General features: G+C 60.4%; 7 protein-coding genes and 2 pseudogenes across 8 annotated transcripts; 5 read left to right on the top strand and 4 right to left on the bottom strand.

Annotated features, from left to right (window-relative positions):
- Positions 1-12,545: 12,545 nt before the first annotated feature.
- LOC143171925 (atrial natriuretic peptide receptor 2-like) lies at positions 12,546-23,239 on the top strand. The gene is given in 23 exon segments (XM_076361109.1): positions 12,546-13,203; positions 13,206-13,268; positions 17,875-18,074; positions 18,159-18,272; positions 18,513-18,648; positions 18,740-18,834; positions 18,916-19,048; positions 19,163-19,247; positions 19,358-19,478; positions 20,013-20,087; positions 20,253-20,330; positions 20,478-20,582; positions 20,842-20,913; positions 20,994-21,153; positions 21,227-21,382; positions 21,461-21,629; positions 21,742-21,888; positions 22,082-22,205; positions 22,308-22,376; positions 22,465-22,639; positions 22,722-22,820; positions 22,916-23,007; positions 23,177-23,239. Coding segments are annotated over 23 exon segments (3,189 nt in total).
- Positions 23,240-29,600: 6,361 nt separating this feature from the next.
- On the bottom strand, positions 29,601-30,269 carry LOC143171984 (adenosine 5'-monophosphoramidase HINT2-like). The gene is given in 6 exon segments (XM_076361176.1): positions 29,601-29,633; positions 29,635-29,693; positions 29,824-29,878; positions 29,880-29,897; positions 29,972-30,076; positions 30,164-30,269. Coding segments are annotated over 6 exon segments (354 nt in total). The 5' UTR covers positions 30,248-30,269.
- Positions 30,270-30,796: 527 nt separating this feature from the next.
- LOC143172204 (TATA box-binding protein-associated factor, RNA polymerase I, subunit C-like) lies at positions 30,797-36,303 on the bottom strand (annotated as a pseudogene).
- A 6,682-nt stretch (positions 36,304-42,985) lies between these two features.
- On the top strand, positions 42,986-47,892 carry LOC143172117 (transmembrane protein 8B-like). 2 transcript variants are annotated; one of them, XM_076361376.1, is made up of 10 exons: positions 43,006-43,100; positions 43,235-43,494; positions 43,755-44,110; positions 44,433-44,529; positions 44,726-44,849; positions 46,217-46,359; positions 46,558-46,736; positions 46,825-46,971; positions 47,046-47,162; positions 47,393-47,892. In XM_076361376.1, exons 1-10 carry the CDS (start codon positions 43,069-43,071, stop codon positions 47,726-47,728), a joined length of 1,791 nt encoding a protein of 596 aa, XP_076217491.1. In that variant the 5' UTR covers positions 43,006-43,068; the 3' UTR covers positions 47,729-47,892. The 2 variants fall into 2 exon arrangements, with proteins under 2 accessions (XP_076217492.1, XP_076217491.1); XM_076361377.1 differs by lacking the exon at positions 43,755-44,110 and having other exon boundaries at positions 42,986-43,100.
- A 13,676-nt stretch (positions 47,893-61,568) lies between these two features.
- On the bottom strand, positions 61,569-64,451 carry LOC143171996 (uncharacterized). The gene is made up of 8 exons (XM_076361204.1): positions 64,111-64,451; positions 63,911-63,985; positions 63,717-63,794; positions 62,717-62,770; positions 62,602-62,637; positions 62,476-62,520; positions 62,138-62,281; positions 61,569-62,040 (listed from the first exon to the last, which is right to left on the bottom strand). Exons 1-8 carry the CDS (start codon positions 64,445-64,447, stop codon positions 61,703-61,705), a joined length of 1,107 nt encoding a protein of 368 aa, XP_076217319.1. The 5' UTR covers positions 64,448-64,451; the 3' UTR covers positions 61,569-61,702.
- Positions 64,452-65,534: 1,083 nt separating this feature from the next.
- Positions 65,535-68,751, top strand: LOC143171846 (killer cell lectin-like receptor subfamily B member 1B allele C; annotated as a pseudogene).
- Positions 68,752-69,791: 1,040 nt separating this feature from the next.
- LOC143172202 (B-cell differentiation antigen CD72-like) lies at positions 69,792-71,443 on the top strand. The gene is given in 7 exon segments (XM_076361445.1): positions 69,792-69,861; positions 69,864-69,935; positions 70,044-70,133; positions 70,671-70,927; positions 70,929-70,986; positions 71,116-71,230; positions 71,278-71,443. Coding segments are annotated over 7 exon segments (828 nt in total).
- Positions 71,444-78,033: 6,590 nt separating this feature from the next.
- LOC143172100 (B-cell differentiation antigen CD72-like) lies at positions 78,034-85,219 on the top strand. Its single transcript, XM_076361351.1, has 7 exons — positions 78,034-78,118; positions 78,204-78,293; positions 78,532-78,621; positions 79,168-79,482; positions 79,738-79,887; positions 83,996-84,146; positions 85,081-85,219. The coding sequence occupies exons 1-7, from the start codon at positions 78,034-78,036 to the stop codon at positions 85,217-85,219; spliced, it is 1,020 nt and encodes a 339-aa protein (XP_076217466.1).
- A 2,219-nt stretch (positions 85,220-87,438) lies between these two features.
- Positions 87,439-99,319, bottom strand: LOC143172113 (dual specificity testis-specific protein kinase 1-like). Its single transcript, XM_076361372.1, has 10 exons — positions 99,101-99,319; positions 92,108-92,229; positions 91,948-91,996; positions 91,567-91,713; positions 91,319-91,401; positions 90,868-90,958; positions 90,538-90,621; positions 89,996-90,085; positions 89,694-89,844; positions 87,439-89,460 (listed from the first exon to the last, which is right to left on the bottom strand). Exons 1-10 carry the CDS (start codon positions 99,317-99,319, stop codon positions 88,418-88,420), a joined length of 2,079 nt encoding a protein of 692 aa, XP_076217487.1. The 3' UTR covers positions 87,439-88,417.
- Between the last annotated feature and the right edge of the window lie 12,980 nt (positions 99,320-112,299).

The following is a 112,299-nucleotide window of genomic DNA, read 5'->3' as shown; positions in this document are numbered from 1 at the left end:
TAGCTCCCAGAGGCTGGAAGTACGGGTGGGATCAGAGCTGACCCCACCGGGACTAAGCAATGAGGCTGTTGGTCTCAAAAGGGGACAAAGCAGAAGGGACATGATGAAAACCTTGATGTCACCTTATTCTGCAGGCTGGCTGCCCACTGGATGGAGCTCGGTGCCACCGGAGGAGTGTGGGCTGGGAGGCATGCTGGCATGCCCTGCGTCTCCCACGGGTGTCCCTGGGCTCGGCACCCACACCCCAACCCTCCTCGCAGGGGAGAGCCATTTCCACCCCATGGGTTGGACACAGTGTTTTGCAGGGGCTCTACAAGCCTGGGTTGGATGGTGTCTGTGGGTCCCCAGCCATGGGATGGGCTCTGCCTGCCCCAGGCTGGGTGCCTCCTCCCCGCTGCTGGTGGCAGGCAGGGCTCCGCAGTCTGGGCAGCCCCACGCCACAGCTCCCTCGGGCTTCCTTGCCCTCTTGCCCTCCCTTGCATGGTCTCATCCTCCGTTGCTCGCCCCCATGCTCCATCCCTCTTCCATCATCCTTTGGCACTCTCCCGAGCCGTTTATCCCAGCTGTGGCTGCTCCGTGCCAGGCCAGGTTTTGGCACCAGTAGGTTAGCCATGCATCCCCACTGTCCTCAGCGCTGGCAGAGTGCTGGCACCCACCCTGGCACCCCAGCACCCCAGGTACCCCAGCACCCTAGGTGTGCTGCTGCCCATGGCTCTGCCCAGGCTCCCCTCAAGGGAAACATGCTGGGAGGGCGCAGGGTGTTTAGGAAAACAGGCCTTGGCACTTGCTGGCCATCCCAGGAAAATAAAACCATCCGGGCAGGCAGCCGCGCAGCGAGTGTGAGAGGCTGGCACTCCATAAATCCCCTGGAGCAGGTGCTTTGTAGTCAGCACAAGGAAATGAGCACATTATTCAGCTCGGCTTAAACCCCGAAATGTTTCCTGTCCTGTGAGTCAGAAATAACCCTGGGAGATCATTCCTGAGCCACGCAGGAGCCACGCCAGCCAAAAAAGTGCCATGTGCCTGTCAGGCCTGGGGACCCGCCAGGGAGGTCTGGGGTCCAGGCACCCCACAATAGAGAAGCCGTCTGGGGCAGCTCCCCAATGGAGGGGACTTTGCCGCAACAGTGCTGTGCCACCGGCGCCGACCCCAGTGTGTAACTGCTCTGGGACGTGCTGGGGAGCCCCTGGGGACTCCCAGACCTGTCCTGGACACCACGTGCCAGTGGGGTGCAGGGACAGGGAGAGCCCCAGGGGACACCAGAGCTTTCCGGGTCCTAGATGGATCCCGCAGATCTTCGTCAGCCTCTCAGAAAGACAGATCCCCTGCTCCAGCCATAAGTCCCCCCTGCACCCCACATCGCCCCAGTGCATCACAGGCTGTTGGCTGGGACCCATGGGAGCACCCTGGGGTGCTGCCCTGCTTTGGGGACACCCTACAGGAAGAGCCATGGATGGCTGGTGGCTTCATGGTGGAAGAGACCATCTGGGCACGGGGCCAGGACCCCTCGTACCCAGACTGGGGGTCCCAGAGCAGATGGAGGGGAAAGCAATGCAGAGCATGCCCCCAGCTCGGCACGGGCAGTGCCCACCTGAGGGGGGGGCATGGGTGATACGTCCTGTCCCAGTGCCTTGCAAGGACACTTATAGGGCCCTGCCGTGGGTCTGGGGCAACCAGGGAGATGACACAGCTGCCACATTACCCACATTTTTCCCTTTAAAACATTTGCCTCTGCTCCATTTTTTCCACTGTTGGCACGCAAACCCCAAACCAAAACAAGGAGCCCTTCAGGTTGCCTTGACAACAGGAGCACAGGAAGCCTATATGTGCAAAGATCACCCTGCATGCCTGTGCCCATCTTGTGCCCACCTGGCCAAAGCCACCCTGACCTTCTGGAGATGTTCTTCTCCCATTTGGGATGGGGTGGCCTTTGGAGGCGCTGGGCTCCTCCAGCATCAGGGATGGAGAGCCCAGTGGGGCCCTGGCTCCTGCCTGGATGGAGATGGGGACCTGCAGTGGTGCCTTCTCCATCCCTGCCCTCTTCCCGTGCTCCCCCCTTTGCAACTCTATTTACAGCCCCCAGCCTCCAGTGGGATGGGGCTGCTGCCCATCCATGCTAGATCTCCCCATGCCCCAGTCCCGTACGTGCCCCAGCACAGCGGTGCCCGCACGGCTCCTCCACCCAGCTCCAGAAGAGCCAGCCATGCCACAGGCACCCGCTTGTGGTGCCTGCCGCGCTCTTTACAGCCACCTCCCAGGGCTGACAGGTTTCTGGCCCCACTCTCAGTGCAGAGGTGAAGGTGCTTGGCAGGGCCCTGCAACCCGCTAGCTCATGTTGCTGTGCTCCAGGAGGTGGAAAAACTTTTTTTAGCAATTAAACAATCATCAGCTTTGGGGACCTGGGGCTTGGTTTCGCCTGATGGGAACCCAGAAAACAAGACGGGAACTTCATGGACATGAGCTCCCTGGGGCAGGCGGGCATGGCTGTGCCCTTGGTGCCCACTATGCTCTGGTGCAGTGTGGGGACCACCACGGACTACCATGGACCACCACAGACCACCACAGTCCACTATAGACCATCACGGACCTCCATGGACTACCACAGACTACACAGACCACCAGAGACTGCCATGGACTGCCAAAGACCACCATGGACCACCACAGACCACCAGGACCAGGGTGCTGGGCACAGCCCCGTGGAAAGAAAACTTGTCAGCTCCAAGACGTGGGAATGCCAAGTGCAGAAAGACTAAAACTCAGCGTAGGACCGGGGGGCGGGGAAGGCGAGATGGAGTTACAGAAACCCTAAGGCATGACGAGCCCCAGCCCCACATGCCCCAGGGAGCAGGCTGGGGAACAACAAGCATATGCCCGGCTGTCTGCCCGGGGCACGGCACTGACCACGCACCAAGCCCTGGGAAAACCCATCCCCACCTAGGCTCCTCTCCCGCCATGTGCACTTGCCGGGGGATGCCCTGGTCCCACAAGGGACGCAGAGCCGGGGCAGCCGCCCCACATGCCCTCCAGCTGCTTGGGTGTCCGAGCGGCAGTGGGCACAGCCGGGTAGGTTGTAGCCGGTGTCCCCGGTTGTAGGGGTGCACGGTGTACAGGCGGCGGTGACCGGGCTCCCTCTGCTGGCATGCACACGCAAACACGGGGTGCTCCGGCACCCACGGCCCCCCCACACGGGGCACCCCATGCACCCCATCCTGCCTGCAGCGAGTCCCCCCGGGCTGCCCCCACGCTCCCTCCACCCTCATCTGCTTTTTCCCCCCACATCTCTGTTTTTTTAATTTGCCAGGGTCGTTGCCTCTGCCGGCTGCATTCTGCCTGCTGCAGGTCCTGCGAGAGCATCACCATCTCCCAGACAAGTGACTGGCTGCCTGCTTCCTGCCCGCTGCAGGCAGGGAGAGGACAGGTCGGAAAAGGCTTTTCCCACCCGGGCTGCTGCCAGCCCCTTTGCCCCACGGTGCACCTTGGCCCGTGCCACCGAGTGAGCCCAGCGCAAGGCTCAGAGATGCCACCGTGGCTCAGGACACAAGCCCCAGGGCTGGGCTGCCTGGCATGGGGGCACGCGGGGGGGCACAGGACCAGGCACCATCAGCACCCTGTGACTGGCAGCAGGGGCTATTTTGCGGAGGCTGTGGTCCCCAGTGGGACCATCACTGACCTGCCATGCCCAGCCTTACACCCCATGGGGAAGCTCTTCCAGACCCTCCCAGCTTCTCCTTTCTCACCTATATTCGCTGCCAGTTGGATTTCACTGTCCTGCGGCAGTGCCATCCTTCGGCTCAGGCACCGCTGCGGCTCTGTGCCACGACCGCTCTGGGGTATTTATAGCCAGCAACCCAATCCCCCCGGCTCGGGTGAGCCAAGCTCTGCGACCCTGTGATGACAGGAAGGACATGTCACTCATGGCGGGGACACCCGCAGTGGCACCGGCAGGGACAGCGAGAGGGGCCATGATTCGCGGCAGCCCTGTTACCGTAAGTCGGCAGATGAAAAACTCTCTAAGACTCAATTTGGAGTTTTAGAAAGCAGGCGTTCTTTATTGCGGCGCCGGGCGCACAGGGGATCGCTCCACCTAGTGTGCGCGCCGGGCTGCTCAACTATGGGAGTTATGTACAATCAGAATATACATATTCATTAGATTTCTAAGAAATGACTAGCATATTCATGTTATTTCTTGGAACTCATTAACATATGCAAATGTCTTTAACGCATGCGCTCTTATGTTCATTGGGGGTCTTCCAGGGTCCTCTGGTGGTCGTCGATAGTCTTCCTCACTGTGTCCGCTAATTGAACTCAGTCTTTTCACCTAGTTGCAGTAACTGATTTCAGCATAACTTCCTTATCCATTCCACCCCTGTACACACAGCTTCAAGGATTCCTTTTATCTATGGAATGTCCAGTCTGCAGAACATTTAGCTACTTTGCTTCGACAAAGAAAACCGTATGTCTCCTTAGTATTTTGGTATCAATCCCTCCTTTTCTTTTGAGGATTTGTAGCTAGCAAGCTGCAATCCTCATTTCATTAAGAGAGAGTTAACAAAGTTCAATGATAAATGGGACAGTGCACAAAGAGCAGAGTATATTAATAGCATATGCTAAGCTGGGTTATTTGTCTCATCATGTACCAAACCTTTATGTACAGTATAACTATAAGCAGTAAACATATTGAGATCAGAGTTAGTAAAATTACCACTGGATGAAGCATAAGGTTAAGCACTCCTGTTGCTGTCGGTGACCATCCGAAAAGAATTTCCCACCAGTGATGTTCTCCATCTTTCTTTACTCTTTCCAAAATTTGATGTATTTCTTTTGTATCATGATGAACAGTGATTAGAGTTTTGTGTCCATGGTTTCGGACACGTCCTAGTAGTCGACACAGATCATTGTGATGTAATAGTTTCTTTACCAATGTAAGATTCATTCCAATGGGAGCAGGCAATAAGTCTTCACTTAATGTATAATTTGATTGCAACAATTGATAAGATGTAACAGGAGCGGAATAATTAAAATCACATCCCATAATGTTAGTAAAGTTACAAACACATATATTTGAGCGGTTGTCTGTATCTACAGTGACTTCATCTACAGAAATAAAGTCACAAAGGGTTCTCATACAAACACATCCCTTTCCAATATATACGAGCACAGTTTCAGGTGTTTCATCAGGATGTATTTCAAAATGGCAAACATTTTGCTCAGTGTCAAGACAAATGTCTTGGGCTTTGATGGTGTTACTTTCACAAATAAATCTCTGCTGTTCTCGTACAACGCATGTGCTAACATCGACAGTTTGCCACTTGTTTCCATTTTGTTGGGCCCATACTCTATGTTCTAGTGGATAGAGTATAGCTCCATTGTGATTTAATCCTAATGCAATAATTGGGTATACGGTGTATACTGAAGCATTGTGAATTGTTAAAACAAAAGCTGTGGCCTTATTGTTGATAGGGTCATAAGTGAAATTAACTAAATACCACCAAGATTGGAATTCCTTTTCAAATTTAGTTGCATTGTCCCAGATTACCTTTCGAATTTCAGTGGGTAAGGTGCCCTCTTCTCCTTCTCTTATAATTGCTGCATGTGTAGTTAACAGGATTTGAAATGGTCCTTTCCATTTCTCTTGTAGCGGTTCAGAAGTCCAAGATTTGATGTATACCCAATCTCCAGGCTGGAATGGATGCGCTGGGGAATCAAGACCTAGAGATTTATTTAAAATCACATATCTATTTAGTTCTCGTAAAACTTTCCCGAGGGCAATTAAGTAATTTCTTGCATCACTTTCCCCTTGTATTCGCATCTCTCTTGGCAGTCCAGGTATTTGGTACGGTCGTCCATACATCAATTCGTACGGGCTGAGATGTTGTCTACCTCGTGGTTGGACTCTAATTCTTAACAAAGCCAGAGGTAAAGCTTGTGTCCAATTCATTGAGGTTTCCTGTCATATTTTGCTTAACTGAGTTTTAAGGGTGTAATTCATTCTTTCTACTTTACCACTAGATTGAGGCCTATAAGGGGTATGTCAGTTCCAATTAATATCTAATAATCTGCTTATTTCAGTAATTACTTTGGCTATAAAATGTGGACCTCTATCTGATGACATCCCTAGAGGTACTCCAAATCTTGGAATTATTTCTTTCAACAATATTTTTACTACATCTTTTGCCTTATTGGTGCGACATGGAAAGGCCTCAGGCCAACCTGGATATGTATCCACGAGGACCAACAAATACTTTAGCCCTCCTTTTCTTGGCAATTCGGTAAAATCTATTTGCCAATATTCCCCAGGTGCCTGTCCTTCAACGGTTTTTCCAAATTGAATTTTATTCTGTGTTTTTGGATTATTCCTACAGCATATTTCACATCTTTGTGTGACTGATTTAATAATTTCTACCATGTTCCTGCTAATAACCGACTTCTGCAAATATTTTAGCAAATTTTCAGTTCCCCAGTGCACAGCGTTGTGTTCCTCCTTTACTAAACTATTCATGAGGGAATGAGGTATGACTACTAGACCTGTAGGTGTAACTGCCCATCCATCCTCTCGTCTTTCTGCTTGTAAAGTTTCGATTAATTTTAAATCTTGCTTATCATAAATAGGGTTTTTCTGGAGGGAAATTCTCTTCTCTGGCACTATAGCTAGCACTTTCTCCTCTATGCCTTTTTCTGCAGCCCGCTTTGCAGCTAAATCAGCCAGTTTATTTCCTTGCTCTTGAGTGGTTCGTCCTGACTGATGAGCTTTACAATACATAATAGCTACAGCAGCAGGGGCTTTTACACTTTCTAATAAACTCAAAATTTCTTCCTTATGTTTCACCTCTGCCCCTTGTGCGGACAATAGTCCTCTTTCTTTCCAGATTGCTCCATGCGCACGCACTATTCCAAAAGCATATTTTGAATCAGTCCAAATATTTACGTGCTTGTCTTTACTTAACTGCAAAGCCCGAGTGAGGGCAATCAATTCAGCCTTTTGGGCAGATGTTTTAGTGGGCAATGCTTGTGCCTCTATCACTGTCTCGACAGTGGTAACTGCATACCCTGATACTCGCTTTCCTTCTTTCATAAAACTGCTGCCGTCCGTGTATAGTTCCCAATCTGGATTCTGCAAGGGAACATCCTTTAAATCAGATCTGCTTGAATAGACTTCTTCAATGGTCTGCAGGCAGTCATGTTCAGGTTTACCTTCTTCTTGTCGAGCTGAGAGGAACATGGCAGGATTAATTATGGCAGTAGTCTTTAAGGTCACATCATCTGGTTCTATTAGTACCACTTGATATTTTAGCATTCTACTAGGAGACAACCAATGTCCACCCTTCTGGTCCAATACTGTAGTTACCATGTGTGGAACATAAACAGTTATTTTCTGTCCCATGGTGAGCTTCCGAGCCTCTTGTATTAACAATACCATTGCAGCCATTGCTCTTAAACATCCGGGCCATCCCTGGCTTACTGGATCCAATTGCTTGGAAAAATATGCCACTGCTCATCTACATTCTCCCAAGCGCTGGGTTAAAACACCTAAGGCCACTGCTTGTCTTTCATAAGTGAATAGTTCAAAAGGCTTTTCTAAAATAGGCAGCCCTAAGGCTGGGGCTTTCATCAAGGCCCTTTTAAGTTGAATATATGCATTCCGACTTTCGTTTGTCCATTGCAGGGGACCTTTTGATGATTTCAGTAACTCATACAAGGGTTTTACCATTAGTCCATAATTAACAATCCATAAGTGACACCATCCCACTATTCCTAGAAAGGTTCTCAATTCCTGAACGTTTTGAGGTTCTGGAAGTTGGCAAATAGCTTCTTTCCTTTCATTGCTTAACTGTCTCTGTCCTTTCAGAATTTCAAAGCCTAAATATGTTACAGTTTCTTGTGCAATTTGAGCCTTCCCTTTTGATACTCGATAACCGCTGAGTCCGAGGAAGTTTAATAGACTAATTCTCAGTTCCAAGCATTCTTCTCGGGAGTTCCCGGCTAATAGTATGTCATCAACATATTGTAACATTACTCCATTTCTATTATTTTGCCTCCATAATTCTAACTCTTTTGCTAGTTGATTTCCAAAAATCGTTGGACTATTTTTGAATACTTGTGGTAATACTGTCCAGGTATACTGAGTCCTTCTTCCCGTCTCAGGGTTTTCCCACTCAAAGGCGAACAATTCCTGACTTCCGGAGTCAAGTGGGACGCAGAAAAAGGCATCTTTTAAATCTAAGACTGTAAACCATCCCTGATCTTCAGTGAGAGCAGTTAATAGTGTGTACGGGTTTGCTACCACTGGGTGTATATCCTGGACAATTTGATTCACTGCCCTCAGGTCCTGGACTAATCTGTAAGATTTTCCATCAGCTTTCTTAACAGGTAAAATTGGAGTATTATACTTAGATTCACATTCTCTTAATAACCCATATTCCAAAAACTTTTGTATAATAGGTACCAACCCAAGTTTAGCTTCTAATTTTAAGGGATACTGTTTCAGTCTTACCGGTGCTGATCCTGGTATAAGGTCTATCCTTACGGGTTCAGCCCTCTTTGATTTTCCGGGTATTTCTCCTGCCCAGACAACAGGAATCACTGCATCCTCAACTTCAGCCGGGATTTTTCCTTCCACCTGCTCAATTTCCTGCAATAATAATATTGAGGCTTGGACAAATTTAGATTCAGGCATTGACACTTCTACTTCTCCATTTTTGAACTTTATGTCAGCTTCTAGTTTTTCTAGTGGATCTCGGCCTATTAAAGGTTTTGGTGCACCTGGTAGATACAAAAACTGATGCGTTACCCATTGTTTTCCAATTTTAAATTTTAAGGGTTTAAAAAAAGGTTGTGTCTCTGGCTTTCCTGTCGCACCAATAATTGTCACAGTATCATATCCTAACTCATGTTTCTTCGTGTTCAAAACCAAATAGGTGGCCCCTGTATCGACCAAACATTCTATTTCAGTTTCATCTTCCCCCAGCTTAATTTTAACCAGAGGTTCTGCTGGGGAAGATTCCTCCGGTCTTCTTCAATCCCTTGCCTCTACAGCTAACACGGGAGTGTCTTGTTCCCCAAATTTCTGCAACGATGGGCACTCTCATTTCCAGTGTCCCTTTCTTTTACAATAAACACACTGTGTCTCTCCTATTGGGAACCTTGGGAATCCTCTACCACGTCCTCTTCCTTGATAACCGCCTCTAAATCCTCCCCTGGGTCCTTCTCGAGGTCCATAAGTTCCTCCTAGTACCGCAATCAGTCTAGCATTTCCCTTTTCTTTCTGCTGATCTCTGTTCCTATAAATCACCCAAGCCACATCCAGCAATTTTCCCAGATCCCTGGCATCTGCTCCTTGTAATTTCTGCAGCTTTCTTTGGATATCATCAGCAGACTGCCCGATAAACAAAGTTGCTAACTGATTCTTCCCTTCCTCTGATTCAGGATCCAGAGTGGTATACTTCCGAGCAGCTTCTTTCAGTTTGTTTAGGAAATCAGTGGGATGCTTCTTTCTATCCTGCTTAATTCTCATATAATTTTGACCAATTTATTGCTTTTGGTATAGCATTTCTTATACCATACAAACCCACCTCTGATATTGCGTTAATAACAATTTCTGCCCATTATCATTAGGGTCCCAGCCAGGATCTGCCGAGGGAAAATGATGTTCCAATTGTCCTTGTAATGTCCCTGCCGCTATTTGGGCTTCAACCTGAGTCCTTGTCGTTTTACGAATCATCTCCCTCTCTGTACTATCAAACAATACTTGCATGATAACTTCAATATCTTTCCAATCTGGATCCTGAGTTTTTATCATTTCAAAAGCACTAGCCACTCGATCGGAATCATCCCTATAACTACCGGCAGCTGCTTTCCAGTTATTTAAATCTGTAATCAAAAAAGGCACTTTCACTACAACCGGACCATCATTCCCTACTGCTTGTCTCAACGGATCTTGCAACGTGGTTCCCTGCTGATTACGAGTTCTCCTTGCCACCGGCGTGGCCCCTGCAGCATCTCTCTCTGGCTCATTGCCCAATCCACCCTCTGCCCCTAAGGGTTCAAGTTCATGGTTCTGAGGCCTCTGCCTCAACCCTGGAGCCACTAACGTCTCTAAATCCTCTTCCTGCTCATTCTGGGTCAACTTCAAACATCTCTGTCCAATACTGCATGCCGAACAACACCTCTTTAACCCTCTCCCTTTTTCTCTCTTCCACTTATCCTTTTCCAATGCCAATACCAGAGGATCAGTTGGGGCCAAATTGATTCCACACTCCTTTTGCCACTCAGGATGCTGCCTTAATGTAAAGAACATATCAGCATACAATACCTCATCCCATTTTCCTTCTCTCCTTAGAAACAGCTTTAGTTGTAACAGAGTATTATAATTCAGAGTACCATTCCTTGGCCACTTTTCTCCATCTTCTAGTTTATATAGTGGCCACCATTGATTACAATACTTAATTAGATCGTCCCTTTTTGCGACCCCACCAGGGGATCCTGCAATTTGTTTCCAATGTATTAAAATACAACCCAAAGGTGATTTCTTTAAAATCATCCACCAGTGGATGATCCGGCGGATGATCCAGCACCCATTTTATATACAGGGAATCACACAAACAAATCTTTCATACAACAACAACAATACAAATAGCTACAAACAAACACTTACAATAATAGAATCACACACAGACGAGCCTTTTGTACAGCAACAATAATACAAATAACTAATTACTATATGAAACAAATACAATAATAGACAAGTATTTGCAATAATTGTTACCACGGTTGCTCTTGATGTTTATCTTGAGCGGGGACTCTAACCCCTAGTGGGGACTCTAACCCCTAGCCCGGGTCTTATACCCAACCCTGCGGAGCTTTCGCTGCATCTGACGGGCAGGTAGCGGGGACTCTAACCCCTTTGAGTGGGGACTCTAACCCCTTCTAAAATTTCCAGAAAGAATGCCTTATTACTCACAAAGCAGTGTTCTTCGCTCAGGGGCTCTTCGGTCCGGGGATCGGGAGAAGTCCTCTCCGAGAATCCCTCGGTGCCGGCTGAGGTTCCACGATCCCAGGATCCGTCGAGGCTCAAGAGCAGTGTCCCATCTGGGTCGCCAAAACTGTTACCGTAAGTCGGCAGACAAAAAACTCTCTAAGACTCAATTTGGAGTTTTAGAAAGCAGGCATTCTTCATTGCGGCGCCAGGCGCACAGGGGATCGCTCCACCTAGTGTGCGCGCCGGGCTGCTCAACTATGGGAGTTATGTACAATCAGAATATACATATTCATTAGATTTCTAAGAAATGATTAGCATATTCGTGTTATTTCTTGGAACTCATTAACATATGCAAATGTCTTTAACGCATGCGCTCTTATGTTCATTGGTGGTCCTTCAGGGTCCTCTGGTGGTCGTCGATAGTCTTCCTCACTGTGTCCGCTAATTGAACTCAGTCTTTTCACCTAGTTGCAGTAACTGATTTCAGCATAACTTCCTTATCCATTCCACCCCTGTACACACAGCTTCAAGGATTCCTTTTATCTATGGAATGTCCAGTCTGCAGAACATTTAGTTACTTCGCTTCGACAAAGAAAACCGTATGTCTCCTTAGTATTTCGGTATCAGCCCTAGCTGTGGAGGGACCCATGCCGGAGCACCCGGGAGTGCCATGCCCGCAGCTCCGCACGGGCAGCTCTGGTGGCCTGCCCCAAATCCCAGGAGGGGACAGGGACCCCCTGCCCACTGCTTAGCACAGCATCCCTCATGCATCCAATCCCCGCTGGACCTTGCAGGGCCAGCGGTACCAGCAAGACCCATGGTGTCCCTGTGCAGCCACTGGGCCCGACTCCCCCATCGTCCCCTTGCACCCCAAATCCCCAGGGACCTCCCTAACCCCCCACCCCCCCCACCCCCAGTGGGGAAACCCACACCCAGGGCACTAGATGATCCCCAAGGAGACATCCAGATCCCAGGCACCCCCTCCCCAGAGCCTGGCTCCCCCTGCACCCCCCAGCCCAAGACCCCCCCGAAATCCCTGGTGGGGACACTCGCACACAGAATGTCCCCTTCCCTACCAGCTGGCTGCTGCCATGTGCCCACAGCCCCACAGCCATGTGCCTCCTCAACCCCCCCCTCCCCAGTGGGGACACCCCTCCCCAGGACACCCCTTTGCCAAGGCCCCATCACCCCCCTGCACCCCACTGCCCAGGACCTTCCCCAAGCCCTGGTGGGAACCCCCAGAACCCATGCAACCCTTCCTCAATCCCCGCCAACTGGGTGCTGCCAGACCTGGAGTGCCTCTTCCCTAAATCCCCCCACTGGAGAGCACCCCTCCCACCCGCACCGGGCACCGCCAGACCCGAAGCGCCCCCTCCCCAGCCCCCCTCTCTGGAGACACCGCCCCCCCCGCCCCGGGGTGCCGCCCATCCCCGTGCCGTCCAGCCGGGCGGGGAGCGGCGACAGGGGGCGCTGGCCGGCCCGGGGCGGTGCCGCCCGTGGGAGGGCGCAGGCGGCGGGGCGGGGGCGCGGCCGGGCGCAGGACCCGCGGGCGGCGGTGGCAGCGCGGCCCATGGCTCCGCGGCTGCCGCTGCTGTTGCTGCTGCCGGCGGCGCTGCTGGTGCCGGCGGGAGGGAGGCGGCGGGCGGCGACCCCCGACGGGGCGGTCGCCAACCTGACGGTGGCGGTGGTACTGCCGGAGCGCAACGTGAGCTACGCGTGGGCTTGGCCGCGTGTGGGGCCGGCGCTGAGCCTGGCGCTGGAAGCGCTGGAGCGGGGCGAGCCGCCGCTATTGCCGCGGCCCTTCTTGGTGCACATCGAGTTCATGAGCTCGGAGTTGGAGAGCGCTTGCTCCGAGTACGTGGCACCGCTCAACGCCGTGGACCTGAAGCTCTACCACGACCCCGACGTCCTTTTCGGGCCGGGCTGCGTCTACCCGGCCGCTTCCGTGGGGCGTTTCGCCTCGCACTGGCGGCTGCCGCTCATCACCGGCGGGGCGGTGGCAGCCGGCTTCAGCCCTAAACGGGAGCATTACAGCACGACGGAGCGTACCGGACCCTCGGCCCCTAAACTGGGTGCCTTCGTCTCCCACCTCCACGCCCACTTCAACTGGAGCGCCCGCGCCGTCCTCCTCTACGTGGACCGCAAGACCGACGACCGACCCTACTACTTCACCGTCGAGGGTGTCTACCAGGAGCTGCAGGACGGCAGCAACCTCACCGTATGCCACCACATTACTCCCCCGACGATGGCGGCCCCGACACCGCCGTGCACTTCATCAAGGCCAACGGGCGCGGTGCGTGGGGCGGCGCGGCGTGGGGGGACGGGTGTGGGGGGACCCCACGCGGGACAGGGCTGAGCGCCCGGGGGGGGAGCGGAGGGTGCTCCCCGCGGGGGAACCGCGCAGGGCTCGAGGAGGGGAAGGAAGCAAAATCCTCTGTGGGGTGCAGCGAGGGGACAGGGATGCAGTGGGACCCATCTGGGGCACAGCGAGGGGACAGGGACGCAGTGGGACCCATCTGGGGCACAGCGAGGGGACAGGGACGCAGTGGGACCCGTCTGGGGCACAGCAAGGGGCTGGGGGGGCAGTGGGACCTGTGTGGGGTACAACAAGGGGACGGGGACACAGTGAGACCCGTGTGGGGCAAAGCAAGAGACTAGGAGGGCAGTGGGACCCATGTGGGGCACAGCAAAGGGGCAAGAACACAGTGGGACCTTTGTGGGGCACAGCGAGGGTCTGAGGACACAGTGGGACCCGTGTGGGGCACAATGGGGGGCTGAGGACACAGTGGGACCTATGTGGGGTGCAGCAGGGGGTGAGCACAGTGGGACCCGTGTGGGGCATAGGGAGGGGTGGGCAAAGTGGGTTGTACGTAGGGTGCAGCAAGGGGTAGGCGCATTTGGTTGCAGTGGGGCTGGGGGAGCAGCGGGACCTGCACTGGTGGCCCCCAGTTGGTGGGTGCACAGGGGACAAGGCAGTCCCTGGAACCCCCGGGCCACCACAGTACCAGCAGGGGGGTCCAGGGCAGGGCGGGGGGCCATGGGGTCCCCCTGTCACCCTGTGCCAGGGGAGAGCCGGGGCAGACCCTCACCCTGGTGGGATGCATTGGTGTGAGAGGCACCGGGGCCACCCTGCCCTCTGCGTTAGCGGGATCAGGGTGTCCCCAAGAGCAGGCTGGACCCAGCCACAACTTTGGAGGCTGCGGGTGACGGTGTGAATGTGGCCACCTGAAGGGTAGCGCCGGCTGCGGTTACACGCCTGGAGCAGCCCGGTGCCAGCACACTGAGGCGGCCGTGCCCTGCTCAGGGAGAGCCCCCCCAGCCTGGCACCTGGGTGCCCCGGGCTGTGCTGGTCCCCACTGCACCCCAGGGACAGGGCTGGCGATGGCCCCACTCTGCTGATGGAGGAATAAGTCAATTTGTCGCCTTGCGAGCACCCTGGGAGAGCGGCTATATTGGGAGTGGGAGGAAATGGAGGGGCTTACGGAGGCAGCTGGAGAGCAAGGGCAGCCTGATGCTCTTTCATTATTGATGAGCGGGATATATTGATCCTGGAGCCAGCCACTCCGCGATGCTTCTTAATGGATCCTAAGATGCTGTGTCATTAAGAAGGACATCGAGCTGGGAGGAGTGGAGCCAGATGGGCCAGTGGGAGACATAGCCAAGGCTGCATGGGGCCAGGCTGGGGGCACGTGGCTGGGGCGCTTTGGGGTGCTGGACTGGATTCCCCCAGGACTGAGGCCAGTGGGGCTGGGTCCATGGGGCTGGGCATCCTATGGCGGGCTGCAGGAGCTGAGCAGCTTGTGGCTGCCTCTCTCATTTGCTTGGCCAAGGGGCTGGGATGGAGGCTCCCTGTGTGCATCGTCACCAGCCATGGGGTGTGGAGCTTCACATGGGACAGGGGCAAAGGACCATGCAGGGAAAAAGGCTAAAATCAGCGATTCACATCGTTTCCAGCTTGGTGCTGTAAATCACCCTGATGGGAATCGATCCCTCCTGGTGCAGGCAGGGGGTCATGGCTGCTGGGGGCCAGAGGAGGAGACCGGGCGTGGGCAGAGACCTGGGGGCCCTCTGAGCCGGGATGCGGGAGAGTCTGGGCCCTCTGGCCACAGCCCAGAGCTGGGGGCAGGGTGTGGGGCTGGGTGCTTGGCCCCATGGGGATGGGTGCTCAGGGCTGCGATGCTGATGTTAGATGCTTTCCTAACCCAGGGGTGTGGGGCAGGGAGCGGGGACCCTGCAAGGCTGTCCCAGGGGTGCCCACCCCTGTGTGGCATGGCATGGAGAGGGAAGCAGGAGCTTCGGTCACAGCTGCGTCCATGTCCATACCCTGCAATGACACCGCCTGTCATCCCTCTTGGCATCACCTTCCTTCTCCCAGGTGATGGGCAGAAGTTTGGTGAACCTTTCCTGGGGAAAGCCGCTTCCCTGCCGCGCTGTGGGCCCCTGAAGCTGCCGATCCCCAACATTCACAGCTCTAAAGAGCGGGTGCAGGGGGATGCGGGTGCATCGCCCCGTCCCGTGTATGGCCACCTTGTGCTTCCCGTTGCCCCTCTTGCCGGTGCCTGGGCGACATGCAGGGGCCCACATCTCTCCTGCCACTTGCAAAAGCGCTGATATAATTAGAGCTGTGGTTGAGGGAATTACCGGAGCGTCTGCCTGCAAAGCCCAGGTCCCCTGCCTGGGGAGATGGCCAGGTGCTGCTGCCGGGAGAGGAGTGCATTTGGTCCTCATCCCCGCAATCTCTGTGGGTGTGGGACGGCCGCTTGGATGGGGTGGGGGTCTCTGTGCTGCAGTGCCCTGCACTGGTGGGGCTGCCTGAAACCAGGATTCGCCCTCACTTTAGGGTTTTCTTCCATCATGCAGGGGTTGGTCGTGTCCTGCCACACCCCATCTGCATGCTCAGGGTCCTGCCCATCCCCTGGGGCCATGCACTCTGCTTCCTGCATCACGGGTACCCCCTAAATAAATGCCTGGGGACTGCGTGCACCTCAGCCTTACAGGACCCCATTTCCCTTGTCCTCAGTGATGCTGAGGCTGCTTTTGGCCATTCGCCGACCCCCGGGGGGGGGGGGGGTGAGCAGGCAGGGGTGCTGCTGGCCAGGCAGGAGGCTGCCAGCTGGAGGCAGCTGCCAGCATCATGGAGAGCCCTGAGCATTGACCCTTCCCTTCTGCATAGCTCCTGCAACCTGACCCTGGGGAGCCATCGAGGCACCGTCCCCCCCCTGCTCAGTGGCCTTTGACCAGGTGGGGTTTTGCTGCTGCCACCACGGGGGCTGGCTGCCCAGGGTGTCCCACCATCTGCCACCAGCTGTTGTGGCTCCCCAGCCCATGCGGTGCTGCATGGCAGCGCAAGGCAGCGGCCTTTTCCTGGTGCCTGCGCTGGGATGGGGAGGGTCCCACGCTGCATCCCCACGGGGAGACCCTCAGCCTCTATGTGCTGGGGAGATGCTGGGCTGCCTGTCCCGGCAGAGCGATTTGAGGAGTGGGAGATGGCACATTTCTGAGTGCAGGACCGGCGAAGTGGGGAAGCAGAGAGTGTTTATTTGAGGTATTGCAGCACTCGGAGAGAAACCATTTCTGACCCTGAAATGGGCTTTTGCTCATGCACAGCCCAAGCTGCCGCAATTTCCCTCTCCCCCGTGCCCAGGAGCAGCTCCCCATGTTGCTGTGGGGTTCCCTTGCCCAGGGTGGCTGCACTGGGTTTCTTCTCCCACCCATGGGCTGCCTTGCTGTCCCCACGGGTGACCCCCTGCCAGCCTTGCTGCCTGCATGGCCGGGTGCCTGCTGGCAGCAGGGACCCCATCCCAGGGTGCAGGGACCCCATCCTGGGGCGCTGGGCTTCCTTGCTTTTCCCAGCCCTCCCTGTGCTCCGGATCCGGCTGAGGTGCTGGGTCTCATGCAGAAGGGCTGCGTGCCAGGGCCAGCGCCCAAGTGTGACTTTTCTCCAGCACCCGCCGCTGCTGCCTCCTCTGTTGCTCAATCCTCGGTTCCCAGCCAGGCTGGCTGGAGCAGGGGCCCTGGTTTTCTGGGGGGAGGCGATGTCAGGATCCTCCACAAGGGTGAGGAGGGCCCCTGCTCGGGGGGGTTTTGGACACTCTCGGGCGCCTGTCCCCACAGCCCACAGTGCCCCGTGCAAGCCCCTCGTGCCCCCCACACAGTGCCCAGGTGGGCATCCCATCGGAGCTGGCTGAGCCCCCAGCAGTGGGTGGGGGCATGCGGGGCAGCTGGCTGGGGCCTGGGCACCCCCTTGCCACGTGGGTCACACCAGCAAGATGCTCTGTTTCCAATTAGCGCCAGTGGCCGCTGAAGGTACTGGAATCCGGGAACCTGCACATTCCTGCCACACGGCTGGCCGGCCGCGAACCCAAACATGGGTTTGTCCTGTTCCCCAGCCCTGGTTCCCCAGGAGCCTCTGGCACATGGCCCTGACACGTCTCCCAGCCCCCAGGTCCCCTGGTTGGGGCTGGTGGGGAGCAGCCAGGGAGCTGATGCCGGGGAAGGCATCCCCTGGGTGGCTTTTGCTGGAGCAGGGTGTGCATGGGTGCCAGAGTGGTGTGTGGGGTCTGTGCATGGGCACACACGGGGTGTCTGCCCCATATTTTGGAGCGTTCTCCTTTTGGCCCCTTCAGCCCAAGGTGGCTGATGGGGCAAGAGTGGGTCAGGGCCAGTGAGGGCGATGGGGCCAAGCAGGCTCTGTGGCCGTGAGGCACATGGCATGAGAAGGTGGTGAGCCGAGCCCTGCCCCATGTCTGCTCCATTCTCCGCTCCCTGCAGCCACCGAGCATGCCCCCGGGATTGCTCTGCCCCATTGCCCCGAGGGAAAGCATCCCACCCTGCGCCTGGCCGGGGTGCCCCGGGGTGGGATGGCATTGCCCCCCTGACACCCTGCATCTCACCAGCAGTGGTGTATCTCTGCGGGCCGCTGGAGATGCTGCACCAGATCATGCAGCTGGCACAGCAGGAGAACCTTGCCAACGGCGACTACGTCTTCTTCTACCTGGACGTCTTCAGGGAGAGCCTGCTGGGCGACTCTGCCCGTGACCCCTTCAAGCCCTGGCAGTGGAGCCCAGGCCAGGACTTGGGGCTGCGCGAGGCTTTCCAGGTGAGCTGCGCCCACCTGCCTGGGGACGGGGACCTCCCCAGCCTGGCCCCAGTGTGTGAACTGAGGTGCTGTGCTCGGTTGCAGATGGTACTGGTGATCACCTACCACGAGCCCCAAAACCCCGAGTACCAGCACTTCCAAACCCAGCTCATCCTGCGAGCCAAGCAGAAATTTGGGGTGCAGCTCAACTACTCCCTGGTGAGCGAGTCCCCCTGCATGATGAGGTGGTGGGGACCCTCCCCATGGGGCTGTGGCACCTCACCAGGGTGCAGAGGGTGGGACATGGCCACAGGTAATGCCAGAGGGTCCATCCCTGGTGGGAACAGCCACAGGCAGTGCCATCCCCGCAGGGTGCGTGCACGGCCCCAGTGTGGGGTTATGGGGCCGTGGGTGCCCCCATGCACGTGGCCGCGAGTGCACTGAGATACCCCCCGTCAGATGAACCTGGTGGCGGGGTGTTTCTATGACGGGATGCTGCTGTACGCCATGGTGCTGAACGAGACCCTGCGGGAGGGCGGCTCCAAGAAAAATGCCACCCACATCATCGAGAAGATGCGGGACCGCAAGTTCCAGGGTAACAGTGGGACAAGGGCAGCTGGGACAGGGGTGCTACAGTGGCAGTGGGATGTGGTCCTCATCCCACCTGCGTCTCACTTCTCCCGCAGGGGTGACGGGGCTGGTGAGCATGGACAACAACAATGACCGGGACACCAACTTCAACCTATGGGCCATGGGTGACCCCAAGAGTGGGCAGTATGAGGTGGGGGCTGGCACCGGGATCCTGCTGGCAGCTGGGGCTGGGGGCTGGTGGGGTGCGTGGGCTCAGCTCTCTCTGCCGTAGGTGGTGGGACACTACTCAGGTGTGGAGAAGCAGATTCACTGGCTGGGCCGACCCATCCCCTGGGTGAAAGGGCCCCCCCCCTTGGACAACCCGCCCTGCGTCTTCGATGTGAATGACCCCTCCTGTGATAAAAGTGGGTGTACTGGGTCCCCATGTCCCTCGGTCCCCAGCACCCTTCCCTGCGGGTGCATGGGAACCCAGTGCCCATGGCCAGCCAGGCCATGCTGACAGCCCCTCCTGCCTGCAGCCCCCCTCTCCATGCTGGCCATTGTAGCTTTGGGCACTGGCCTCACCTTCGTCGTGTTCGGCATCTCCAGCTTCCTCATCTTCAGGTCAGTTGGGGCTGGGGGAGCCTCTGCCTGGGCACCGGGCACCCCTCAGCCTGGCGGGGGAGCGGGCAGGACAGGGGCCTGCAGGGGCCTGACCCCCATGCACCCCCCAGGAAGCTGATGCTGGAGAAGGAGCTTGCCAGCATGCTCTGGAGGATCCACTGGGACGAGCTGCAATTTGGGAGCCCCAAGCAGTACCACAAGGCAGCGGGCAGCAGGCTCACCCTGTCCCTGGTGAGAGCTGCCAGTCCTGGGGCACCACCCTCCTCCTGACCCTGTGCCACCCTCCCTCCCTGCACAACACTCCTCCCTTACAGGGCTGCATCATGTCAATCCCCTACACGGCCCTCTATCCCCTACAGAGCTGCAGCCCCATTGCATCCATCCCCTACACAGCCCTCCCTCCCTACATAGCTCTCCATCCCCTATAAAGCCACATTTAATCCATCCCCTACACAGCCCTGAATCCTCTACAGAGCACCAGACCTCATCCATCCTCTATGCAGCCCTCTGTCCCCTATGCAGCCCTCCATCCCTTACAGAGCCACATCTCATCCTGCCCCTGTGCAGCCCTCCATCCCCTGCAGCGCACCATACCTCATCCTATAGACTTCACCCTCCCTACAGAGCGTGCAGAGCTTGTGCTGACCCTTCAGAGCTTGTCCTGCACCATCCCCTGTACACCCCTGGGTGTCCCTGCCCGCCTCCATTGGTGCCTGTCATCCCCTGCCCCAGGGTCCCCATCCCTAACCCCCTCCTTCCCTGCAGCGCGGCTCCAGCTACGGCTCCCTGATGACCACCCATGGCAAGTACCAGATCTTTGCCAACACCGGCCACTTCAAGGTCAGTGTGGCAGGTGGGGAGCTGAGCCCTCCCCCCAAACCCCCCCAGCCCTGCTGGAGTGCTCCCCCTTGGCTGCACCCCCACCCTGCAGGATGCCAGCACCTTCCTTCCCTCCCCAAATATGCCCAGCAGGCACTGACCTCTTCTCCCTCCCTGGCACCCCAGGGCAACATGGTGGCCATCAAGCACATCAGCAAGAAGCGCATTGAGCTGACACGGCAGGTGCTTTTTGAGCTGAAACACATAGGTTTGGGGTCTGGGCCAGGGTGGGCACCCTGCTTGGGGATTCAGGGGCCGGTCCTGGCAGTGAGGGGGGGCTGGTGGGAGCAGCAGCACATTCCCCCCCCCCCCCCGACCTCAGCACCATCTGGGCTCCGCTTCCACCTCCAGATGCGGGACATCCAGTTCAACCACCTGACCCGCTTCATCGGGGCGTGCATCGACCCCCCCAACATCTGCATCATCACCGAGTACTGCCCGTGGGGCAGCCTGCAGGTGGGGGGGGGCACCGGGGGTGACACTTAGACACTCCTGGTGACCTGGCTGGGCTGGGTGTTGAGGACAGGGCTGTAGATGCTGGTGGCCACCCAAGCCCCACGAGACTCACGGCAGAGCTGTCCAAACAGGCATCAGAGGCCGGTGGAGGGGAGGGGGTGGGTGCTGCAGAGTGCCCCGTGGCTGGGTGCTTGGTGAGGCTGGTGCCAGTAATGCTGTCCTGGGCGGTCGGTGGGGCCCGCTCAATGTGCTGCCCCAGGATGTCCTAGAGAATGAGAGCATCAACCTGGACTGGATGTTTCGCTACTCCCTCATCAACAACATCATCAAGGTACCCAAGCGAGGGGCTGGAGGGGGGGGTGTCTGGGGGGGTGCCAGCTTCACCATGTCCATCTGTCCCATCGGTCCCAGGGAATGGCCTTCCTGCACAACAGCATCATTGGCCACCATGGCAGCCTCAAGTCGTCCAACTGCGCGGTGGACAGCCGCTTCGTGCTAAAGATCACTGACTACGGGCTGGCCAGCTTCCGCTCGCCCTGCGATGGCGAGGACACACATGCCCTCTATGCCAGTGAGTGCCCGTTGATGGGGACTGGGGGGACGGGATGGCCCTGCCTCACCACCCCATGGCCGTGTCCCACCAGAGAAGCTGTGGAAGGCCCCGGAGCTGCTGCAGAAGGGGCGCCTGCCCATCCCAGGCATGCAGAAAGCTGACATCTACAGCTTTGGCATCATCATGCAGGAGGTCGCCCTGCATAATGGCCCCTTCTACATTGAGGGCATGGACCTGAGCCCCAAAGGTGGGTTGGGGGGGCGTGGGGTGGTCCTGTCCCCGCCGGGGGGGGGTCCAGTGTTCACTGTCAGCCATCCCCTGGCAGAGATTGTGCAGAAGGTGCGGAACAGCCAGAAGCCCTTCTTCCGCCCCTCCATCGACATTGGGGTGCACAGCGAGGAGCTGGCGGTGCTGATGGAGCGCTGCTGGGCGCAGGAGCTGGCCGAGCGCCCCAACTTCAGCCAGATCAAGATCTTCATCTGTAGATTCAACAAGTGGGTGGCTGGCAAGCAGGGAAGGTGGCTCTGGGTGGGAGTGGGGACAGCCATGGGGGGATTGGGGGGCACCTCTACCCGCCCGCAGTGCCAGCTGCCTGCGCCCCAGCAGGGAGGGCAGCACCAGCATCCTGGACAACCTGCTGTCACGCATGGAGCAGTATGCCAACAACCTGGAGAAGCTGGTGGAGGAGCGGACGCAGGCCTACCTGGAGGAGAAGCGCAAGGCAGAGAACCTCCTCTACCAGATCCTGCCCCAGTGAGAGGGGGAGAGATGGGAGCGTATGGGGCTGGGGGTTGGCAAGGGGTCAGCATGCACCCGCCGCTGTGCAAGCATGGGGTCCCTTGCCAGCTCTCCGTGCTGGTGTAGGGCAAGGGGGGGCAGGGGGAACAAGGGGTGCAGGGTTTGGGGAGGAAGGGAGCCCACCACCGTCTCCCCCTGTCCTTGCCAGCTCCGTGGCGGAGCAGTTGAAGCGTGGGGAGACGGTGCGAGCTGAGACTTTCGACAGTGTCACCATCTACTTCAGTGACATTGTGGGCTTCACTGCCCTCTCAGCGGAGAGCACCCCCATGCAGGTGAGAGCAGGGCTCGGGGGGGCTCATACCCTGGCAGTGCTGTCCCCAGGGCTGGGGGGATGTGCCCGCTCCCAGTCCCACATACCCCTTTGCTCCTTCCAGGTTGTGACACTGCTGAATGATCTCTACACTTGCTTTGATGCCATCATCAACAACTTTGATGTCTACAAGGTGGGGGGGGGGGTGAGCAAGCACAGCCCCCTGAAGTGAGGTGGGTAGTGGGGAGCCCGGGGTGTACTCACTCCCCCTGACCCTGCAGGTGGAGACCACTGGGGATGCCTACATGGTGGTGTCAGGGCTGCTGGTGCACAATGGGAAGCTGCATGCCCGCGAGATCATCCGCATGGCCCTGGCCCTGCTCAAGGCCATCAAAACCTTCAAGATCTGTCACCGGCCCAACAACCAGCTCTGCCTGCGCATTGGCGTACACACTGGTGAGCCCCTGCACTGGCCGGCACTGCGGCTGGGGGGTGCTCGCCTGCCCTGTAGCAGCCCCGGGCATCTCTGTGCCTGCAGGTCCTGTGTGCGCCGGAGTTGTGGGTCTGAAGATGCCGTGGTACTGCCTGTTCGGGGACACGGTGAACACCGCATCCCGCATGGAATCCAATGGCCAGGGTGAGCCGTGGGGCTGGCAGCCGGGATCCGGTGCCGCAGATCGTGCCTCACTCCCAGACCCAGCCATGTCCCTTTTGCCCCTCTGTGCCACCCAGCCCTGAAGATCCACGTCTCCTCCACCACCAAGGAAGTCCTGGATGAGCTTGGCTTCTTCGAGCCGGAGCTGCGTGGGGATGTGGAGATGAAGGTGAGGGTGCAGGGACCCCGGCGGGGTGCCAGCCCTTCCTGCCACAAGGGCATGCACTGGGTGGATGGGTCGGGGATGGGACCCTCTGTCCCCCTCGGTGCTGGGGATGGCACCTGAGGGGCAGCACTGGGGGCTGGGGAGGGTCTCACCGCCCCCCTCTGCCCCCCAGGGCAAGGGGAAGATGCAGACGTACTGGCTGCTGGGTGAGAGGAAGGACCCCAAAGTCATTTGAGCCCGGTGGCGGAGCCCCCAACCTCAATGGGCCGCCACGCTTCCCAGCACCTGGCCCCCCCAGGAAGCACCAGAGCCCCCTGCCACTGCAGACCACCACCACCACCACCGCAGCCCCCCTGCTTCAGCAGGGCTTGGGTGGGCCAGTGGCTATGGCACCCCCTGGCCCCTCCATCGGCACCAGCAAAGCCCACCTCCCTCCGCAGCCTCCACCAGAGGGGGGAACCAGCCCCGATCCAGCCTGGGGGACCCCATATCTCCCCACCCTCTGGGCTCTTTGCCCCCCCTGCCCTCTCCCCTGTGGCTCAGCTGGCTCTGAGCCGCTCTCGGGGCCTGGCTGCCCCGCAGGGCACTTTGTGGTCTCTTTTCGGTACCTGGCCCCTGGCAGAAGTTGCGCCCACATCACCCCCTCCCGGGGGGGAAACAGGGGCTCCTGCTGGGACTGGCCCCTCAGCCAGAGCAGGGCAGGCTTCAATGCCACGGCTCCCCCCCACCCCAATCTCCCCCTCCCCTGTATATAGCCCCACGGGGTCATGCAAATACACCCCCCCAGGAGTCGCTGCAAACTATTTTGTTGAAATAATACAAACTTCCCCAAACCCCTCCATCCCCTGACCTCTGCTCTGCTCTGCCCCGGAGCACCAAGCAGGGTGGGGGGCTGGGGGAGACCCCAACATTGAGCTCAGTCTGGGCTGGGAACGGCTGCCCGGAGCATCCTGGAAGCATTGTACCCCGGGGGTCTGGCCATGGTGTGGGGCAGGGGTCTGGGCGGGCGCGGGGAGCCAGGACAGGGCAGCTGCGGCACAGTGTCAGCTGGTGAGGGCTTGGGGCGGTTCTGGGAAGGCAGAGCCACCGCGGCGGGGTTTGATTTGGCACAAGGGCTGCGGTGTGTTCCTCTGAGCTCATGCTCTGGCCATGCCACTGCTGCCTCTTACTGGAACCCACCTGTGCCTGGGGACAGGGACGGGGGCTGCATGTCACTCACTGCAGGTGCTGGGAGAGGGCATGGCCCCTGATGGGGCCATGCCAGGACTCTCCCTCCATGCCCAAGGAGGGTTGGGACCATGCCATGCCCTGAGGGGCAGATGGGGAAGCAGTGGGGCTGCCCCCACGTTTTGGAGCAGCAGTGACTCGCAGAAGGGCTGAAGGGTGTCCCCACACCTGCACTGCATGGCCCCATGGGGCTCGGGGTGCCCGGGACATGGGGTTCCCCCTCTAAATGCCCAGCCTGAGGATGCCCTGGGGTGACGGGGATGCTGGGACCACCTGTGCCCCCCTGCTCCTTATTGCTTGTGTGGCCAGAGCCAGCAGCTCTGGTGTGCACAGGGCAGGAGCTGCTCCAGGTACTCAGTGATGGGGGTGTCAAGGTCCGTTCAGATCTCTCAAATTTACAGGACAATGTACTCTGTGATTTAAACTTTATTTCATGAGCTCATTAAGAAATACAATAAACAAACATGACAAACAGGGGCTCAATCCCCTTTTGCCCAGACTAGTCTATCATGTGAATTCACTTATTCACCATTCAAGTCATAAGATTTCATAACTTATAACCCATAACTTTCAATATCGTGCACCTATGAGCAAAAAAAAAGAATTAGTTACCTAGCCAAGAGTGAGAGTGCTCATCCTTCCTCCTCCGTCACCGTGCGGGCGTCCCCTGTATCACACCGGGAAGCATGAAAGCCTCAACAGTCCAGCTGCCGTTGGATCCGCTTCAAAAGCTTTTTGGGTAAGCTGATGTTTTATACCTTCCAGCTTGGAGGTTTGGTCTATACCATTTCCATAAGTTAGCGGATTCTGATGAAACTGCCAGACAAAAGATGATGGCTGCAGGAGACAGCAATTTGCAGGTGATAATAGCTGCATAATGGCCCTTTAGCCCTTTCTGGCCACCTGTCCTGCCTAGTAGTGCTCTTGCTTTGACCTAATGGCGCTGCTCCCAGCATACATCAGGCCTTAGCATGAGCTGGTTTAGCCAAAATCTAAGCAGGAGTTGAGTGAACAGTCACATGGGGGTGGAGAAGGCTGCGTTCCCCCGAAAGGGACTGGCCCCAGCGCAGATGCTGGTGACACCCTGGAGGGGAGGAAAGCGGAGAGGTCCCCATCAGCAGCTGAGTCCCCCAGGTGCTGGCAAGGCAGGGTGCCAGGGGGCTTACGGGCAGGTTGCAGGATTGCTCCAGCCAGTAGCTGTGGGGCTGCGGGTGGAAGCGATGTGACACCCATGGGCAGGGGGGGACAGTGTGCCCGGGGGGGCCACAAGAGCCTTGCAGGCTCCCTGGGGGCTGCTGCAAGCTGGGGGGGGGGGGGGGGGCTGTCTCCTGCCTGCTGCAGGCAAGCTCTGGCAGCGCCAGGCTGGGGCGAGCTGTACTTGGGTGGCAGGCAGCAGCATGGGCTGGCAGCCTCTGGCGCAGTAGTCCCAGTGCGTGGTGGAGACCGGCTCCATGGGCATCCGCAGGGGACAGGTCTCCTCCAACATCTCCTTCCTGCCGGCAGAGCAAGGAGGCACGAGCTGCCCCCCCCACCACTCAGCTCTGGGGTCCCCCCCTGCCCTGGGCAGGCAGCCACAGCAGGGTCCCCCCCTCCGGGGCATCACTCCAGGGGTGGGTGGCACACGGGAGCACAGGCTTGCCTGTATTTCTGGTAGAGCATGGACTCCAGCGTGGCCTCCTGCTGCCCTGGGGGGGGTAGGCACCGTCAGCCCCACAGCCGAGCCCCCCTTGCTGCCTTTTTGGGGGGCACACAGCTTGGGAGGGGGGGCTCAGCCTCACCTCACCCCCACAGCAGAGCCCTGTGCAGCAGGCGGTTAGGCATCCTTCATGGTGGTGGTGTTAGTGGGCTGGGAGAGGAGCTGGCAGGCCAGCAATCTGTGGTGGCCGTGCCAGTAGGCAAAGTCCTTGCTGCCTGGCTCCCGCCCCAGCATGGGGTCCAGGTGGTTCGTGGCTCTCTGGGGATGGATGGTGGGGGCTGTGGAAAGGGGGCAGGAGCCTACCCTGTGGTGCCCCATGCCCGCTCCCGGCTTTTAGGCTTTTGATGGTCCCATGGGGCTCTGGGCAGGGTTAGGAGGTGGTGGGGGTGAATCTACCCCCTCCTGATGAGTGTCCCCAAGTTGGGGGCACTGCCCCATACCCAAGGCCATGCCAACCCTGTTTTTCCCCCGAGCTTTGCCCACCCAGAGCGCTGCCCCAGCACAGGGTCCTGCCTGCACTGCCGTGCCGGCAGCACCCTCATCTCGGGTCTCCAGGTGGGCCCCCAGCACCCTGGCAGCAGGGTGCACCACAGCTGGGTCCTGTACTGGGCCAAAGCTTTACATCATCCCCAACATATACCCGTCACCCTGAAACAGGGTGCCTGGCACAAGCCCTGAGAGCAGCCCCAGAGGCACGAGCTGCAAAAAGGAGTGACAGTCCTTCCAGCTGGCTCCCTGGGAAAGCTGGAGTGGGGGCACCTGTGGCTTGGGCAGGGCTGAGTCTCTCCTGCCTGCCAGGGGTCAGTTGGCCTCGTATGGCCACCCAGACCCCCTGGGCACTGGGTGCCCAGCCTGCCCTTATGGCTGGGCAAGCGTTCTTATAGCATTCAAACAAACCAGGGTGTCCCCGGGCCGTGACACGGCTTGGTCCCACGTCCCCCCCAGACCAGCTCACCCAAGCATGCATCCCCACATCCCTGCGACGGGCCGTGACACCCAGCTCCCTCCACCCAAAGCCTTGCCATTGCTCCCCACATACCTGCCCATGCCTTTCACGCTATTGAATTTCATCCCCTTTCCATCCAGCCGGGCTCAAGGTTGTCCAGGGAGCTCTGGCTTGGCCAAGGGCAGCTATTTAAAGAGAGGGGGCTGCCCAGGAGCGGGGGGCTTCATGGGGTTGGCAGGTGGGATGCAAATGGGGCGGGTTTTGAGGGGCCCTTATGGCCCCCCAGCTGGTGGTTACCTCCTCCTGCCGGTTGTGGATCAAGCAGCTCCCTGGGGGCACCAATGGGCTGGGCTGCTCTGCTGGCCTCTGCGGGGAGACAGGCAGCGCTAGCGCTGTGATGGGGGGCACCTCACCAGGGCAGGTCCCTGGCTTTCCAGGGCAGAGCAGCAGCTCAACCCCACAGGGCTCCTTCCCAGCCTCAGCAGGCAGCACCACGCTGGGCACAGTCAACAGGACCTCAGCAGGCACCTTGGCCATGGCTGACAGCATCTCCTGGGGCACCTTGCCCATAGCTGATATCTCCTAGGGTATCTTGTTCATGGCCACCAGCATCTCCTGAGGCATCTCAGTCATGGCCGCTAGTGTCTCTCTGTGGCACAGGGGCTTCTCTGTGGGCATCTCAGGCAGGAGGACATTGCTGTGGACCCTGACCATGCACGGTGGCCTCTCCCTGGGGCACACGGGAGGCACGTGGCCTGTCAGAGCCATCCTGCGGATAGGGGGACAGTCCCTGAGGCAAGACAGTGGGGCACACCCTTCAGTCCCCACTCACCTGCCATGACCCCAGCCCACACCAGCACAGGCAGGGCCCTGAGGCTGGGGACCCTGGGTCCCCTGTGGTGTAACCCCCACCCTGGGGCAGGGGACAAGATACTCCTCTTCCTTTGGGGGGGGCATAAAGCAGCGCCTGCTGCTAGGTCTCTGCTCTGGGGGGGGGGGGGGGGAGTCCCCCTCCATGGCCCCCAGCCTCCCCCTCTGCCCCCCCCCAGCAACATCCCCCCAGTGCCCCCCCGTACCCCCTCCTAGGGCTCTGCACCCCCCAGCAGCCCCTGCCTGGGCTCTGTCCCCCACATCCTCCCCAGGCCCAACCCCCTCCCAGGCTGGGTCCCCTATCTTCTAATGGCCCCCTGTCCTCTTAATGCCCCCCTGGCCCTGCCCCCAACCACCCCCCCCGGGCCCTGCCCCCCAAAATGTCTCCCTCAGGGGTCACCCCAAGGCCTTACACCCCTTAATGCCCCCCCCAGGCCCTTCCCTCCCCCCGGTGTCCCCGGCCCGGCCCCACCCTCAGGGGGTCTCGGCCCCCGCAGCGCTCCAGGCTCCATGGCGCCTGCGCGGGGTGAAACTGCTCCATCCCCATGGAGACGGTAAACACCGGCCCTGCGGCCGCAAGCTCATTGGTGGCGCTGCGTGCGCGCGCCCCTCCCATTGGCGGGGAGCCTGAAGGGGAGGGGGCGGGGCCAAGGGACAGGATTAGAGCAGAGGATAAAGAGGGTGGGGACAGGAGCAAACGGGTGTGGCCTGGGGCAGGAAGGGGTGAAGGAGTGTGGCTAGGCTTGGTGTGGGCCCGGCTCGGGCTCCAGGATGGGGTGACTTCCAGGCCTGAGGGCGTCCCCACCCCCGAGGGACTGTGTTCCCCTGCCTTGGGCTGCCCTGATGCCTTGGAGCTGCCACCAGCAGGGGCTGGGGAGGAGCCCTGGGCCAGGCCCCACAGGTACAGAGCCTGTGGGGCCTGGCCTGGGGGGCAGGGGTGGCCCTGGAAGTGCTCGGGTAGGTACTGGGCCCAGGCAGGGACAGCTCGGCCCTGCTGGGGCAGCAGGAGGGATGTGCCCAGCGCTGGGCGTGAGGTGCCCAGGGACACACCACTCCCTATCACTTGACCCGAGTGATTCCCCCCACACCATTTCAGCCTGGCCCTTGGGCATGCCTGTCTGCCCCAGGGACCCATGGCTGGCCCAGGGTGACGTGGCAGGACAGGCCTGGTTCCTGGCTGGGAAAAGCCAGTCCCCCACAGGCGTGTGCTGGGGTGCTGACAGAAGGGTGGCCCTGCTCACCCTGTAGTGGGGAGCGGCTCCCCTTGCTGCCAGCCCTTGCCGGCCCCTGGCCTCTATCCCTGCGGAGGCTGGGCAGAAGGGCCCTTTGATAGCACGCAGCGGGCTCTGGCCACAAGGGTTGTTAGTCCAGCGCTCTGTGGTGTGCGCTGCCAGGGCCACTGTGGGCCTGTTTTTCCTGGCCAGGGCTGTGCCTGGCCCCTCTGGCCTCGGCCAGCCAGGGCCCCCAGCGGGGACTGCTCCTCCCTCCAGGCGCTCAGAGGAAGGAAAGACGTGTCCCCGAGCTCAGGCTCAGCAAGGAGCCCCCCTGTGCCAGGGTTGCACCAGCCCTGCCACCACCAGAGGTGGGTGCCTGGGTGCTCCAAGTAGGGGGCTCCAAAGCATCTCCAGAGTGGGCAGGTTGGGATGTGGGGAGTCTGGACCCCCCCCTCTGAGAAGGGGGGCACCAAGTCCCACCCATGTCCCCACCCTGAGTCCTGCTGGGGTGTCCCTGCTGCTGTGATACCCGAGGCCACCGCTGTCCCAGGCTGGCTGTCCCCACCCCCGGGCCACCCTGACACGGAGCCACCGAAGCCACTGCCAAGGAGATGCTTTATTGGGGGGCGGCGGGTGGGGGGGCTTAGCCGGGGGGCCAGCCCAGCTGCTGCCCCCCCCAGCACGTGGAGGTGCAGGTGGTAGATGGACTGGGTGCTGTGGTTCCCATCGTTGATCACTGCTGGGAGAGGGACAGAGGTCAGGCCAGCCCCACGCCGGGCCACCCCCCACGGCCCTGCTCCCCCGGGACCACCGGCGAGGGTCCTGCCCCATAGCACGGCAGGGTGGCGGAGGGGACACCAACTCACCGAGGCGGTAGCCGTCGGCCAGCCCCTCCGCCTGCGCCGTGCGCGCCGCCACCAACCAGCAAGTGCCCCAGGAGCTGGAGGAGGGAGTGGGAGGGTCAGCACTGTGCATGTCCCCCCCTCCACGTCCCAGGGACCCCCCCGGACTCACCTCGGCGTCCTGGGGACCCACGCGGCTGATCCGGGGGATGGGGCGCTTGGGGATCACCAGGAAGTGGATGGGGGCTTGGGGGACTACGTCGCAGAAGACCAGGCACTGCCGGGGGGGGGGAGCAAGGTGAGCCCCGCACTCGTGGGTGTTGCCCCCCCTCGGTGGGGACACGCGCTCTGCCGTCCCCGCTACCTCTAGGATGGTGGCAGGCACGCTGCGGGCGATGATCTTGCTGAAGATGGTGGGCTGCCCGCTGCGCCTTGCCCACCTCCCCATCTCGCCCGCCGGGCGCCGTGAAGCGCCGCTGGGGCGGAGGGGCACACGGAGCCTCACAGCCTGCCCCGCGGGGATGGGGACCCCGTGGCCTGAGGTGGCGGGGGCATGCGGGGGGGACAGGGAGACATACAGGCGAGGGTGATGGGGAGGTGGATGCACACGGATGCTCGGAGGCCCCGTGGAGTGCAGTGACATGCCGTGAGGGTGCGCACAGCGGGGCTCACGCCCGCCGCGGACCTTGCCCCGGGGTGGGAGCAGCGGTGAGCGGGGCGCAGGGCGAAGGCACGGCCAACCCCCCCGCCTACCCCGCCCCGTGCGCAGCATCCCCCGCCTCGCCCAGCCGCACGCCAGCCCGCCCCGCCACCCCATTGGCTCCCGCCCCTGTCACTCCTACGTCTGGATCCCGGCGCCTTAAAGCGCTCGCATGCCCCCGCGGGCGACACCGCCGAGCCGCGGGGCACCATGCAGGCACCACCCATGTACCGGCCCTCGAACCCCCGCCCAAGGACCCCGGGGCGGAGGCTGGGCCAGGCGGGGTTTACTGGGTGTTCAGAAGCCCATGCAGGGGCGCTTGCGGCGGGGCTTGGAGGAGGAGGAGAGCTGGCTGCCGGGGTGCTCCGGGAGGCCCTCGGCCCACACTGCCGCAGCGTCTTCTGCCGCTTCTTGGGGATGTCGTGGCAGCGCAGGCTCTGGGAGGAGAGCAGGGCTTCGTCGGGAGCCGGCAACGCCGGGGGGCCGCCCCGCCCGTCGGGGAGCCTTCCCGGGCGAGCACGGGGACCGGCCGGGGGAGAGCAGCGACAAGGAGGCCGCGTCGCTCAGCTCCAATAGCTCGGACTAGTAGGTGAGGGAGGAGGTGAAGCTGACCGCGAGACTGCACCGGCCCCGGGCTCGCTTCTGCCACCGCTGCCACTCCTGCAGCGCCGGCTGCCTCTGCGCCAGGTTGAAGCTCGTCCTCTCCTCCCACCACTGCCCCCAGTCCCCAGACCAGGCCGCCATCAGACAGGTGCTCAGGGAGTCTGGACCCCCTGCCGGCTCCGGGGGCTGCGGCAGGGCAGGGGCCTGGGGGCTCCCAGCACTGGATGTGGCCCCCTTCCCACATGGCCTGGCACAGCCGCTGGCACACCTGCCCGTGCAGGGTGCTGGGGCCTGCTGGCACCTCCAGCTCTTTCTGGGTGAAGAGGTGCTTCTGGCTGAGGGTAGGGGGCCAGGCGTGCCAGGGGGACTCCCCGCAACCTTTGGAAAGCACCTTCAGCCAGTGGTGGTACAGCAGGGCCGCAGCTGGGCTAGGCACAGCCAGGGAGGGCTGGGAGCTGGCACAGGGCTCCTAGGAGCACTCAGCTTCCTCTGGGGCCACTGGCATGCCCGTGTCCTCCTCTTCTTCCCAGTCCTCATTGATAATCACCTCCAGGTTGGAAAAGTAGAAGGTCTGCTCTTCCTCTTCCTCTTCTTCCTCACTGCCCAAGCCTGGCAGGCTGCCACCCAGAACCTCGAAGAGGGGAAGAGCTGGAGTCTGCTGAGGCCTTGTCCCCCCAGGCGGGAACAGGGGGCTGTGCTGCCTTGAGAGTCAGCCTCTGGCAGAAGACATCCCCAGCCTCAAAGAGCTGGAAAACCGGCAGGGACTCCCACGGCCCGCCTTCCTGCAGTGTGGCAGCCAGCCTTGCGGGGATAGGGCGGGCATTGCCACCAGGGTCTGGGCCCTGGGCCCCCTCCTGGCCAGCAGTGGGGTCTGGCTCTGTACCCCCATGAGCACACTCACTGCTGGCTCTTGCCCCCCCCCCTTCTTTTTTAGGCATTTAATCTTTCGCCCTGTGCATGGGGTTGTTCAGGGCTTTGCTTTTTCACCCCCCACCCCAGGGTACAGTGAGGGCTGTACCCTCCCCTCCATCCTCACAGCCTGGGGGCTGTGTCCTCCCCCCAGGACCTGCACCCCAGGAAGGCACAGGACACCCACTGTCAGCGGGGGTGCTGAGGCGCTGCTGGAGCAGGCAGTGGTGGTGTGGGAGCTGGGTGGGCAGGTGCTGCAGGCAGCCGGTGATGCTGTGCAGCTTCTGTGGAGGCCCTGCCAGCTGGCAGGCTGACCAGCTGCCCCCTGTGGAAGGACATGCCAAAAATTGCCTGGTGAGCACTGATGCCAGGGCAGCAGCCGGTCCCAGCAGCGAGGAGGCTGGGATGCAAGCACAGAGAAGACCCAGCCCTGCAGCAACCTGGGAGCCCAGTCTCTCACTCTGGTATTGCAGCAGCAGAAGCTCCTGGGTGCGGGATGTGCTGAGCAGCACCTTATGGCTCCTCCCAGGGCCCCCCAAAGTCACATGGGCAAAGGGGGGGGGGGCTTCATCATGTGTGCCCACTTCAGCATGGGCACCAGTGGCAACCGCTTGTCCAGCACGTACACAGAGAACTGGGATGGGGAGCATGGCTCAGTGGGGCTCACCCCAACAGCCTGTGGCAGCCCCTCTCAGCTGGATGATCCCCCTGCCCTGTGGGCGCTGGGAGCTGGTGCTGTGCTGGGGTCGTGTGTGTCCCCCCGGCTCCTGGCTGTCCCCCCTGAGTATGGTGGGACTCACCTGGGTGGTGACGAGGTGCTGGGAGGGGTGAGCCCTGCTGCATGGGCAGCACCACGTGCTCGCCCTGCTGGCAGCTGGCTTCCTCACCCACCATGAACAAGTCAAAGTGGCATCTCTCGGGGGCCTGCAGCAGCAAATTGGGGTGCTGTCAGCACCCCAGGCTGGGGGACCCTCTCCCCTGCCTGCTGCCAGTCCTGTGCCCACCCTCTCTCCTGGGCTCACCCGGGCATCCAGGCACCGCAGGCCGGTGCAGTCGGTGCAGCTCAGCACCCACAGGTGGGTGGTGAAGTCGCTCCAGCGCCAGGGCAAATGGTCCCAAAGAAACACGGTCTGGGGGTTGTGGCGGAGCCGCTGCAGCCTGCGGGGAGAAGGCAGCGCTGGCACAGGGCAAAGCTGTCCCTCTTGCTTGGGCCCCCCCTACCCCAAGACCCGGGGGTCTGTGTGAGCCCCCTCCCAGCCCCGAGTGCCTGGTCTCACCCCATCACGACACTCCAGAGATAGACAGCTCCACTCTGGGTGCGGATGGCCAGCTCCCCAGGGAGGTGAGGGTTGCAGGACAAGGGCCATGGCATTACCGTAGGGATGGCTGCAGAGGCAACAGAGCCCCCTCCTTGCAAAGCTCCATTCCCCCAGCGCCTACCTGACAGTGAGGTAGGAAGCAGGCACACCAGTGCGGATGACCTGCAGTGGGGTGGGGGTGGACCCTGTCCTGCCTGGCACCCTCCAAACACCACAGCAATAGTCCAAGCGGACGCCGACGAAATCTGGCAGGGGACAAGAGGCAGCACGTGAGAGGGCAGCGTCCTGGGGTGTCGTGGTTTAATCTCAGTCAGCAATTAAGCACCACGCAGCCGCTCGCTCACTCCCCCCCACCCGGTGGGATGGGGGAGAGAATTGGAAGAGCACAAGTTAGAAAGACTCGTGGGTTGAGATAAAAACAGTTTAATAATTGAAATAAAATGATAATAATAATATGATAATAATAATAATAATACACAAAACAAGTGATGCACAGCACAATTGCTCACCACCCGCTGACCAATGCCCAGCCAGTCCCCGAGCAGCGGCCCCCCCGGCCAGCTTTCCCCAGTTTATGTACTGAGCATGACGTCACATGGTATGGAATGTCCCTTTGGCCAGTTTGGCTGTGCCCCCTCCCAGCTTCTTGTGCACCTCCAGCCTCCTCAGTCAGTAGAGCATGGGAAGCTGAAAAGTCCTTGGCTAGTGTAAGCATTACCTAGCAACAACTAAAACACCGGTGTGTTATCAACTTTGTTCTCATCCTAAATCCAAAACACTGTACCAGCTACTAGAAAGGAAATTAACTCTATCCCTGCCGAAACCAGGACATGGGGGCTCCCTGCCAGCTGGGGGCTCTCTGCCCAGCCTGGGGCATGGATCCTGGGGCTCGCTCACCTTCCCCATCCACCCGAGCAGCAGTCACTTGCCGGATGCACCCGTTGAGCTCAAACTGTGCTGGGGAGCCCTGTGTGCGGGGCAGCTCCTCCAGCACCACGTCCTGGAAATCTGGGGTGCCGGCTAAGGACGGTGCAACATGATCCCCCCATCCCTGGGGATGCCCCGCAGTGAGGGATACAGAGGTGGTTCATGGCCTGCCCTCCAGGGTACACCAGGCAGCCCATGTGTGCCCCCGCATCTTTTGGGTGCAGCCAGGCCAGCGCCCCCCCCCTCGCAGAGCTGTTGTCGAAGAGCAGGCCGGCCCACTGCAGCAGCAGCTACTCGTGCACGCAGTCTGCCAGCAGCCCCAGCAGCACCTTGAAGAGTCAGTCATGGCAGAGGTGGGAGAACCAGTGCAGGCGGGAGGCGAGGTGCTGCCGGGGGGCAGCTGCTGCAGGGGGACAGTCAGCATCAGGCAGGGGGAGAGAGCAGGAGCCCCCCCAGCCCTCTCGGGGATGGGGGACACTTACCGCCTGGCCTCCAGACAGTCAATTTCCTCCATCAAGGATGTCATCCGGATGGTGCTGTCCCGGGCCTGTCTCTGCAGGGAGGAGAGAGGGCAGAGGTTGGGGCTGGCAGCTGCAAGGGGAGGGGTGGGGGACAGCGTTGTCACCCCTGGACGGACACTGACCCTTAGCTTGGAGTTGCCCAAGTAGAAGTTCTTATGCAGCAGCTGCCCCAGGGAGCCAAATGCATCTTCTGGGTGATCCACAAAGAAGTGGCCCAGCTGTGCAGGAAGGACAGGGAGGGGTTGGGATGTGCAGGGATCCCATGCCATCCCCCCAGGTCCTTGGCAGGACACAGCACCCCAGGCCCTACCTGCTTGGTGAAGTCCAGGGTGGCTCCGGACTTGCCTGCCCGGAGCTTCCTGCGCAGGATGCCGCGGTAGAGGATGTCCTGAGGCGCGAGCGAGGGGACCCAGCAGCCTGTGGGGAGAGGGCAGGGGCCGGCCGGTACCGCACAAGTACCTGGACACCGCTGCAGCACTGCAGGGCAACGGCTTGCCCATCCCCGCTCTCTCCTGTGCGAGCACCGCCGGGGAGAGTTGCTAAAGTTCCCCGTGCCAGCGCGGCAGAGCCGGCGGGGATCTCGAGCCGCAGGGCAGCTCGGCGGGCGGGTGCGGAGATGGAACGGGGCGTGTCCTCCTCCGGTCCCCCGCGGCCCTCACTCGCGTTGGGAGGCAGGAAGGGCACGGCAGCGGCGTCGGCAGGTTCCCAGCTCTCGCCCATCCCGCCGCGGCGGGGCACGAACGTCGTCTCGGCCTGCAGGATGAGGAGGCAGGACATGAGAGCGGCCCCTGCCCGCCCCCCGCCGGGCTCACCCAGCCCCGACCCCCCGGGCCCGGGCAGGGAGGGCTGCGCCGCGGCCTCACCTGGCGGCGGCCGGGGCCGGCCTCCAGCACCTGCCCGTGCTCTCCCCAGCCGGCGGCCGGAGCGGGGCCCCCCTCCTCCCGGGGCGGGCCAGCGCCGAAGTAGGAAGGGAAGAGAGCGGCCGGGAACTCTACGGCCCCTGGAGCGCCGGTACTGGGCTGGGGGCACAGGGGGAGGGGCGGGGCGGGACCGGGCCGAGAAGCGGGGGCGATCGCCGGCCAGTGGCCGGCCGGTGCCCGCGCGAGAACGGCGCCGCCACTGGAAGTGCCTCCGCGTCGCGCTGCTGGCGCCGCGCACCAATCAGCGCCCGGGCACGGAGCGGGACCAGAGCGGCGTCGCTGGCAGAGCGCCGCGGAGTACTACCGTTCCCCTGGCGGCTGGCGGGAGCGCACACGCCTCCGCCGCCGGGACCCGGGGGAGCCGCGGGGACCGGAACGGGACCGGGACCGGGGGACGCCGCGGGGTCCCTACCCGACCGGGCCGGGAGCGAGGAGCGCCGCGGGAGTGTGACCAAGACCGAGACAGAGAACGGATCGGGGGTGCCACGGGATAGGACCGGGACCGGATCCATGTGAACCCGGGGGACCGTGCCGGGACCGTGCCGGATCAGGGAGAGCCGCGTGGAGCGGAACGGGCCCAGGGGGAGCTGCAGGGAGCGGCCCATATCGGGACGGAGGGGAGCCGCGCGGATCGCCCCGGGACCGGGGAGATCCGTGGGGACCGGACCGGGACCAGAGGGAATTGCGGGCACCGGGACGGGACCGGGCAGGGGGAACGATGGGGACTGGACTGGTCCGGGGCCGGCGCTGGGGGAGCCATCGGGACCGGACCACACCGGGGGGCGGGTAGGCGTGGGCATTGTCCCCCCCTCCTCACTCCCAGGCCGGCCAGAGGGGGAACCGCCCCACGGGTCCTGCCGTGGGCACACCTCGTCCTCCGTGGCCGGCCTGGCCTCGGTGCTGCGTGGCCGGAGCCACCCGGCCCGGGCGCTCTGGGTTGGCAGGGAACCGCTGTGGCCGTGACTTGTGATGGAGGGGTCTGCTGTGCCCCGGGGGGGCGGGAGGGTGCCTGGGGGGGGGCTGCACAGCCATGGGGCATCCCATGTACCTGGGGGATGTGGGGCCATGGGGCAGCTCCTGAAGGGTTGGGGGATGTAGGACTGTTCCAGCCCCCTCCAGCCCACCCTGCCCTTCCCGTGTGACCCCATGCCGGCTTGGCCCTAGGGACACCCCTTCCTGCCCCGGCTCTGGTGCCTCTTTCTCCCTCCAGGGTGGCTGCAGGCTCCCCATGAGGGTCCCACCTGGCCCAGCACCCCCATGGGTACCCACACCCACTGGTGTCTCTCACAGGGGATGGGTCTTTGTCCCACGGAGCTCCAGTGGGACCCTAGAGCCTTTGGGGAGTATCCTGGGGAGGACAGGCTCCCCTGTCCCCTTCCCAAGGAGAGAGGGACCAAGTTGCTCCTGGAAGGACCACAGGCCTCGTACAGTCCCTGTACCAGGGGCCACCTGCCCTGGAGCCATGCCCAGGGCAGAGCTGCCCACCCGGGAGGTATGCGCTGGGGAGGGGACCCCAGCCATGCCTGGAGGGGGCCTGTGTTCTGGAGAGGGGCCGCTGGGCAGTCGGGCTGGACCGCCGGGGGCAGCTGCTCCCTCCTGCAGCTCCTGGGGTGCTCTGTGATGGGGTCATGGGGCGGGAGCGGGGCTGGTGCAGGGCAGAGCACCCCCGGGAGTGGGGCTGTGCCCACGAGTCACCTGCCTACCTCTGCCGTGGCCAAGGAGGACGGTGATGTCGGGAGTTTGGGGAAGTGTGATGAGATCGTTTCCAGTCGGGATGCCCTCATCCCCACAGGCAGTGCCCAGGTGTCTCCTGGACACCTCCTCTATAAGATAAATATTCTAATTTATTATAATAAGATGGTAGCCGCTGTTAGAAAACCACCCGACCCCCATTAAACAGCCCCCATAGGTAGCCCTTGCTGCCTCCCATCCTCTCTCCACAGGACACCCCGTTTGCCCCTGGTGTTGTAGTGTCGTGGATGGAGTGAGACTGCACTTCACTCGTAAGAGAGAAGCAACAATACACTTTATTGATAGAAAACAGTGAGTTAAAGTGTGAGTTAACAAAGTTCAATGGTAAATGCGACAGTGATTTAACAAGATTCGATGGCAAGGTACACTTGATTATTTACTGCATAGAGGACAGGGTCAGACAAAACTGTCAGGGAGACCCTCCCGTTGAGTCGTGAGGTTCAGAAAGGACCCCCTTGCTTTCTAAACTCCTTCTCAGAGAGGAGTCTAGGTGCGGCTGGATCCAATCCTAGTCCCAGACTTGGTCAACGGTTTATGTCTAAAGGATTATATATGCACAATCAATCCTTTTATATCACTTAGCTAAGATTTCAAAGTTTAGCATGCTATTAGTCACTTAGCGAGGATCTGCTGCGGCAAGGAATCTCTCAACCTCGAGGAGTAACCTTGAGAGGCGTCCCTACTCAAGGGGAGATTCTGCCATGCAGCCCGCTGCCGTGCAGGAGAGCTCAACGGGCCCTGGGCTGTCCACTATTTATAGAGTAAGATGATTGACTTATAGTCATATTTGCATATCAGCAAGTCGTTTGAGTCTCTGCTCCAGGCAGCCCTTGGCTACTATGTTGCCATCCATCCCCAAAGTCCAGCATAACCTGGATGCAGCCACAACGACCCCCACTGGTGGTCATTGCTTACGCAGGGCAGGGGGAGCACACCGCCACATGTAGCCCCCTTGTCCCCCTACATCCCAGCCCCACAGCCCCTTTCACCTATGTCCTATGTCCCCCTTGTAGCCTGGCCCCATGGCCACCTGCATCCCAACTCCATGTCCCCTGTCCCCCAGCCCTGTGTCCCCGGCCCCAGCTTGTGCCACTGTCCCCCAGTCCATATCCCTGTCCCCAGACTGTATCCTTGTCCCCAACCCCAGATCCCTGTCCCCAGCCCGTATCCCTGGCCCCAGCCTGTATCCTTGTCTTCAGGTCCCTGTCCCCAGCCCGTGTCCCCGTCCCCAAGCCCTGTATCCCTGTCCCCAGCCCGTATCCCTGTCCCTAACTTGTATCCCTGTCCCCAGCCCCATATCCCTGTGCCCCAGTGCCTGTCCCCAGCCCTGTATCCCTGTCCCCAGCCTGTATCCTTGTCCCCAGGTCCCCGTCCCTGCCCGTGTTCCTGCCCCCCGGTGCCCCGAGCAGCGGCGGGGCCACCCCAGGAAGAACGGGGCGCGCAGGGGTCGGGGCGCTTGCCGCCGGCGAGTGACGCGTGTCGGGGCCAATGGTCGCGCGGGGGCGGCCCCGGGGGCGGGGCTGGTGACGTCATGGGCGCCGGTACGCGGCGGGGCTGCTGGTGGGGCGCGGCGGGGCTGCTGGCAGCGCGCGCTCCACAGCAGCCGGCGCGGCGGCATGGGCCGGCGGGGCGGCGGCCAGCGGCGGCTGTTCGCCCTCCTCCTCCGCCTCCCCCTGCTGCTCCTGCCGCTCCTCCTCCTGCCGCCGCCCGCCGGTGAGTGCCGCGGGGCCGGGGGCGCGGGGGGATGTGCGTGCAACGGGTGTGGAGCACACATACGACAGGGCACAGGAACGAGTACGGGATGGGGTGCAGGAGTGCACATGAACGGAGCATGGGGTGCATGATCAGTGGGCCAGAGGGTGCATGTGCAATGGGGCATAGGGATGCACATTAATGGGGCACAGGAGCGCTTGTGCAATGGGAATGAGGTACACGTGCAATGGGAATGAGGTACACGTGCAATGGGGTGCAGGGTGCATGTGCCGTGGGGTGTGTGTGTGCAATGGGTAGGAGGTCTGCATGCTGTGGGGGGTGTGTGCAGTGGAGCACAGGGCGCTCGTGTAGTGGGGCACAGGGATGTGCTTTCGATGGGTATGAGGTACACGGATGTGTGTGGGGCATGACGATAAGCATGCTGTAGGGCATGGGGTACCCATGCAGTGGGGCATGGAGATAAATGTGCAGTGGGGCACAGAGGTGTGTGTGCCAGGAAGACGCAGGCGGTGCACATGCAGTGGAACACCCGGGGGGGGCAGGTGCATGGGCAGTGGGTCCGGGAGGCTGCAGATGCAGCGGGTCCCCGGGGCAGAGGGCTGTGCGCATGCAGTGGGGCAGTGGGGATGGACAGCATGCAGAGAGGGGGATGTGCGCGCAGCGAGGCATCGGGATGTGCGGGGGAAACACCGGCGGGACTATGTGAGGCGATGAGCGTGCTATGGGGCACGGGAGCTGACTTGGAGACGGGGATGCGGGGGGGTACACGAGGGTGTGGAGGGGGCATCCCCTGGGGAGGGGGGCAGCTGACCGGGGGCTGCCCGGGCTGCAGGGCGGGGCCCCCTATGGGGCAGCGGTGGGGCGGCCGCGGGAGCTGTCCGCGGTGCTGACCGCCGGCCGCGACCTGGGGCTGCGGTCCCGGAGCAGGGGGGTCCCGTGGCTCCGGCTGCTGGCCTGGGGCAGAGGGGCATTTGCTTTCTCCCCCGCCCCCCCATCGATAGGAAATACCTAGCACCCTCCCCTGTGCTCTGGCCACAGCACCACGGGGCTTCAGTCTGACCCTCTCCCTGCATCCGCTCCCCCTGCCTTGCCCTGGGCAAGTGGGCATGGGGAACCACGCTGGGACTGGAAGGCTCCAAGTGCTTTCCCCCATGCCATCTCCTGGAGTTGCGTTCAACATCCCCTCCTCCCTGGGGTCCCCTGCCAGGTCACTGTCCCCACGTGGGGAGGGGAGCTGTGGAGTGGCTTGGTGGTTCATGGTGTGGAAATAGGGATAGGGTGCTCTTGCACTGAGACAGGTATTTCATGTCTGGCTTGTGTTGGCTGGCAGCAAAGGGGAGGGGGAGCTGCCTTTGTTCCAGGCAAGAGAGCAGATGCATGTCAGTGTACAGCCGGCTGGGGCTGCACACATGCAGCACAAACACATGTGCACACTCCCAGCCAGGTGCACACTGCAAAGCAGCCCTTCTTCTCAGCTATCCCACTGGACGAGTCCTCCTGGGCACAGCCCTGCTCCCAGCCCATCCTCTGCTGGCATCCCCCTTGCCAGCAACTTGTAGGGAGGTGCATCTCATCCTTGGTGCATCTCTAGGGAATAATGGATGGGTCTCCCAGGCTGGCACTGGGGAAGTGTGGCAATGGTAGGGTGAAGTTACAGCTGCTGTCTGGAGACCAGGTCTCCCTTGTCTCCACTGTGCCAAGGAAGTGGCTGCTTCTCTGCTGCCGGGGCTCCTGGAAATCCCTGGAAATCAAACTGTCGGACAGTTGGGCAGGGAGATGTGGCCCCAGTGAGTGCTGTGGGCTTGCAGGAAGTATCTTGCAGACATGGGGCTGTGCACAGCCACACGCGCCCATGCATGTGGGTGTGCACGCCTCCACTTTGCTGTGCATGCAGACAGCACCCACGTGTGCATATGTGCACGCATATGTGCACCATTTCTCCTCCACAAACCATGGGAGAGTTGGGGGGCTGTGCAGGAAGTGCACTGCTTGCTCCTTCTCATGGCTCTAGGGTGGGACTCTGCGGTTTATGATGGGCTCTGTGCTGAGCCTCCTCGGCAGGCAGAGAAGGGGGGAATCTGTGTGTCCCTGTGGGAGCTGACCTGTTGGGGCAGAGCTGGAGCCATGAGGAATGGCCCTTTATTACAGGTAAAATGCAGGGAGCAGGTCCTCACTGAAGAGGATGATGAGTTGAAAGAGGTGGGCTGCATCTGGGCAGAGCCTGAGCAGCCAGGACCGAGGGCTCCTCAGGCTCCAGAGGATGAGTGCTCACAGCTCCAGGAACTGGGCTTGAGGCAATGTTGAACCAGGCATGATGATGCAGACTGTGCCAGGGCGACACAGCTGGGACAGCTGACATCAGCCCTGGGGACACACTGAAATGGCACAGCCTCAGCCCCTTCTGCCTCTGGGCTGCTGGTTTTGGGGCATGTTCAGATCCTGGGTGGGCCTGGTCTGGGAGGTGTGCTGCAACCCCCCAGGCCCCCACCCTGCTGAGAGCCCCTTGGGTCTCCTCCGCAGATGGGCTCTTCGTGACCGACTACTTCACCCGCACACCACGCAAGCTCAGCCCCTTCCGCTCCTTTGCCAGCATCGAGCTCTTCCACTTCCACATCCCTGAGGACACAGTCATCGCTGTCTGGAACCTCATCACCTTCAAGGAGCAGGGTGGCACCTTCGGGGACCAATGCCCAGACCGTAGCATCACCGTGTGAGTAAGCAGCCTGCCCTATCTGTTTCCTTCCTGCCTGCCTCTGCCTGCCCCTGCTGCCCCCTGTCTGGACTTGCCTTGGAGCCTGCCTGCTCTTGTCTGCTTCTTGCTTGCACATGTGCATGTATGTACATGCATGCACACATACAGAGGGACACTCATGCATACACATGCACACAGGCATGTAGATGTGGTGCTTAGGGACATGGTTTAGTGGTGGACTTGGCAGTGCTAGGTTAATGGTTGGACTTGATGATCTTAAAGGTCTTTTCTAACCTAAATGATTCTATGATTCTATGATATATGCACATACATTCACACACACACACACATGTACACACACTCACTCCCCATGATTCATCTTCCCAGGACTGTTGCAGGCTCCGCTCTTTTGTACATCTCATACATGAACAGTTTTGCTTGAACACCCACCCAAGGAAGCTCACAATCTCCAGCAAGGTCCCAGCTTACAGGTGGCTTCCCCATCATGTCTTTGAGCTTCCTAATAGCATGGAGGACAGACCCCCACGTGTAGGGCAGGCTGGCCCTGCCACGATGCCCAGCCTGCGCCCTGCTAATTGCTGTCTCTCCTGCAGGTATTTCCGCTCAGGGGCTCCCTCTGTCATTAACCCACTGCACACGCACTTCCCCAGGGACACGGCTGTCCCTGGCTCCTTCGCACTGACCCTCACCTGGACCCTGCCCAACCGTACCACGGGGGTGTTCAATGTCACCAGTCCACTGCCCGGGGACTGGTTCCTGGCTGCCCACCTGCCCAAAGATGAGGGCAAGATCTCTGTCAAGGTGAAGGGCTTGGGGGGACCGTGGAGTGGCAGGGCTCGCTGCAGGGCTCTGCTGGGGCCTGACTGTCCTGGGCTGGCAGTGCCCAGGGCAGGTGTCCCAAGTGGGGCACATGGGGGGCAGGAGGACTACCACATCTCTTGGGGGAGAGGTCCTGGGCACATCCGGATGGAGGGCACCTGGGCAGACTGTACCCCAACCCCTTGCCGCGGTGCGGGGTCAGCAGCTGGGGGATGGTGGCTCTGTGCGGCCAGTCCCCCCCTGCCCCGTGCTGACTGTCCTGCTGGTGCAGGGGCTCTACGAGGAGTGCCAGTATCTCTTCCAGCCACAGCTCATTGTGCAGCGCCTGGTGAACATTGCTGTGCTGTACCCCGGTTATGTCACCGAGCAGAGCATGGCCCCCCACAACCGCTCCTGCCTCTACAAGTGAGTGCGAGAGGGTCTCCTAAGGAGGAGGCATCCCCAGGGTGGGGAGCTTAGGGTGCCCCATCCCTCTGGCTTGCCTCCCCAGCCCTGTTGGTCCACACTGAGGGGCAGGACCTGACACCGCTGTCCTGCAGGGTATTCGTGCCCAGCTACACATCACGCGTGCTGGTGGAGGTGCTGCGGTGCCGCGGAGCCAAGGGCTGCCCACTCTGGCTGCGCGTGCGGGCCAAGGCTCCCCCCTTGCACAACTCCACGGCACTGGACTGTCGGGAGCACGCTCCCTGCCAGCTGGCACTGGACCTGCCCTTCTGGCAGCACTGGTACTACGTGCTGGTGGAGAAACACCCTGGGGTGCCGGGCACCATCTCCTTCCAGGTCACCGTGCAGCTCACAGGTGAGGGTGCATGGGGAGGTCTGGGTGGGGGGGCATGGTCTTGACTCTGCTTGGGCGACCAGTGGGGGGGCAAAGGATGCCCGCAGGATCTGGCCCCAGCTGGGCGCAGGGTGATACCCAGCTCTGCTGGGATGGTGACACTGGGAGGTGTTGGGGCTGGGTTGGAGATGCAGGTGAGTGGTGGGCAAGAAGGGGAGGTGGGAGCTAAGAGGGGGCTGGAGGGGCTGTGTGGTGCCCAGGCTGACGGCTCTGCCCTCCAGACTGCTCCCGACCCATCCTGGCCCGTCCACCCTTCCTGCCCTCCAGTGCCTCCATGAACATGCCCCACTCCTTCGGCTCCACGGGTGGGCTGGCACTGGGGGACAGCCCTCTGCCCGCCAGCCCCAACGGCACGAAGCACCCGGTCCCCATCCCCACTGCCTTGCCCACCGGCGAGCAGTGCTGGCCAGTCCACCCCACGCTGCGCAATGAGCTGGACACCTTCTCCGTCCACTTCTACATCTTCTTCGGGCCCAACGTGTCAGTGCCACCTGACCGCCCCGCTGTCTTCGTCATCAACCTCCTACCGGTGCTGGACAGTGGTGGGGTGCTCAACCTGGAGCTGCGGCTCAACGTGGTGAGGTGGCCACGCTGCACCCCGGACAGGGCAGGGCAGCCTGGGGGGGACGGGTTGGGAGATGGGTGATGTTGGGGCTGCAGCAAGGCGAAGGACAGGATTTGGGGTGCTCTTGGGTCATGGGCCATGGTTTGGGAGCTCTTGGGTGATAGAGCACAGATTAGGGTGCTCTAAGGGCAGGATGATGGCCTGGATTTGGGGTGTTCTTAGATGATGGGCAGTGGGTTAGGGCACTGCTAGGTGGTGTGCCGCAAGCCGGGTGCTGTCAGAGCAGGGGACATCCCCAGCACTGGTTTAGGGCCGTCTCCTCCTCTGCCATCAGAGCTCCCTGTGTGGTGAGAACGCGACAGTGTTTGGGTGTCTGAACCATGAAGTCCCGCTGATGTCCGCTGACAACGCATCGATCACCTGCAAGACGGGTAGGCTGGGCTGTGCGTGTCCATTCTGCCGTGGCCGTGGGGATCACACCCCCCCATGTGTCCAGCGAGAGGCTGGGTGGGAGAAGGCAGAGACCATGGGGGCATCTGGCCCTGGAGCCTGGCACAGGGCACCCTATCCCAGCTCTGCCCAGGGCTGCCCCCTGCCCTGCTCACCCAGAGCTTTCCCCGCCTGCAGAGTCCCTGGCAGGCTTCCTGCTCTCTGTCAATACTACAGCCAGCCTCAGCCACCTGCGGATTCCCTACCCCCAGACGGGCAGCTGGTACCTGAGCCTGCGCTCGCTCTGTGCCACGGAGCATGGGTAAGAGCCCCAGCGTATTCCCTCCCTGTGTGCCCAGAGGGGACATCCCTGCCATGGCCTGCATCCATGTGTGCCGTGGGTCCATGGGTGTACCTGGTCCCCGCCCAGCATGTCACTGCTCACGTGGCTTTGTGGGCTGTGCGTCACCGTGTGAGTGCCTGTGTGGGCACGGATGGCTCTAGCTTGCACCTGCCTGACCATCTGTGGGTCCCCACAGCTCTTCCCTCTGTCTCTTGGTTAGGAAGCACCTGTCAGCTTGCGAACGCCGTGCATCTGTTGGTGCCTGCCCATCTCTGTGGCAGTGCCCATCTGTACCCGTGCCTGGGAGGGGACCGGGCTGTCACTGTGAGGACAAGGCTTGGCTGTGTGTATGAGGGGGCAGCTCTGGTCAGGCTGCTGTGCCCCTGCCCCACTCAGCATCTCCAGGGACCGGTCCCGTGTCTGCAACTCTGCTCCTGGCCCGTGTGTCTGACTGAGAGCCCTGCAGAGGAGAGGGGTTGTTGTGTGCGTGTGTCTGTACATGTGAGAGTCCATGTGGGGCTCTGTGCCGTGCAGACGGTGATGTGTGTGTGTTCAGTGCATTCATGCAGACAGCACTGGGTGTTTGGTGCATGCATGCGGATGGTGCTGCATGCACATTTGGTGCATGCATGCAGACAGTGCTGTGTGCGTGTTCGGGTTTGTGCAAGCAGACAGGGCTGTGTGTGTTCTTTGTGCGTGTATGCAGATTTGGCTGCGTGAACACATGCAGGAACAGCAGACATATGCAGACGTGCCCTGTGCATGTGTGCAGATGGCACTGTGTGCATGTTTGTGCGTGTTGGGGTGCCTGCGTGTGCACAGGCAGCACTCGGTGCGTGCTGTCCAGATGTGGGCCTGTCTGTGCTCTTGCGTGCTGGAGGCTGCCAAGGTGCTGGGTGTGCCCAGAGCTGTGTGCATGGGAGGCGTGGGGCAGCGGGGGTGGTATGCCTGCTCTGACTCCTCCACTGTGTTTCTAGTTCACGCTGAGTTGCCAGTTGCGGTCAGTTCTTCCACGACACGGTCACACGCAGGCATTGCAAGGCATGGTGTTTGCACAGCAAAATCCAGATGAAATAGGAGCCAGCTGAGTGCATTGCTAAAGACAAAGTGGGTCTAAGCGCGGCCACGTTCCTCCTGCTCGCCCAGCCTGGCACAGACAATTGCAGCGCAAAGATCCTTGGGGACCAGCTCTGAGCTGCCATGTGTAGCACCAAAGCAGCTCATTTCCGCGCTCGCTGAGTCCCTGGGTCTCCCATTGTCAGCAATGTCTGGGTGCGGTGGGTGCCTCTGGTGGAGGTGGGAGCTGCTCGAGGGGTGCAGGGCTGACCCCTTCTCCTGCGCTGCAGGTTCGAGCCTTGCACCAACGTGACAGCCGAGGTATACCTGCGTGCCTACCTCTCGCCCTGCATCGACGACTGCGGCATCTACGGCCAGTGCAAGCTGCTGCGCACCAACAACTACCTGTATGCCGCCTGCGAGTGCAAAGCTGGTGAGAGCTTCCCCAGGCATCCACGGTGCCCACTGCACCTGGGGACCCCCCTGGCATCCTCCCCTCCTCCTCGGGGGTTACGCACCCCATTAGTCCCCCTGTGCCAGCTCTCTGCAGGGTGTTGGAAAGGGGCTTCCCCGCTCCCTCCCCAGCCACTGCGGGTGCTGCAGGGGTAACGGCAGCTCTCCCTGGCCACAGGCTGGAATGGCTGGGGTTGCACGGACAATGCCGAGGCTTTCTCCTACGGCTTCCAGCTCCTCTCCACACTGCTGCTGTGCCTCAGCAATGTCATGTTCGTGCCTCCTGTGGCCATTGCCGTCCGCAGCCACTACCTCCTGGAAGCCGCCATCTACATTTTCACCATGTTCTTCTCCACCGTGAGTGCGGAGTTGGGGGCATCTGGGGGGCAGGTGATGGGCCAGGGCTGTGTGGGGCAGCTCTCACACCCTTTCCCCCCCGCCCCAGTTTTACCATGCCTGTGACCAGCCTGGCATCGTGGTGTTCTGCATCATGGAGTACGATGTGCTGCAGTTCTGTGACTTCCTGGGCTCCCTCATGTCCGTCTGGGTCACTGTCATCGCCATGGCCCGGCTCCAGCCCATGGTCAAGCAGGCGAGTGGGGGGAGGGGGCATGCGGGGTGGCCAGGGAAGGGACCCATCCTGACATGTGCCCCACTGCCCTATAGGTGCTGTACCTGCTGGGGGCCATGCTGCTCTCCATGGCTCTGCAGATGGACCGCCACGGGCTCTGGAACCTGCTGGGGCCCAGCCTCTTCGCCTTAGGGATCATGGCCATCGCCTGGGTAAGGAGATGCTGTCCCCACCCATCCCCTTAATGTCCCCATCCTGGCCACTCTCCGCGTCCTGCCCAGCTGTCCAGCCCCACTCCCCTGCCAGCATCTCCCCTCCGCTGCCTTCACCCTTCCCCATGAACCACCTTCCCTGGCTCGTGGGGGACATGGCACCACAGTGGAGGGGCCGTGCCCATCCCCGCGAAGGCTGCCTCTTCCAGCCCCCCCTTTCCCCACCGCAGACAGCTCGCACCATCCGGCGCCGCCACTGCTACCCACCAACCTGGAAGCGCTGGGCTTTCTATCTGTGCCCAGGAGTGCTGATCGCAGCAGCCGCCGTGCTGCTCTACACCTTTGTGGAGACGGAGGAGAACTACTTCTACATCCACAGCATCTGGCACCTGCTCATCGCTGGCAGCGTCGGCTTCCTGCTGCCGCCCCGTGCCAAGCCCAGCGGGCGCCTGGGGTCCCTGCCCCGGCGCAAGGGCTGTGGGTACCAGCTCTGCATCAATGAACAGGAAGAGCTGGGGCTCGTTGACCCAGCCGTGGCCTCCATCAACAGCATTTGTACCAGCTGATGCTGTCAGTGGCCCAGACTCCTCTGTCATGGACAGCAGCCCTGTGGGGCCTGGCACCCGCTCTCTTTGCCGCCACCCGTCCTGGGAGCACCAGGACTCCTCCGGGCGGGCACACAGCTGCCCGTGCCACTCTGTTCTTGCAATTACAGCCTGGTTGAACTTGTCTCCAGGAGTTGCTGTGGCTCAGTTCGGTGCAGAGCTGGGGGGGGCTTGAGGCTGAGCTGGGGCCACACTCCCCTCTTTGCAGGGCCATGGAGGTGCCCAGGGGACATGGCTGGGTGCAGAGGGGGGAATGGCAACGGACTCCTGCTCTCACTCTGGGTCCTGTGGCAAGAGCTTCCGCTCTGCAGTGGGCTGCTCTGGGACTGACGCAGCTCCAGCATGGAGCAAGGTGGCCGGCAAAAGGTGGGGGACCAGGGGCTCCAGCCTTTTGGCTCATTGCAGGGCAGGCTGCGGAGATGGGAGGACTTCATCGTGGTATTGAACTCTCGTGGGATGGCTGTAACGCCTGACCCATGGGGAGCCGTGCTGTGCCAGGGCAGCCAGGGTCCCCCCCAAGCTGGCAGGACCATGGGGAGCCCGTAACCCTGGGGGAAGCTGCCAGTGGGGAGTGGTCCCGGTGCTGCCTGCTGTGGAGAGGCACAGGGCTGAGAGTGCACTGTCTGCAAGGGCCACATCCCCAGCAGCCCACAGCCCCATTCATGTTACCCCACTGCCTGGATCAGCCCCGCTTGGTGCCCCACACGTGGGTGCACCCACCCAGGAGCAGTGGAGTGGCAACCCTGTGTCCCTGTTGGTGCCACCAGCCATGAGCAGCTGCCCTGTCTCTGCAGGGCACTGAGCATCACTGGGAGGGGGCATTGCATGGCCTGTACCCCCCCCATCTGGTTGGGGCAACCCTATCTCAGCCCCTGTTCCTCATCCCCTGCCATGGTCAGACCCACGGGCTCAGCACCCACCTGAGGCAGTGATGACCATGGTGTGGTGGCAAACACCTGAGCTGTGCACATGGCTCAAGGACGGGGCATTTTCACCCTGCCCCTGCAGCTTGGAGGGGGGCAAGATGGACCAGAGAGGAGAGGGGAAACCCCACTGCCCCTTCTCACCCCTGCAGGGGACTGCTCCAACCCCCCAGGTTCTTCCCAATCCTGCAGGGATCTTCGGGGGTGAGTCCCCAGGCAAAGCTCTGCATCCCGGTAGTCACATCCTGACTTAGCAGAGCCACCCACCAGCAGCCCCCCTCCCCGTACCCCGGGGACAGAGCCCAAGCGCAGGGAGATTTACTGGATGCCTAACAGGATTAGCAACTGCAGGCGGGCAGCTCCGTAATAGGATTGCAATATAATTAAACCTGCTGCTTGGGAGCTGGGCCCCAGCAGGCCGGAGCGGGGTGGGCTCGGGGGGGCTGTGGGGGCAGCCCGAGGGGATGGCGGGGATGGGGCAGGCAGGAGCTGCGCAGCCCCTGGCCTGCCCCATGGCAGACACCACAGGGTGGCACATGCAAGTCCTGACCCCCGGCGGGTCCTGGCAGAGGTGGGCAGGGGGTTTGGCCAGCAGAGCAGCCTGGGGAAGACCGGAGGAGCCACGCACCAGCTCTGCTGGGCTCTGCTTCTCCAGGCTGCTGGGGTGGCTCAGCGCTCCCTCTTGTTTTAATTAAACTCACGACTGCATTTTTCATCTCAAGCACACTGAGCACACGGAGCACACTGCCGGGGAGGGAGCGCCGCCAAGCAGTGCTGGAGGGGATCCAGGTGCTCTGTGCCAGCCCAGCTCATCCCCCAGGGCCCACAGGCTGCCTGCTGGGAGCCGGGAATCCCCCTCCCTGCTTCCGAAGCCCCAGCAGGGCAGAAGCCTGTCCCTCTGCCCAGGAGGCTGGCACAGCCTGGGGGGGCATCGTGGTGGGGTGCAAGTACAGGACGGGCAGGCCCCCAGACCAGTTATCCTCAGGGTATTCAGCCCCCTGAGCTGGAAGACAGGGACGGCGAGCAGGATAAACCCCCCATAATCCAAGAGGAAGCAGTCAATGACCTGCTACGCCACCTGGACGCTCACAAGTCTATGGGGCCGGATGGGATCCACCCGAGAGTGCTGAGGGAGCTGGTGGAGGAGCTCGCCAAGCCACTCTCCATCATTTATCAGCAGTCCTGGTTAACGGGGGAGGTCCCAGATGACTGGAGGCTTGCCAATGTGATGCCCATCTACAAGAAGGGCCGGAAGGAGGATCCGGGGAACTACAGGCCTGTCAGCCTGACCTCGGTGCCGGGGAAGATTATGGAGCGGTTCATCTTGAGGGCGCTCACAAGGCATGTGCGGGACAACCAGGGGATCAGGCCCAGCCAGCATGGGTTCATGAGAGGCAGGTCCTGCTTGACCAACCTGATCTCCTTCTATGACCAGGTGACCCGCCTAGTGGATGAGGGAAAGGCTGTGGATGTGGTCTACCTGGACTTCAGTAAGGCCTTTGACACCGTCTCCCACAGCATTCTCCTAGAGAAGCTGGCGGCTCACGGCTTAGACAGGTGTACTCTTCGCTGGGTCAAAAACTGGCTGGACGGCCGGGCCCAGAGAGTTGTGGTGAAGGGAGTTAAATCCAGTTGGCGGCCGGTGACGAGCGGTGTTCCCCAGGGCTCAGTTTTGGGGCCGGTCTTGTTCAATATCTTTATCAATGATCTGGATGAGGGGATTGAGTGCACCCTCCGTAAGTTTGCAGACGACACCAAGTTGGGCGGGAGTGTTGATCTGCTTGAGGGTAGGAAGGCTCTGCAGAGGGACCTGGACAGGCTGGATCGATGGGCCGAGGCCAACTGTATGAGATTCAACAAGGCCAAGTGCCGGGTCCTGCACTTCGGCCACAACAACCCCATGCAGTGCTACAGGCTTGGGGAAGAGTGGCTGGAAAGCTGCCTGTCGGAAAAGGACCTGGGGGTGCTGGTCGACAGCCGGCTGAACATGAGCCAGCAGTGTGCCCAGGCGGCCAAGAAGGCCAATGGCATCCTGGCCTGTATCAGAAATAGTGTGGCCAGCAGGAGTAGGGAAGTGATCGTGCCCCTGTACTCGGCACTGGTGAGGCCGCACCTCGAATACTGTGTTCAGTTTTGGGCCCCTCACTACAAGAAGGACGTTGAGGTGTTAGAGCATGTCCAGAGAAGGGCAACGAGGCTGGTGAGGGGTCTGGAGACCAAGTCTTATGAGGAGCGGCTGAGGGAACTGGGGTTGTTTAGCCTGGAGAAAAGGAGGCTCAGGGGAGACCTCATCGCTCTCTACAACTACCTGGAAGGAGGTTGTAGCGAGGTGGGTGTTGGTCTCTTCTCCCAAGTAACTAGCGATAGGACGAGAGGAAATGGCCTCAAGTTGCGCCAGGGGAGGTTTAGATTGGACGTGAGGAAAAATTTCTTTACTGAAAGAGTGGTGAAACATTGGAACAGGCTGCCCAGGGAAGTGGCTGAGTCACCATCCCTGGACGTATTTAAAAGATGTGTAGATGAGGCGCTTAGGGACATGGTTTAGTGGGCATGGTGGTGTTGGGTTGATGGTTGGACTCGATGATCTTAGAGGTCTTTTCCAACCTTAATGATTCTATGATTCTATGATTCTATGATTCTATGATTCTCTTGCAGGACTGAAAGGTTTTTGCTCAGTGCTCCTGGCACGAAGCGTGGTGAAGCTGCTCTCTCCCGTGGGACACCCAGTACAGGGTGTGCGGCACTGTCTCTCCCACCAAGCCTCATTGGGAGCATGCTGGGACACCCCATGGGAGACTCCGGTTTCCCTCAGCTACCTCCCCTTCATTGTGGGGTCAGGAGCACCGGCCTGTCCATCCCTATGGGACCGGGTGAGCTTTGCCAGTGCGTTCCCCATGGTCTCCAGCCTTGGCCCCGTGGGGATGCACTTGGGGCAAAGGCTGGACTCTGCCTTTCCCCCGCTCCAGAGAATTGGGGTCCCTGCGACTCCTACCCTCCTCCCAATGCAAACAGCCTTCCTGATGCTCCATCCCTGCCTCTGCCAGGCACAGTAACCGCGTAACCATGGCAACAGTGTCCCTATAACAATCAGGTGCATCTGACATCCCCATAGCAACCAACTCCCCGAACAGTAGGTGAAGAGCTTCGCTTCCTTGATGCTGGGGAGGGATGGGGGTATTCGAGCCCCACCAGGGTGGGTGGCTGCAGGGACATGGGGACAGACACAGCCAGGAAGGTGCCTGGGGCAGCACAAGCCTTCTTGGCCTCTGTCCTGCCAGGGAGGCTGCGGGGGGCACAGGTGATACAGGAGAGGGAGGTGGCCCTGGGGACAGCATCGCCACGGTTCAGCCTTCTGTGTCCCAGCCCCATCCTGCCTGCTGGGCTGTCAGTGCCATTGGGCCGGCGTTCCCTGCTCTGACACATGCTCCCTGGAAATGGGTATCCCAAAGGCCGGGACCATGCTTCCCCCCACAACCTCCTCCCACTCCTAACTCCCACTGCAGGGATGCTCTCCCTGCTGCCCGCAGCCTGCCCTCTCTGTGGGGCTGCCAGGCCCTGCCGCTGCTGCCTGCCCATGTCTGCCGGGCCAGGCTCACCAGACAGCGGCCCTGACGCAGTCTGTTGTTGCAGACGGCAATTGCATGCCATGCAACTTTAATGTGCCAGGCCTGAATTATTGAGCCCTGCAGTGGGCTGCGTGCACGCAGGCAGGACCCATCATAGAATCATAGAATCATTAAGGTTGGAAAAGACCTCTAAGATTATCGAGTCCAACCATCGACCCAACACCACCATGCCCACTAAACCATGTCCCTAAGCGCCTCATCTACACATCTTTTAAATACCTCCAGGGATGGGGACTCCACCACTTCCCTGGGCAGCCTGTTCCAATGTTTAACCACTCTTTCAGTAAAGAAATTTTTCCTCACGTCCAAACTAAACCTCCCCTGGTGCAACTTGAGTCCATTTCCTCTCATCCTATCGCTAGTTACTTGGGAGAAGAGACCAACACCCACCTCGCTACAACCTCCTTTCAGGTAGTTGTAGAGAGCGATGAGGTCTCCCCTGAGCCTCCTTTTCTCCAGGCTAAACAACTCCAGTTCCCTCAGCTGCTCCTCATAAGACTTGGTCTCCAGACCCCTCACCAGCCTCGTTGCCCTTCTCTGGACATGCTCTAACACCTCAACGTCCTTCTTGTAGTGAGGGGCCCAAAACTGAACACAGTATTCGAGGTGCGGCCTCACCAGTGCCGAGTACAGGGGCACGATCACTTCCCTACTCCTGCTGGCCACACTATTTCTGATACAGGCCAGGATGCCATTGGCCTTCTTGGCCGCCTGGGCACACTGCCGGCTCATGTTCAGCCGGCTGTCGACCAGCACCCCCAGGTCCTTTTCCGACAGGCAGCTTTCCAGCCACTCTTCCCCAAGCCTGTAGCGCTGCATGGGGTTGTTGTGGCCGAAATGCAGGACCCGGCACTTGGCCTTGTTGAACCTCATACAGTTGGCCTCGGCCCATTGATCCAGCCTGTCCAGGTCCCTCTGCAGAGCCTTCCTACCCTCGAGCAGATCAACACTCCCGCCCAACTTGGTGTCGTCTGCAAACTTACGGAGGGTGCACTCAATCCCCTCATCCAGATCATTGATAAAGATATTGAACAAGACCGGCCCCAGTACTGAGCCCTGGGGAACACCGCTCGTGACCAGCCGCCAACTGGATTTAACTCCATTCACCATCATCCCTCCTCCTCTCCCTGCCCGCGCACGCCCGAATGGGCAGCAGCAGGCGGGGGTTGGCAAGAGCCTTTGGGGTCTCTCTGTGTGCAGGAGAGTACTGTGCCCCTTGCTAGCCCTGGGGGCTGCGAGGTGTGGGTGGCAGCATGGCTGTCGGTGCCACCAGCTCGGTTGCCTGGGGGTTGGTCGTCCCTGTGCGATGAGACCCCAAGGATGGCGTTATCTCTGAAGGGTGCAGGGGCAGGTGTATAGGGAGGGATGCACCATCCTGCTCTGTCCCTGCCTCAGCGTTTGCTCCTTGCATCCTCATGAAGCTCCGTGGCCAGAGGCAGCAGATCCCCCACTGCTGCCCCAGGGAGGTCCTCACCCCCTCCTGCTTGCTCTGCTGCCTGGCCCCAGTGAGACGAGGCCTTTCCACTGCAGTCAATGTAAATCCCGCCATGGGTGCAGCCGGAGCTTGCTCCCTGGCCAGGCATGGCTGTCATCGTGCCGCTCTGGGGATGATGAAAGGCTGGTAGAATGGCCCAGCTGCTCTCTTCTTTTGCAATTTGCCTGGCGCACCCTGCAGCCACTTGATTTTCTCATCAGAGTAGCAAGCCTTGACCACCCTCCCCACGCAGACCCATCCATCACTCATGGTTGGCACTGCCACACAGACCACAGGTGCTGGAGCTGCCTGCCCTGCTCTGTCCCTGGCCGTCCCTCAGCCCTGCAGACAGCAGCCTGGCCGCGGCCAGCCTGGGGGGAGCAGCTCCGAGCAGGCAAAGGGACCTGGTTTCTCCTGGTGTAACCCACAAAGACCCTGCTTGCTAACCCCCCCTTCTCCCCCATCCCCTAGCCCTGTGTCTCACCCTCCTGCTGCCATCCCCAGCCCTCGTCCCATGTTAGGGACCCCTCACAGCTTCAGCCCCAGTGTGGAGGGTGCTGGGTGAGGGCCAGGTGGGAGCCAGGCACCCACAGGCAGGAGATACAGCTACAGACAGAGCAAACCCAGCCCCAGTGTGTGCTCCTGCATTGCTCCTGCCATGGGACATCTCTCCAGGTCCCTCCGCCGGGGCAGCACCACGCTGCAGGTACCTGTCCCATGCATCTGGGACAGAGCTGAGCATGACAGAGCCAGCCCAGAGCAGGGACAAGGGGATCTGGGATGGACCTGGGGCATCAGGAACCAGCATTGCCCCAGCAGCACCCTGTGCCACAGCGCCTGGAGGTGTGAGAAAGCAGCAGGGTGGCAGGGGACACACAATTTTGCATGAGGGTATGGATGCACGGGCCATGGAGATGAGGGACAAATGGCTTAGCTGTACCCGCAGGGACTGGAGCATCGCAGGGGTGCTGTGTCAAGGGACAAACAGCAGCTGCCATGGTTGCATGCCGGGGGGGAGCAGCGGACAGGGAGGGGGGGACACCATAGCACGGGAGACTGGGCAAATGTGGTGGTGATGCAAAGCACCACGAGTTTTAGCTGCTGGTAATTGAATTTCTTGGAGAGGCTGGTGGGGGAACCCACGGCGGGGCTGGACTCGGGACTTCATCCCCGGCAATTTAGATGAGGGCTGTTGAAGAGCTACTCTGCCGAGCGGAAAAGCCACTTGAGTTGTGTTTAACTTCATCAAGGGAACTGCATAGAAATCAGGGAGCTTGCTAAAAGAAATTAATAGAGCAGCCAGGAGGGCAGAGCATCTGCAGACAGCACAAGAATTGCTCAGAGCAACATGCTGGAGACTTCCAGTAAATGAACGTGTCCTTTAACGAGATTTGCAGGGCCAGCACGGCCGAGGAGCAGGCGAACAGATAGGAAAGGGCATTCCTCAAGAAGGGGAGCTGTGTCAAACTGAAAAGCACGGGAAAGAGGATGAAGTTACATGGAAAACCAGAGCAAAACAACCCCCAAAAAGGCTTTGAGGAAGATCTTGGCACAGCATAAAATTGCAAACAATTTTGCAATGCCAACTTTGAGGCGTTGCTGTAGCAATGAGACTTTGGGGGTGTCCAGGGGCGCACCAGAGCGCTGCGACCTGGACCCATCTCCTTCGGATGAGTCTTGGGGTAGGACCTGTGTGTCCTGCGAGCCTTTCCCTTTTGTGTTAGGACAAGGAAGTCAAGCGTTTCTAGCCTCGGAGCAGACATCCAGTGCCCATATATCAACACAGAGGGATGCCAGGCTGAAGGAGCAGCCTCGGCGCATTGCAGACGGTGAGCAGGGGAAGGATGTCCCACAGGCTGCAATTGCGAGAACAAAGTCTACAAGTACAAAGTGCAGCTGTGCTCGCTGTCAAGTGGTAGGAAATTAAGGCAGTTACTCTCGTGAGAAATCAGCCTCACACCAACAGAAATCAAACTGTTACACCAAATGCAATCCTGGATAAATTTATCTTAAGAAGCAAGCCTGCAGAGGAAGATAAAACCATGTTAGCGGAGGCTGAGAATATTTTCCATGGGATGCAAAGCCACCGTTCCCTTTATGGCTTGCAGATTAAAGTTTTCTCATAAAAACCATTTCCCCCACTCAAATACCACCACTAAAATTTCCCTTGAGAGAACCAAGTGCTAAGCAATATGTTGTGATGTATGAACAGTGCTCTCAATGGAAGCTGTATTAAATTGAATCTTCTTGTTGGAGTGTGAGTGGTGCCTACACTGAGGGGAATATTACAGTTTATTCTTACTTTATATAAAGATGCTCCACCACCTCCAGGGATAAAACCCAGGGTTCCACATTTCTAGGAGGAGTATTTTGGCTAAAATTAAATGGACTTGGAACAAGTGCAATCTGGAAGCGATGTCAGGCTCTGGAAGCAAGGTCAGGCTTCACAGGAAGATTACAGAGCTGTGGTTCATGTATGCAGGGAGAAGACACAAAAGGCCAAAGCTCAATTAGAGTTGAAACTGGCCAGTGTTGTGTCAGACAACAAGAAGGGCTTTTTAAAGTACGTTAATAGCAAGAGGAGGTCTAAAGAAAACATTGGACCGATACTTGTTGAAGATGGTCATCTGACTAATAGGGATGAAGAAAAAGTGGAGGCATTCAGTGTGATTTTTGCTTCAGTCTTTAATAATCCTGATAAACCTTGGGCTGCCCGGTCCCCTGAGTCAGAGGACCACAAGTGCGGGAACAGTGCCTTTCCATTTGTGGACACTGGAATTGTAAGGGACCAGCTGTATCAGCTGAATGTTCACAAGTCCATGGGGCCTGTTGGGATTCATCCCAGAGTACTGAAGGAGCTAGCGGATGTTACAGCAGGACCCCTCTCAATCATCTACCAAAGGTCTTGGGAGTCTGGGGAGGTCCCCTCTGACTGGAAGCTAGCCAATGTTATTCCAATCTACAAAAAGGGCGTGAGGGAAGACCGAGGAAACTACAGACCTGTTAGTCTAACCTCAGTACCTGGAAAAATTATGGAGAAGATTATACTGGGTGCTATTGAAAGGCATTTAAAGAACAATGCAATCATCAGGCACAGTCAACATGGGTTCACAAAGGGAAAGTCCTGTTTAACTAATCTGATATCCTTCAATGATAAGGTCACCCACCTAGTGGATGAAGGGAAGGCGGTGGATGTAGTTTTTCTGGATTTTAGTAAGGCTTTTGATACTGTCCCTCACAGCATCCTTCTGGACAAGTTGTCCAACTGTGGGATGAGCAGGTGCACAGTGTGCTGGGTGAAGAACTGGCTGAAGGGCAGAATTCAAAGGGTTACAGTGAATGGGGCTACATCTGTCTGGTGACCGGTCACCAGCGGTGTTCCTCAGGGCTCAATTCCAAGGCCAGTTCTGTTCAATATATTTATCAACTATCTGGATGCAGGAGTTGAATGCACTATTAGCAAATTTGCTGAGGATACCAAACTGGGAGGTGCTGTTGACTCTCTTGAGGGACAAGAGGCCTTGCAGAGGGATCTGGATAGATTGGAGCATTGGGCAATCATCAATTGCATGAAATTTAACAAGTTCAAATGCCGGGTTCTGCACCTGGGAAGGAGTAATGCTGGGCACAAGTATAGACTGGGAGAGGAGAGGCTGGAGAACAGCCATGCAGAAAGGGATCTGGGGATGCTGGTTGACAGTAGGCTCAATATGAGTCAGCAGTGTGCCCTGGCAGCTGAGAGGGCAAACCGCATTCTGGGGTGCATCAAACACAGTATAACCAGCTGGTCAAAAGAGGTGATTATCCCGCTGTATTTAGTGTTGGTGTGGCCTCACCTTGAGTACTGTGCGCAGTTCTGGGCCCCTGTCCTGGTTTCGGCAGGGATAGAGTTAATTTCCTTCCTAGTAGCTGGTACAGTGCTGTGTTTTGGATTTAGGAGGAGAACAAAGTTGATAAGGCACCGATGTTTTAGTTGTTGCTAGGTAATGCTTACGCTAGCCAAGGACTTTTTAGTTTCCCATGCTCTACTGACTGAGAAGGCTGGAGGTGCACAAGAAGCTGGGAGGGGGGCACAGCCAAACTGGCCAAAGAGACATTCCATACCACGTGACGTCATGCTCACTACATAAACTGGGGAAAGCTGGCCAGGGGGGCCGCTGCTCGGGGACTGGCTGGGCATCGGTCGGCGGGTGGTGAGCAATTGTACTGTGCATCACTTGCTTTGTGTATTATTATTATTATTATTATTACATTGTTATTATTATTGTTGTTATTATTTTATTTCAATTATTAAACTGTTTTTATCTCAACCCACGACTTTTTCTCACTTGTGCTCTTCCAATTCTCTCCCCCATCCCACCAGGGCAGGGGGGGGAGGAGTGAGCGAGCAACTGTGTGGTACTCAGTTGCTGACTGAGGTTAAACCACAACAACCCCACAATTTAAGAAGTTTGTGAATGTCCTTGAATGCATCCAGAGGAAGACAACAAAGCTGGTGAAGGGGCTGGAAGGCATGTCCTATGAGGAGCGGCTAAGGACTTTGGGCTTGTCTAGTTTGGAGAAAAGGAGGCTGAGAGGTGACCTCATTGCTCTCTACAGCTTCCTGAGGAGGGGAAGTGGAGAGGGAGGTGCTGATCTCTTCTCCCTTGTATCCAGTGATAGGACGTGTGGGAATGGTTCAAAGCTGTGTCAGGGGAGGTTTAGACTTGACATTAGGAAGCATTTCTTTACCAAGAGTGTGGTCAAACACTGGAACAGGCTTCCTAGAGAGGTGGTTGATGCCCCAAGCCTGTCAGTGTTTAAGAGGCATTTGGACAATGCCCTTAATAGCATGCTGTCCTGGTTTTGGCAGGGATAGAGTTAATTGCTGACTGAGATTAAACCACGACACATGCTTTAACTTGGTCAGCCCTGAATTGGTCAGGCAGTTGGACTAGATGATCATTGTAGGTCCCTTCCAACTGAAATAGTCTATTCTATTCTATTCTATTCTATTCTATTCTATTCTATTCTATTCTATTCTATTCTATTCAGGTGGCCAGCTGAAACTGCCCGGTGATGGTGCAGGTCACCTGCTTGCGTCCCAGGGCCTCACCAGAAAAGGGCTGAGGTCCAGCCCTGCCCCATTGCCCCTCTTGCACTCCCCTGCGCCCAAGCTGGGGGGGGGGGGCAGGGGACACCCCAAGCTGTGCTGCATCCAGTGCTTTTGGGGCAGGGCAGGGGGGCAGGGGGTGCAGTATGCATGCCATAGCGTGCTCCTGGCAGGACACCCCCATGCCTGGCCAGCAGCCCACTCCAGGCACCCCTGCACCGGAGGGGGTGGGGGAAGCAGCACCCGGGGGGGGCTCACCCCCTTTGCACTGAGGGGGCAACCCCCTGTTCTGGGGGAGCAATCCCCGCCCCAGGGGGTGGCGATGCTCCAGCCCTGGGGCAGGCTGGATCGGGCCGGGGGCTGAGCCACCGCAGGAGCCCCGGGGGCTGCCCCAGGCCTCCCTGCCGTGGGGGCCCCGCCCCGCCGGGGGATCCCCCTCTCGTGACGTCACAGGGGAGCCCTCCTGCCCTCATCCTGCCCCTCCCCGCTGCACGATTGGCCGCGCCGCGTTTGCTCCGCCGCAGCTTCTGCGATTCGGTAGAGTGCCCCTCAGCCACGCCCCTGACGGTGAATCGGGCCTCGACCTGACCTCGCCCCTGCCTCTCCTCCCTGATCTCCTATTGGCTGCCGAACTGTCACTCTAGCCTGGCCCGCGATCCCAGCGCACCCGCTGCATCCTCACTGCCCCCACTGCCGCCCCACTGTACCCCCACTGCAATCCCACCGCCACCCTACTGCACCCCAACGCGCTCGCACTGCGACCTCACTGCACCCCGCTGCACCCTCACTGCACCCCAGGGTGCAGTTGCAGTTGCACCCCGTTGCACTCTCAGTCTAACCCCACCAGTTCCCGGTACTGCACGCCGCTGTCTCCCACTGCACCTCCAATGCCACTCCATGCACCCCCAATCTGCAAACCGCAGAGCACCCCGCTACAGGCCCCATCCCAGGGCACCCGTCACTGCACTTCACCTCCGGCCAGGGACCTGTCCTGGAGAGAGGTGTGGGGGAACAGCCTGCCCCACAGCCCTAGCACCCCCAAGGCTCGGGGAATGGATGCCATGGTGCCCCAGGGCTGGAGGGAGGAGGCTGCAGCCTCTGGTGGGGAGCGTGGAAGGATGATGGAGAGCACAGCAGGGTGGTGGGGAGCATGGGCAACCACAGCCCAAAGGTGCTCTCCCATTGCAACCTCACTGGTTGCAAGCAGCAGGGCTCAGGAAGAGGGAACCCACCTTTCTCCCACCCTGACCAGCTCCCAGGGGAAAGCCAGGGCAGAGCTATTTGCAGGCAGCGGCACTGCTGCTGCAAGGCTCGGGGCCAGAGCCACTGGCCGGCAGCCAGCCACTTTCTGCTCCCTGCTCGAGAGCACAGAGGGTTTTTGTGCAGCCATGGGAACAGCGTCCCCGCTGGGGCTGGCTCCACTCCCAGCAGCTCCTGCAGGCCCCGGCTCCCTACTCATCATGTCATGGGGCTGGCGTGCCTCTGCACTATGGCCCTTCTCTCTGACCCAGGGCGTGCAGCTGGCATGGGATGAGGGATGGCACCGTGAGAGGTAATGGGCTTTCCTGGCACCACTTGCCCACATTTCTCCCCTGCCAGATGCCAGCTGGGCTGCGGCGTTGCCACTCGCCAGTGCCATAGCCCCTGCCGTCCCTGGCCGCCTCACTGGCGGCCCCGTTGGCCATGCTCCCAGCCTCTCTCCATGGCCCAGCCACACGTGGGGTGCTCAGGAAGGGCAGGAGTTCAGGGACATCTTGCTGGGGAGCTACAGGGACACGTACTGCAACCTCACTCTGAAGGTCATGCACAGCTTGAAGTGGGCATCCGAGCAGTGCTGGCCCCATTACAACCCAAAGATGGATGACAACTGCTTCAACATGGGCTGGACTACCTACCCATCTTCCTGGCTGGGCTCGACCCAGCGTGGACCAGCCTCTACATGGGGTCCCTCTTCTACTGGGAGAAATGGCAGGTCATCCGCCAGCCCTCCAGCAAGTGGCATGTGGCGCAGCAGGACTATCACCCCGATGTCTACCTGCCCTACGCCAGCGGCATCAGCTATGTCCTCTCCCTGGATGCAGCCGAGAAGATCCTGGAGGTGGCTTGGCATGTCTACCCCATCCCTATGGAGGACACCTACATGGGCATCCTGGCGGAGGTGACAGGGGTCTGGGTGAGAGCCAGCACCCGCTTTGCCAAGCACAACATGCCATGGCACATCTGCAGCTACCGCTACTTGATGGTGATCCACATCCTGAGCCTGCAGGAGCAGGAGGGGGCTCACTGCAGCATGCTGCAAGCCCCCAGCTTGCCCGCTGGAAGTGACCTGCTAAGGAGCTGGTGACCAAGGGACCACAGCCACAGCACATGCTGCCTTCCCAGCTCCAGTGCTGCCCAGCATCGCCCACCCTGGCTCCTTCCCTTGCAGAAGGATGCAGCCTGTGCCCCGGCCGGGCTCCCTGTCCTCCCCAGCTCCAGCAGCAGCCCCGCTCCCCTCCGCAGCCCAACAGCACGTCCTCTGGGCCAGCTGGAAGCTGTCGGGGAGTGGGCAGGGGCAGAGAAAGTACATCTGCCCCATGTTCTCGGAGGCTGTAAATAGACGAGTTCCCCTTCTGCTCATCTCGAAAGTGAGAAGAGGAACGTCCCCCGGAGAGGGGGAAAGAATCAGTCAATTGTCGCTGCTGGTACAAAAGCTATTTTTAATTTTATTACAATGCGTCTCTTCTATAAACTTCCAAAATATCCGGGGCCTCTGCTATAAAGATTTGTGCCGTGGCTGCATAGTGAAGCCTTTGCCCCTGGGGCCGGGGATGGCGGCACTCACAGGGGGGTGCAGCCGGCGGCAGGGGACACCCAAGGTTCCTCTTTCTGATCTGGGGAGGTGTGGGGAGCACCAGGGGAGCAGGGCACCCCAGGCTCGCCCTCGAAAAGGGGCACATGGGGGACGTAGTGGCCGAGGGGGCCGGGGTGGGTCTGCGGCCAGAGCAGGAGCTGGTGCAGGGTCTCACCCACCTGCACCAGGCTGTGGGAGAGGAGGTGGAGGTGGGAGATGGTGTCGCTGGCCAGGCTCTCCAGCAGTGCCTGCTGCTGCCGCGACGTCTGCAGGATCTGCACCAGCAGCTGCTGGACACTCTGGAGCAAGCCCGCCACGCTGGAGCCTGCAGCAAGAGAGGGGTCAGCAGCAGCAAACCCTCACCACAGCTCCAAGAGCCCCACATGCGGTGTGGCTGTTGGGACACTGCAGGGAGGACCCACCATGCAGGCTTGTGTCTGACGCTTCTTCACCCGCTGCCAGCTGCTTGATCACAGCAGCTGTCCCAGGGGAGCCCGGGGCTGCAGCAGCCACTGGCAGCACTCGGTTTCCTCTTCCCATCCCCGGGGATGTCTCGCCAGGGAAACCTGCCATGATGGTTTGGCATGGAGGGAGCAACCAGGGTGCTGGAGCCACCCAAGCCCCATGCTCAGCCTGATCCCACCGCAGAACCCCGGGCGGGCACTGCCTGCGGGAGCCCCTGCCCTCCATCCCCACAGGCAGGACAGGACAGAGCTGCCCCCTGGAGCAGGGGGACTTGCTCGAAGCCGCAGACCCTTACCAGCCTTTCGCTCAGCTCTTTCCTGCTTCAGGGCAGTGTGACAGCCTGGAAGGAGAGCAGCCCGTGAGCTGCAGCTGCCTCCTGCCCCGAGGCGCACAAGCATGGCCGCCTGGGCACGGTACTCACCCAGGAGGGGAAGGGGAGGGAAGCAGCGACCGGCATCTGCAACAAGAACCGTATCAGATCCTGCTCGTGGGGCTGAGGGGGTTTACCAGGCCGAGTGGGGCAAGGAAACCCTTACGTGGCATGGTGGGGGGAGTGGGCAGCACTCCAGCGATGTGGTCCCCACCGGCTGCTGAGAGAGAGCAGAGAGGAGAGATGCGCCGTCTGACGGGACCTGCCAGGGGATCGCCACCAGCCTGGGGTCTGCCTGGCTTGCCCTGGCCAGCCCCACAGCCCGACATGCCCTAGCCACAGCTCCACAGCGCCCTGCAGGGCTCCAAAGCGTTTCATGAGCTAGATACAAAAGCAGGAGTCACTCACCCACCACTGCAATGCAGCCACCTCTGGGCTGGAAGGCAGCAGCGCACAGCAACGCTACACAACAGATTAGGACAGGAAGTGAAGGAGAATCCCATATCCACTTGAAACTGCAGGGGGAATTTAGGGAGACAGAAGGCAATTACCCAGTGTGGATGCTGGCCAGGGCACCCACTCAAATCAGACCCAGGGATGTATCCTGTATCACCTCAGTGCCAAACCCCTGGGAGTGCACACAGTGAGGGGGGTGCAGGATCCGCCCCTGGGTGTGCTGCAAAGCAGGGGAGCTGCAGGCACCTCTGGCCCTCACACCCAGTCCTAACTCATCTGAAGCTTTACGGTGTTACTGGGGAAGAGGGGAGCCAGGACCTGCTGAAGGAAGAGGAGTCACATGCCCTGCAGTGCCGCACAGCTGCGAGAGCCCCCTGGGCTGGATCGGGGCCACCATCCCTTAGAGACCTTGAGCCCCATGACCTGCCCCAGGGCAGCCAGCAGCCTTGCCATGCCCTGAGGCTGGGTCAGAGCCGGGGACCCACTCCTGCCCCATCTCAGCCATCCTCATCCCCTCATGCTCTGGGGCTGGTTTGGAGCCAAAGCTCCCAACTGCGAGCATCCCTGCTGAGGGACCACAATGCAATGGGTCCCTCCTGGGAAGAAAACACCCCTGACCCTCTGAGCCCCCCATTCCCATCATGCTGGCGTGGGCTTGGGCTGGAGCCATGGCCATGCAACCCAGTGCAGCGGGGCAGACCAGTACTTACGGCTCTCTGGCTCATCCTTCGCACACTGCAGCAGCGGGGACAGCAGCATGCCCAGGGCATCCCCGCCAACGTCGTGCTCTGCAGAGGGAGGGTGAGTGGGTGCATAAAAGAGCTTCAGTAATCAGGAGACGAGGGGTCCCAGCCACCCCATAGCAGGGACAAGCCCCACTCCAGCTGCCTGAGCCCACGGGTACCTGGCAGCTCTGGCGAGGATGGAGAACGGGTGGTGAGGGCCGACCTGCGCTTCCTGGGGGGCAGCTTCACCAGGTCTAGAGGAAGAGAATGAGATCATCAAGGGACCCCAGGTGGCCATGTGACACTAGCGCTCCCCCAGCATCCCACATCCAGCCGCCCCACGACCCGTCAAGCCCACCTGCCCATCCCTGGCACCCACCTGGCATCCTCCGCTCACCGAAGACGGGCCGACCAGCTGCCTTCCAGATGCTCTTCATGGCTCGGTAGTGCGGGGGCAGGTGAGGCGAGTGGCGGCCAGCCCTCTGGCGCGTCTCCCGCTCCGAGTGGAAAGCCTGCTTGAGTGCCTTCCACTTGGAGCGGCACTGGGTCACGCTGCGCCTGTAGCCGGCTGCCGCCAGGTCCCGGGAGATCTCCCGCCACAGCGCCTCATTGGGTCGCGACGTGGAGGCCATGAGCAGGGCGGCCTCCCCCGAGCCCCCCACCAGCGCCAGGAGGCTGCTGACCTCCGCCTGCGTCCAGGCTCGCCCGCGGGGCATGCTGCCGGGGGCTCGGGTGGGTGCCGGGGGAAAGCTCGGCCCTGGGTCGGCGGTGAGGCTGGGATGGGCAGGGCTCAGCCCCGGGGCTTGGCCGTGCTCTCCCGAGGGTGCACGGCGAGTCTGCCGCGCCGGGAGCTGCACCGGGGGCCGCGGGGATCCGCACCGGGAACCGCCGGTGGCCGCACCGGGAGCCGCACCGAGCGCCCCTGCGCTGCACCGGGCGACGCGCCGGGAGCTGCCGGGAGCCGCCGGGAGCCGCACCGAGCATGTGCGGCCCCGGGAGGAGCCGCTGGGAAACGTAGTCCTGGCCGCGCCATCCCCCCATCACCCGCCAGCCCGGCGGAGGGGGTCGTTGCCTGCCCGCAGGCATCCCAGCCCCTGCCCTGCCTGCCCTTCCCGGCTGTAGGGGTGGAAGTGCGCAGTGCGGCAGGGAGCCCGGGGCAGGACCACCCCTGGGGGGCTGGGTCACTCTGCCCCCCACCCCCGAGGGCATGGCAGGGATGCCCATCACGGCAACCCTCAGGGCTCAGGGAGGGGAAGGAGCACCCCAGCCCCCGATTTTCCAGGGCTGAGATGCAGCTGCAGCCCCATGCAAAAAAGGCAGAAGAAACCACATCTGAGCAAACACCCTGTGGCCTTGATGCTTCTGAGAGCATGGAACCTGGGGACATGGACAGGGCCCTGTGTCCCGCTCCCCAAGGATGCCCAGGTCCCCCGCACGGTCCCCAGGGCAGATCTGCTGAGCACCGAGGGGTCAGGGCAGAGGAAGCAGCCTCCACACGGCTGCCCAGCCCAGCCCTGGCCCCATGTCTGAGCTAGCAGCCGTCCTCACCACTCACTGCCCCAGAGCCAGGGGTGTGGGGTTCCCTTGTGCTGGGAACGCCTGGGTGCCAGTCTCACCGGGGCTCCCCCTTGCCCCAGGCACTGGCAGCGCCGCAACCCCCCAGGGTTGTGGCCCAGGTGGTGCCTCTGGGGACCCTGCCAGGAAGTGACACTTTCCATTTCACATCACACTCAGCTGCCAAAGGGGTCTGGGAAGGGGTTGCTGCTTCCCCCGTGGGGCGCAGAGCAAGAGACCAAGGGAGGGATGGAAGAGGGGGTCACGTATGCCAATCTGTGCTTGTCCCTCACACCAGGTAATGGCACGCTGCTCCCTGCCCCTGGCACCCCAGCTCTCCCGGCAGCTCCCCTGCCCTCCTGCAGCCCCTTGCCCTCTGCAGGGCCATTCCCCCAGCCCTGCTCCCCCCGCTCCCTCCTTTTGGGTATCCTCTCCCAAACAGCTCCTCTCCAGCCCTGTTGCAGACTGCCTGCTCTCGGGGCAGGGGACAGGAGGGGCTCAAGGGCAGAGGATTCTCACTGCACCCCAGCTGCGTGGCACAGTGCACACAGGCACCTCCTGCTCTGCTCTCCCCTCCCCCCATGCCAAGCACTGTCTGCAGGAAGACAACTTCTAGGAGGGTCAAGGTGCTGCAAATGGGCTCTCCCTCAGTTTTCCTGGGCTCCCCTGCTGCCTCCTGAGACCCTGTCCGGGGCTCACAGACCTTTCCTGGCTGGGGGCTCCCCACCGCTCCCACCAAGCCCTCAGGACCCAGGTTAACTCCCTCTCTCAGCTCCTCAGCAGCCGGTGCAGCTGCCCTGGTGCTGGGCAGCCCTCAGCCTGGCTCTCCTCTCCCTGCTGCTGCTGCTGGCACAAATTATCCTCGTTGGCTTGAGCTTCCACTGTGAGTACCCACTTGTGCCCGGACCTCTCCAGCTGAGGGTTCAAGGTCAGCACTGTGGGGTCTGTGTGCCGGAGGGGCACCGAGCCCCAGGGCTGCTGGAGGGGGCAGCTGCCCTGGCCCCACTGCAGCAGGCAGCAGAGCTGCAGCCTGCCTGTGAAGCTGGGCCCTCCTGCTTGGGGCCAAGAGCATTGTGGGTTTCTGGGCTCTAGGGCAAGCAGGAAAATTGGTAAGGCAAGACCTCACCTGCCCGTCTGGGAGAGGAAGGCGGGGAGACAGCGTGGGCTCAGGGATGGCACCAGGGCATCCTGCTTCATCACATGGCAACAAAATGAAGACAGGAGGGAGAGTGGTGACACTGAAACCGAAAGGCAGAAGCACTTTCCCTGAAAGCCTGTCATGTGATGGGCTCCCAAGCACAGCAAAAGCCACAAAGGACCTTGGCAGGCTTGGCTGGCAGGTCACCTAAAGCGGGGGGTGCCCTCAGCTGCAGCTGAGGGCTGTCCCGTGGAAGAGGGCATTGGATGCTGCTGGGAGCAAGAGCCCAGGGTTGGTGGGGACACTCCTGTGCTTGTCTTCTGTAGATTTAGGACAACAGGCGAGCTGCACCCATGGTCCCTGGAGCACGGAGGAGAGCCCCAGCTATGGGCGACAGACACTGCGAGGTAGGACAGCCCAGCAGGCTCCTGGGTGAGGTTTGGAGAGGGCTTGGCTGCTCCTTTCAAGAGGCAGGATCTGTCCCTACTCCAGAACACATGGCCCTCCCCTCCCAAGTCTTCCTCCACCCTTGCTGCCTGTCCCCTGGCTCACGGCATGGAGAGCTGCCCCAGTGCTGCTGTACAGGCTGCACTGCTGGGACCCCTTCGGAAGAGATGACCCCAGCGTGGCTCAGTGTCACCTGGGCACACCACCAGCACCAGGCTCACGGCTGCCATGAGCATCTGCATGCCGAACGGCATCGGGCACTCTCTTTCAACCAGCCTCTGGTGAAGCTGAAATCTTGACTGCATTCTCAGCACTTTGCAAATTATGTTTGTATCACGCCCCCAAACTTGGAGCTCCCCGACCCGACCCACCTGCCCGATGCCAGCACCTTCGTGTAACCAACCCATCTCCCCTGGGGCTCCTGCTGGGGAGCTGGGGCTGGGATGTGGGAGCTGGGCTCCAGAGTAAGGGCAAATGGAGGGTCCTCTCCATGGGGCAGCTGCAGGAGCACGCTAGGTTGGTTGGCACCCTGGCTGCTCCTTGTCACCCTGCTTCCCTCTGGGCTGGGGACTGGTGGCAGCTCCTGCCAGCTGCCCCATCCGGGCTGCGTTTCTGCGTTTCTGGTGTGCAGGGTGATGCCAGTTCTGCCCGGCCAGCTGGCTCTGGGATGCAAGGCAGTGCTACTGCCAAAAAGAGCTGGGAGCAAAGCAGAGAGGACTGCTGCTCCAGAGGGGCACAGCTGGTCACTGTCTGAGCCAACGCCACCCTGGTGAGTGCGCCCAGACTGGCCGGTCCAACCCCCCATGGGCATCGGGCTGCATTGGTGACCACTTCAAGGTCCCTCAGCAGTCACCCAGCCATCACCAGCATCGTCTCAGCTCCCCGGCTTTGGCCCACATGCCCAAAGCCCAGCCAAGCCTCCAGTCAGGGAGCCGGCAATGCTGTGCCTGAACTGCGCAGCCCCCATTGCTAATTGCATGTCTGGGGCTGGGTGTCTCCCCCGGGGAGCTCATGCGGGTCCTCTCCTGCGCTAGGCTTTCCTGGTGCGCATGGCCAACATGGAGGTCTTCCATGTGGGGCTGAAGCGGGACGGCTCCAGGTCTGACTGGAAGTGGCTGGATGGCACTGCACTGAAGGGGTGAGGCTGTCAGCTTGTCCCCAGCCAGGGCTGCTGAGGGTCCAACACCAGGGCTCGGGGAGGTGACAGAGGGGGACAGGCAGCCCACCAGAGGGCAGAGATGTGCTCCATGTCTTGGCCACCTCTCAATTCCCCAGGGCTGCACTGGGGCATTTTAGGGAAGGGAAGATTACAGGGGTCTGACCCCAGTGCCCCCACCCTGCTTGGGTGAGGGGTTGGGGGGGTCCCCCAAAAGCAGGTTCCCAGCATGGGGCTTTGCTTGGTGCAACTGGTGCTGAGCCCTGCCAGGAGGGGCCTGGGGGTGCTGCGTGCATGATGGGGCTGGGGGCTGCATGCCAAGCAGGCAGGGGTGGGGGGAATCAGAGCATGTGTCCTAATCAGGAGGAGGGTGGCAGGGGACAGTGCTCCATGAGGAGGGCAAGCTTTGCCCCCACAGCATCTCTGCGCAGCCTCCGGTCCCTGGCTGGAGGAGTTGCTGATGGGCCAGCCCCAGCCCATCCCGCCCATCCCGCCCATCCCATCTCAGCCCGCTCTCTCCCTGCAGGCTTTTCCCAATCCAGCGCTCCACCAGCTCCTTTCTGGCCTGCGGCAGGGTGTCAGGCTCGGGGCTCTCTGGCGGCCTCTGCAGGGAAGCTCACGGCTGGGTCTGCGAGAAGAGCGCAGCAGCCCTGCAGTGGCTCCGGTCTTCGCCCCCTGCTTTCCTCTGGGGAAATACCACCTACACCTGTGTGGGGCCTTGGTAACCATGGGGACCTCCAGCCCGGCTGTCCCACCACCCTGTGCCCCCCTTACAGCCCTGCTCAACCCGAGCACACAGGCATCCCTGGGCACCGCCACCTCCTCACCCAGAGCTCTTCACCCACCCAGATATCTGCACTTTGCCAATAAACTCTGGCACTCAGACACTGTGGCTGGCTTTGGGGAATGAGGGTGGTGGGATGGAGGATGTGCCTCCTCCAGCTCACTGACTCGGTCACATTGCTGCCCGGTGGGAAACAGCAGCTGCCGCGGCACTGAAGGAAGTGGCAGGAGCCAGCATCAACCCAAGTGTTCCCATGGCCTGACGGCAGCATGGAGCAGCTCCTGTGCAGGCTGGAGCAGGTCCCCCAAAGCTCTGGGCTTTCTGGTTGTGGTGGATTCCCCGGGGTTTATGCTTCTCGGGGAAGGCAGCTGAGAGGTGACCCTTTGCCTTCCTGGTCCCGCAGAGGACTTGGGCTAAGCAGCAGCTTGCCTCCTGGTGCCTGCCCAGTCTGCGGAGGTTGCAGCAAACATACTTTGCTTTGAGGCTGGATGATGCACAAGAGCCTAAAAGGCCTGCTGGGGCTTGGCTTGGAGGGGTTTGGTCCTGGGGGCCGTTACGGGTTCAATAGAGATGACCTGGGTCGTGCCAGCAGCACGCAGCTCCTGCATGGCCATCTCTGGGTGTCCCTCCTGGCACATGCGGAGGACCAAGCCCCTCCCCCTTGGCAGGAGGTGGGATGGGGAAGGTGAGGCATGGCAGGGCACGGCCCCACTGTGGCCACTATGCATGGGCTCCAGGGGCTCCTCGCAGCCTGGGGAGGCGGATGCAGAGCATGCTGCCCGGGATGGAGCTCGTTCCCCACCCAAAGTGAGAGCTCAGAAATAAAACCACTTTTTGCAAATAACACGACTACTCCTTGTCTGCACATGAAGAAGTGGCTCCACCCCACATGGTCTTGGCCACAGCCTGCCACCTGACCGCGGCGGAGCAGGGCAGGACCGAGTCCCCGAACTGCTGCCGCCTGGGGCAGCACCTGCCCGCATGGCCTAGAGCGTGGTCTACGCCGACCTGAGGTTTGCCACGGCTCTGCCGCTCACCGCCCCCGCCTGCCCGCAGCTCCCTCCGAGGCCGAGAGCCCCTATGAGAACGTGCCGCTGGGGCCGGTGCCCATGGCAACCAGCCCAGGTGAGAGCCCGGCTGCGGCCGCCACCTATGGGGAGGATGGGTTGGGGGGGCACTGGGCGGCGGCAGCAGGGATGCAGGGTGATGCCCGTGGCCGCTCATCTCTTGCAGGGTGCTGGCCCCGGCGGCGGCGCATCCCTGCGGGGCTGCTGGCAGCCAGCCTGCTGCTGCTGGTGGCCACCGCGGCCCTGGGGGCTTGCTGTGAGTCAGGGCAGGGGCCGCGGGGCAGTTGGGGAGGGGGGCAGCTGGGGAGGGGGGCACCGGGAGCGGGTTTGGGGCTGGGTGAGGGCCGGGCTGCTCAGGGGCGGTTGGGGCCAGAGGGTGCCCGGGGATGGGGGCCCCAAGGCGGCGCTGCTTCTTGCTTGGCTGCCCTGAGCTGCCCTCCATCTGCCTTCCACTGCCTCCCACTGCCTTCCCATTGCCTTCTCATTGCCTTCCTATTCCCTTCCCATTGCCTTTCCTTTCCCTTTCCCATCCCATTGCCTTCCCACTGCCTCCCCATTTCCTCCCCATTGCCTTCCCATTACCTCCCACTGCCTCCCCTCCCCTTGACACTGTTGGGTCTTCCTTACCAGTCCCACTGGCACCCCCGGGACTGTCTCTGCCCACAGCCAGACACTTCTCTCCCACTCCCCTTTGCAAGGGCCATGCCCACCCAGCCCCCGAGCAGGGGCAGTCCTGTGTCCCCTGCCTGGACTGTCCCATCCCCATACCCCAGCTCACCCAGACTGTCCCCAGACTGGCAGGTCGCCCGCAGCCTGCGGGACGCCTCCCGCGAGCGCACGGCTGAGTGGAGCCGCCTCTCACAGGAGGTGAGTGCACAGGAGCAGAGCCTGGAGCAGACGCGGCTGGAGCTGGCGTGGGTCAGAGCGGAGCTACAGCAAGCGTGGCGGGAGGGCAACAGCAGCCGGCTGGAGCTGGGGAGCCAGGACGCTGAGCTGGGGCGTGCCAGGCGGGAGCTGGCTGTACTGGAGAAGGAGATGCAGGAGGCACGGGGGGAAGATCAGGGCCAGTGAGAGCACAGTGAGCAGCCTGTGCACCTGCGTGAATACAGGTAGGGCCGTGGCGGGGTGGGGATATGGGCAGCAATGCTGCTGGGGAGATGCAGGGGCCGATCCCGGCCAGGTTGAGCCCCCGAGCATCTGTGGGCAGACGAGTGCCTGAGCCATGCCCCTGCCCCCAGATTGCTGCCCCTCGGGCTGGGTGCTGTACAGGGGCAAGTGCCTCTTCATCTCAGTGGAGAAGACGACCTGGTGGGAGAGCCAGAAGTACTGCAAAGAGAAACCCGCTCAGCTGCTGTGGGAAGAGGTGTCCACGGTGGGGATGCTGTTGCTGCCCCTCTGAGATGTGCCCTCTCTCCTTGGTACGACCATTCTGCAGACTGTGGGCTATCAGCTAATGGGAAAATAGAGAGTTCAAAATGCGGGAGAAAGTACCAGTGGATCTGCGAGCAGCCCCCAAAGCTGAGTAGCACACCCAAGACCCTTCTTCCTCTCCTGGTCAAAGAGTGACTGTGCTGCCACCCTGCTCTGTCGCAGGACTCGGGGACAGGAGCTGGGGGTGCACCCCGAGACCCTCTCCCCTGTGCATGCATTGACTCAACCGCATTGCAAAGTGCTGGGAAAGGGTGTCTGTATTTTAAAGCAAGGCTCACGGAAAACAGACCTTATTCTCCTCTCTTGCACTCATGCATACACTTATACCACCTTGCACCAGCCCTCCAGACCCGGGCGCATGTCCCTGTGTACCCCAGCCAGCACAGCTTGCAGTGACCCAAGACTCCGGTGCGGAGCCCAGCTCCCGCCTGCCATGCTCCCCTGAGGCTGTTGGTGGTATGCTGGTGTGGGATGTGCCGTTTGCATCTTTTTGGAGCTGGGGGATGACAGTGCCATTGGTGTCCCCAACCTGTCCTCTTCAGGGAGTCCTGTGGATTTACTGCCTGTCCCTTGCCTGTTCCCTCAGCATTGACAGCTCTCGTCCTGCCCTTTCTCCTGCCTCCATCACCTGCCCAGGGCTTTGGGCTGGGCCTTGCCCAGGGAAGGTACAGGCAGTGGTGCCATCAGCATGAGAAACTGCTGGGAAGCCCTAAGACCATGGGGGAGATGGGGGAGTGCTGGGGAGCCCTGAGACCATGGGGAGCAAATGAGGAAGCCCTGAGACTGTGGAGGAAATGGGGGTGCAATGAATATCCCTGAGACCATGGGGGGTGTGAATAAGGGAGCCCTGAGGTCATGGGGGATTTGAGGGCACAGCAAAGATCCCCAAGATCATGGGAGGCAAATGAGTGAGTCCTGAAGCCATGGGAGGAAATGGAGGTACAGTGAGGAGCCTTAAGACAGTGGGAGAGATGGGGGAGCACTGAGGAGGCTTGGGAACACAGGGGAAAGGGGAGAGCCCTGCCACCACAGGGGAAAGATCCCTAAGACCATGGTGGGACCGGCGAGCCCTGAGCTGCCAGGGGGGCAATGAGGGAGGTGGGAACCACTTTGCTAAGCTGGACTCGGGCAGCTTGTGAGAGAGGAGGTGTGGAAGGAGGCTGGTGGAGGCAGCCCACGGCACGGCAAGGCCAGGAGGCTGGAACAGGATTACAGGAGGTCTCCTGCAATCTCAGCTATCGTGTGAAACAAGGACTTGCTGTGTCTGGCTTCTCCTGGGGAGCCCAGATGTGGTGTCCCCAGTGCCTGCAGAGGAGCAGGCTCCCTTCCCCTGGAGCTCTGAGCTCCAGCCACCACGGCCCACAGTGTCATTGGGCTCTGTCACCACAATGACACACTGTTGACTCCTGTCCAGCCTCTGGTTCACAGGTCCCCCAGGCCCGTTCAGCATGGCTGCTTGCTCGCCCATCCTGATGCGTGGGGTTTCTCCTTCCCAGCTGCAGGACTGTGGTGGGTTGACCTTGGCTGGCTGCCAGGTGCCCACCAAGCTGGTCTATCACTCCCCCTCCTCAGCTGGACAGGGGAGAGAAAATATAATGAAAGGCTTGTGGGTCAAGATAAGGACAGGTAGATCACTCAGCAATTACCATCATGGGCAAAACAGACTTGACTTGGGGAAATTAATTTATTACCAATCAAATCAGAGTAGGATAATGAGAAATAAAACCAAATTTTAAAACACCTTCCCCCCACCCCTCCCTTCTTCCCGGGCTCAACTTCACTCCCAAATTCTCTACCTCCTTCCCCCTGAGCGGCACAGGGGGACGGGGAATGGGGGTTGCAGTCAGTTAATCACACGTCTCTGCCACTCCTTCCTCCTCACACTCTTCCCCTGCTCCAGCGTGGGGTCCCACCCACGGGAGACAATCCTTCACGAACTTCTCCAATGTGGGTCCTTCCCATGGGCTGCAGTTCTTCACAAACTGCTCCAGCATGGGTCCTTTCCACAGGGTGCAGTCCTTCAGGAACAGACTGCTCCAGCATGGGTCCCCCACGGGGTCACAAGTCCTGCCAGAAGACCTGCTCCAGCGTGAGCTCCTCTCTCCACGAGGTCATAGGTCCTGCCAGGAGCTTGCTCCAGCGTGGGCTCTCCACGGGTCACAGCCTCCTTTGGGCGCATCCACCTGCTCCGGTGTGGGGTCCTCCACGGGCGGCAGGTGGATATCTGCTCCACCGTGGACCTCCATGGGCTGCAGGGGGACAGCCTTCCTCACCATGGTCTTCACCAGGGGCTGCAGGGGAATCTCTGCTCCAGCACCTGGAGCACCTCCTCCCCCTCCTTCTTCACTGACCTTGGTGTCTGCAGAGTTGTTTCTCTCACATATTCTCACTCCTCTCTCCCAGCTGCTGTTGCGCAGCAGTTTTTTTCCCCTTCTTAAATATGTTATCACAGAGGCGCTACCAACGTCGCTGATTGGCTCAGCTTTGGCCAGCGGCGGGTCCTTCTTGGAGCCGGCTGGAACTGGCTCTGTTGGACATGGGGGGAAGCTTCTGGCATCTTCTCACAGAAGCCACCCCTGCAGCCCCCCCGCTACCAAAACTTTGCCACGCAAACCTAATACAAGGACTCACCCTTTTCCCCATCCAACATCAGCAGGCTCCCATCAGCTGGTTTCTCCAGGCCCCTCTGAACATCACTCCTGCCCTTCAATATACCCACCACTTCCCAGTTTGGTATTGCCCCCCAGCTGGCTGAGGTCATCTCCATCCCATCATCCAGGGCGCCGGTGAAGACTTCAAGGAGCATCGGCCCCAGGACTGACCCTGCAGGGATGTTGCCAGCTGGACGGGGCACCGCTGACACCCCCCTGCAGCCCTCCCACCATCCAGGTTTCCACCCACCTTCTTCTCCCCTTCTCCTGTCCACGTGTCCCCACTCTGCCAGTAAGGAGACCATGGGAAACTATGTCCCAGACCTCAAAGGGTCACAATAAATGGCCCCCATTGCTCTCCCCTCGTCCCCAGCCCAGAGCTCCCATGGCAGCAGGCAGGCAGGTCAGGCAGGCGCCACTTGCCCTTGGTAAATCCCACTGGGCTCCCCCCCAGCAACCACCATGTCCTCCCTGGACCATCACATGCCCAGGAGGACGTGCTCCATCTTCTTCCCAGGATCAAGGCTCTTCTCTGACCAGAAGAACAAAGCTCAACCCTAGGACAGGCTGCAGCCGAGGGCAGGTGATGGAGGGAGGAGAAAGGGCAGGGCAGGACAGGAGCCAGTGACAGCCAGTGACAGAGGCGAGGGGCAGATGGTAAAACCAAAGGACTCCCCGAGGGGGACAGCTTGGACACACCAACAGCACCATCATACCTAGCTTCACAAGGTGCAAGAGGCACCTCCCAAACCAGCGCATGGTCACCAGCCTCAGAGGAAGGCAGCAGAGGTGAGCAGGGCTCGGTACTGGCATCCCCTCCCTGGGGGGGAGCTGGGGGCTGGAGGGCAGGGGCAAGGGATGTAAGCATGGGTGTGAGTGTGAGACACAGAAATACACTCTTTTTTCCATAAGTCTTGTTTTAAAATGCAGACACCTTCTTTCCCAACCTGTCTCCCCAGAGCTTTGCAATGTGGTTGAGGCAGTGGTGCGCAGGGATGTGGCTGTGCAGGAACGGAAGGGTGTCTTTGCTGTGCACCCCCAGCTCCTGTCCCTCAGTCCTGTGATGGAGAGGGGTCTCAGAATCAACCCCTGGACCAGGAGAGGAAAGAGGGACTTGGATGGGCTGCTCAGATTTGGGGGCTGCTCACAGATCCATGGAAAATGGTAAGAGCAGAAGGAGCAGCTTATCTTCCCAGAGGCTGTTTTTGCACAGTGGGCGAGCCAATTGTTCCTAGAAGGGAAGGAGCACGTGAGAGGTGCCGTCACCATGCTCCCAGCCTGCTGCCAGCCCCACTGTGCCCCCCACGCAGCTGCAGCCCCAGGGCCCCTTAGCCTGGGCAGGAAGGCCAGAGCACTGCCCATGCCCGAGCATCGGCCCCATGGCCGGGACAGATGCCCAGGCAGTGCCCGGCACCTCTACCCATGGCTGGCGAAGGTGGGAGAGGTGCAGGTGGCCAAGATGGACCAACTTACTCTTTATACAGCTTCTCATCCAGCCCCTCAGGTTTATCATTATGATTTTGATATCTCTCTCCAATCCAGTATGTGGCACCAGGTGCCTGCACAAAATGCTGGGGGGAGAGAAGCTGTCAACTGCCTGCCCCATGCCCAGTGCCCACCTGGTGCCTGGGAGCCTCGGGGCCGGCCGTGCTCCACCCCACAGCCTGCCAGGACCAGCATCCAGGGCTCGTGGTGCCACAAGGCAATAGGAAGGCAATGAGAAGGCAATGGGAAGGCAGTGGGAGGCAATGAGAAGGCAGTGGGAAGGCAGTGGGAGGCAGTGGAAGGCAGTGGGAGGCAGTGCAGGCAGATGGAGGGCAGCTCAGGGCAGCCAAGCAAGAAGCAGCGCCGCCTTGGGGCCCCCATCCCCGGGCACCCTCTGGCCCCAACCGCCCCTGAGCAGCCCGGCCCTCACCCAGCCCCAAACCCGCTCCCGGTGCCCCCCTCCCCAGCTGCCCCCCTCCCCAGCTGCCCCGCGGCCCCTGCCCTGACTCACAGCAAGCCCCCAGGGCCGCGGTGGCCACCAGCAGCAGCAGGCTGGCTGCCAGCAGCCCCGCAGGGATGCGCCGCCGCCGGGGCCAGCGCCCTGCAAGAGATGAGCGGCCACGGGCATCACCCTGCATCCCTGCTGCCGCCGCCCAGTGCCCCCCCCAACCCATCCTCCCCATAGGTGGCGGCCGCAGCCAGGCTCTCACCTGGGCTGGTTGCCATGGGCACCGGCCCCAGCGGCACGTTCTCATAGGGGCTCTCGGCCTCGGAGGGAGCTGCGGGCAGGCGGGGGCGGTGAGCGGCAGAGCCGTGGCAAACCTCAGGTCGGCGTAGACCACGCTCTAGGCCATGCCCCGGGCTGCCCTGACTGCCCCGATGGCTCCTGCTCCGCCGCGGTTGCCCCCTCTTTCGGGGCTGCAAAGGAGAAGTGCAGCTGGATTCTGCAGAAGTTTGCTGTGAGGTGCAGAAAATGGGAGCAGGAAAGCACAGCCATGGGGACTGGCGCCCTGCCATTGGCCCCAGCTTTGCCATCCTGTCCCTCTTCATGCCCCAAAACCACTCAGCGTCCCCTGGGACTGCGGCAGGGCGGTGCAGCTCGGGGTTGGGGCGCTGGGCTGGGCCGTGGCAGAGCTGCAGGGCTCAGCGTACCGAGAACCGACCCAAATCCCTGGGACAGGGGAAAGAGGGGCCGACTTTGACGTGGGAACAGGTCACTCTGGGGCTGGCCCCATCCAGGATGGAGGTTCCCCCTCTCTGTGCTCTGCTCCGGGGTTTGAGCATCATTGCTGTGCAGAAATGTTTGCCCTAATGCCTAAAAGGAGTTTCCACATTGCAGCTTGAGCTCTTGCTCTTCTCCCCTTCTCCTGGCCACGTGTCCCCACTCTGCCAGTGAGGAGACCATGGGAAACCATGTCCCAGACCTCAAAGGGTCACAATAAATGGCCCCCATTGCTCTCCCCTCGTCCCCAGCCCAGTGCTCCCATGGCAGCAGGCAGGCAGGTCTGGCAGGTGCCACTTGCCCTTGGTAAATCCCACTGGGCTCCCCACAGCCACCACCATGTCCTCCCTGGGTCTGAACCACCACGTGCCCAGGTTGTGTCTCATCTCTTTCCTGGGGATTGGGTGGAAGCTGCTCAACCTTTAGCTTTCCAAACCTCCTTCTTGCCCTCTTTGAAGTTGGCCGTGATTTTTGCTTTTCTCCAGTCATGAAGTACTTCTGCTCTTGTAGAGATGATGAAGAGTAGTCTTTCAATGCTGTGCTCCACCAGCACCCCTGCACACCTCCAGTCCTGTCCCAGGAACTGGCTGTGTCCAGCTGTGTCCAGCTGGTCCCCAGCTCAGTGCCCCTCTCCGAAACATGCCTTTCTCTAGATGTAGTTCAGTAGAGGCCTCTGAGATGCTGAGGGGCTGGAGGTCGGGACCGAGGAGGAGATGCCGTGAGCGCTGGGGTTGTGGTCTGGGAAAGGGAAGGCAAAGTGGGTGTCATTGCTCTCTGCAACTCTCTGATGGGGGTTTGGAGCGATGCTGGAGCCAGGGTCTTCTAGGAGGGGACCAGGGAGAGGACAAGAGACAGCGGCACAAGCTACATCATGGGGAAATTCCCATTCCCAGAGGCTGGGAGGGGAAATCTGCATCCGCAGAGACCTTCAGCCCTCCATGGGGCTGGCCCCAGGGCAATGTGCTCCTGTGTCCAGGCTGGCCCTGCTCTCCTTCAGCTCTCCCCTGGCCCAGGAAATTGGGTCCATCCTTGCTCTGCCAGTGCCCTGACCTCAGGCTGCGCTGCCCTGGCCCTGCCGCATGCCCAGGGGGACTGTGAGTACTTTCGGGGCATGGGAGGGGATGGACCGGAGGTGCTGGGACCAATGAGAGGGTGCTGGTCCCCACAGCAGTGCCTCACTGGTCCCATCTGCTACAGCTCAGAGCAAACTTCTGCTTCTGCAGACGCTGGCCGCACTTCTTTGCACCCCCAAGAGACGGTGCAATCACCAGGGAGCAGGACCATCCCCGAAAGGCATCCCAAAGGCAGGGTGGGAGCCAGCAGGGTGGGAGCCAGCAGGGCTTAGGGCTTGCCCAGCGCTTGCCCACATGGCCCAGAGTGTGGTTTATGCTGACCTGAGGTTTGCCAAGGTGATGGGGGGCCGGAGCACGGCCAGCCAGGTGCTGGAGGCAGGTGAGAGCCCACGGGAATGCTCCCGATGTCCCCGCCATGCCCAGCTCCATGGACTCAGCCACTCTCCCCTGCCTTCCTCCAACAGCCCTCGGCATGGACGAGGCAGAGAGCCCCTACGAGAATGTGCAGCCGGCGCCAGTGGGGCAGGATGGGGACAGGGCCGAGCCCAGCCCAGGTGAGTGCCTGGCTGGAGCCCAGGGGACCCGGAGAGGTCCTGGCGTGGGTAGTGGGTGGTGCTTCAGGGTGCTCCCGCTCCCATCCTTGAAGAGAGGAAGCACCCACACTGTGCCACCTGTGCCATCATGCTGCCATTCTGCTGCCTGTAGGCAGGAGGTCTGGGGGCTGCCAGGGGTTTCCTGGTTTCCAGTTGGAGGTGGCAGCAGGTGATGCCCGTGGTTGGTTGTGTCTTGCAGGGTGCTGGTCCTGGTGGTGGTGCATCCCTGTGGGGCTGCTAGCAACCTGCCTGCTGCTGCTGGTGGCCACTGCGGCCCTGGGGGCTTGCTGTGAGTTGGGGGGGTGGGCACTGTCAGGGCTGAGGGTGGCTGGGCAGCACAGGGAGAGGGAGGCAGCTGGGCTGGGGTGGGTGCTGTGGGTGAATAAGTGGGTGAATAGAGGGATGCCCACACACATTGCTTGGGGCTAGGTCCCTCTGCCCCATCTGCCCCACGCTGTCCTGTGTCCCTCGCATGTCATGGGTGCCTCCCTTGCCTCCCATCACCCATCTTCCCCACCTTGTTCTCCCTTTCTGCTCCTTTCCCTTCCCTTCCAGGCCTTGCCCAGCCTTGTATTGCTGCACTCTCCCTGTCCCTGCCCTGCTCTGTCTGCTCCTACACTCTGTCCTGCCTTGCCCTGCTCTCCCCTGCCAGGTCCTGCCCAGCTCCTGACCATACACTTCCCTGCCGTGTCTTTTCCATCCAGCATGGACACCTCCTTGCCTTGCCCTGCCCGACCCAGCCATGCCCACACTACCCCCTGAGCAGGGTCAGTCCCGTGTCCCTCTGCTCAGGCTGTCCCATCCCCATGCCCCAGCTCACCCAGACTGTCCCCAGACTGGCAGGTCACCCACAGCCTGCGGGACGCCTCCCGTGAGCACGTAGTCGAGTGGGGCTACCTCTCACAGGAGGTGAGTGCGTGGGAGCAGAGCCTGGAGCAGACGCGTCTAGAGCTGGCATGGGCCAGAGCGGAGCTACAGCGAGCGTGGCGGGAGGGCAACAGCAGCCAGCTGGAGCTGGGGAGCCGGGATGCCGAGCTGGCATGCGTCATGGGTGTCCTGGGGAAGACAGAGAAGGAGATGCAGGAGGTACAGGGGAAGCTCAACAACAGCGAGAGCACTGTGGCCATCCTGTGCTCCTGCATGGCTATAGGTAGGGCGATGGTGGACCAGGGATGGGGTGCCCCGGGGGACCCCAGCACCCCTCAGCAGATGCAGTGCCGAGGCATGGGCACTGGCTTTTTGGCCACATGGTGGGGACGGGGTGGTCCAAAGGCTGAAGCTATGCATGGAGCAGAGGCTGAGCCTGCGATGTCTGTTGGGGAGATGTGGGGGCTGTTCCTGGTCCAGGCTGGGCCCCCAGGCATCTGTGGCTGAGCAAGCACCTGAGCTGTGCCCCTGCCCCAAGAGTGCTGTCCCTCAGGCTGGCTGCTGTACAGGGGCAAGTGCCTCTTCATCTCATCGGAGAAGAAGACATGGGAGGACAGCAGAGACAAGTGCGAGAAGAAATATTCTCAGCTCCTGGTCACCAAATCCTGGAGTCGCTGGACCATGCCAGTAGGGTGCTGGGGGAGCCGAGGGCAGGAGCTGGTGCATCCAGCCCTGGGCTCCCCAGGTGGGTGAGCACCATTCTGGTGGCCCCTACCCTGCCAAAACATCAGAGGGTGCAAGGCCGATCACTGGAGCACATGGTTGGTGGTGGATGTGGGGTGGAGAGGCTCTGACACCCCTGGGTGCTGCCCAGGCCGGAGCGGGGCACCGGGGCTGCTCAGCTGTCCTGCCCCATGGAGCTCTGGCCCCAGGGGCTCCTTGGGGAGATGGCCACCCCCCGCAGATACCGCAGTCCATAGATGCTGCGGAAAAGCCATGAAAAGGCCCTTTTTCTCCTTCCCCAGACCTTCCTGAGGCACCCTACCATTCCTGAGGCAAAGGCAGCAGATGGAGGCTCCACAAGAAGCAGAGGATCCCCTGCCCTCTTGCCACCAGGTAGAAAGAGGGGACCTAAGCGATGGGGGGGAATGGAAACAGGTCCCTGCTCGGGGTGCCAGGCGAACCCCCGTCCGGCCTCCCTCACCTTCCCCGTTGCCCTTACAGAACAGATATGGGGCCCTGGAACTTGAGGGCCAGGCAAATGAGGATGTAGACGAAGGTCCATCCAGGGGGTTGCCTAGGGTGAGGCAGTCAGCCCCACGCATTACGACTGCCTCTGCTAAGAAAAAAAGGAGGGTAATTGTCATAGGCGATTCCCTTCTGAGGGGAACAGAGGGCCCAATATGCCGACCGGACCCATCCCACAGGGAAGTCTGCTGCCTCCCTGGGGCCCGGGTCAGAGACATTACTGGGAAGCTCCCTGGTCTGGTACGGCCTTCTGACTACTACCCGCTGTTGGTTATACAGGCTGGCAGTGATGAGGTTGCAGAGAGAAGTCCTGCAGTGATCAAAAGGGACTTCAGGGCACTGGGGCGACTGGTTGAAGGGTCAGGAGCACAGGTAGTGTTTTCCTCAATCCCTACAGTGGCAGGGAAGAATACTGAAAGGAACAGGAAAACACACCTGATCAACACGTGGCTCAGGGGCTGGTGCCATCGGTGGAATTTTGGTTTTTTTGATCACGGGGAGGTTTACACGGCACCGGGACTGCTGGCGACAGATGGAGATCAGCTGTCTCACAGGGGGAAAAGGATCATTGCTCATGAATTGGCAGGGCTCATTGAGAGGGCTTTAAACTAGGTTTGAAGGGGGAAGGGGATAAAACCAGGCTCACTAGAAATGAGCCTAGGGGTGGCATGCCGATGCTGGGGGTGAAATGGATAGCCCAGCTCAAGTGCATATACACCAATGCACGCAGCATGGGCGGCAAACAGGAGGAGCTGGAAGCCATTGTGCAGCGGGAGAGATATGACTTAGTCGCCATCACAGAAACATGGTGGGGTGACTCTCACGATTGGAGTGCTGCAATGGATGGCTATAAACTGTTCAGAAGGGACAGGCGAGGAAGGAGAGGCGGTGGGGTGGCCCTGTAAGTTAGGGAGTGTTTCGATTGTATAGAGCTCAACGATTGTGATGATGGTACGGTTGAGTGTTTATGGATAAGGATGAGGGGGAAGGCCAACGAGGCAGATATCCTGCTGGGAGTCTGTTATAGACCACCCAACCAGGATGAAGGGGCGGATGAAGCGTTCTACAAGCGGCTGGCAGAAGTCTCTCAATCGCTAGCCCTTGTTCTCGTGGGGGACTTCAACTTCCCGGACGTCTGCTGGAAATACAACACGGCAGAGAGGAAGCAGGCTAGGAGGTTCCTGGAGTGTGTGGAAGACAACTTCCTGACACAGCTGGTAAGTGAGCCTACCAGGGGAGGTGCCTCGCTCGACCTGCTGTTTACAAACAGAGAATGACTGGTGGGAGATGTGGTGGTCGGAGGCCGTCTTGGGCTTAGCGACCATGAAATGGTAGAATTCTCGCTTCTTGGTGAAGTAAGGAGGGGGGCCAGCAAAACCCACAACCATGGACTTCCGGAGGGTGGACTTTGGCCTGTTCAGGACACTGGTTGAGAGAGTCCCTTGGGAGACAGTCCTGAAGGGCAAAGGGGTCCAGGAAGGCTGGACGTTCTTCAAGAAGGAAGTCTTAAAGGCGCAGGAGCAGGCTGTTCCCATATGCCGTAAGAAGAACGGGCGGGGAAGATGACCGGCCTGGCTGAATGGGGAGCTCTTGCTGGGACTCAGGAAAAAAAGGAGAGTTTACCCCTTGTGGAAGAAGGGGCAGGCAACTCAAGAAGAGTACAGGGATCTCGTTAGGTCGTGCAGAGAGGAAATGAGAAAGGCAAAAGCCCAGCTAGAACGCAATCTGGCCGCTGTCGTTAGAGACAACAAAAAAATGTTTTTACAAATATATTAATGACAAGAAGAGAGCCAAGGAGAATCTCCATCCTTTATTGGATGCGGGGGGGAACATTGTCACCGAGGATGAGGAAAAGGCTGAGGTACTCAATGCCTTCTTTGCCTCAGTCTTTAACAGGCAGACCAGTTATCCTCAGGGTACTCGGCCCCCTGAGCTGGAAGACAGGGATGATGAGCAGGATGAACCCCCCGTAATCCAAGAGGAAGCAGTCAACGACCTGCTACGCCACCTGGACGCTCACAAGTCTATGGGGCTGGATGGGATCCACCCGAGAGTGCTGAGGGAGCTGGCGGAGGTGCTCGCCAAGCCACTCTCCATCATTTATCAGCAGTCCTGGTTAACGGGGGAGGTCCCGGACGACTGGAGGCTTGCCAATGTGACGCCCATCTACAAGAAGGGCCGGAAGGAGGATCCGGGGAACTACAGGCCTGTCAGCCTGACCTCGGTGCCGGGGAAGATTATGGAGCGGTTCATCTTGAGGGCGCTCACAAGGCATGTGCGGGACAACCAGGGGATCAGGCCCAGCCAGCATGGGTTCATGAGAGGCAGGTCCTGCTTGACCAACCTGATCTCCTTCTATGACCAGGTGACCCGCCTAGTGGATGAGGGAAAGGCTGTGGATGTGGTCTACCTGGACTTCAGTAAGGCCTTTGACACCGTCTCCCACAGCATTCTCCTAGAGAAGCTGGCGGCTCACGGCTTAGACAGGTGTACTCTGCGCTGGGTCAAAAACTGGCTGGACGGCCGGGCCCAGAGAGTTGTGGTGAATGGAGTTCCATCCAGTTGGCGGCCGGTCACGAGCGGTGTTCCCCAGGGCTCAGTTTTGGGGCCGGTCTTGTTCAATATCTTTATCAATGATCTGGATGAGGGGATTGAGTGCACCCTCCGTAAGTTTGCAGACGACACCAAGTTGGGCGGGAGTGTTGATCTGCTCGAGGGTAGGAAGGCTCTGCAGAGGGATCTGGACAGGCTGGATCGATGGGCCGAGGCCAACTGTATGAGGTTCAACAAGGCCAAGTGCCGGGTCCTGCACTTCGGCCACAACAACCCCATGCAGCGCTACAGGCTTGGGGAAGAGTGGCTGGAAAGCTGCCTGTCGGAAAAGGACCTGGGGGTGCTGGTTGACAGCCGGCTGAACGTGAGCCGGCAGTGTGCCCAGGCGGCCAAGAAGGCCAATGGCATCCTGGCCTGTATCAGAAATAGTGTGGCCAGCAGGAGTAGGGAAGTGATCGTGCCCCTGTACTCGGCACTGGTGAGGCCGCACCTCAAATACTGTGTTCAGTTTTGGGCCCCTCACTACAAGAAGGACGTTGAGGTGCTGGAGCGTGTCCAGAGAAGGGCAACGAGGCTGGTGAGGGGTCTGGAGCACAAGTCTTATGAGGAGCGGCTGAGGGAACTGGGGTTGTTTAGCCTGCAGAAAAGGAGGCTGAGGGGAGACCTCATCGCTCTCTACAACTACCTGGAAGGAGGTTGTAGCGAGGTGGGTGTTGGTCTCTTCTCCCAAGTAACTAGCGATAGGACGAGAGGAAATGGCCTCAAGTTGCACCAGGGGAGGTTTAGATTGGACATGAGGAAAAATTTCTTTACTGAAAGAGTGGTTAAACATTGGAACAGGCTGCCCAGGGAAGTGGCTGAGTCACCATCCCTGGACGTATTTAAAAGATGTGTAGATGAGGCGCTTAGGGACATGGTTTAGTGGGCATGGTGGTGTTGGGTTGACGGTTGGACTCGATGATCTTAGAGGTCTTTTCCAACCTTAATGATTCTATGATTCCTGAAGAATGCAGACATCCCATACTGGATTGGGCTGCAGAAGACCAGCTTCCCCTGGTACGACTACAGCTGGCTGGAGGAAGGGGACCCGGATGGCAAGGGGGTCTCAGATGCCTTGTTCTGGGTGGACGGTTCCGTTTACGAAAGGTACCTGGTGGCACAGCCTCTTGCCAAAACCCCCTCTCCTCCAGCACAGCTTTAGGAAGCGTTTGAAATCCCAGTGGTACCTGGTCCCAGGCACAAGCATTGGGCAACAAAGAGCATCAAAGCAGCTGAGGCTGAGGGGAGGCAGGTGCAGCAGTGTAATGAGATGCTCAAAGGCCATGCAAAAGGACAGTCAAGCCTTGGAGGGCACGTGCAGGGCTTGCGCGAACAGGAGACAGTGAGAGGGGACAAAAGAAACTGCAAGTTTTATTTGGGGTCTAGACAAAGCGTTTGAGCACAACCTCTATCACCCACATGCCTCCCCGGTCCCTCCTTGAGGGGAAATCAAGCCTTCCCACCCGCAGAGGGTCCTGGGCTCCTCCCAGCCATGTGCACCCCCTCCCCGGCTCATCACCGCTTCCTCTTGCGGTGTCTGAGAGCAGTAGGGAGGAACAGACCTGTCTGGCCCAGGTGCTGGATACCCAGCACCTGCTCACTGCCTGCCCCTCCATTCTCAGCCCCATGGCCCAGGGCAGCGCTGCAGCTGCCGGATGGGCAGCTCCTCCAGCCATCCACGCGCTCTCGGGGAGGACCGGGCTCTCCCCACCACCGGGCACTGCAGGGATGAAATATCCCCCAGCTGCGAGACTGAGATTCAAGCAGGGGGGAGACTAAAGGGAGTCGCAAGTAATGCAAACCTCAGGCAGAGGGGTTTCTCAGCCTGCCTGAGGGAGGGCAGGGATGCATCGGCTGAGGCTTCAGCCTGTGAAATCAGTAGGGGAGGACTGGGGGATCCCCCCTTTGACTGCAGCATTCAACCCCTCCCCAGCGAGTGTGCAAGAGGGAACCTGTCGGTGGCCCCGGCTGCCTGCAGCCCTCGGCAGGGGATGGTAAACAGGGCAGTGGCAGCCCCCTGATGTGCCATTTCCCCATCCAGGCCGTGGCAGTCAAAGTTGAACGGGTCCTGTGCCATAATCAGCCGCGGGAACATCAAACCCACCCAGTGCGCTGGTCCCGATGACCTGCACCTCTGGATCTGCGAGAAGGTGGTGGGGCCAAGCTCCCCTTTCATATGACGATGGCCGCTGGACCTGGCACCGCTGTGGTGAGTGTGCCCACGCCAGGGTCTGCCGTGTCCCAAGGTGCGTGGGGCCCATGGGGTGTGCGTGGAGGAAAGCAGGGAGCCTGAGCCTCTGTGGGTCATGTTGACCCCTGGCTTGGCAGGAAAGGGAGAGGGATGCAGGCACATCCCCATGCTGGATGGAGCCTGCCTCCATCCCTTCACTGCCACGGCAGCCCCTGGTCTGCGGTAGCTCAAGAGACACCCCCTAAGCTGTGGGGCAGCAAAGGGGCAAGACAGGGGAAACCCCTTTGCAAGCTGCCTTCCCAGTCTCACTGCATGTGGGGGAGGCTGGGCAGCACCTCACCCTCACCCTCTGCCTTCCCTCGCAGTGCCCACGCCCCGCACCGCCTCTGCTTCAGCCTTGCTGCACCCCTGCCCAGGATGACCCATCCACGCGAGCAACCCCCTTCCCTCTTGCAGACCCCTGCTCAGGGGCCACCCGGGTCCTTCCTGCCTGCTCCCCTGGCCACAGTGATGCTTGGGCATCACGCAGGCTCGGGGAGGCAGTGGCGGTGACTGTTTCCCCCCAGCCGACACGCTTCAGCAGAGCGGTACGGGCCCCACAGCTCAGCCCCACACCTGCACAGGGTACACTGGGTCTTCCTGAGCACAGGGGCTGGCGCACCATGGGGAGCCCGGACCCGGCTGCAGAGCGGAGTGAGCCCTGATGCTCAGCGCTGCAGCCGTGCAACAGCCCCGGCATGGAGTGAGCTGTGGTGTGGGGATGCAAGGATGCGGGAGCAGGGGATAGTACAGCCCCACACACGGCCAGGTTCCCTCCCCACGGCAGGGACTTTCTGCCCGGCCCCATCCCAGGAGCAGCTTGGCCCTGGCTTTCAGGCAACCCAGCAAGCAACAGCCTTGGCAAAGGAGAGAAGCTGCACCTGAACTGGCTGGCGCCTGTGCTGGCGGTTGGGGTTTTTTTGCTAATTAGGAAGTAGAGCAGTGATCTTTAGGATTGTACTATGTGACAGTGCCTTTCAAAAGCAAAAGTAACTCCAGCACTTGCAGTGGACTGATGCTTTGCGAGACAAATCATCAGGACTTAGTTACTACACACATGCACATGCGAAGATTAAGCAAAATAGCCCTGATGTAACACTGCAGCCAGGCAAGAGCAGAGGAAGTTCAACCAGATGAAGACACTCTCAGTTTATTATGGGGTCGTGTGTGCCATATATAGTTGATTAATTGCTATGTGAATTAGCTTGCTTGAAGAGCAAAAGGGTGTTAAAGGCAGGTGTTTTGGAGGTGGCACGTGTCACTGTCTTGTCCGATGGCTGAACCCACTTTGTAGCAATAGAGACACAGCTTGTCTGTTCTTTGCTTTCTTGTGTACCACCACAAACACAGACTCAAGGGCACGAACCCAATGAACCTAAATAATAAATGGGAATTTGACTGAAGCTGTTTGTCCTGGTTTCAGCTGGGATAGAGTTAATTTCCTTCCTAGTAGCTGGTACAGTGCTGTGTTTTGGATTTAGGATGAGAACAAAGTTGATAACACACTGATGTTTTAGTTGTTGCTAAGTAGTGCTTACACTAGTCAAGGACTTTTCAGCTTCCCATGCTCTACCGACTGAGAAGGCTGGAGGTGCACAAGAAGCTGGGAGGGGGCACAGCCAGGACAGCTGACCCAAACTGGCCAAAGGGATATTCCATACCATGTGACGTCATGCTCAGTATATAAACTGGGGGAAAGCTGGCCGGGGGGGGCTGCTGCTTGGGGACTGGCTGGGCATCAGTTGGTGGGTGGTGAGCAATTGCATTGTGCATCACTTGCTTTGTATATTCTTTTATCATCATCATCATCATCATCATCATTATTATTTTTATTATTATTTTCCCTTCCTTTTCTGTCCTATTAAACTGTCTTTATCTCAACCCATGAATTTTACTTTTTTTTTTTTCCCGATTCTCTCCCCCATCCCACTGGCGGGGGGAGAGTGAGCAAACGGCTGTGTGGTGTTTAGCTGCCTGCCGGGTTAAACCACAACACCGTTTCAACTGAAATGGTCACTTTGGGGGCATTAAGACCTGGGGCTGAGCCAGGCTGGCTCATGGTCCCCGAGGGGGGACCCCAGAAGCCCTGGGCAAGCCTGTGCCACCCTCTGGGGTGGGGCTCCCCTCCCCATCCAACATGCATCCGAGAGACAGAAGGGACAGCCCGGGTCGCTGGGACATTCAGTTTTTATTGAACGCTTTAAATAAGCTGGGTATATATTACTAGCAATTATTATTATTAATAATAATAATAATAAAAAACACAAGAGTTTTGCATTCACCAGTGCATTGTGCGGGAGGGAGGAAAGCCAGCTCCCACCCTTGCCAGGGGCCGTGCAGCCTGGCCACGCTGTCCACCGGCCCCTTCCTGGGAGGCTCTGGGGTGGGATGCCGGGCAGGATGGCACCCCGCTCCTGACCCTGTGTGCCAGGGGGACACGGGGTGCCGTGCCAGCTCAGCACCCAGCCCTCGTCATATGGGTGGGCAGGGGGCAACCCCAGCACTGGCAATCCTCTCCAGGCACTGCCCCACGGGCATTGCCCCTTTCCCAGCCCCCTGCATGCCTCTTCCCACGTCAGGGACTGGGTGTGCTCCCCACACTTGTAAGGAAGCATGGGGATGCCCATCAGCCCTACAGGGTCCCCCAACACACACATACACACACTGACCCCTCTGCCCCCAGCCCAGCCCCACTCACCCCATGGCCTGGGGGGCCATGGGGGGGCTCCTGGCTCATTGCACACCCCTTGGCGAGAGCCCACGGAGGGGTGAGCCCTTGGGGAAGGGGGGTCCCGCATCAAGGGCTTGAGCCCCGGGGGCCCTGTGGGGGACCAGCTCTGCTGCCCAGGGCAGCGCTGGAGTGTGCCCGGGGCAGGGGTGTTATTGCACTTCAGTCCCCGGCAGGGACCCAGCCCACCCCTGGGGCTTCCCACAGACCCCTGAGGTCGATCCTGGTGGGACAGGTGCCTGAGCAGCACCATGGTGGCCACGGCATGGGGCACTGCGGCCACCAGTGGCCACCAAGTGCCGAGTGAGCGAGGACAGACCGCGGGGACGCGTCGAGCTCCTGTACCTGCCCAGTGCTGTGGCCACGGGGGGGGTCTGAGGGGTGGCTGGACACAGCCCTGCTCCCCAGGGGTCCCTGGCACTAGGACTGCGCCTCCGGCAGCTTCAGGCTGGGCTCTGCCAGCACTGGCCCTGGGGCTTTCTGGTGGTGGCCCCGGTCGTGGCAGAGGAGGCTCTTGGCCTCGCAGTTGAGGTTCTGGTAGTGGGGTGGGCTGGGTGTTGGCCAGTGGCAGACAGAGGCCAAGCTGAAGCTGAAGGGACCTAAGCAGCAGCCAGGGCAGGGCAGCACCTCGTTCTGCTCCAGCACAGTGCCAGAGCCATGCCCGGGCAGCATGGCTGCGTGCTCCGTCCACTCCAGCGCTGCCGCGCAGGGGATGCTGAGCTCAGAGAAACCGTGCTCCAGCCTGCTGCCCCAAGCCAGGGGTTTGCTCACCACCATGTGGTTGTTGTTGAAGAGGAGCTCGTTGGGGGCTCGTGGCTCTGGCTGCCAGGTTCGGGCGCCCGAGGCTGCCGTGCAGATGAAGTTGCTGTTGGTGAGTGGCGGGGGGGGCTGTGGCAGCTTGGGTCTGTTGGGGCTGCAGTCCATCTGCTCCTCCACCCAGGGGCTGGGGGGGGAGGCTCGTCCCCAAGCCAAGGGGAGGGGGAGGGCAGAGGGCTGGGGGTTGGCAGTGGGATGGGGGGACCCTATGCCCAGTGCCCGGCCCCCTCGGTGGGGCAGCTCGGGGGAGGCAGGCAGCAAGTGGCACTTGCGGGGGATGGCGGCGGGGGCCAAGAAGTCACACTGCACCTCCATGGCGGGCTTGGGCGTCACGGGGGTGCTGAGCTGGAGCGGGGCGGGGGGCAGCAGGTCGAAGGTGAGTGAGATGACCGACTTGCTTGGCGTGTCGAAGAGCTTGACCTTCCCTCCCTTCAGGTCCTCACGCTGGGAGAAGGGGTTGACGCGGGGCGGCGGCTCCTTGGTCCTGGCCCCGCCATAAGGCTCCAGCGGCCACAGTAGGGTGGGTGATTTGGGGGGGGACATGTCGGACTGGCTGCGGGACAGGCACTGGTCCGGCTGCAGGTGCTGTGTCCCCAGCTCGCACAGGGGCAACTGCTCAGCGTGGCTGGCTGCCCTCCCGGCTACCCCTGGGCACAGGCACGGGAGCGGGTCACCAGCTGCCAGCAGCTACTGGCACAGGGTGCCGGACACCCAACAACCCAGGGGCGCACACCGGGGGGGGGAAACAGCAATCGGCTTCATCCTGCAGACCTCGTGCAACCCCTGTCTCCTTCCCTGATGGCTGCCGGGGTAGGATGGGACACCCCACAGCCCCCCTCCTTGCACACCCCTATGGCCTGTCCTCGGGGTGCCCACGTACCATTGAGTGTGGCCGCCGTCCCAGGCATGGGCAGGCTCTCCCCGCCGCCAAAGAGGGTGGCCCCAGTGCCCTCGGTGCCCGGCTGGTGCTGCAGGACGCCCTCCAGGCACTGCGTGATTTCCAGGAACGAGGGGCGGGAGGTGGGCTCCATCTGTGGGCAGGAGGGGTTCCCTGTGAGGTCTGCAGACCCCCAGCACCCCAGGGCACCCTGCCCAGCAAAGGCAGCTCCCTGCCTCTCCCCCTGTGCAGGCAAGGCTGCCTGTCCTGCCCGGCTGCCCTGGCAGCGGAGATAGGAGGCTCACACTGCAGCAGTGGAAAGCGAGCTGGAGGAAGGCTGCCGGGCAGTCAATTCCCACCATGGTGCGGAAAGTGGTGATGTCCAGGCCAAAATCCTGCGCCAGGGAAAGGAGGAAGAGTGAGGCCAGGTCCCCCGGGGCACCACATAGCCCAGGGGACCCAGGGTGGCCTGGCCTCCCCCACCCGCTGCACTGACTGCATGTCACCCAGGGCTGCAGACCTGGCAGCACCCCAAGTTGGGTCAAGGCTGGGGGATGCTGGGACACAGATCCCTCTTGCTCTCTGCCTGAATTCAACCATCCCCTTCTCCCACCTGGGCTGACTCTGGGCTCTGAGGACAAGTTATCATCAGAGAGCGTCCCTCCCCGGGCAGCAGCACCTGCTGCCAAGAGACATTTGGGACACAGCACCCCTGCCCCGAGATGTGGGACAGCTCCTGCACATGGGGCTCTGCCCTGCGCAGGAGGATGGTCCCCCTTGTTTGGTGAAGTGGCCTCAGCCGCGGTGCCGCTGCCTGCTGCCCTCCCTCCCCATCCCAGGGAGTCACCTCGGTGCGGGGCAGGTAGTCGGGGTCAGCGGGGACGCGAGCAATGGTCTCGCACAGGATGATGCCGTACGCGAACACATCAGCCTGCAGAGAGCAGGGAGTCACTGGCGGGGGGCCCTGCAGCCCCGAGGCGATGTGCCCACCCTTCAGTAAATCCACAGCCCCCCTCCTCCTCGCGGAGCCATACCGGGGGTCCTGCCACCTTGCTCCTGAGGGATGCCCAGTTCCTTCCTTCCGTGTGCCCAACCACCCCCAGGGCCGCAAATCCTGCAAACCACCAGTGGCGCAAGCCTGAATAAAGCCCCGCACGCAGCAGCCACGGTGCATCACCTTCTCATTGTAGATCTCCCCTCGCAGCACTTCAGGCGCCATCCAGTACGGGGAGCCCACCACAGCCAGCGGCTCCTTCTCGCTGCCCTCACTGGGGGACATGGTGGGACATCAGGGGCAGCCTGCAGGCCCCTGCCCCTGTCCCACCTCCCCCCCTCTGCCTCCTGCTGGGGCAGCCTGAATCACCATCTCCATCTCCCTTCCTGGGCCAACCCTCCTCCATGCACCCCACGAACTCATGTCTCCCCACCCACACCATCCCCTTCTCCATCCCCTCCTAGCCAGCCCCAAATGTGTCCATCTGTCCAATGAGTCCCCACCCCTACCGTCCCCCACCCCTGCCCTTCTAGCTGCACCCCAAATGTCCATCCCTCCCCAGCTCCTGCTCCAAGTGGGCTGTAAACCCCCCACTCCAAGGACGGGGATGGACGGGTGGATGCTGCCCACGCACCTGTAGGTGGGGATCTTCTCTGCCAAGCCGAAGTCACCCACCACAGCCGTGTAGCTGTTGCCCTCGCAGCGCACCAAGCAGTTCTGGGGGCACAGGAGGACTCCTGTCACACCGCCCGCGCCAGCCCTGCCTCACCAGCCACTGCTCCCGGGATGCCCTGGGCACAGCGCAGCCTCCTGCTCTTCGGCCAGCTGTGCCTGGGCAGTAACGTGGGTATGGGACAATAAGGGCAGCGGAATGCCCCGTACCTTGGAGGTGAGGTCGCGGTGGAAGATGCCCTTGGAGTGCAGGTAGTGCAGGCCACGGGCGATGTCGAGGGCCAGCTTAACACGCATGGACCAGGAGAGGGGCACAGGACTGTCCAGCAGCTGCTCCAGGTTCCCACCATTGATGTACTGATGGGAAGAGCCGGACCATTGCATCACTGCGTTCCCCCTCCCTCCCATAAAGCTGGATCCCCATCTCTCACCCCAACGCATCCTCCAACCACCCCATGGCACAGCCCCCCAGCAGACCTTGCCCTGCACATGTGCCACTGGCCGAGAAAGTGTCCCTATAGCCATTGCCATCCCCTCCCCAGGCCCTGCCCGCAGGAACCCCGAGACTTGTGGCTGTCGGCCCACTCTCACCTCCGTCAGCGCGTGCAGCTGTCCCTGGTGCACGCACACCCCCATGAACCTGTGAGACAGAGGGGACCTGAGGATGGCTGCGGCGGGGACCAGCCCCAGGAGCTTGCCAAGCCCTGGTAGCAGCTCCGACTGGGCATGGCAGTGAGGGAGCAGGTCCTACCTGAGGATGTTGGGGTGCGAGAGGCGGTTCATCAACTGCACCTCCCGCAGCATGTTGCTCCGGTTGCTGGTCAACTTGTTCATCTTCAGCACCATGATCTGCCCAGACTGGCGGTGCTGCACCTGGAGGGTGGTGCAGGGGTGGCTGAGCCCCACGTGTCTCCACAGTCCCTCCCCAGATGCCAGCCTGCACCCGGCACCCACCCCCAGCCCTAGGGGTTGGAGCTAGGCACCCCACATGCCCGAGGCATGGGGCATCTCAGGGACTGCTAGGGTTAGGGGGGGCTCTCCCAGCACAGCAGCACCCCAAGGACCCCCAATGTCGATGATGCACAACCTCATCCTCCCCGGGGCATCCTGCTTGTCATGCTCCCTCCACCACACTACACTGCCCAGCCCTCCCGGAGAAGCAATGGCAGCTCCTGCAAGCCGTGACCCCAACCCGGCTGCAAGGACAGGCAGGTGCAGGATTGGGGCGCACCAGGGAGAGCTTTTTCAGGTCAGTACCACCCAGCCAGACCCCACCAGCATGGGGTGGAGGAAAGAGGGGGCACATCGCCCCCAAACTAGGCCTGGGGGTGGCCAACGCCGCCCTGGCGCATGACCCCAGCCCCGTGGGGCATGGCACTCGGACGAGGCTGTATATTTAGCCGTCCCCAGCCTGACACTGTCATGCGAGCTGGGAGCCTGGCCCATCGCCAGGAACAGCAGCTGGGAGCGTGGCCAAGCATGGACACCCCTATCCTCTGGCAGCCCCTGGCGCATGCAGGGCGAGGGACGGACATGGGATCCCCTGCCCCAGCACTGTGCCAGGGGTCTGAGCTGGCACTGGGGGTCTGCTCCTGAGCAGGCGCTGGTGGTGGGATGGGACCCCCTTGGAGCAGCAGCCAGGGGGGAAGACACCCTGGCGGATCCCAGCTGCCCCTCGGCACACACCGAGCCACGCATGGAGGCACAGGCATTCCTCAGTGCTGCCGTCAGCTCCCTGCTCTTCTCCTTTTTAGTCGATGCTGGTTGAAGCTGCTGTGCCGGTGCCAGCCCCTGGCCTGCCCCGCACCCCAGGGATCACCTCCCCAGGCAAAACACAGAGGGCTGGCTGGAGGCAGGGTCCCCAGTGCCCCCCATCCTGCTCTCAGCTTGGCCCCTGTCCCCATCACGGGGGGGGAAGCTGATGTGCTGGGCCCTCTGGGGCTCTCTTCCCACCCCACGGCAGGCATCGCTTCAGGGAACGTCCTGGGGTGCACACCGAGATGGGGACCTGTCTAGTGCCCAATACCCAGGGGATGGGCAACAGCTCCCTGCCACCAAAGGGCCTGGGGGAAATTAGGTCTTTATGAAGATCCCTCTTCACGTCTGGGTGCACCAAGGCCAAACCAGCCCCAGGCAGAGTGGAAGTGAGAGGCAATAGCCCAGCCAACCCCTTCGTGCCACCACCAGCTCATTGAGTTCATGGAGAGGCTCTGAATAATTCAGCAGCCACCTGCCCACGGGCACCCTGCTCCGGTTACACCTGCGTCACCTCCAGGCCAGCTTCAGCCAGCCTGCTGGGACCCCCGGCCTGCCTCCTCCTCGCTGAGCACTGGACAAAGCACCTGGGCTCGGGGAGAGCACATCCCAGGGTGAGGGCACAGTCCCTGCTGCGGGGAGCACACTCCTCCAGCCCTGTGCGCACCCAGGGCGCCTCACCTAATGGCACCCAGGTTCTCCCCATGCCCACCACCCGGCTCACCCCACCTCATCACTTGCAGCGCCTGGCACTGCTGTCAGTCCCATCCCCAGGCCCACACCTGCACCAGTGGGCAGGGCAAGGGGCACCCCCACACCATCTCCACCATTCCTGCTTTCCCTCTGCCCCATCCCCACACGTGGGGCAGCTGGAGGCAGCACCAGTCACAGAAACGGGGCTCCCAGCCTGGCCCCGGTGGCTGTGCGTGCTTTAAGGAGGGGACCTGCCTGGCCAAAGCAGGGTGGGCAGGGTCTCCCTTGGCCCCTCCAGCTCCCCGCAGAGCCCCAGCCCAGCCCAGGCCAGAACCTGCCTGGGAGCACCCCACTGCTGGCCCCACGGACGAAGCCAGTGGGACCCCCCAGCCCCGCCAAGCCCCCGGTGCTGGGTGCTGCCCAGCAAAGCCCAGTGCTCCCAACCCAGCTTGCCCGGTGGCAGCGCTGCCTTCCCACGCCGCGTGGGGCTGGCAGGACTGGCTCGGTTGGTTTGGCTGGCAACGGCAGCTGCCAGGTGCCAGGACCTGGCTTGATGGTGCAGGCAGGCTCAACCCCACCAGGGATGGCTGCGGGTGGTGAGGCTCCGGTGCCACATGCCCGTGATGGGAATACCGGGCGGCACACACAGTGCTGGCACTTGGTAGCCATGCACCGTGGGGCTGGCTGGGTCCCTGCCAGCAGCAGTGTCCCTGCATCAGGGAACAGCTCCCGGCGGGCATCGGCTCAGCCCCACGTAGCTGGGACGTGCCTGTGGCTTAATTCCTTGTTAATAAGCCTCCTGCCATTGCAATAGGCTGGGTCAGGTCCAAGTGCAGCTGTATGACATCTAACGCCTTAATCCTGGAGGAGAGGCAGCCTGGGGGAGGGAAGGTCCGGTGGAAGCCCCTTCCCTGGGATTTCTCCCAGGGACCCCAGGAGCCCCAGGCTGGCACAGCACTGCCTTGGCACCTTGATCCAGGACTCCATCCCCAGGGGCAGGGAGGGCTCCAGGGGCTCCCAGGACAGCCTCAGCCCCACGCACACAGGGCGCGGCATCCTCAAGGGCATCCAGCGCCCTGAGCTCGTTTGTGGGGCCGTGTCCTGCTGTCTCCCCTGCACACTCTGCAGCTCAAGGCCAGCCCCTGCCCGGGCCGGCAGGGAAGGGGTTACACTCCCCTGGGCTCCCTGCAGTCTCCCACATGCACTGGCCAGTTTACCCAGTCCAGCCAGGTGCTAGCACCAGCCCAGCGCCCCGGCCACCCTCATCCAGAAGCAGACGTAGCAGAGGAGGGAGCAAGCCACCACCCCAGGTGGGACACAGCCCCATGCTAAGGGGGTTTCCTTCCCCGCTGCTGTCCGGGGAAGGGAATGAGTAGCAGAGCCTCCCCGGGCAGGACCACGTTCCCCCTCGCCTCTCCACGCTCTGGCATGGTGCCCAGGAATCCCAGCGCATTCCCTGGAGCTGAGTTCAGCCGGGCAGCCGCGACAGGGTGCGGGGTGGGGGGGACAAGCCGCCAGCCCCCACCCAGGAGCCAAGTGAGCCCTCGCCCCTCGCCGATGCCCCCCAGCACCCTGCACGGCCCCTCCATCGGTGCCGCGGCGTGTCGGTCCCCATCCCATCTGTTGCCAGCATGCGGGGCTGGGGGATGGGACAGGGCTGGCTGCGGCCCCAGCCTGGGCACAAGGGATCTGAGCTCTTTTAACAGCAGAAATTAGAGTCTTATTTAAAGACCATGCTAATCAGAGCGAGCAGATGGCCTGCTCCCTCCCCGCAGCCCGTGCTCCTGTCTAGACACAGGGCAAAGACCCCGCCTGCCACCCCCCCACCCGGGGGTCTCAGCAGCCAGCCCCCCCTGCACCAGGGCCAGGCTCACATATCGCCCCACTCAGCACACATCCCCTTGCCCCAGCTCGGTGCAGGCAAGGCACAGTCACTCAGGGACATCATCTTGCACCCCTCACCCCTGGGGAGCCTAGCGGGGAAAGACAGGAGGGCAAGTAAGGGAGCTAGCAACGCCACTGGTAATCCCAGAGCCGCCCGCAATGGCTGCATCTGAGCTCGCGGGAACCCCAGTAGCGCAACAGGTCTTTTACTAGGTGGGACTGGAAAACCTGCTCATCACACAGAAAAAGCAGAATCGGTCAAGACAGACTTCCTCCGGGGAAGCGAAAGGAGCAGGGCATGCAGCACCTGCTCCTGACGAACGCTTGAGCATCAGTAGCCCTCACCTCCTGTGCTCTCAGGAGCAGCATGGCGGGCACAGCAGAAGCTGGGGCAGTGCTGGCGTTGCACCGTGGTGGCGGGGCATCGCCAGCCCTCACCAGCAAGCCCGGAGCACACCCCATGACAGTGCAGGAGAGGTGCCAGTGGGTCCCAGGCTAGTCAGCACAATGCGTTTCCAGCGCCCGGGGCTCCTGAGTGGTGACAGCGAGGCCAGGGCTGCTCCCGGCCTCGCTGTGGCTGGCTGACCTCGGCAAATTCATTTCCTCCCCACCTGCCTTAGTTTCCCCATTCATGCTGTCTGTGTCACGCTGCTCCACCCCCCTTTGTAAAACAAGGCAAGGTTCACTGATGAAGGGCAGCAGATAAGAGGGAGGGAGTTGTGTCATTAGTTGCACTGGTAAATTGGGAGTAAACGCAAAATCTCAAAGGTTGGCCAGGAAGTGAGCAGAGATGGGCGGGCAGCAGCGCAGGGAGCTGATAATCCCACCCCAGCACCATGGAAATGGGGCGCTGGGCTGAGCACACTGAAGGGCTGTGCCCTGGGAAGCAGCGTCTCTGGGAGGATGTGTGACAGCAGGGCATAAGGGGCAGAGCTGGATAAGCAAAGACCTCTGGATACAGCCCCTGGGAGAGTGAAGCCAGGATACTGCCCGCAGCCACCGCGTCTGCTGCAGACCGCACACGGGAAAGTAAGAAAGGGATTTGGGGAAGAGATGCAACAGCGGTTTAAGGGCTAGAGAAAATGTCTGGCACAAACATGCCCGGCTCAATCTGCTCAGTCTATCGGAGATGGAGAGGCAGCTCGCTGCAATGTCCATGTACCTGAGAAAACGGGTGGGCCTGATGCCTCTGAAATCATGCAGGGAAAGGCAATGGGAACCAGCTGCTCCAGAGGGAAACGGCCCAGCTCTACAGAACAGCGGGGGATTGGCAGGGAACAACCCCCATGGAAAAGGGCAGCTTTCCATCACTGGTGTCTCCTGTCTGCTCCAGACAGCCTTCCCAAGAGAAGTGCTTGGCTGAAGTGGGCTAAGGCTCAACCCAGGGGCAAGCTTGGGACACCAGGGCTCAGACGCTGAGCCCTTTGGCTTTAACGCTGGGAACAGTCAGATGCCTGTGCCGGTACCCCAGCACCCCTCCTGGCCCTGGCTCGGCTGCAGACCAGAGCTGAGCTACCTGGGTAGGGACACAGATGTCCAGGTCCCCTCCTCGTCCCCCATGCCCACTAAGGCTGGAATGAGACAGGACCCAGCAGGCACACGGAGGAGGGAGCTGCGAGTGCCCATGGCCATGGAAAGCACAGCAGGAACAAGGGAGGTGGGAGGAAAACGGGTCCTGCGCTGCCCTGCCAAGCTACATCCTCCTTGCAAGCTCAGGCAGCCAAACCCCAGCTCAGATCCCAGGCCTGCCCCACCATCCTGCTGAGATCTTGGACTCAACCCACCGCACGAGCACAAAGCCCCATCTGGCCCCCTCCTGCCCCTGCCTCCTCTCCGGCATGCACACACATCGGCTCCTGCCGCCTGATCCCGCTCCCACCCCCAAAGCTTCGCCGCTCCCCCAAATCCTACATGCAAGTGGCTCTGCAAGAACATGAACAATGGGTGGGAGAAGGAGCATTTTGTGGCTCCTGCAGGGCCTGGGGAAGCAGAAACAGCGAGGCAAGGAGAGACCGTGACCTGGCCAAGACATGGGAGCATCCATTATTAAAGAGCCGTATCCACGCCTGACATTATTAAATGCCTCCCTCTGCTCCAAGGTGCTGCCACACGCTTCAAGCCAGAGTTCAATAGCAAGAACCCGGCCAGCAGAGAGGCCACGGCTCTGCAGGGGCAGCAGGGAGCATGGAGGAGAGGGACCCTTCTGCACGCCTGCCACAGCCCCTCGCAGGACACCTATCCTGCAGCTGCAGAGGAGCCGGGTCTTGGGGTCTCCTTGCTGAGTGGGGAATGGCACCAGGGCTGCGAAGAGACTCCAGGTTCCTGCTGGGATGCGGCCGCCCAGCCGTGCTGCACATGGGAGCATGGTCCCACACAGGGGACACAGCACAAGCACTGCCCGGGACCTCAGCGACTGTGGTGGGAGGTGGTGGGGGTCCTGCCCAGCCCAAAGCTGCTCTTTGAGGGGGACAAAGCCACTAGAAGCACGGCTTAAGGGCAATACTTGCCCGATGGCTTGCGGAGCCTTGAGTGATGCCAAGGTTGAAAACAACACGTGCACACACCTCCCCTCAGACAGGGAGAGGTGGCTGTGGCAGTGGGGCAGGGCACAGCCCCTCATGCCCTGGCAGTAGCGTGTGGGCTGGCAGGGTACCGTCACCATGCACCTCTGCTGCACTGTCGGGACCCCGAGCTCCCCACCAGCACCCATGCACCCCCAACCAGGGTGCGGGCCACACACGGGCATCCCTGCTCTGGCAGTCCCAGAGAGGACGGGACAAAGGCACCTCCGGGGTCCCAGCTGGGGGCCAGCCCCCACACTGCTCTACAGCATCACACCCCTCTCCCAGACCTGGTCACCTTCGGGAGGCTCCCGTGAGGCACCCCACACATCTACCTGCCCAGAGCAGGCTGGAGCAGGCCCAGCAACGCTGGAGACCACCTCGGACCGGCTGCAAACACTGCCTGCATCCCCTGCCACAGGCACACCCTGGGCCTGGCGGGGTCGGGGCTCCAGGCTTTTGACAGGTGTCCCCGGGGCTGGGCTGCCCGCCACCCCACCGGCGCCCCGGCCCCCTACGCAGCTTCGCTGCGACCCACGCCGCAGCGCTTCGGAGCGCTGAGCCTTCCCGGGCTGTAAACAGAGCCGGCGCTCCCCTCCCCCTGCACGGAGGGATGGAGGAACAACACCCCCAGCGGGGACGGGGCTCCCCGGCACCCCAGGTCCCCGCCGCACGGCACCGCCTCGCCCCCCCCCCCCGACCTCACCCAGCTGCCGGGGCTGGGCGCCCAGACCCCCCCCGCACTCCACCGAGGGCCTGGCCAGGGCTGCGTGGGAGCCGCGGTCCCCGGGGGATGCCCAAACCCGCCGGGATGCCTCGGGGACCGCCATCCCCGCTCCCGTCCCGCACACCTTGAAGACCTCAGAGAAGAAGCCGGCCCCGATCTTCTCGCAGTAGAAGTCGTCGATGCGCGCCAGGGTGGAGACAGCGCTGCGCAGCGCCCGGTACGAGGAGGGCCGCAGCCGCCCGCAGCCCGGCCAGGGCCCCGCCGCCTCCCCCTCGCCCTCCCCGGGCCGCCGCGGCAGCTTCTCCCACTCCATGTCGGTCCCGCCGAGCACACCCAGCGACATTCACATCCCCGTCCGGGGCGCCGCCCCCCCCCCCCCCCCGCGCGTTGCTAGCGGCAGCGGCGGCGGTGCGGGGCGGACGACTCGGCGGGGCGCACGGCGCTCATGGCCCGGCAGCGGCGCGGCGGCGCCTCGACCCCCGCCGCGGCCCGGCGCTGCGCCTCCGCCGCTCCGAGCGCTGGCACCGGCGGGGCGGAGCCGGGGCGGGGACAGCCCTTAACTCCTTGGGACCCGCCACCGCCAAGCCCTGCCGGAGCCCCCCCGCACCGGCGGGCAGCGGGGACCCCGCACGCCCTGATGTCTGCATGCACCAGCCCCGGCCCCTGTGGAGGGTCCGTGGGTGCCGAGCTGCCATCTCTGTGCATGCCTGCATGGGCTATGGGGCCCTGAGCTCCCTGTGCACGGCTTGGACATACCCCATGGACACAGTGCTCTGAACCTCCCCTACTCTGGGCCCTGCCTGGATGCACCTTGTAGATGTGGGACTCTCCCCATAGCACCCTGAGTCCCTGAGTGGATGGGCCAAAGGCATGGGGATCTGATCTCCCCATATATCCAGCCCCACCTCATATGGGGTCATGGGTCCAATTCCCCCATACAACCAGCCACTGCCAGGATGGGCCCCATTGGTACAGGCTCAGATCTTCTCACAGCCATCACCAGGCTGGATGGATGCTGTGGACGTGGGGGTCTGCTTCTCCCCGTGCACCCACCCCTGCCTGGACGGTGTCCCTGGGGGCTGTGGGGGTCTGTCCTCCAGAGGAGCAGGAAAGTGCAGTCTGTCAGTGACAGTATGCCCAGTGCCTCCTGTACCCCTTCGTGTTTCTCCCTTTCCTGGGATCTCCCACTTCTCCCCAGTTTCCTCCTGCTTCCTGCTCCCCCCCAGGACTTTTCCCTGGCTGATCTGTCCCGTCCTTCCTGCCCAGGGACTCCCTGCAGCTGGATCTGCCCTTGCTCCGTCCCACACATTTCGCTACTGCTCTCCTTGGCATCCACCTGCCTGTGCCGGCCCAGATCTGCCCCAGCCGTCTTCCCAGGTGCTGCCACAACCCTCATGTGCTGCCACAACCCTCGTGTGCTGCCACAACCCTCGTGTGCTGCCCTGCCACTGCAGTCGCCCTGCTCCATCTGTTTTCCTGTGCAGTACAGCTGGCTCCACATGCCCTGCGCTGCTCTAGCTGCTTTCCCTGCTGGGAAAAGCAGCCACATGGAGTGTGTCCTGGCATGGTATTTTTTGGCCAGTGTTCGGCTCCGGGTACCACCAAACACAGTGTAGACATCAGGGACCAGGAGCCCTGGGTTTTCTTCCTTGTCCCAGGAGGGGAGAATAACCCTGTGGGCTAGAGCAGGGGAACTGAGCCTCTGTTTTCTTTATAGTGGGAGCAGCCCCCTGCCCCCCCTAGAAATGCCTGGTATTTCTGCTCTTCCAGGTCCACAGAAGAGAGTGGGTCTGTGCAGGGCAAGTTTCCTGCATGTGGGGAGGCAGAGCCTGGGGACAGGGCTCTGCCAGTCCCTATCTCGCAGGGTCTGAGCCATCCCTTTCCTTGCCAGTGCTGCTCCAGCCCGGTGCCTCTGCCTGCCAGGGTGATTGATGGCATGTGCCAGGGAGGCTGCTGCAGCCATGGGGAACTGTGCTCTGCAACAGGCCACATTCCCGGGCTTCCTGGGCCTCACATGTCTGTCCCGCTGACAACGGCCCAACAGAATGACAGGAGCAGCTTCATGGGCCTCCTGTGATGGGCACGGAGAGGAGAGACCAGCATCTGTGTGTGGGGACAAGAGGCTGCAGGCTCTGCCCTTTCACCATGATGGCCAGCTGCAGCTGCTCAGATGGCAGCGGGTGCCTTCCCTGCCTGCCCGGGCTCAGCCCTGGTACCCAAGATCTGGCTTCCTTACCCATCCCAGAGCTGACAAAAGGAAAACCTTCTGGAGGAAAATAATGCATCAGGCTGGAGAATCATTCCCCTGTGAGCTCTGAGCTTCTGTTCTGGAAGGGTGCATCCCACCCTGGCCACAGCAGCATGGGTGAGAGAGATGCTCCCAGCCCCTTCTGCTCTCCTGCCCCCAAGTAGAGACTGTGGAGCCCTGCTTATTTTCCTGGATGCCTGAGCAAGAGGTAGGTGCTGCAAGGGGCTCCCCACCCTCGAGCCAGTGATCACTCAGGCTACATCTCTCTGAGTAACTCCTTGGCCTGAGCATGGCCCTGTAATCATCCACACTGCTCGGTTGGTCCCCTGACACAGTTTTGGCCTGTGCCAAATAGGACAGGTTCAAGGGAGGTCACGGGCCAGGGCCATTCCCAGGAGGAAACACGGCCACGGCCACCCCCAGGCAGAGAGGAGAGTTGAGCCGAGTGCCTGGCCTCCTGCAGCTGCTGCCTTCCCCTTTGGCTTCCCCTGCCTGTACTGGGGCACAGAGGAGCAGGGTGACAATGCTGGGCTCTGGACGTCCATGGGAGCCTTTTGCCTGGGGGTCACCGATGCTAAGGCCACATGGGGACAGTCATGCTCTGTCCAGGTGTCAGAGGGGCCGGAAAATGGAGCATCAGCTCTCTGTGCACCAGCAAGATCGGGAGCTCCCTGTGACTGGGGGCACTTCCCAGCCCCTTCCCTTGTCCCCGTGCCCTGGCCAGACCCTGGCCAGGCAGGGCAGGCTGAGGCAGCACAGGCTGGAGCATGGCCCAGTGTGGGGAGGGAAGGCAGCTGCGCTGTGTTTGGCATGGAAGTCGCTGTCGTGCTGCTGCTTGCAGCCGATTCAATCACAGTTCTTTGTTGCTTCTCCTGGCTGTTGAAAATCTCATTAGGTTTAGCGAGCTTCGTGAGCAGCGCTGCTAGCCTTTCTCATCTCCTGCCTTCTCCCATGAGTCAAGGCACCCTGTCCTCCAAGGAAGTGCATCAGCATGCTCCATGGGGCCTGGGCCAAAAAACCTTCCCGCACCCTGGCGTATGTGAACAGGTCTGGCACAAACAAGGTGTGCCAGGGTCTGCCATGAAGACACATAGTGTAAGGGCAAGGAAAGGAGGTGTGTTGTTGTTCTATGTGGGGACATCTCTACAACACAACAGGACAAGGGAGCAGGGCTGTCCACGCACAGCAGCGTTGTGGCCCATGGTGGGTAAAAAATCAGAAAAGAGAATGAGTCCTACTCAGCTACATTAGTGGCAAATATGTGAGGCTGATGCTCCCAGGCCAGCAGCAGCAGAAGCAAATGCTACTTGAGCCAGGGCAAGTAGTAGCAGTGCTGCCTTAACCTGGGGTTTCTGTAGGCTCCAGCAAAAGGTAGACATGAGATGAATGGGGTAGAGCTTTGATCCTGCTGTGCCCTGCACACTGGAGCCCTGTTCCCAGGCAGCACCTGCATGCCACCACAACACATTAATAACTTTGATTACCGTGGCCTAATTTCTGTCCACCTGTGTCATGGGTGGCTGGTCACCCCACCCTGCTGAGCCCTTGTTCTGCAGTGGCTCATTGCGCACTGGACAAACTGGTCTCCTGGGGTAATTACAGCCAGGAGAGACCCGGTGCTGCAGGCTGTGGGTGAGGTAAGTGTGTCACCACCAGTCTAGCACTTGGGATGTAAGTCACACCATGATGCATGGCAAGTCCTTTCTCATGGGACATTCAGGAGCATCGGTGTGAATGCCCTGTAGCCTGGACTCTCACAAAGAAGGACCATCACAGGCATCGTCTTGCTGAGCTCCCTGGAGGGAGGCTGATATCCTCCTCCCAGTGCCAGCCAGAGACTTGACTTCCCCCATGGCCAGGGGCGAAGCAGCATCCACCCTCCCTTCCCACTGCCTCCTGCCTGGGAACCTGCCTCCCCAGCCTGCTTGTCTCATGGCCCTGGGCTCCGTGAGAGTTCAGCTGGCCAAGGGGGAATGGGCCAGGCTAAGTGGGGGTTCCCCACAGGAGGTTGTTGCATGAGATAGGACCTTCCCTTTGCCCCCAAGTCAGCTGTGGTGCTGCTGTAGATCTGCTCAGGATCTTCCCCTTGGCTTGATCCTGGGCTGGAAATGCATGTGACTTTATGCATGTATTTATACAACAAAGAGCAGCTGGTCCCTGGACTCTGGGCACCATGCCATCCCCACCACTCACATTGACTTACTAGGATGCAGTGCCCTTCTCCCTCCTTCTCCTTCACCTGCCCAGCCTTTATGGGGAACAGGGTCACGCCACGACAAGCCTTGGTCAGAGGCTGAAGGCTGGGGGAAGCCAGCAGGCTCCCAGGGGGTTCTGCAGGGCCACACACTGAGGGAGGGGGTGAGCAGGGACCCAGCCCAGCCCTTGGCTTTCTGGTGCCCCATGTGTGGGGGAAGCTGCTTTGGGGAGGCACAGCACTCTGCTGATGGCAACCCTACAGCCAGGACACAGACATCCTGGGACAGGTCAGGCAGGAGCTGTGCCAGCTCAGGGTCCCGCTGGCAGCAAGGTGAAGTGACCACCTCCTCCAAGGCATTGTTGGTGCAGTGCCAGGCAGGACGATGGGGCTGTGCAGCCCCCAGAAGACCAGCTTACACCACCAGCTGTGCCACCTTCCCCCCTCTGCCAGGTCACTGGCTCCAGTTCACTGGGGAAACAGCTGCTTGGCTTTTTCTTCCCTATTCATCTGGTTCCTTCTGGGCTCAGGATATTTTGGGTACTTCTCTGTTCCCAGCTACCCTGGGTGGCATAGGCGGTTCCTCAGGATTTGCTTTCCTCTGGAAGCTGTACAGGCTGAGAACTGAAAAGGGGAAATGCCAAGCCCTTTATTTAAGACCCGTGTATGGAAGGAGACACTCATGACTCCACCAAACACATGCACTCCATCAGCTGCCTATGAAAGAGAGCTGTGACTTGTGGGGCCAGCATATGGGGTTGGGTGGAGCATTTGAACAGGAGCAATGTAGAGGCTTGTGCAATGAAGGAGCTGCAGGGAGAAGGATTTGTTTAGGAGATAGAGAGCTGCTCCATTCAGGCAGCAAGAGAGACCACAGGCACAATATGCCGCCCCCGCCAGAGGGCAGACAGGGTGATGTGGGTATGAAACATGGGGGCAGAAAGAGCAGGTCAGAAGTATTGGTCTTGGTGCAGAGAGCCTTCCCTGAAAGTGGCACCTTCAGGCAGTAGGGTTTGGGGGGAAGCTAGTCTGGCCTGAGATGTCACTCCAAATCTTACAATTCCCACCTGCTGGGCTTAGCCAGGTTCCCTGTCCAAGAACCAGGGTGGGACATGCTGAAGATGGCCCTGGGGATGGGAGCAGGAACGGCTGGACCAGATGTGGAACTGCTCGGGGGTCAGAGCTGGAAACCCCATTTCTGAGCACATCTTCCTCAAACCAAAATGCAACATCCCACATCCCTCCAGCCTTACTCCACCCTGCTCCCAGCTGTGAACTGCTTATGTCCAATTTTGTGTGCTAAAAATATCTTTCTGGGCAGTCAGCAAGTGCACAGCCAGATGGGAGAGGGTTGCAGTCTGAGAGTGAAGGGGAGTGAGGGTGTATTTGGGGGAGGTGTAGGCTGCAGCACAAGGTCAGACAGGCCTGGGCAGGCTGGGTAGGGGGCCATGGGCTGGCTGGCACTGCAGAGGGACATGCGTCAAGGTAGCAGTGCCAGGGAAGAGAGTCTTGCTTGGCTTGGGTCCATGCTTCTGGGGAGAGGGGCATGGCAGGGGGCATGCACAGATGGACTCAGAAAGGTGGGGAGATGCTCACTGTGTAGAGCAAGCAGCAGGTCCTGCTCCCTCCCCTGGAAAGAGGTTGTTGTAGCAGTCAGAGCAGAGGGGAAGGAGGGATGGTTATCCAACCCCCAGGGCCTGCCACAGCTCTGCCCAGCACTCAGGAGTGCCCTCCTGGGACCCCTGCACCCTGCCGGGGTCTTCCCTGTCACACCTCCGCTCTCAGCCCACCTGTCCTGGGGGAGGCCAGGCCACGGGTAGAGCTAGCGGCTCCATAAGCTACCTTGGGAGCAGAGATGGCAGCCTTGGGTGGCCAGTGCCACAAGAGGGAGTCCCTGCCCCAGCTGCTGCCGCCAACTGGGTGACAGCAAAGATGCCCTAATGCCACCCCTCTCCCAGGCCAGCACAGCTCCCTGCAGACCTCCCAGATGTTTTGCTGGGCCCAAGGCAGACTGTGATAACCCATCATGACCAAACTGTCACCCTGGAGGGATCCCTCTGCACCCTGGCACTATTGGGGCTCCCCTTATCCTCCTTCTGCCCATAGGTCTGGGGTTCTCCCCCCAGCTCTGGGGGAGATGTGCTGTAGGGGACTGGGATTTCTGGGTTTTATCATCACCTCAGGGAAGGGGCTGGGGGGTTCCTAAGTTCAGGGTGGTACAGTGCACTGGCATTTGTCCCCCTGATGGCACTGCAAGATCCCTGCGTGGAAGAAGGTGCGGGGCTGGTGGGGTTGGGAAGGTTGCTGGAGGGGTGAGGAAGACCCCACAGCAGGGCTCAGGGCTGGGCTCTGGCCGGGATCCAGTGGGCATTTTCCAGCTCTCCCTGCCAGAAGAGCCTCTGGGCTCTGGCAGTGCAGGCTGCAGCCCTGACTGAGGCAGATGCTGCGTCTTGGAGATGAAGCAGCAACATGTGGGGAGCCAGCCCCCCAGATCACATGGGGTCACATGCTGGTGCTGTGCAGGGAGCAGACCCCTGCCCGGCCATCCCAGGGCTGGGTCTGACCGGGTTACCCTCCCCAGGCCTGACCTTGACCCCACCACCACCTATGGGATGACATCCCAACCTGGCCTCAGCCCACCCCCATCCCTATGGCCATGTCTGATGATCTATAGGTATGCCCCACACCGGGGTCCCTCAAAGACAGATATGGGGTAGGGACAGGGATAAGCCCCAAATATATTTCTGTTATTTGTGAGGTTTGACACAGGAATAGACTTTACTGTAGGGGAATGTGGTAGATATGTTAGCAGTGCTTTCCACAAAGCCTGATCCTCAAAAGCCATAGCTACTTCTCCTTTCCTTGTGGTTTTGTGGATGGTTTTGAGCCCTCAATGTTCTTCCCTATCAGAAGTAAAACTGATTGTAAATTGCAGGTGGTTTGGGTTTTTGTCTCTTCAGTCCAAAGATCTGAGTCCTGTTAGTTCATTGATGATCGAACTGGACCTTCAGGAAACAGCCCATCAATCATGTTTACGATGATCAAATCAACTGCCTTGAGGCCTCAGCCCGATTGAGGAAGGTATGTGACTTGCTGGCTTTATTATGGGCAAAAATGTACACATCCGCTGTATGCTATAGCAGGAAATCTGTATTAGAAAGCATCTAAGATGTGTTGAGATGACTCTATGAGACAGTCCTGCTGCAAGGGCTAGAGCAGTGTACGCAGAGTATGCACAGCCCACACATGATATGCTCTTAGAAGCCCAGTGAGTGGTCTCACGGAGCTAGAGCTCATCACCTCCCATAGATCATGCCATGTCGAGTTTGGATTCATGAGTCCTTGCACCTTTGCTGGCTGCACAGGGACAAAAAAAAGCCTGGTTCCCAAAGCCCAGGAAACCGCCAAGGAAACAGGGAGGACATGACTTAGTGCTGCTGCTCCTCTTGCTGCAAGTTTGCTAGAAGGCTTTACCCCATTAATCTCACAACAGCTGTATGGAAGACAGCTGGACTTGATGTACTGATGTTCCTGAATGGCTCTTAGGAGAGACCTAGCTTCCAGAAACCCCTCAGTGTTGCTGCTCTACTGGGGTAATGCAGATAGATACACCAAGCACTGTCCTGCAGTGCTGAGCATGGTGGTTCCTGGGAAGGGATCTGCCATGGAGCTCTGGGCCAACCAGTCCCAGTTGGGTGGTGAGGAGCGTCCTGGGTGACAGCACCCGTTCCCAGAACGCTGATTGTGTTGGACCGTAGAGCAATCATGCCCCTCTGTCCAGGGAAGCAGAGAGAGAGGTGCCATATAAACCACAGAGTTGAAAGAAGGGCTGCCCAGGAGAGCTGCAACAGCACAGGGAGCCAGGACTCATGGAAGTTTGAGGCCATGCAACAGTGTGTGAGCTGGAAAGGGGCTCAGAGAAGAGCTTGGTGCTGGTGTCTTCAGGGACAGGAGACTGGAGGAGTGTGAACGAGCCAGCCTTGGGGTTATGGCCCAAAACGAGGAGCACCCAGGGAATTCCCTCCCATACCCAAAGACCCTGCCTGACCTAGCCAGGGACAGGAAGGTCTTCTCCATCCAGCTCCAGGAAGACCCTCTTACCCCCAGTACTGTGTACACTGTCCATGTCAAGGCGCTTCACATCCTAGAAGCCACTGAGAAAGTAGAGGTCAGAGCAGGGTGGCAGGAAAGGTTTGGAGGAGAAACCAAATGAGCCAAATCTGGCTGGTTCAGGAGTTTGTCAGATCTGGAAGGTCTACAGGTGGGGTTCAACAGCAGGATTGTTGCAGCTGGGTCAGTTCAAGGTAGTAAGTAGAGAGATTTCAAGGCAAAAGTGATGCATAATGAGAGCACCCTGGAGTGAGCTTGGGCAGCTGAACCAGGGGTGTTTTCCTCAATATCTACCACTGGATCTGGAGGGAGAGAGGAGTGAGGAAGACCTGAGAAGGTTTTGGAGGTGTTTGTGGGAGCAGGGCTACAGGGGCCTGAGGTAGCTAGCGAAAAGGCTGGACCGAGGCACCCAGGAGACCCCCGTGAGCCTGGACCCGCTGCCTGTGGGCAGACAGGTGAGGAGCAGCCCTGCGGCCAGTGGGATGCTCTCTTTCCAAAGAGGAAGCTTCTTGCACCACATGTGATTTCCCTATGTGGCTGTTTCATTTCTGTGTCTGTACCTCTCCTGTGCTCGGTTACACAGGTACCTTTCCTGAGCGGCTCAGACTAAGTCCTGCCCGGGGACTTCATGCCAGTATGGCCCTGCGAGGGCTGGCTCTGGCCTTTCTCCCGGTCCTTGCCCCTTTGCTGCTTGCATGGGGACAGAAGGAGCCTGGTCCCAAGAACCAGGGAGGAGCCAAGGAAGCAGGTAAGAGCAGGTTGCATCTCTCTCTTCAAGGAAAGGTTTTGCTGCTCCTCTCCCTGCTCATTTGCTACGTGGCTTTACCCTGTTTGGCCCCAGTGTGCTGGGAAAGCCTCTGCGAGCGCCCGAGCTGTAATGGCCTTCCAGGGAGTGGGCAGCGTTCCTGGGAGCAGGAGGTGGCTGGTTCTCATTGCATGGTGGACAAATGAAGCCAGGGTACGTGGCCTTCTCAGGGAAATCAGAGCAGCATCCCCATTGCAGGGGAAGGTGGTGCTGGTGCTCAGCAAAGACCTGGGGAGCTGTGAGATGAATCCCTGTGTTAGCTGGGATGCCTGCTCTCTCCTGTAGTCCCCGGGGTTGGGGGAGCTGTAGTTTGGTGGGATTGTTCTTGAACAGTGTTGTTCTGTTCTTTCTCCGTGCCAGGAGTGCTAGGGGCACCTCCTGGGTCTTTGCTGGGCGGAGACTGTGTGCTTTCCTCCATGCTGTGCCCTGGGGTTGCCAGTACCTGTCAAGGTCCCCATGTGGTGCAGCAGGAGCGGCTGCTCTTTGCACCAGGGGCTAGGGGGCCTGAGGTGTGAGTCATTCTCTCTGCAGGGAAATGGGAGCAGAAGTGGCTTGCCAAGTCATCATATGGGTCATGAGTCATGTTACCCATCACTGGTGGCTGGAGGGACACTGCCCTTCCAGCAATGGGCAGCCTTCAGCTATCCAGGGCAGGATGGAGTCTGTTTCCCTCATCTCAGCAGCAGCTCCTGCCCCTTTCTCCTGTTCCCCACAGCCCATCCCTGACAAGCCCTCTAGATACTCACAGCTCTCCCCTCCTTGGCCTGAAGAGTCCCAGCTGGAGGAGGCTGTGATGGGCTTGGTAGAGGCATTGGCTCTGAGCGGCTGGGGGAGATTTCTTGGATCTGTGTCTGCGGAAGAGGTGTGGAGCACCGAATTGAGGTTCTGTCTGTTATCCTCTACCATGCTGCTGGTGTCTGCAGCACAGAAGAAGGGTGGTGGAGTCTGGATTATGGGTAGCTTAGTAGAGCTGCAGGCAGGGGCAGAGCTTGCCTCCACTTGTACCAAGAAAGCCCTCATGCCAAGCCAAGCCCCCGCAAGGGCTTTTGCTGTAGTCTGTGCTCTTCAAGTGTCATCAAGGAATTATGTCTGCCATAGACATGCTTTTTTCACTTTCTCTTCATGTCCTGTGTCCTTGCTGTTCGGTGGTAGCCATGAATGGCCAAATGACACACATGCATTTTCTAGACCAGACCTAGACAACAAAGGCTTGTGTTACTTGCTGACAGTGCCTATGGCCCAGTTTTGCTCACCTTCCTCTCCCCACTGAGGTTTGCATAAGATGTCCTTGTGCTCCCATTGCTCTCACTTGTTACGTCCCCTCTTGTGCCTTGGCCTTGCCAGCTGTTTCCTCACTGGCTCTTGTTGATTTCTACTTCCTTAGTAGTTCAACCTACTTTTGACTGCGTCCTCTTGCATTGCAGGTCATCGTCAGCCTCCTGACTGAGCCAGGCTGTGCTCTTGCTGCATCCCCCATCCTCCTTCTGTATAAGGGTGTTTCTGCCTAGCCTTTCATATTGTACAGCATCTCAGGGACAGCCAGCCTTTGGGACCTGTTTCCTGACAAGTACCAATAGGAAAAAAACGTTCCTCCCCATATGTGGAAATCTGCTCTTTGAAGCGTGGTTCGTTTTCCCACAGCAGAGGGATTTCCTCCCCACTGGCTGGCGTCCCATGTCAAACACTTGGTGCTGGGCAGGTAGCCTGGACTCTGATGTGGTGGGAATGATCCCGTATTTCTCCCTGGGGCAGGAGTGTGAGGGCGTATGTGCTGCTTCAGAAGGGTTTAATGATGGAAGGGGGGAAGGTGTGTGCTGGGGATGCCTAACTAGGCACGGACTGAGTCAGGGGTTTAAGGACTGTCAAGGCTTTTGGCTGTCGCAGTGAAGTGTGTGATCTGAGGGTGTTGGGAGGGATCCAGATGCGGGGGAAGAAGTTTCCTATCTGGACAACACACGTGGTCTCAAAGAATGGGGGTGGTGGCCACCGTCCTTTGCGGTGAAGGGCCAGGGTGCAGGGTTGAGATGATGGCGTGAGAACCTGCTACCAGATAAGGGAAGTTTGGTGATGCCCCCATTCCAGTTTAAGGGAGTGCAGCCCCATGAGTGTTGGCTGCCAGGAAGCGGGTAGTTGTAGAGATGCATGTAGCTGAAGAGAGGTGTTTCATCCTGTTTTAGTGGAGGCCAACTTCTATCCCGATGCCTCCTCACAGACTTGGTTTGCACTGGGTGAGCAAGTCTGGGTGACACGTCTATCAGAGCAGGACAAGGCAGATTCATTTTGGGTGAAGTATACAGAAAAGGCTGGGTGCATGGAATGGGGTGTGAGCTTTGTGGCCAGTATTGTGAACGTAGATGTGGAGGTCTGAGGGCAGGCTGTTGGTGCTGGAAGCTGCCTCGTGGGGCCAAGCTGGGAGGGTGTGCAATGGCAGCAGAGGCCCACTGGGCCTGGTGCACTCCCACAGCCCCAGTCTTTGGGGGAGAGAGCGCAGGATAAAGCAGCATCCACTGGGCTCCTGGATCCCTCTGGCTGGGATCCCTCTGCAGCGAGTGGGTGGGTAGGAGGGCCTGCAGGAACCCTCCTGCATTGCACCTGAGGGTGCAAGGAGGGTTAACGCACCTGGGGTCTGGGGCCTCATCCTGGGAGGTGCTCATTTCTGCACCCCTCTGATGTGAGGGGGACCAGCACCCTTCTGGACAGGGCCTCCTCACCCCCGAGGACACTGCCAGGGCCCAGTGATCCTCAGGGCTCTCCCTCATGGCCTTTGCACACAGGAAGATGTAAAGCTTCCTCCAACTGGGACCCCAAGCTGCGGTTTACTCCGAACCAGAGCAGCTATGCCTTGAATGATTTGGTGCAGCTGAGCTGTGCTGGGGAGTATCTGCCATCGGTCCCCCAGATCAGATGCATTTCCAGTGGGACCCAGGCCTTGTGTAATGGGACTGCCACCTGCAAGGGTAAGCACAGCCCCACATCACCCTGACACCGGGGTCCTGAGCTGGCGCCAGACAGGATGACAGGCCAGGAATGGGGGACCTGGATGCCTTGGCTTTTTCTCCTGTCCTGGCAGTGCCAGGGCACCTTTTGTCTCAGAATCTTGCTGCGGGCAGCTGCCAGGGGTCTGTGGTCCTGGGGAGGGGTTCAAAAGCAGGAACCCTTCCTGGATAGTGTCTTCTGCCTCCTCGTGGATAGCTGCAGCTGTGAAGCTGGGAGGAGGAGTAGCTGGAGGGGTTCAGCTTGAGGCTTTGGCACTTTGCCCTGCTTGAGAGTCCCACATTTCCCTGGGAAGCTTCTCACAGCTTTAATCTCAGTCGGCAACTGAGTACCACACAGCCGCTCGCTCACTCTCCCCTCCCCAGGTGGGATGGGGGAGAGAATTGGAAGAGCACAAGTGAGAAAAACTCGTGGGTTGAGATAAAAACAGTTTAATAATTGAAATAAAATAACAATAATAATAATAATGTAATAATAGTAATAATACACAGAGCAAGTGATGCACAGTGCAATTGCTCACCACCCGCCGACCGATGCCCAGCCAGTCCCTGAGCAGCGGCCCCCCCGGCCAGCTTTCCCCACTTTATGTACTGAGCATGACGTCACATGGTATGGAATGTCCCTTTGGCCAGTTTGGCTGTGCCCCCTCCCAGCTTCTTGTGCACCTCCAGCCTTCTCAGTCGGTAGAGCATGGGAAGCTGAAAAGTCCTTGGCTGGTGTAAGCATTACCTAGCAACAACTAAAACATCGGTGCCTTATCAACTTTGTTCTCATCCTAAATCCAAAACACAGCACTGTACCAGCTACTAGGAAGAAAATTAACTCTATCCCTGCCGAAACCCGGACACCCGTGCAGGTGAGGGACCCTGGGGACATCTCCTGCAGCCCCAGGAGTTGGAGTGGAGGGAATTGAAGGGAGCCCTGAGTGCCCGGGGCTGGGTCAGCCCTTGGCTTGGGGGTGGAGGCTATGGA

This window comes from Aptenodytes patagonicus, chromosome W, assembly GCF_965638725.1.
Source record: "Aptenodytes patagonicus chromosome W, bAptPat1.pri.cur, whole genome shotgun sequence".
Classification (NCBI taxonomy): domain Eukaryota; kingdom Metazoa; phylum Chordata; class Aves; order Sphenisciformes; family Spheniscidae; genus Aptenodytes; species Aptenodytes patagonicus.
This window is presented reverse-complemented; position numbering and strand designations above follow the sequence as displayed.

Bases quoted from the DNA above. Each gene is read 5' to 3' on its own strand.
- LOC143172117 (XM_076361376.1), top strand. From the start codon at position 43,069: ATGGCCCCCCACAACCGCTCCTGCCTCTACAA. The intron at 46,360-46,557 runs GTGAGAGCTTCC...CCCTGGCCACAG, and splicing joins CGCCTGCGAGTGCAAAGCTG to GCTGGAATGGCTGGGGTTGC. The intron at 47,163-47,392 runs GTAAGGAGATGC...TCCCCACCGCAG, and splicing joins GGATCATGGCCATCGCCTGG to ACAGCTCGCACCATCCGGCG.
- LOC143171996 (XM_076361204.1), bottom strand. From the start codon at position 64,447: ATGCCCCGCGGGCGAGCCTGGACGCAGGCGGAGGTCAGCAGCCTCCTG. The intron at 62,282-62,475 runs GTAAGGGTCTGC...CCATCATGGCAG, and splicing joins AAGAGCTGAGCGAAAGGCTG to GTTTCCCTGGCGAGACATCC. The intron at 62,041-62,137 runs GTGGGTCCTCCC...CTCTTGCTGCAG, and splicing joins GTCAGACACAAGCCTGCATG to GCTCCAGCGTGGCGGGCTTG.
- LOC143172100 (XM_076361351.1), top strand. From the start codon at position 78,034: ATGGCCCAGAGTGTGGTTTATGCTGACCTGAGGTTTGCCAAGGTGATG. The intron at 78,294-78,531 runs GTGAGTGCCTGG...TGTGTCTTGCAG, and splicing joins CAGGGCCGAGCCCAGCCCAG to GGTGCTGGTCCTGGTGGTGG. The intron at 79,483-79,737 runs GTAGGGCGATGG...CCCTGCCCCAAG, and splicing joins GTGCTCCTGCATGGCTATAG to AGTGCTGTCCCTCAGGCTGG.
- LOC143172113 (XM_076361372.1), bottom strand. From the start codon at position 99,319: ATGTCGCTGGGTGTGCTCGGCGGGACCGACATGGAGTGGGAGAAGCTG. The intron at 91,402-91,566 runs GTACGGGGCATT...CTGTGCCCCCAG, and splicing joins ACCGCGACCTCACCTCCAAG to AACTGCTTGGTGCGCTGCGA. The intron at 89,461-89,693 runs GTACGTGGGCAC...GCCTGTGCCCAG, and splicing joins GACGGCGGCCACACTCAATG to GGGTAGCCGGGAGGGCAGCC.